At 41.3% G+C, this 144,179-nt stretch overlaps 7 protein-coding genes and 1 pseudogene across 10 annotated transcripts; all 8 read right to left on the reverse strand.

Annotated features, from left to right (window-relative positions):
• Window positions 1–20,367: 20,367 nt before the first annotated feature.
• LOC308384994 (putative polypeptide N-acetylgalactosaminyltransferase 8) lies at window positions 20,368–24,115 on the reverse strand (the record flags this gene model as incomplete). Its single annotated transcript, XM_080863704.1, has 9 exons — window positions 20,368–20,487; window positions 21,267–21,437; window positions 21,996–22,088; window positions 22,198–22,335; window positions 22,530–22,715; window positions 22,839–22,953; window positions 23,066–23,263; window positions 23,784–23,916; window positions 24,022–24,115. 9 exons carry the CDS (start codon window positions 24,113–24,115, stop codon window positions 20,368–20,370), a joined length of 1,248 nt encoding a protein of 415 aa, XP_080719830.1.
• Window positions 24,116–28,998: 4,883 nt separating this feature from the next.
• Window positions 28,999–38,076, reverse strand: LOC308392546 (putative polypeptide N-acetylgalactosaminyltransferase 8; the record flags this gene model as incomplete). The annotated part of the gene is made up of 11 exons (XM_080875615.1): window positions 28,999–29,118; window positions 29,228–29,398; window positions 29,996–30,088; window positions 30,216–30,353; window positions 30,865–31,050; window positions 31,354–31,468; window positions 31,581–31,778; window positions 32,232–32,418; window positions 32,602–32,768; window positions 32,897–33,242; window positions 37,902–38,076. The coding sequence occupies 11 exons, from the start codon at window positions 38,074–38,076 to the stop codon at window positions 28,999–29,001; spliced, it is 1,896 nt and encodes a 631-aa protein (XP_080731741.1).
• A 6,695-nt stretch (window positions 38,077–44,771) lies between these two features.
• Window positions 44,772–54,313, reverse strand: LOC308392547 (putative polypeptide N-acetylgalactosaminyltransferase 8). The gene is made up of 11 exons (XM_080875616.1): window positions 54,121–54,313; window positions 52,994–53,243; window positions 52,615–52,781; window positions 52,345–52,528; window positions 51,905–52,102; window positions 51,659–51,773; window positions 51,379–51,564; window positions 45,732–45,869; window positions 45,353–45,448; window positions 45,106–45,273; window positions 44,772–44,913 (listed from the first exon to the last, which is right to left on the reverse strand). The coding sequence occupies exons 1-11, from the start codon at window positions 54,296–54,298 to the stop codon at window positions 44,779–44,781; spliced, it is 1,815 nt and encodes a 604-aa protein (XP_080731742.1). The 5' UTR covers window positions 54,299–54,313; the 3' UTR covers window positions 44,772–44,778.
• Window positions 54,314–56,153: 1,840 nt separating this feature from the next.
• LOC308385002 (putative polypeptide N-acetylgalactosaminyltransferase 8) lies at window positions 56,154–59,955 on the reverse strand (annotated as a pseudogene). Its single transcript has 7 exons — window positions 59,889–59,955; window positions 59,503–59,577; window positions 58,929–59,270; window positions 58,570–58,764; window positions 56,799–56,996; window positions 56,547–56,661; window positions 56,154–56,372 (listed from the first exon to the last, which is right to left on the reverse strand). The product of its transcript is annotated as a putative polypeptide N-acetylgalactosaminyltransferase 8 (transcript).
• A 9,635-nt stretch (window positions 59,956–69,590) lies between these two features.
• On the reverse strand, window positions 69,591–75,931 carry ndufa9a (NADH:ubiquinone oxidoreductase subunit A9a). Of its 2 annotated transcripts, none has more exons than XM_080874531.1 (11): window positions 75,844–75,931; window positions 74,450–74,626; window positions 74,212–74,309; window positions 74,003–74,094; window positions 73,756–73,897; window positions 73,491–73,593; window positions 73,231–73,301; window positions 72,817–72,893; window positions 71,062–71,157; window positions 69,954–70,020; window positions 69,591–69,830 (listed from the first exon to the last, which is right to left on the reverse strand). In XM_080874531.1, exons 1-11 carry the CDS (start codon window positions 75,896–75,898, stop codon window positions 69,660–69,662), a joined length of 1,149 nt encoding a protein of 382 aa, XP_080730657.1. In that variant the 5' UTR covers window positions 75,899–75,931; the 3' UTR covers window positions 69,591–69,659. The 2 variants fall into 2 exon arrangements, with proteins under 2 accessions (XP_080730657.1, XP_080730658.1); XM_080874532.1 differs by having other exon boundaries at window positions 74,450–74,623; window positions 75,844–75,922.
• A 651-nt stretch (window positions 75,932–76,582) lies between these two features.
• Window positions 76,583–104,345, reverse strand: dyrk4 (dual-specificity tyrosine-(Y)-phosphorylation regulated kinase 4). The gene is made up of 15 exons (XM_080876416.1): window positions 104,022–104,345; window positions 103,457–103,526; window positions 85,882–85,965; window positions 84,396–84,548; window positions 84,062–84,212; window positions 83,663–83,826; window positions 82,613–82,749; window positions 80,434–80,574; window positions 79,544–79,682; window positions 79,250–79,331; window positions 78,974–79,146; window positions 78,816–78,876; window positions 78,568–78,697; window positions 78,243–78,400; window positions 76,583–78,125 (listed from the first exon to the last, which is right to left on the reverse strand). Exons 1-15 carry the CDS (start codon window positions 104,051–104,053, stop codon window positions 77,848–77,850), a joined length of 1,953 nt encoding a protein of 650 aa, XP_080732542.1. The 5' UTR covers window positions 104,054–104,345; the 3' UTR covers window positions 76,583–77,847.
• A 3,875-nt stretch (window positions 104,346–108,220) lies between these two features.
• wfdc1 (WAP four-disulfide core domain 1) lies at window positions 108,221–119,902 on the reverse strand. Of its 2 annotated transcripts, none has more exons than XM_080867043.1 (7): window positions 119,379–119,902; window positions 110,256–110,451; window positions 110,009–110,092; window positions 109,413–109,553; window positions 108,927–108,977; window positions 108,784–108,838; window positions 108,221–108,694 (listed from the first exon to the last, which is right to left on the reverse strand). In XM_080867043.1, exons 1-7 carry the CDS (start codon window positions 119,487–119,489, stop codon window positions 108,685–108,687), a joined length of 648 nt encoding a protein of 215 aa, XP_080723169.1. In that variant the 5' UTR covers window positions 119,490–119,902; the 3' UTR covers window positions 108,221–108,684. The 2 variants fall into 2 exon arrangements, with proteins under 2 accessions (XP_080723169.1, XP_080723170.1); XM_080867044.1 differs by having other exon boundaries at window positions 108,779–108,838; window positions 119,379–119,901.
• Window positions 119,903–128,134: 8,232 nt separating this feature from the next.
• LOC308385006 (monocarboxylate transporter 13) lies at window positions 128,135–132,111 on the reverse strand (the record flags this gene model as incomplete). The annotated part of the gene is made up of 5 exons (XM_080863725.1): window positions 128,135–128,340; window positions 129,923–130,163; window positions 130,456–131,162; window positions 131,242–131,385; window positions 131,877–132,111. The coding sequence occupies 5 exons, from the start codon at window positions 132,109–132,111 to the stop codon at window positions 128,135–128,137; spliced, it is 1,533 nt and encodes a 510-aa protein (XP_080719851.1).
• Between the last annotated feature and the right edge of the window lie 12,068 nt (window positions 132,112–144,179).

The raw sequence follows: 144,179 nt of genomic DNA on the forward strand, positions 1-144,179 counted from the left end.
TCACGGAGAAACTTGCGTATCTCTGTCCGGGAATAGCAGATAGAGCGTAGGCTCTGAGAGGATGCCCAGTGTTTACACTACGAAAACACGACTGAGTGTTTTAACCTGACAGCCTGAGGTGTTCTTCAGTAAACTGGACTACCCGACAGAAGGACCCGAGGCCCTGCTGCACTTTTTCGGTAAGTTAAACGTGTTTGTAAGCTAATCCGTAACTACCGTCCTTAGCTAGTTCCTGAGACCTAGCTAGCTAAAATGAGCACTCGGCTGTCAGGGTTCATTTAGCTAACCCGTGCAGGTGAATGAATTTACACCGACTAAAGAAATCAAGAGAAACGCCCCGGGCTACTCAGTCACTAATTACTGTTACTGTACTTTTATTACAAGTATTATACTGTAAAAGCAACAGGCTGCATCCTGCTTCAGCTCCTGTGCAGAGCTGAATATTAAATGTGCAAACAACAGCATGCTTTCAGTCTCTTGCCACATCTGTAAAGACAGTAACTTTTTTTAAAAAAAAAAGCTTGTACTTCAGTAACTCCTCATTAATCAGGAAATATGGATTTAAGTACTGTAGTGTACTGTAATACTGAAAAAAAATGTAAGAGAACAACTTCAGATCCTGAGTGTGTGAGGACAGAGGAATCAGCGCTATTTCAATTTTGAGGGATAAAATTTATACTTTTGGAAGAGAGAGAGAAAAGCCAAATCCAATCTCCCCAGAACCTCGAGCACTCTTTAACCCCGATATGTTTTAATCGGAGACAGCTCTACTTCTCGTTATGGAAATTACTAGGGCGCGGTCCATCTGCTCCAGTAAAACTGGATTTGAAAATCATCAAATGTGCTCTCACACAAGCGAAAGAATGACCGCTCTGCCTCACTTGGTTCCCGTCCTGGGCTTTCACAATAATCAACTAAGCACTGAAATATCAGAAAACAACAACACAAAAAGTCTTGTAATTCTGACTTCCTTATTTCTGCTGACACAGTAAACTCGTACGGTGTCTCCACCGTCCTCCCGTAACAAACACAGCTTACGTCAAGAAGGTCTCCTACAGGTGAAATTCCGATACAGCAAGACCCAGAAATGAACATCTCTTAGTTTATATGTAACAGTATCAAACCTGGATTTTATAAACTTCAAATAAAATTTTCTTTAAAGTCTGACTGTATATATAAATTAAATTCAACTTTCAGCAAGGCTGGTGATAAACTACCCCTACCAAGTCCACTTTATTGCGTGCTCATTGACTTTCTCTGTTTAAGAGGTGCACTTTACACAGACTTATTGATCTGTCACGCTTATCAGTGGCTCATGGTTGCTTAAAGCCTATGTCTTGTTACGAAATCAGTTTTACCCCGGTTCTTTTATTCGTCGAAACTTCCAGAGACGCCACCGGAACTCAGTAGTCATTTCACAAAACCTTTATTCATCTTTATTCATCTTCATTTAAGCATGCACTTCTAGAAGGGAAGACCAGGCCGGTGTGTCCCTCTGCAAAAAATCTTCACTCCTTTCTCTGTGAAACACAGCTTTGTAGGGGCGACCCCATCATAAAACCCCCCACGGTGTGCTGCAAACTCTGTCTGTGTCTATGTGCACGAGCACATGAATGCCTACATGTGCGCGTTCCCACGTGTCTATGTGAGTGTTCGTGTGTGACTGTGTGCGCATACCTGTGTGTATGTGTGAGTGCACATGAGTGAGTGTGCGTGTGGATGTGTGTGCGTGACAGTTAAAACACTGTGGGTGTAGGTGACTCCCTAGGTCATAAAACCCATCTCTCTTCCAGACCACAGTTATCCAGTTATAAATGTTGAGACCCCCACCCAAACATTCTGTGGGGAATTTCCACTCAGCATTAACTCCTCTCTGTTTTACTTTCACAGTTCAAGTGGGGGAGGGGTCTCCTACAATCTACTCCTAAGTTCACAACACAATGAGGCCTTTATTATATTGAGGGCAGTGTCAATGTCTCTACAATAGTTCTACATTCTATGTTAATGTAACCGGTGTGATTCTGCGTTGTGTCTGATAAAAAAGGTAAAAGAAAGAAAGACCTCCAAGTAAATAATTTGCCCACTCCAGCTCCTCTCCCACAGGGGAATTGTAGAAAAAGGGCTGGCATTTATTTTTACATTAAACATAAAATATGCATTTACACGTAACATATTTGACATAAGATAAAACAAAAACAACAACATGAAATCCGACATACCTGATAAAAAAGGTAAAAGAAAGAAAGACCTCCAAGTAAATAATTTGCCCACTCCAGCTCCTAGACCAAATACAAACGGTGGGGAAGAGGGTTAGCTCAACCCACCACAGCTCCCAAGCTAGCAAGGAGTATATATTCATGCTAGCATTTATGGCGCCTAAAACACATTTATGATACACACATACTACACACTTATAACATCTTACAAAAACAGGCTTAATAATGACAATAACTGAACTAACATCGCAATCATAAACATCAGGGTGGCTAAATATGAATTATGTGTGTTTCAAGGTGTTGGAAAGAAATGACACCCACCTCTCCCACAGGGGAATTGTAGGAAAAGGGGAGAGGCAAAAGGGGTACACTGTATTTATAGTATTGCACCAAAGAAGAAGAAGAAAAGAATGAGGAGGGGCTCTAACTGATAATGAACACAACTACAGGCTTGGAGGTCCTAAAAGTCCGGTATAAAAGGAGCAGTTTGGGGGTTTAGAACACATTTTGTGTAATTATAACAATGTGATTTATGACTCTGTTACATTCACCCCCCAAGAATTACACAAAATCCTAAAGAGTACAACAACAAAAAAAAAGTATAAACCCACACTAACAGATACAGTGGCCTCAAACAAATTCACATCACATATACAATGAATTAGATCAGCAACATAGCTTCCTCCAAGGAGGATAAGAGACCTGAGACCCACTCGGCGCCTAGCATCTGGGGGGGAGGAACCGTAACATGTTTCCAAGGGTGCGATTAAATCTCTCCGTGGTACCATTACCCATGGGGTGGTATGGTGAAGTGTGAGATTTGGCAACGCCACCCAAAACCAGAAGCTCTGCGAGCAGCTCACTCTCAAAACTAGCTCCCTGGTCAGAGTGAATGCGCTGAGGGAAGCCATACACACAGAAGAATCCATCCCAGAGCTTTTTAGCAACTCTCTTAGCTGTCTGATCCTGGCATTGGAATGCATGTGCTAATTTTGTGAAGTGGTCAGTAATCACAAGGACATCCACAGACTTGTTGTTGCTGTCCTCAGCTGACCAGAAGTCAATGCACACAAGTTCCAGTGGAGCACAGGTCTTAATGCTTTCCAACGGGGCCCTAGCTGCTGGCTCTGGGGTCTTGCTGAGAACACACCTGCGGCAATTTCTCACATGATCGCGCACATCCTTCTCCATATCATACCAGAAGAAACGCTGACGAGCCAAGGAGAGTGTGCGAGGTTGACCTTGATGACCAGCATTGTCGTGTATGCCAGACAGGAGTCAGGTACCACAAACTGGAATCTCTTGTGTTTGGTCAGTGGGTCCCTCACGACTCTGTAGAGGACACCATTGAGGAATGTGAGCTTATCCCATTGTTTCAGGAGCCGCAACGTATGTTGGTTCTCATGACAGCGCTCACGTCTGGAGGGTCTGCGCTTACGCTCAACATAGCGGGCTACTCTGGAGATCACAGGATCCCCTGTTTGATGAGACAGGAGATCAGCATGGGACAGCGCATGAGTAACATCACAGTCAGGTGGACTAATGGAGGTCAGGTGACCAGCGAGGGATGTTGCACGCTGGCGAGAAGCAGACTCCCACTCACAGAGGGAAGACATGAGAGAAGACACGTCAACAGTTGACAGAGACACAGCAGAGGGTGGAGCACTGCATATCGATTGAGGCTGACAGGTCAAACGGAAGGCATCTTGGACACTGGCATCTTTCACATCACTGACTTGCTCTAGCAGCTCAAAGTAGGGCTCCGACAGGAGGCGCTGGGCCAACAGCCTCACAAACGGTTCCCTGCTCAGGGTGTCTGCCACGATGTTCAGCTTTCCAGGAACATATTTGATCTCAAAGCAGTATGGTGCAAGCTTAGAGACCCAACGCTGTTCACAGGCATCCAGCTTTGGCTTAGTCAGAATGTATGTGAGAGGATTGTTATCAGTCCAGACAGTGAACCGATGACCCTTGAGCCAGTGGCTGAACTTATCGCACACAGCCCACTTCAGAGCCAAAAATTCAAGCCGGTGTGCTGGGTATTTGGCCTGACTGCGGCTGAGAGACTTACTAGCAAAGGCTATAGGTCTTGCTCTCTCCTCACCAGCTGGCACCTGGGATAAGACAGCACCCAGCCCATCCATGGAAGCGTCAGTTGAAAGGATGAATGGCCTCTCAAAATCAGGATGTGCCAGCACCGCACAGCTGAGGAGTGCACCTTTGAGTCCCTCAAATGCCTTCTCGCAAGCAGGAGTCCAGTCTTGAGGGGTGAGCTTGCGAAAAGTTCCAGGTTTCCGACTCCCATGGCAGCCTTTAGTCCTCTTCTGACCGGCAGTTAGAGCAAAGAGTGGCTTCGCGATACGAGAGCACCCTGGAATGAAATGCTGGTAAAACATCACCATGCCAAGGAAGGATCTCACTTTCCTCTGAGAAGCGGTGCAACCGTCACCATCCATAAGGTCAGTCTTCTGAAAATTGGCGATAACCCTCACTTTATCCTGATCAACCGAGACACCACCAGCATCCACCGCATGACCCAAAAACCTCACAGAGCGTCTGAGAAAGTGACATTTTTGCTGCGCCAGCTTCAGATTGTTTTCTCTCGCCTGAGGACCAGCAATCTCAAGACGTTTTAGGGCCTCCTCTTCTGAAGGCGCAAACACCAGCAGGTCATCAAGATAACACAGGAGGCTGGAAAAGTTCAAGTCACCAAAGATGCTGAGCATCATCCGCATGAAAGATGCTGGGCTGTTGTACTCATACAGGCTAAGAGGTGTAGTGAAAGCCGTGTACCGTCTGTCAGACTCATGGAGGGGAACGTTGTAGAACCCGGATGTGAGGTCCATGGTGCTGAAGAAAGCATTCCCACCAAGGGCAGCAAGACAGTCAGCCTGATGGGGCAGTGGGTGAGCATCCTTAATGGTTTTGGCATTGAGCCAGCGGAAGTCAGTGCATATCCTCAAGTCACCTGACTTCTTCCAAACCATTACCAGTGGCGAGGCGTATTCGCTGGTGGACTTACTGATGATGCCTTTCATCTCCATGTCTGACAGCACCTCTCGCAACTTATGATAGTGAGCCGGGGGTACTCTGCGATAGGGAAGCCTGAAAGGGCGGTCGTCAGTGAGGTGGATACGATGGACAAAGTCTTTCACCTCACCACAGTCCAGTTTGTCTCTAGAGAACACATCTTGGTAAGTCAACACAAGCTCCACCAATTTCCTCTTCCACCCATCTGACACTTCACAGCCCTCAATATCAATGTCAGCCAACCCAGCATCTTTGAGTAGCTGTGCAGAGTCAGGCACAGAGTCTGATGAGGGGGGAAAACTGGTATGCTGGTCGGTCAGAGTCTCGCAGAGACCTTGAGTGATGGGCAGGTCCTCCACAGCAATACAAGGAAAGACATCCGCAATCTTAGCATTGCGACGAAGTGTCACAGGGCTCTCTGTTGGGTTAAGGACTTTCATAGGGACCCAACGATCTCCCCACATGGGTGTTATAATGCGCCCCACCATTATGTTCTTTGGAGTGGAACGGGCTGACGTGGGTTCCACAACGACAGTACTTCCTGGAGACACAAGGGCAGAAGGTGGCAGCTTTCCCCAAACTATATATTCTTTTTGTGGCAGGAGAGTGACACTCTTCCGCAACCTGACTGTACCTACTTTATCTGGCAACACAGGAGCAGACCACCGTGAGATACAGCTCAGCAACTGCAGGAAGTCTTCACAATCAGTGCCAGTGTAATTGGAGTTAATAAGCTCCCAATACTTTGTATCAGCCTTCATCTTCTGAATGATGGGCCGGATCACATTGCTCCCCACGATGAGCTCATCTTTTTGCCCAGGAACCACAAATGTTGGTACAAGAAACCTAGTCCCATATACTTCAATGTCCAAATCATAGATGCATTTCGGTTGTGTGAGAAGGCCACCGCAACCAACCAGCACCACATTTTCAGGGGCATGCTGCGGAATCAGAGCAACACCAGCGGCTCTTAGCTTGCTATCAGCCTCTTCACTTAGTGTGCATGACATACTTCCTGAATCAAGCATGCCTGTCAGGGAACACCGGCCACTGACCGACACTGGAGTGTAAAACAACTCACTAGCCCTGCCAACTCTTTGTGAACCCATAATAACAGTCTTCTCATCAGAGAGGCTACTACAGCAGTTAACATATATGGCTTCTGGGTCTGTTCCATTTGTGAGGGTTTCATCAACACTGCCCATGCTACCCCTCTCGTTACATGGGCTGGCTAGTTTAAAGCAGCATTGGTGGAAGGAGGGACTGAAATGCTTGGTTTCTGGCGCAACTGTGGGCATTCACGCCTCATGTGTCCAGGGTCAAAGCAGCTGTGGCATAGCTTGTACAGCCTACAATGCACATGGGTTGTGTGTTCATGTGAGCCACACACTCTGCACGAAGCACGGTGAGCACTGCGGTGCCCATGGGAATGACCTGTGGGTTGTGGGCACCTAGGACCAGTGTCTAGTGATGCAGTGCACATGGACAGAACCTTGTCAAACAGTGCTACCATCTGTTGAACACCTGGCTCAGCTGGAGGAGGGCCGGAAACTGGCAAAGATGGGGGCATGACATGAGGAGTCAAAGGAGGACAAGCAGAGGGCTGCTGCACACTTACCATGCCATCAGAAGAAAGAGGCTGACATGTGGCTGCAGAGGGAACAGAGGGCATAGGATACGAGGCTGGCTCACGTGTTACTGGGACTGCTTGAGCACCGCTGGAGTGGGGCTGGCTGTTAACAGCAACAGGGCTCTGATGTGGGATGGACAGACATGCTGTATTATGAGACAAAACACTAGACTGTCTCATTTTCCTCACATAGTTGTCCAGACGGCTCTGAACCTCAGCTGCAGTCCACTCCTCAGGAGCCTTCAGTTGAAAAGACAATGCAAGACTGTGGTCAGGACAGTGATTAATGAACATCGAAACAACCTCACTACCGGGGTCCTCTACCAGCTTGCCGCGCCTGCGGAGACACTCATCAGCAGCGTCAATAGACTTGTTCAACCGGATCCAGTAATCCATGGCGTTCTCACCTGGACGTGGCACAGTACTGTAGAAATCTTTCATGGGCAGGCTGGAATATGTCAAGTCGCTGAAGTTGACCTCAGTATGTCAAACACAGCAGTAATAGGATCATTCCGATTCAACTCAGGGCGGCAACGAAGTGACACCTTGACCACATCTCTGGCTTTGCCAGTCAGTCTAGACATTAATATGGCAAACATTTCTTCATCTGTGTCACAGCTGATTCTGTGCAGATAACATCTCATCATGTCCTCCCATTCACCGATGGGAAATAGATCTGTGTTGTCGCCCTTGAAGTATGGTGGAGCTTTGGTGTCTGACTGAACAACAACCTTCAGCTGGGACTGGTCATTGCAGCTCGAGGGCACATTCTGGGAAGACTGTGGCTGGGTGGGGGCTGGCTGGTGCATAGAGTTAAGAGAGGATGTGATATTTTCCCCAATTTGCTTTGCTAAGTCAGTGATCAAGCTGCTCAACATGTCACTAGTGACAGCCTGGGTGTGTGTTTGGCGTTCGCAAGCAGCTGGTGTGGAGCTAGCTGCTGGCATTAATGGTGAGTGCATCACTGACTGGTCTACAGTGTGGGCACCAATACCTGGGACTACTGGCCTACCCCTTCCAAAGCACTTTGGAGCAATCTGATGACCCCTCCCCAAACCAAAGGTCATATTACTCCCCACAGAGAACAGATCAGGCAAAGCGCTATCCATAGTTTCCTCACTTAACATGTTGGCCCAAGTGAGATATCACTGTTTAACAGCAAAAAAAAAAACGAGCCTAACCCCCACACACAATTATGCAAAACTTCACAAAACAATGAAATGTGGGGAGAAGAAAAAAAACATCAAGGAATCAAAACACCATAGAAAATAAAATAAAATGTTGTTTTCTCCTCTCAATTAAAACAGGCTGTAAAAGCCAATATCAATAGAAAAAATAAATAAATTACAATCCGTGCCTGTATAATTTGAAGCAACAATATGAAACAGTGACAGAAATGATCACCTACGTATTTGCCCTTTAAGTTCACACGTGACAGAGATGCCTGTAAGCCAAATTGCAGGGCATCGATCACACAGTCGTTATAAAAACCTGTGAGTCAAAGCGCAGGGCACAGGATTCTGGGACACAGCTGCAGAGAGGAGGCGGGAAAACAGCGGCAGCAGAAGGAGGAGGGGTGGATCGCGGATTGGCGATGTGACGGGTCAGCGGCACCAAGTGTAACCGGTGTGATTCTGCGTTGTGTCTGATAAAAAAGGTAAAAGAAAGAAAGACCTCCAAGTAAATAATTTGCCCACTCCAGCTCCTCTCCCACAGGGGAATTGTAGAAAAAGGGCTGGCATTTATTTTTTACATTAAACATAAAATATGCATTTACACGTAACATATTTGACATAAGATAAAACAAAAACAACAACATGAAATCCGACATACCTGATAAAAAAGGTAAAAGAAAGAAAGACCTCCAAGTAAATAATTTGCCCACTCCAGCTCCTAGACCAAATACAAACAGTGGGGAAGAGGGTTAGCTCAACCCACCACAGCTCCCAAGCTAGCAAGGAGTATATATTCATGCTAGCATTTATGGCGCCTAAAACACATTTATGATACACACATACTACACACTTATAACATCTTACAAAAACAGGCTTAATAATGACAATAACTGAACTAACATCGCAATCATAAACATCAGGGTGGCTAAATATGAATTATGTGTGTTTCAAGGTGTTGGAAAGAAATTACACCCACCTCTCCCACAGGGGAATTGTAGGAAAAGGGGAGAGGCAAAAGGGGTACACTGTATTTATAGTATTGCACCAAAGAAGAAGAAGAAAAGAATGAGGAGGGGCTCTAACTGATAATGAACACAACTACAGGCTTGGAGGTCCTAAAAGTCCGGTATAAAAGGAACAGTTTGGGGGTTTAGAACACATTTTGTGTAATTATAACAATGTGATTTATGACTCTGTTACATTAACACATTTCTAAACTCTAAAATAAGCTAAAAACTCCTACAAATCCCCCTTTTTATCTGCCCTATGGCAGATAAAACTAAACTAAATCTCTCACCATAATGTTTTCATACTGTGACTCCCCATTTCCCAAAAGTGGCATCATGGTGTCGGCCTTTGTATCAGATTCTCCCCCAGCACGATTGATGAGTCTTACGAACAAGGCTCTGATACAAGGCACACAACAACACCCACATGTCACTAATACTGCAATAAAAACAAACAAAGAAACCATAATTGACATAATGAAACATTTCCATTGCCCAAAGACAGAGGTCATCCACGCTTCCAGCGGGTCATCTAATCCCGAATGCTCCTACATTGCGGTGGACAATGTCTTTAGGCCTTCCAGAACTCGGGTCACAGAGCCGTCAGGAACTGTTATTTGGAATGAAAGTACAATACATATCCCCAAACATCGCGCAAACGCCCCCTTTTTCTCCCAACAACATATCTAACGCCATCCGATTTTGTACTGCCATTAAAAATGTTGGACTCAACTGTTCAGCAAGCCCTTGCATTTAATGACAGCACAAAGATCAAATGTATACCAGATTGTGGACCCTTTAACGTAGTCCAACTCTATACCGCCATAATAATCAAAACACTCATCTGATTTACCTGTTTCACTACGTTTGGTTCGCTTCACCGTGGCCTGTGATGGTGGAGTCGCTGGAATGGATTCAGGTCTGTCTCTGGGCAATTCACTTATAAAAAAATCACAGTTACAATAACCACAGTCACACCTAACACTACCGTTTCTCTCCAATTCCCCCTCAACCAGCCTAGAGAAGTTAACATAAATTAAATGTAGATAAAAAGGCTCGTCTGTTTACATCTCTCCCTCGCAGAAGGCTTCTCTGCAGAGCATCAAATCTGCATGGCAAAGTGACACACTTTAGGTGATCTTCATCCTTGGGAAAAGTGGTGTCAACTATTTCCCAGTTTCCTAGTATTTGTGCCTTACACAGAATCACAATTCCATCGCTGGACTTCCTCTGCGCTGTCACTTTTGGAGCTTGGCACGCTCTCTCCATCCCTCAGGTTCTCATGTTCCAACGCTGCTGAAGATTTAAGGCAGAGCACGTCGTACACCTTAGTTGTCTTCCTCAGCGTCAACATTGAATCTTTCATTTTATTTAAAATCTTGCTGTTTGAAGTCTCCTCTTGATCTCCTGGAAGCTCAGTAGCACAGCTCTCTGTGTGATGTCTGCTGTGCTGAAGATGATCTCTGATCCTCCTGAAGCCTCTCTCCTGGCCTCAGCTCCCATCTTGTGGACGATCCTCTCAGCCACTCCTTCTCGTCATGGCACCTCATGACATCTACAGATTAAAAAATGACACTCCTCTCGCCACACGGCTTTCACCATGTGTCAACTCCCCAATGAGACATGTACAAGAATGTTGCACATTCTCTCTAAAACAATCTCCAGGGTTTCCCACTTGGAGCAGCCATACTCCAACCTGTAACCCTGTGTAAAAACATTAACCAGCAGTCACATGTTAAGCTTGTTTAACTCCCAGCTCCACCTGGAGCCTGTAACCTGGAAGACAAATCTGTTAAATCAAACTTCACATTTGCAACCAACTATAGATCATGAGAGTGATAAAGTACTCAGCATAACAGACAAGTATCATGTGCAGGTTTTCTCCAATCATTAAATCACTATGGCGCCGAGTATGGCAGCCTCGTCGCGAGCTCCCCCAAGCAACGGCTTTCTTCTGTGTTTAATTTTACTTTTCCTTTATTTTTTCACGAGCAGCACTTGTCTCCTTGTGTACGACCGACAAACCTTACTGGACATAAAAGACGGTCTTTCTTATAACTTTCCGGAGTTCAAGTTTTGCAACACGGACGCTCCGTTTGCAGACCCCCATTCATCTCACCTGAGACGCCTTTGTTCTCTGGCCCTGGAGGCCGCAAACGCCGACGCAGAGGGAGAAGATCTGGCGTTCTGGTTCGACTGAGACGGCGCACTTACAGACCACCATTACCCAGTTTATTACTGGCTAATATGCAGTCTCTGGAGAACAAGCTGTGCGAGCTTCGGGCACGGATCTCATTCCAGCGAGAGATGCGGGACTGCTGCGTGATCTGCCTCACAGAAACCTGGCTATCGGACAAAGTACCGGACTCCGCAATACAACTGCCGGGGTTCTCTGTGCACCGCGCGGACAGGTCACAGGATCTTACTGGGAAAAGCAGAGGCGGTGGTGTGTGTTTCATGATCAACAACAGCTGGTGTGATTATGCGAACGTGCACCCGGTCAAATCCTTCTGCTCACCGGACCTGGAGTACCTGATGATTAAGTGCCGGCCATTCTGGCTACCGAGGGAATTTACAGCAGTGATTATTACGGCTGTTTACATTCCCCCACAAGCCGACACTGACCGTGCACTCAGGGAACTGTACAGCGCGATCAGCAGCGAGGAAACCGCACACCCAGAGGCAGCGTTTATCACAGCCGGAGACTTTAATAAGGGAAACCTGAAGAAAGTCTCACCAAAACTCCATCAACACATCCTTTTCAACACACGTGGAAACCGGCAACTCGACCACTGTTACACCTCTTTCCGGGATGCGTACAAAGCCCTCCCCCGCGCCCCATTCGGCCAATCAGATCACTGCTCCATCCTGCTCCTGCCCGCCTACAGGCAGAAGCTGAAACAGGAAGCTCCAACCCGGAGGGCGGTGCACTGCTGGACAGACCAATCGGAGTCTGCGCTGCGGGACTGTTTTGATCACGCGGACTGGGAAATGTTTCACGTGGCTGCCAGAGACATTGATGAATACACAGACTCAGTCTGTGGATTTATCAGGAAATGCGTGGAAGATGTCGTCCCATCCAGAACAGTCAAATCCTTCCCAAATCAAAAACCCTGGATTAACAGAGATGTTCGCGCGGCACTGGCGGCACGGAACACCGCCTTTGCCTCCGCGAACACATCGGACTACAAACACGCACATTACCAACTCCGGAAGACGATCAAAGCAGCCAAACGTGAGTACAGGGACAGGGTGGAACAACAGTTTGACAACCCTCGGAGTATGTGGCAGGGACTAAACACGATCACAGACTTTAGAGGGAAAACCAGCACACCGCAGACCACGGCCTCTCTGTGTGAGGATCTAAACGTATTCTACGCTAGATTCGACACAGCGAACACCATGAGACCGGACAGTGTGCGCACCGCGGATGACGTCAGTGCGCACACTGTGTCTGAGGAGGATGTGCGGAAGTGCTTCAGGAAGGTGAACGCACGCAAAGCTACAGGTCCGGACGGGATTCCCGGCCGCGTCCTCAGGTCATGCGCGGCTCAGCTGGCTGGAGTGTTCACGCACATCTTCAACCTTTCCCTCTCTCTGTCTGTAGTCCCAGCCTGCTTCAAAATGGCCACCATCGTCCCTGTACCCAAATCCTCCACCATCTCCTCATTGAACGACTGGCGACCTGTAGCCCTGACCCCCATCGTAAGCAAATGCTTCGAGAAGCTGGTCAGGGACTTCATCTGCTCTGCACTACCCGACTCACTGGACCCTCTACAGTTTGCATACCGCCACAACAGGTCCACTGATGATGCCATAGCCCTGACACTACACACTGCCCTGTCACACCTGGAGAAGAGAGACACGTATGTGAGGATGCTGTTTGTAGATTACAGCTCAGCATTCAATACCATCGTTCCCTCGAAGCTGGACAGGAAACTGCAGGATCTAGGACTGAGCAGCTCCCTCTGCAGCTGGATCCTTAGCTTCCTGTCTGACAGACGCCAGGTGGTCAGACTGGGCAGCATCACCTCATCCCCCATCACACTGAACACTGGTGCTCCACAGGGGTGTGTACTGAGCCCTCTCCTGTACTCACTCTACACCTACGACTGCACAGCCACTAACAGCTCCAACATCATTGTGAAGTTTGCGGACGACACTACAGTGGTGGGTCTTATCACCAACGGTGATGAGACGGCTTACAGGGAGGAGGTCAGCGCCCTGACCCACTGGTGTCAAGACAACCATCTCACCCTCAACGTCGCAAAGACAAAGGAGTTGATAGTGGACTTCCGGAGGTGCAGAGAAGTACACACCCCCATCACCATCAACGGCGCTGCTGTGGAGAGAGTGAGCAGCTTCCGGTTCCTTGGCGTACACCTGGCTGAGGATCTTACGTGGTCAGTACACACAAACAAAACAGTGAAGAAGGCGCAGCAGCGCCTCTTCTTTCTCAGGAGACTGAAAAGATTCGGCATGAGCCCCCGCATCCTCAGGACCTTCTATCACTGTGCCATTGAGAGCATCCTCACTGGATGCATCACCACCTGGTATGGCAACAGCACCGCCTACAACTGCAAAGCTCTCCAGCGAGTAGTGCGGTGCTCTGAATGGATAATTGGAGGTGAGCTTCCCTCCCTCCAAGACATCTACAGGAAGCGCTGCCTGAGGAAAGCGGGGAGGATCATCAAGGACTCCAGTCACCCCAGCCATAAACTGTTCAGACTGCTTCCATCAGGAAGGAGGTTCTGCAGCATCCGGTCCCGTACCAGCAGACTGAGAGACAGCTTTTTCCATCAGGCCATCAGACTGCTGAACACGTCATAGACACCTCAGCTTCACTACTGGAACTTCAACATTATGCACTCCACACTGTATATAAATGCCACTTGTTTTGCACATATTCAACTCTGTATATTTTATATACTTTATTATTATTATTATTATTTTATTTTATTTTTTTACTATTTAATTTGTAAAAATGTGTATACACACACACACACACACACACACACACACGTAGGAAAATATTTAGTATACACATCCAGAAATGCATACACTATTATATATTGTACATATATTTATTAGTTTCAGGTTGGCCATTCTTGTATTTTGCTCGTTTGTGTTGTTGTGTTTGCACATCTCTGTTGCTTGTGGGGCTCGCACACAAGAATTTCACTCGCATGTGCTGTGCCAGTGTGCCTGCACATGTGATGTGACAATAAAAAGTGATTTGATTTGATTTATTATTACCATAATTTGTCCCAAATCATGAATCATCCCAATTTATTCCACAATTTAATCTGTGACTTCCCTTAAGCAATGTCACTCCACCCGTTTTATCACTATGAGTTCAATAGTGGCCAGCTAATGAGCCCATCTTCAACTATTCCATAAACACTGCATCCCTTATTTGTTTTTCTCATGTCACTTGTCTGCTTCTGCTGAATCCTCCACAATGCACTCTTAAAGAAAACAAACATTAGCAACACATGGATCGTGTGGTGGGCAGGCGTCGGCCATCCACATTCCAGAGGTGCCGTAAAAGGCCATAAAATTAAGCCTGCTGTAAAAAGAATGACACTGGTTTCAACACAGGAAATTTCTCACGTTATTCACATCGTCAAAGTAACCTTCAACATTTTCCCAACAACACAGTGTAACAGCATCACCAACTCATAACCTGTAGTAGAGAAACAAACATCCACCGATTGTTCTGTTAGAAATCACATCATCAAATCACATGAAGAACTGTAATGCTGTAGAAAAGAGAATGCAAATGTTAGCGCTGCGCAGGTGTGTACACACTTTCTCACAGTTTCCTCTGTGAGCAACACAAGGTAGTGAATAACACCCCTGGTAGATGCACAGACACAGAAAGTGGCACTTAAAAGGTTAAATCGTCACGCAACCTCGAATGTTGCTGTCATCTTTCTGCTCCTGTAAAAGGAAACACATAAATTCATCCACCCTTTTGTCCTGTCTAGGTGGAGGTTAACCTTGAGTTGTGGTCAAGTCTTGTCAGCTTTTACCAGTCAGTCAGTTTGTTTTTATTTCCATTTCATTCATTCATCCATTCTTTCTTTCTTTGCTGATAGTGGAACTCATCGTCGCATTTAGTTTCCACTCTCAGCAAAATGACGTCATTTCAAAAAGAAAAAGAAGAACTTTAGATCGGATTACATCGCTGAATCCTTTTTAGGCAGGGACTCTCATTTTCTAATTGTCCCAGATAAGTGGCTTTCTCCTGAGCCCATTTTAATGTGGAGAAACTCACTTGCAACAATTTTCTTGACGACGTGTAGCACTTTTAATTCCCGACGTGCAGATCTGCTTAAAGAAAAGAAATTCCCAAACAGAAATCAGTGCACTGTTCAAAAATAAAAATAAAATGACAAATGACAAATAAAACTGAAAAACAAAAGAAAATAAAAAATACAGAAGCCCGGTCTTAGGACTTGTCACAGAATATTCTTTCTCTCATAGGTGAGAAAACACCAAATCTAAAACTTGGTGCCATGGTAAAACCTCCCCCATACTTCAGAAACAAAAACAAAACAAAACAAAAAACAAAACAAAAACAAAAAATCTGCTAGTTTCACTCATTCAAACTCTGGCTGCAGGCTTCTGTTCACCCCTGCTATCATGTTCCCCAAAATAATACTAATTCAGTCGTCTATGTATCAGTTCTCAACCCACTCAATAAACCAGACAGGATGATGGTAACAGCATTACCTACTTAAAATTGTGTTTGATCTTCATTACGTGTGTGTGTGTGTGTTAGTCGGGTTAATACATTTTCTGTTTTTATGTATCCTTTTATGTACCTTCCCCCCTTTTTTCTGAAACAAAACTCCGTTCACTCCAAATTTTGTTTCAGAAACATCTAAATGAAAAACTCTGTCATAGTCAGGCACAGCTAAACCCCAAATGCTTGCAGGTTACCATAGGCAACCACGCTGTGTGTTGTCAACCCCTTCTACAAATGCCCTCTTTTAATGTGTAACACTTTGTGTATGATTTTTTGTTATCTCTGGTGCATATTATCTGCATGTGTGGTGTCACCTTTCCATTTTTCTAACGTGTCACCTTTCCATTTTTCTAACAGTACACTTGCATACCTCAGTGCTTGTCTTCCTCCCCCTTTTGTGGTGGTCTGGACACTGTGTCAATCCTCCACTTCCAGGCAGTCGTTTGTCTCCCCAGATTCCTTAACCTAATTTGATTCCCCACACTAAAACAGCAGCCTCAGTCCTCTTCTGCTCCTTTTCTTCTCTCCCACTTTTCAGTCCAATGGCAGTCAGTTTTCTTCAGCTTTGTCTCGTGTATCTCTTTGTCCCACTGTCTCTTTCATTGCCATCTCGCTCCAAACATGGCAAATGTCAAGCTCAGACAGTCTTCTCAAAAGTCCTTCACACACAGTGAGGTTGCAGCTTGCTGGAAACGCATCTCCATCCATCCAATCTAGATGGTGGTTCTTCTCTTTCTGATGCCGTTTGCCCACAGCGCTGCTGGACCTCTCTGCTCAGAACTCTGGTATTGTCTCTTGGACTCCTGTCCACTGTTGATGTTCATGCTTGTGCTTCTGAAACTGCACTCGGTGTCTTCAGGGAGAGATCAGCTTCCTTGGAGCTTGCTTGTTCAGGACGAGGACGAGAAGCTGCAAAGCAATTCAGCCAAAAATTCTGGCTGGGTGTTTCTATTTTTTCTAATGATTTTAACCTATAATTTTCTCCCGACTGCTGCCCCTGGAGAATTGATCCAGGTCCGTTCCCCACCTGTAATCGACAGACTGAGAGACTTTCATTATTCACTGTGACTGCATATGTTTTCATCACTCCTAAAGCAACACATCTCTACTTATTTTGTTTTGATCTCTACTGACTTTAAACCCCAAAAATGATATTTCTATTTGGTCTTAACCGCAAACACAAAAATCTTCTTGATGTTGTTGTTAATTATTTTCATCCACAATACTCCAAATTATGTTTTCTTTTGTGTCCAGCAGGGGAAGAAGATGACCTGTAGCGTCACTGCTTCCCCCAGTTGGAGACAATTTCCCACTCACGCTTCCACACTTTTTATTTTCTTTGTTTTCATCATTTTCTTTCTCTCTTTTTTATATATCTGTTTCACATCCCTGAGTCTGTGTTGGTAGTTCAATCTGTGGGTTCCAGTTTTACTTTGAAGGTCTGCGTCTCGTCTTGTTAATTAGGATCAGCTGTGCCTCCCTCTGGTTTGCCATTTCGTGCTCCTCTGTGTGTGTATTTATAGTGTGGGTTGCCTTTACTGGTTGCCTTTTACTGTTGTTTCTCTATGTCTCACTGATTTTCATCTTCATGTTTCTCCCTACTACTCGTTTCAGGTTTGTTCTTTAGTTTTCCCCCATTCTAAGTTTTGGTAGCTCCCCATTCCTCATTTGCTGTTTTTGCCGCTTTGCCACCCCTGTAAATAAATGCTCACTCGCATTACAGCATTTGCCTGCATTTTGGGTCCTTCCTTCACAAACAACACACGAGGTATGTACCAGCTCACTCCCGGTGGCTACCTGGTGGGGCCTGGCACCTGTTGCTCGGTCAGGCCTCCTCCGGGGTGCGGGGGGCCCTCGGGCCTCTGGGCCTGCGGCTCGGTTCACTCTGGCACAGCTGGCTGCCGGCAGAGCCGGCGGGCACGCCGGTGCAGCCCCCTCTAGCTTCTGCTCGGTGACTCCTGGGTGACGCCTTGTCTGGGGATCCTCAGCCCTTCCCATGAGGGTGGCACGGATGCCCCTCCGGTGGTCCTCCTTGGGCTCTTGCACTCTGGGGCCTCTGGATGTCTGGGGCCTGGATCTCCTCCATGCCTGCTTCATGCCCTGGGGGACGGGGCTATGGCTCGCTACATCCTCTTGCAGACCATTACATGTGGAAACCATTTGAATACAAGCGCGCTGATCCACACAGGTGTGCACACGGGTGTTCACTGTTTGTAGACTTAAATTACACCTTTCTTGGCTGCTACTTCAAAGCACATTGTGCGCTGTCTGTCCTGCGTGCTGCACAACAACATTCAATATTTAGTATTTACTGCTGTTTACACTTAGCTAGATTAATGTGATGGTGTTGTGTTTAGTATGTTGCTTTGGGTTTTTTTTGCTTGTTTTCTATTCTTCTTCTCTCAACAGGTGATCCAGGAGATTTTTTTTTCTCCCCCCCTCTCTCACTGTCCCTCTCCCCTTCTGTTTTTCTTTTCCTTCCTCTTTCTTTCTCCCTTTCCTATCCCTCACTCATGTCTGTCCCGTCTGTAACAACTGAAAATAAAATAAAATAAATAATAAAAACAAAGGTCGATCAAGTGTATTTATAGTTGGTGTCTGCCTGTGCTTCTCGTCGCGTCGTCTGTGTTTCTCTGTGAATCTCCCGTGTAGTCTGCATTATTCCATGTTTCTTCGTGTCTCTCTGCTCCTCGCTCCATGTCCTCCATTTTGTATTAGTTTTCCCAGTTTAGGTTTATGTTCGGTTCTGCCCACACCTTGGTTTTGTGCACTGTAAATAAAACCCACTTGCACCTCCGCCATTGTCTGCTATTGGATCCTCCTTTCTCACCCTCCACACGACTGCCGCCCCAGCCGTGACAGTTTGTCCCGGACTTCAGCTACAATGAAAAAGACACAAAGCTGGATTTATTCTGTGTCTTTGCTGCACAGCTGCCTCTTCTCCTCTCATCCTCTCCCCCTCCCTCTCCTGTTTCTACTTCAATCATGAATCTGATCAATGATCAGCTGATCGGCTCTCTTGTTTGTTTATCGCCCACTTTGCGCCAGAAAGAGGAAACCAGCGGATGTCGCGCTAAACAACAGCAGCACGTTTAAGCTTGATCAGCTGTTGTTAGAATTTATTTAATATTAATTTCTAGTATCAGCTGATGTTTGCTGGAGCCACAGCTGTAAAGCTGCTGGTCATGATGTCGGTTTGGATATGTGGTGAGAGGGAAACATGAAGATGAAACCACGAGATGTCCTTACTGAATCATCAGAGCTGAACAGGTGATGGAGAAACAGGTTTACCTTTTAGGTGACATGAATGAGTTGAAGGGAAGTTATGAACTGTTTCTGAGAGACAAATAACACCAGGATCCTTTTTTAAGTAGCTGACAGCTGGTAACTGTGCAGGTGCGGATCTAGCAAAGTGTTGCCAGGGGTCCATGCAGGGCATTAAAAGGAAGAGGGGGGCACAAAGAAATACTTTCTTATTCTCATTTAAAATGTCTCACTTTTAAAGAAATAATTATCTGAATCTTACAACAAACGATTGATAGATTGATGCATATATACCATCAGAACAGTGTACATCACTGTCACAACGGCGTTTATTTTCATTCAAAGGCTTTATGATTTTTCCTATAATGGCGGCCGGTCTCTAGTCAAATTCCCCGGGACGATTTTTTTTGTCCCAGTCCAGCCCTGTAAGCAGCTCATCTGCAGTCTGGTGTTACCTACATCTTCCTATTCAGAAGGCAGAATTTCCGAGTTCTGAGTACAATCGAAAGCACCACGACTGCAGTTTTTGTGTTGGATGTAAAAAGCAGGCTAGGATAGAATCAGGCGTGGGATTTCTCTCGTGGAAATGTGCACATTATTTTTTCCTTTCTATTGGTAGGTGTCACAGTGCACTTGTGGCAAGTAAGCAAGTTAGAAGACTGGCAATCTTGCTGGGTATCCAGTTATGGAAGCAACACATTAACAAGAGAATTCTGAGTAAAACCAAAGTTACTTTCCCTAGTAACTAGTTACTCTGAAAGTAACGAGTAACTTGAAGTAACTGAGTTACTTTTGATAGAAGTAACCAGTAATGTAACTAAGTTACTAATTTAAAGTAACTTACCCAACACTGGTCTCCACAGTGGTCTCCACTGTAGCTAAACATTTAATAAGTAAAGCAACATTTTGAAACCCCAATTTCCAAGCATGAGTTTTACTTTTACATGTACTGTGACAGAATACGTAAAGATGGATTTGTTGTACAGTGTGTTGCAGACAAATGAGGTGCAATTCATGGCACTTCTAGTAAGGGCATATATAACTGGAAACATCCTCCTAGGATTTTACGACTGTGTCCCTTTGTTTCGAATTTTGAAAAAGTCTCAAAGTTTGATGTTGTATTATAAAATGAAAATCTTTGGTAAAAAAAAATCACATTTCCTTTTTAGTTTTTTTTTTTTTTATAAGAACTTTGACATTGAAAATATTTTAAAGAAAATGAAATAATGTCCACAAGAGAGCATCCTGGAGTAATGTATCCACTGCTCTATGAGCAGAGTTCAAACACACTTTAAAACAGCTTGGCTATGTGTTGACTTTGCCATCTTTGACCTGTACATTCCCGCATTAGAAGTTTCTGGTTTGTAACTTCCAGGCATCTCTTTGTCTTTCTGTTCTTCAGTTCTTTGCCCTTGGAAAGAAAACACAAAGAGTTATAAATTCAGCCATTTTATTTAATTTTTTATTCATTTATTTTTTTTGCCTGCCCTGTCAAGATCTGTAACAATCAGAATTATTGTCTGAAGGACAAGAAAAATGCCCAACAGATTTATTTTCCCAAGTGGATCATTATGACTTTTGCTCTACTGTACCACTTGATTGTCATAGTTTATTCAATCTTTATTATTCATTTATTTTTTTTACTTTTAACTCATTACAATCAGAGCGGATAGGACCGGGGGATGGAAAAGAGAAAGAAGAAGAAAAGTCGGGAAGACAATTAACAAAAGGAGAGAGAAAGACAAATAGAGGAGAAGAGAGAGAGAGGAAAAAGACACTAAAAACTAGTTAGATAACCTAGTAAGAATAAGAAAAAACAAAACAACACAGTAGGGAAATCACGGCAACAACCAACATAAGCATGAGTAACAGTAAATAATAAATACTGAATGTTACTGAGCAGCATACAAGACTGATAATGCATGATATGTTTAGGGGCAGCAGCCAACCAAGATAGTATGTGTCTGTGAGTACCTGTTTGTACACAGGCAGGTACTCAGGTGTGAGCACCTGTGTTTGTAAGCCCACTTGTATTCCTATTCCATGGTTCTCAATGTAACTTACAGTTTGTTTAGTTAGGAGACAAACAGTGTTCATTCAACCTCTTCTGAGAAATAGTAAACCATAACTGTGCTCCACATATCCCGACTTTAAAAAAACATGGGTTAAAAAAACTTCATTATGTGGTACCTGAGTGAAGTCCCAGTATATCCCCATTCCTTTCTGCACAGCCTCCTTACAGTTGTACAGGCCAGGCTCAGTTTCTTCTGTGCCTATGTCAGCTAAACAGCGGTTGTCATTGTACTTATGTGCCTTGATGCCACCAATGTAGAGCTCACCCGTTCCACGATAATATGCCAACTTAAAAGATAAAAGAGACAAAGGTCAAAATGATATCAAGATGTAAAAAAGTCAAACAAATGACACAGACAACAGGGTTTCAGACCACAAGGGATGATCATAAGCATGTGTAACTTATGTATGTCTTTTAATATACATAATAAATACACGTAATCTGAATTTGGCTCCGCCCTCCTTGCTTCCAGCAGGACTGCAAAATTAAACATCACTCTCTGGAAGTCCCATTCATTTGTTTTACATTTGTGCCTTTGTGATGGTTCTTGAGCTCAACCAGTGTGTAGCAAAGAAGGAACTTCAGTTTAAGCAACTTTGTGTTTCTGTGGACAAGAAATTATCTTAATGCCACTGCACATACACAAATGCATGTGCTTGGAATGGGACATCCTGTGCGTGATTTAAAAATACCAGCCGCACTGGAAGCAGTCTCAGGTTGAACAAAGGTTTAAAATGGTTGACTTTTGTTGGTGTTTTTTGTTAGTTTGTTTGTTTTTATCTTAACTTTACGAATGCACCTCTGTTACTCATGATTCTGGACAAACATGTCACTACTTCACTTACTTGAGAAACATAATAGTGGCAGTTGTAGGCAATAGGTGTGTGACCTGGTACTGGACCTTGGTCTAGGCACATGTCAGCATCAAGGTTCTTCATCTGTCAATATGATGGATAAAAGCAAATCATGGAAAAACACAGATTCCCACAAATCCCGCAGGACTCGACTGTAACAAACTTACTAAGCAACAGAGAAGAGTCAACTTACTCCTCCGTATGCGAGGAGGTCGTCCCAGGGATCCAGCTTAGGATACACATTATCCAGGTACCATTTGAAAGGTTTACAGTTCAGCCTTTCTCTGAGTTTCTTCCTCTCTGAAATGTCGCCTATGTCAATTCCATGATTCTGCAGGAACAAAGAAAAAGATGTGAATCGATTCATAGATTGTGACTGAGGAAGAATTTGAAGAAAGATTTTCGTTAAATGTCGATGCTGAAAACACAAAGAGCTCTCAAAGGCCTCATGACTCTATGAACAGGAGAATGAAATATCCTTTAGAGAAAACATAATTTGCTGTTTGTGTCAGTGCCACAAAACACCTCAAATGGGATGTTCCAAGCCAAGTTAACGTTGTGCTTGTATTCATCCATCCAGATCTCTGCAACTCTGAGGGCATTTCTCTTCATGGCAGGACCCAGGTCAGGCATGTAGGGCTTGTGGGCCCTCTCGATGTGGGCGATCTTGGAACATGGAACAACTTCAACACTGCCTCCACATGTCCATACCTACATGAAAAAAAAGTGCACCTTAAAAACAAATACATATTTCATCACTCATGACTGCTCCACAACTCTTCTTTAAAATCATTATTATGAAAGAAAATTTATAACCATGTGGTCTTTACTCACACGAATTCCCAGCTCAACATTTTCTCCACCATACACTTTCATTCCTTCATCAAGGACTCCAATTTCCCCCAGAAACTTTCTATCAGCAACCAGGATCCCCATGACAGATGGACTCCTAAAGTCAAAGAAGAGAACTCCATTTTAACTATTGTACATTGATATTAGATCATAATGATAGAGTTAATATGGCTGTTATATTGTTAAACATTGATTTCACTTGAACTTACTTGCCAGGCAGTGAACCGTCATTAGGTTTGTAATACTCGGGTGTAAAACTCTCATACATGCACCACAGAGCCCAGTCGAAGGCGTGTGCACTGGGATGATATGTAGTAACCTTGAGATCATCAAAGCTGACTTTATCAAACACCGGGGAAACCACCACAGTTCGGTCAGCTTTAATCTGTGTCAGCAGAGGTTCAGCCCTGTATGAAGGAGGGGAAAAAATGATGGTTCAAAAAATGTTACATAATAAGTGGAAGTCACACCCTTAAAGACTTCAGTGGAAGCACACACCCAGCTGTCGCATTTAATGGTCACTTCACGTGATCTCTTTTATTTTTCAAAAGATACACCCACCTGTCAACTTTTAACTGATGCACAGGGTTGGGATGCTGTGACAGTTTGTTCTTTTAAAAATAATTCTTTAACAAAAAGATTGTCTAAGCAGCATCTGCGTCATCACCACCAGCACCATAACACAAGTTAATTACTGTCTCAGTAAATCTGCTCAATGGTTTGAAGACCATAGTGTAGTTGTACAGAGATCACTGCTCAGTGGGTTACTGGGAAGTTGCAACTGTGTGTAACGCTTGTGTGTGTTTAAGAAGGTAAACATGTTAATCTCAGCAAGTTTATTCTGAAACCGTGACACCAGCCAGCTATGGCCTCAAATCAGTGGAATGAACAAGTGAATGAAAACATGCACTTTTGCCATGTTCCTACCACATCTCATGGACTTCAATGTGTGCGTCCAGGATGGCCGCCACGTCAGCAGTAGCAGCCCTGCACCCGGATGCTCTGGGGTTCTCCTGCTCAAGCGACTTCATGTACCTATCAAGGTCACCCTTCAGATTTTCTGAATTGTATAAAGAAAAAGATCCTTCGTAGAACTTTTTGTTTGTTTTTTTGTTTTCCCAGGGTTTTTGGGTGGGTCATTGACACTACAGTCAGTGAGTCATACTTTGGCACTGCAACAGACAGGCGACTGTGGCGGGGCGTGGTCTGCGATGCTGCTGCAGGTGAGATGGACGCACCTGCATGGCATCTACTATCATGCCTCGCCAACTTAGAAGTCTTTGCTCAGTTTGAGTTGTTGTGTTGGTGATGTGTGCGGCTGGCAGCAGGAAAGCTGTGCCAGTTCGTGTGTGTTTAACACCACCAGGGTGCAGAGGAGGCTACCCCCCCCCCCCCCCCCCCCCCCCTGTCCCCTTCTGGCTGCCTCTGCCTCAATTTTATCCCACAACTTAGACATTCACATTATTCACACTCTCATTACACATACATATAGGATCTTGGGGATGGGCACAATCACGGAGTCCAAATTACCATCAGGGTGTACACCTCACCCCTGGCGTCGTTGCCCACCTCTCAATTTTAAACACACTTAGACATTGAGGGCTATCAGGAGGGACTATGCGCTTACCTGCTGCTCCTTGGCAGGTAGCTCCATGCCCTCCTGGGTTTTAATTGCACCTTAGAACACACATGCATCAACACTACAATGAGCGGGTGGAGGGAGGTTTGGAGTCTTCTCCCACCCCCATTCTCTGAGGCCTGCTGGAGCGGGGGGGCTAGGAGGAGGAGTTGGCCGTCCGACTGCGGTCTGGAGTGTGGGGCCTCCCTGCTGCTGCGGAGTCGGGGCGGTCTGCCTCCCCCCACCGCAGGGAAAAGGGTAACACCACCTGGGTCTGGGTGCAGTTCCCCCCTCCAGGGGCAAGGGTACCTAGACTGCAACATCACTGGAGTGCCCAAAAGCACAAGGTGTGCAATACTCAGAGACATGGCCAAGGTAAGAAAGGCTGAAAGACGACCACCACTGAACAAGACACACAAGCTGAAACGTCAAGACTGGGCCAAGAAATATCTCAAGACTGGTTTTTCTAAGGTTTTATGGACTGATGAAATGAGAGTGAGTCTTGATGGGCCAGATGGATGGGCCCGTGGCTGGATTGGTAAAGGGCAGAGAGCTCCAGTCCGACTCAGACGGCAGCAAGGTGGAGGTGGAGTACTGGTTTGGGCTGGTATCATCAAAGATGAGCTTGTGGGGCCTTTTCGGGTTGAGGATGGAGTCAAGCTCAACTCCCAGTCCTACTGCCAGTTCCTGGAAGACACCTTCTACAAGCAGTGGTATTCCTCAAAAATACAACTTGCCTAATAATTCTGCACTCCCTGTATATCTAGCTGGCACCTCTCAACCTCATGCACTAACTCAGGCTCCGTCCCCACCAGAGATGTGAAATTCCATATCCCAATTGTGAGTCTTGTTAGACGGAGATCGGTCCACCAGAGCCCCTGCTCCTGGCAGCTGCATGACACACATTGTACCCAACCCCTATGGCAGCTCCTGCGGGTGGTGGACCTAAAGGAGGATGGGCCCATGTCCAGTCTGTGCCCAACGGGGAACAAAGACCCGGCCACCAGACGCTTGCCGTCGGGCACCCTCCTCAGGCCTGTCTCCTGGGCGGGGCCCCGGTCACCCTATCCTGGGCAGGGTAAACTGTTCCCTTAATTGTATAATCATACGGGTCTTTTGAATTGCTGTTTGTCTGGTCTCTCACCCAGGACCAATTTGCCATGGGAGACCCTACCAGGGGGCAAAAGCCCCCCCCCCCTCCCCCCGACAATATAGCCCTTGGGATCCCTGGGACACAGAAGGTAGCGATTCACGGAGGGGGGAATGTTGTCTGTCTAATGTAGAAAGTTTTTGATTTAAAATTGAAACAGGCAATGTGGAGTCGGTATGAACAGTGTAATGGAGCACCTTTAACAGAATGGGATCTGCTTAAAAGTAATGGGAATCAGTTACACTGAAGCATTAGGAAAAAATAAATGAGCAGTTTTATTCAGGACTGTGTGTTTGTATTAGTTTTTCATTATGATGCACTACATTCCAGAGAACTCTACAAAATAGTCAGATATCTGTTCCCTTTTAGGCATGCATCCTGATGTTAGTCATGTTTAAATTAAATATTTAAATTATATTATATTTCAGTTGAATGATATTCCTTCATAGGTCTTTACCACATTTATTTTTCATTAGTAACATAACAGACATAAGATCTATAAAATACATTTCAAAATCTTTTAACTACCCACTAGTGCCAACAGGACTGTGATGGACCGAGTTGAAAAAAAGGAGTCCCAGGAATTATTAGAAAAATATAGTTTCCATTTATTTAACCCCCAAAAATTATATTTACAAGAATAATAAATGTTGAGCTCATAAAAGAGGTCAAAGAAACAAAACTGAACTCAGGCAAAGACTGCAAACGTAACAAACCAAATGACTGCTACAAACATACATAATTGACCTAAACATGAAATGACATACAAGGGTATATACAGGGAGTGCAGAATTATTAGGCAAGTTGTATTTTTGAGGAATAATTTTATTATTGAACAACAACCATGTTCTCAATGAACCCAAAAAACTCATTAATATCAAAGCTGAATGTTTTTGGAAGTAGTTTTTAGTTTGAGCTATTTTAGGGGGATATCTGTGTGTGCAGGTGACTATTACTGTGCATAATTATTAGGCAACTTAACAAAAAACAAATATATACCCATTTCAATTATTTATTTTTACCAGTGACACCAATATAACATCTCCACATTCACAAATATACATTTCTGACATTCAAAAACAAAACAAAAACAAATCAGCGACCAATATAGCCACCTTTCTTTGCAAGGACACTCAAAAGCCTGCCATCCATGGATTCTGTCAGTGTTTTGATCTGTTCACCATCAACATTGCGTGCAGCAGCAACCACAGCCTCCCAGACACTGTTCAGAGAGGTGTACTGTTTTCCCTCCTTGTAAATCTCACATTTGATGATGGACCACAGGTTCTCAATGGGGTTCAGATCAGGTGAACAAGGAGGCCATGTCATTAGTTTTTCTTCTTTTATACCCTTTCTTGCCAGCCACGCTGTGGAGTACTTGGACGCGTGTGATGGAGCATTGTCCTGCATGAAAATCATGTTTTTCTTGAAGGATGCAGACTTCTTCCTGTACCACTGCTTGAAGAAGGTGTCTTCCAGAAACTGGCAGTAGGACTGGGAGTTGAGCTTGACTCCATCCTCAACCCGAAAAGGCCCCACAAGCTCATCTTTGATGATACCAGCCCAAACCAGTACTCCACCTCCACCTTGCTGGCGTCTGAGTCGGACTGGAGCTCTCTGCCCTTTACCAATCCAGCCACGGGCCCATCCATCTGGCCCATCAAGACTCACTCTCATTTCATCAGTCCATAAAACCTTAGAAAAACCAGTCTTGAGATATTTCTTGGCCCAGTCTTGACGTTTCAGCTTGTGTGTCTTGTTCAGTGGTGGTCGTCTTTCAGCCTTTCTTACCTTGGCCATGTCTCTGAGTATTGCACACCTTGTGCTTTTGGGCACTCCAGTGATGTTGCAGCTCTGAAATATGGCCAAACTGGTGGCAAGTGGCATCTTGGCAGCTGCACGCTTGACTTTTCTCAGTTCATGGGCAGTTATTTTGCGCCTTGGTTTTTCCACACGCTTCTTGCGACCCTGTTGACTATTTTGAATGAAACGCTTGATTGTTCGATGATCACGCTTCAGAAGCTTTGCAATTTTGAGACTGCTGCATCCCTCTGCAAGATATCTCACTATTTTTGACTTTTCTGAGCCTGTCAAGTCCTTCTTTTGACCCATTTTGCCAAAGGAAAGGACGTTGCCTAATAATTATGCACACCTGATATAGGGTGTTGATGTCATTAGACCACACCCCTTCTCATTACAGAGATGCACATCACCTAATATGCTTAATTGATAGTAGGCTTTCGAGCCTATACAGCTTGGAGTAAGACAACATGCATGAAGAGGATGATGTGGACACAATACTCATTTGCCTAATAATTCTGCACTCCCTGTATAATGGCTGATCAGACCATTGTGACACATGAGGGGTAACAAACAAAACACAATCATAAATCACAAACGATGCAGTACAACCTAGTTTGCTAATAAACTAAACACTAAAGAAGAAAATCAAAAACCCCATTAAACCCTAAACTCAAATATTTAATTAAATACAAATACTTTGTTTTTAAAGTAAAGAAAACACCCATTCTCCCCTTCAGCAGGAAGTGGTGGTGTGGTCCAATTATCTTCTTTTCATTTAATGGTTTCAAACCCTGGCTACCATCTTTTGTCCAGCAACTCCCAGGGATTATGGCAGGTAAGAAATAAAAAGACAAAGGTTAGTCAGAAAGCAAAGAAATGAAGTATGAATACATAAGTAAACTAAATGCGCGCGCTTACAAATAGAACAAATGTATCCAAACCAATCAATAAAGTTATTGGAAACTAAAATGTATTACTATGTTCAAATGAAGAAAGAAAATACAAAAGTTACCGACTTTAGAGTGTGGCCACGGGTTTGGCCATCACAAGGACAGATATGAATTATAGATTTTGCTATGGTAACTACCGTTAAAATACTGGAAACTCAAGTCCTTCAAACTTTTAACAGACAGAGCAAATGTGTTATTAAAAGATATTATTTTATGGTCTCCATTGTAGCTGAAACTTAATAAGTAAAGCATCACTTTAAAACTGCAATTACCAAGCATGAGTTTTACTGGGACAGAATATGTGAACATGGATTTGCTGCAATTCATGTCAACTCTTGTACAGACATATAATTGGCAACACCCTGCTAGGATTTCACAACTGTTTAACTTTGTCTTGAATGTTGAAAAGACTCAAAGTTTGTTGTGCTACTCTAGACTGAAAATCTTTGATACAAAACCTATTTAATATCTAAGGTATTTTTACAAATATCTTGGCTTTAAAATCTGTAATACACACACACTCACATTAAAAGTATTGGAAGCAAAAGTAAATGTATTGTTCTCAATAGAGCACCCAGGTGTAACTTATCCACTGCCCAATGAGCAGAGCTCAAACACACTTTAAAAGGGTTTGATTATGTGTTGAATTGTCCATCTTTGACCTGTACATTCCTGTATTATAAGTTTCTTGTTTATAATTTCCAGGCATCTCTTTGTCTGTCTGTTCTTCAGTTCTTCGCCCTGGGAAAGAAAGCAAAGTGTTAAAAAAAAGGCAGCTAGTTTGTTCAGTTTTAAGACTAACAGTGCTCATTCAACCTGTTCTGAGATGCAGCAAACAACTTTGTAGTACCTGAGTGAAGTCCCAGTATATCCCCATTCCTTTCTGCATAGCCTCTTTACAGTTGTACAGGCCAGGCTCAGTTTCTTTTGTGCCCGTGTCAGCTAAACATCGGTTGTCATTGTGCTTATGTGACTTCATGCCACCAATGTAGAGCTCACCCGTTCCACGATAATATGTGAACTTAGAAAGGAAGAAAGAGAAAGAGACAGAGAGATACAGAGGGCAAAATGATATTAGGATGTTAAAAATGCTAACAACAGACAATAAGGAACAATAATTAACTTCTTCGATCTCTGTGGACTGTGACATTCATTTCAGATGGAATTGCACGCACAAATGCTTGTGTTTTGAAAGAGACATCCTGGGTGCGATCTAAAAATACCAGCTGCACTGTCAACAATCCTGAGCTTAACAAAGAGACAAGCTTAAAGACAAAATTACTCAGTTGTAACCCTTTAAAGCTTGAACCATGAAATAATTGCAAGAAAGGTTTTGAAAATAGAAAATAGAGTGTTTACCATTAAAAATTTTAAAAATATGAGTTCCAAATTTATTTTTTCTTCATTTTTTGCTTAAACTTGTGTTGTGCAATTTGTTGAGGTTGTTTGGGGGGGAGGGGGGGAGTCTGAAAAACTCCCAAATTTGTATCAAATATGATACAGTATGCGTTAAAAGATTTAATCAATTTATAGTGTTTTTCGTTTTGATTTTTGTTTTTTACAACTGCACTGCCTTATAATCATGATTATCAACATAATTATAAGGTGCTTCACTTACTTGAGGTCCATAGTAGTAGCAATTGTAGGCTATCGGTGTGTGACCTGGTACTGGACCTTGGTCTAGGCACATGTCAGCATCAAGGTTCTTCATCTGTCATCAGGAGAACATTATGAATATTACAAATGGAAACAGGCAAATCATCAAACACAGATTCCCACACATTGTGCAGGACCTCTCTGTACCAAACATACTAAGCATCAGAGAAAAGTAAACGTACTCCTCCGTATGCGAGGAGGTCGTCCCAGGGATCCAGCTTAGGATACACATTATCCAGGTACCATTTGAAAGGTTTACAGTTCAGCCTTTCTCTGAGTTTCTTCCTCTCTGAAATGTCGCCTATGTCAATTCCATGATTCTGCAAAAAGCAAAATAAGGTGTTAATCAGCTTATAGTTTCATGTGACTGAGGAAGAATCTAAAGAGAGGTTTCCTTTGAATGTCAATGTAGAAAAAGCTAAGAGCACTCAAAGTCTCATAAAGTTGTTAATTAACCAATGTTTTTTTGCGTCATGTAAGTAAACAAATGAAATATCCCTTAAAGAAAGTGTCATTTGCTGTTTGTGTCAGTGCCACAAACACCATGCCACAAAGTTTCTTCCTCTCTGAAATGTCGCCTGTGTCAATTCTATGATTCTGCAGGAACTAAGAAGAAGATGTGAATCGATTCACAGATTGTGACTGAGGAAGAATCTGAAGAAAGATTTTCCTTAAATGTCAATGCAAAAAAAGCTAAAACTCAAACACACAAAGAGCACTCAAAGCCTAATATGTACCCATAACTCATCTCCTCATGACTCTATGAACAGGAGAATGAAATATCCTTTAGAGAAAACATAATTTGCTGTTTGTGTCAGTGCCACAAAACACCTCAAATGGGATGTTCCAAGCCAAGTTAACGTTGTGCTTGTATTCATCCATCCAGATCTCTGCAACTCTGAGGGCATTTCTCTTCATGGCAGGACCCAGGTCAGGCATGTAGGGCTTGTGGGCCCTCTCGATGTGGGCGATCTTGGAACATGGAACAACTTCAACACTGCCTCCACATGTCCATACCTACATGAAAAAAAAAGCACAATAAAACTCAGTCACTATTCTTTCCATGGCTAAGATATAACTTTGGACCTCATCTCCTTGTTTGTATTACATAATGCAATTCATTTACTTGCTACCTGCACCTTCAGTTTCTATGGTATGTTTATAGCCATTTTAAATGATCTGCAGATTCGGACACCTGTGGTGATTATAACAAAATCCAGAAGGTCCATCTGCACAAATATTCTATATAATCTGATGGCAAAGACACTTATGTTTGCTTTACTATGAAAGAAAATTTATAACCATGTGGTCTTTACTCACACGAATTCCCAGCTCAACATTTTCTCCACCATACACTTTCATTCCTTCATCAAGGACTCCAATTTCCCCCAGAAACTTTCTATCAGCAACCATGATCCCCATGACAGATGGACTCCTAAAGTCAAAGAAGAGAACTCCATTTTAACTATTGTACATTGATATTAGATCATAATGATAGAGTTAATATGGCTGTTATATTGTTAAACATTGATTTCACTTGAACTTACTTGCCAGGCAGTGAACCATCATTAAGTTTGTAATACTCGGGTGTAAAACTCTCATACATGCACCACAGAGCCCAGTCGAAGGCGTGTGCATTGGGATGATATGTAGTAACCTTGAGATCATCAAAGTTGACTCTATCAAACACCGGGGAAACCACCACAGTTCTGTCAGCTTTAATCTGTGTCAGCAGAGGTTCAGCCCTGCATGAAGGAGGGGAACAAAGAAAAGGTGGAAAAGTTAGTCAACTAATGTGTACATTTCATTAATTGCTGACATGTCTGGGTCAACACTCTTCAATCACACTATGCAGCATGACTATGGCAACTGGTATAAACTGGAATTATGTGTCACAGTCTGGCTGGCAGACCGTGGGGATGTGGGGAAAGGAGGACCAGATCACCAGACATGTAAAGTGTTTGTATGTGAGAAAGAAAAACGTATTACTCTCAGCAAATCTGTCGTGAAACTTTGACACATCCATGGCCTCAAAAAATCACTGATGGCAATTTATATTTGGTAAACTTGTAGCTAATCTCATGAAGACAGCATTGATATGTTCTTTAACACAATGTGGTAATATAATGATAAAAGAAAACAGAAAATATAAGACTTAAACCAACAACTGAATATATGTATTTCTGCCATGTTCCTACCACATCTCATGGACTTCAATGTGTGCGTCCAGGATGGCCACCACATCAGCAGTAGCAGCCCTCCACCCGGATGCTCTGGCATGAGCGAGACCTCTCTGCTCACTGTGCCTCACTCTCACAATACGGAGATTAGGGTTCTCCTGCTCAAGCAACTTCACATAAACGTCAAGGTCACCCTTCAGATTGTCTGAATGGAAAAAGATAGTTATGTTTTTTTCTGAAGGAAGTGTGGGTAAGGAAGTGATACCAGCAGATTCAAACCATCTAAAGAAGAAAACTAGTCCCAAACATGTGTGATGTGATAGTCTTCACTCAGCTTTTGATGATATATTTGAATTGGCTTATAACCAATCGTTTGTATCCAATTTACCATTAGAACTATGGTCATCCACCATTATTATCTCCTTCAGCAGGTTTTTAGGAGTGCGGTCGATGATGCTGCGCAGGGCTCTTTGGAGAACAGACAGGGCTTCATCCAGGTAGATGAGCACCACACTGAGACTTGGCAGGTCCTTGGGGTAACTCTTTTTCAAACACCTATTTATTAAAAAGATCAGAAATTTGAAATATTTTAGCAAGAAATAGACTGGATAGAGTAATTTTTTTTCTTTGAATGTACAGGAGAGAGAATGAAAGATTAAAATGAAAAGTTGTAAAAGTTGTACCGAGGATCTCTGGAATCTGGAAGAGGTCGATCCAGAGGGAGGCGATCGCTCAGAAAAACATTGTACCCATACTTCTCATACAGGCTCTGAGCCTCTCTTTGGTCATCTTCAGAGAGATTTGCCCCCCACTCCTTGAACAAGACCGAGTTAGGGAACAGTTTTTCAGACTTTTTCATTTGATCTGCTTCATTTTGGGGTTGGATATTTGCATCATCTTTCTTCTTCTCTGCTTGCTTTTGAACTGCTGGCTGTTGGACTTCTGCTGATTTTCTTTGTTTTTCTCTGTCCTCTTCCAATATTTTCTGCATGATATCCTGCTTTTTCTCAAAACCTCTGAGTACTTTGTCTTCAGTAAAAGAGAATGTAAGAAAAAACATGATCAAAGAAATGGAATGAGTAACTTTCATACATGCACTCATCTTCTACATTTCCTACCTCTGTTTACATGCATACAGAAGGATAAAAACAAAAGCATAAATAAAAATACACTGCACGTTCAAAAGCTAAAATTGCAGTATTAAACACTGTTAGATTTGTGTTCTCATGAGTAAATATATTGATTTATTTTATGTTGGGAGAGACGTTTTTTCTGATTGTCGTTTTCTGATTATCATTTTATTTTGAAAGAGATTTTACTTTGGTGATTGTTTTTTCATTTCCTCTTCCTGTTCCGTGTGTGTGTTCAGTTGGCGCGAACTGCAGCAATGATGTATCTCATTCCCTTCCTGTGTTGCTAACAATAAAAGAAACGGGCAAAGTAATCAACCAAGTGAGTGTATTATTAAGAGAACATGGCCGAAGAAGAAGAAAACTCTTCAAGCTCAACAGGTTATGGGCCCAGGCGTGACACAACAGGAGGAAGATGGCAGAGGTTAGTGTTCAACGGAGACGAAAACAGTTACGAACTTTGGGAGGCGAAGTTTCTCGGCCACATGCGGATCATTGGCCTAAAGGACACTATATTATCAGTCACTAACCCAGATGCAGAGAAGAATGCTGAATGCTACGCTGAACTGATACAGTTTCTCGATGATAAAAGTCTGTCACTGGTAATGAGAGATGCGGCTGACGACGGAAGAAAAGCTTTAAAAATACTACGTGACCACTACGATAGTAAAGGCAAGCCCAGAATCATCGCACTGTACACAGAGCTGACGTCTTTACAGGAGAAACCAGATGAGACAGTGACAGATTATATTATCCGAGCTGAAAAAGCAGTGACCTCTCTAAGAAATGCAAAAGAAGTCATCAGTGATGGACTTATTATCGCTATGATTCTAAAGGGGCTTCCTGAAACTTACAAGCCATTTGCTATCCACACAACTCAAAGCAGTGAAGATTTAACATTCACACAGTTCAAAAGCAACCTACGAAGTTACGAGGAAACAGAAAAATTTGACAACAAAGTAAAAGTGGATAATGTGATGAAGGTTGATTTAACATCAATCACCTGCCATGGATGTGGAAACAAAGGACATTTTGTAAAAGATTGTCGCCAAAAGGGAACACCTAAGTGGTGTAACTACCATAGAAGCTCGACACACAGTGATGAGACATGTAGAAGAAAAACCAAGTACAGAGATGACGCAAAACTAACTGTAGTAAAACTAGAGGGCAAGAAAGAAGAGCAGACTTTTGTATTTAAAGTCAGTCAAAGACCTCTGACTACTGACATAATGAGAGAAGGACTAATGGTGGACTGTGGTGCGACTTCACACGTCATTACGGAGAAGAATAAGTTCATAAAGTTCGACGAGACCTTTGATCCTGGGGAACACTACATGGAGCTCGCTGATGGATCCAGGACAAACAACGTTGCACTCAAGAGGGGAGACGCGAACGTCTCTCTACGAGACACACAAGGACACTGTACTACCATCACACTGAGAGATGCCCTGTTCATCCCATCCTACCCTCAGAGCATATTTTCAGTGAAGGCAGCTACAAACTATGGAGCACAGGTGATCTTCAAGAAGGGACAGAACGAACTACTGAACAAAGATGGGACAGTCTTCCCCATCGAAGAATACAACAGACTCTACTATTTGAAAACGGTAAACATTGAAACATCACTCAATGACATAATGTCCTGTGATACTGTTAATCTGGCTTGTGATGTAAAAACATGGCACGAAATTTTAGGACATTGTAATGTTAGCGATGTGTTAAAACTACCTGATGTTGTAGATGGCATGAAAATCACAGGCAGTGGGATGCTAGATTGTAATGTGTGCACAGAAGGGAAATTCACTAACAACAGAAACAGACAAAGCGACCCAAAAGCGAGTGAACCATTACAGTTGGTACACACTGACCTAGCCGGCCCTATTGAACCAAGTGGCCAAAGTGGTCATAAATACGCTATAGTATTTACCGATGATTTTTCAGGGGCAGTGTCAGTTTACTTCCTAAAACAAAAAAGTGACACGACAGAGGCCACAGCAAAGTTTCTAGCCGACTGTGCACCATACGGCAGTGTTAAGTGCATTAGATCGGATAATGGCACAGAGTTCACAAGCAGTTCCTTTCAGTCTCTTTTAAGGGAAAAAGGCATAAAGCATGAAACATCTGCACCATATTCTCCTCATCAAAATGGCACAGCTGAGAAGCAATGGAGAACTCTCTTTGAAATGGGGAGGTGTCTCTTACTAGAAAAAGAGCTGCCAAAAGAATTATGGCCTTACGCCGTTCAAAATGCAGCTCACACCCGCAACAGATGCTACAGTAACAGGACTAAAAGTACACCATATCAAATGTTAACAGGGAAAAGACCAGATCTCTCAAAACTGTGGATATTTGGATCAGACTGTTATGCATACACACATAACCACAAGAAACTTGATCCCAGATGTGAAAAAGGAATATTTGTGGGTTATAGTAAAAATACCTCAGCATACCTGGTCTATAACCCTCGCACAGGAAAAGTGTCAAAACACAGGCTTGTGAGATTTATCAAGAAGAACACTGTTGAACAACAAACACAGACTGATGAATATGACTCAGAAATTCAGACTTATGAGTATGTAGTACCCTCAAAAGAAAGTACAGGACAACAAAACGAAAATGCAACAGAGAACAGACCCCCTAGAGATGAGGAAACCACCACAAACGAACCAAACCCTGACATAGAAAGACATGAGGATGATGAGCAAAAACAAACTGAGCGCTATCCTAACAGAGAAAGGAAACCTCCCAAATATCTAGAGGATTATACATCTAACTGCAAAGATTTAACAAATGTAACCTCTGTGAGTGTTGATTACTGTTACAGAGCAACCTGTGGAATCCCCCAAACCTATAAAGAGGCGCTGAAATCACCAGAAGCACCAAGGAGGAAACAGGCAATGACAGAAGAAATCAACCCTCTGAAAGAGAATGACACATTCGAACTGACTACTTTACCTACCGGTAGAAATACCATTGGAGGAAAATGGGTCTACGCCCTCAAAGAAAATTAACAAGGACAAATATTCAAAACCAGGTTTGTAGCAAAAGGTTACAACCAGACACAAGGGATAGACTACCAAGAGACATTTGCACCAACAGCAAACATGACATCTGAATGCAAACCCAGATCCACACCGTGTGATCTAAAAACGGATACTACCACGTGTGGAGAAAATGATGGAAATGAGACTGTTAACTCAAGAGAGTATAGAGAAATAGTGGGCAGCTTGATATATGCCATGACGTGTACGAGACCAGATATAAGCTGGGTTGTTAGCAGACTATCTCAAACACTAGCTCAACCCATGAGAGAGGACCTAGTAATGGCAAAGCAAGTCCTCAGGTATCTGAAAGGTACAAATGACTTTGAACTGATCTTTAAGAAAAGCAGTGAGGATCTAGATCTAATTGCTTACGGTGACTCTGACTGGGTATCCTCTGTAAAAGACAGACGCAGTACAACAGGCTACTGTTGTGCACTTACTAAAGAGGGACCAGTAATATTTTGGAAAACAAAGAAACAGCCTACAGTGGCACTCTCAACATGTGAAGCTGAATACATTGGTCTTGCAACCACTACTCAGGAGAGCATGTATTTAACCCAACTGTTAAACGGCATGGACAAGAAAAGATACACATGTACGAAACTGTTTGGGGACAACCAAGGGGCCATTGCTTTGAGTAAAAACCCTGTGAAGAGACAGAGGTCCAAACACATTGATGTGAAATATCACTTCATTCGTGAGGCGGTAAATGAAGGGAAAATCTGCATTGAATACTGTCCATCAGAAGAAATGACTGCAGACATACTAACAAAACCAGTCACAAGAGTGAGACTCAGAAAGTTTCAAAAATGTTTCTTTGGAAATTCATAAGATGCTATGGGTTGATAGCATGAGAACAAGGGGGGGTGTTAGATTTGTGTTCTCATGAGTAAATATATTGATTTATTTTATGTTGGGAGAGACGTTTTTTCTGATTGTCGTTTTCTGATTATCATTTTATTTTGAAAGAGATTTTACTTTGGTGATTGTTTTTTCATTTCCTCTTCCTGTTCCGTGTGTGTGTTCAGTTGGCGCGAACTGCAGCAATGATGTATCTCATTCCCTTCCTGTGTTGCTAACAATAAAAGAAACGGGCAAAGTAATCAACCAAGTGAGTGTATTATTAAGAGAACATGGCCGAAGAAGAAGAAAACTCTTCAAGCTCAACAAACACTTTAATTGAACAGGGACATAAACTTGTGTTATCATTTTATCTCATTTGTCAACAATAAACTGCAAAAGACCTATTTATTTCTTTTTATAACCATACTAAGGGTGCTTTCATTAATGTCTTTCCCCCTATACTTTTTACTAATAAATCATTGGCGGGCATTGACTTAATGTCATATCTTCAATACATGTGCATGTAAAACTGCCTCTGAATTTAATTGATATTTCGCTTAATTTTATTACCATATTTAACTTTCTTTCTTGTATAAAACCCACGGGTAGCATTTAATCTTAATAATAATAATAATCATCTAAAAGAGAAACTTTAATCTGACTGAACTCACTTAGATCGCTGATTCTTTCCTCCAGGTTGGACGAGGTCTTCATGCGCGGTGTGTCCATCTCGTTTTTAGTGTCCACGCTATGTTGGTGTCCATTCTTCAGAAAGATGCCGAAGTACAGCATGACCCCCACAGCTCCCACTAACAACAACAGCCGTTTTATCCACGTTCCCCTCATTCTGATAACACACCAGCCTCCCAGCCAGACAATCCAACGTGAGAGGACACAAAGAAGCACACACACACAGCTCATCTACTGACTGGACGAGATCAAATAGCTGATAACTTCTGATGTGAATGCTATTAAATCGTTAGTTGAGCAGACACGTGAACATCGCTACCCGCCCATCGCGGCAGGTACGCCCTGCAGCAAGCAGCGTCAGGGTCATGGGTGGGCCCTGTGCGTCCAGACCTGCCCAAAAAAGTGACTGTGCCTCGTGAATGTAACAGACAATAAAAGATATATTGTATATTTAAGAATTCTTTGTAAGAATAGTGTGTTAATAAACATGGTCCAGCCAAATTAATTAAAAACAACTCTCATCTCCTCATTGAATAGCTAACCAGTCAATTAGCCTGTAGTCCAAGCGGGCAGAAATCTCAGACTTGATAAGTATCCCTCACGCTTCTTTGGGACTAAAAAGAGGTCTGCAGAAAAGTCTGCAAAGACCAAAACACCACCATATTACCAGATGACGAGGGGAGGTGCACAACAGACTATCACACAAAAATGACTACATTCCTCAGTGGCTAAAGGATAAATCTAATGACAAAAATCAACTCCTACTTCATCTCATTAATATTACGAGTCCATAAGTAAACTGTGTCTTTTCTTTTTTATTCATATTTCTAAGTATGTGTGAACCCTGAACCCTGAATATTTCTAAGTACTGATTGTAAGATGTGACTGGATTAAAGAAAGAAATTATGGTGAAATGATGACTGAGAGGCTGTACATTTCTGCATTTATCATACTGATAACATAAACGTATGTCTAAGTTTTACATATAAGGACATATTAATGCCGCTGTTGTTTACCAGGACAGACTCATATGCAAACCGATGACCTCGGACTTCTTTTCTTTATTTGAGTCACAGATGATGAAGGTCGGTTCTCTGAAAACCTTTTACTGTATTTTAATCTATCGACCTGCTGGACCTGCTGGGGTCTTTCTAGCTGAATTTAACGACCTTCTGACATCGATCATTAAACTGGAGAAGGTTGTAATATTGGGAGACTTAAACCTTCATATTGATGACGCTTCCTGTAACACTGCTGCTGAGCTCATCACTATCACTGAGTCTTTTAACTTTAAGCAGCATGTTTCTGGCCCCACACATACAAAGGGCCACACACTGGATCTTGTTTTCTCCTGGGTTTAAATATACATGATGTATGTGTGGAAGATGTCCACATGAGTGACCATAGTTGTATATTCTTTAATTTGTCATTTTACGTGGATCCTTCACCTCCTAAATTGATGATCCAAAGGCGGATTATAAACCAGGATGCTGCTAGAAGGTTCTCTGCCATGTTTGACCCTCGCATGGCTCAAAATGATATGGATTCACTTATTTTGTCTTTTAACAATCAATGTAAATCTATTTTAGATACGGTGGCACCTCTGAAACTAAATGTTGTCCATTCTTCAAATTTCTGTCCTTGGATAAATGAAAATATTCGAAATTTTAGGAGATATTGTCGCAAATTAGAACGTTTATGGAAGGCTTCCAAGCTTGAGGTCCATAGGGTACATCTCAAGGAATCAATTTCCTCACTTAACGACATGATAAAAAATGCCAGAACTGAATATTTTGCTAATCTAATAGCTTCAAAAAAGAAAAATCCCAGAGTATTGTTTGATACAATTAAAAACATTGTCTCTCCTGATATTCCTCATGTACCAGTCTATACTAAATCTGATTGTAATGAATTTTTAAACTATTTTATTAATAAGGTCGCTGCCGTCAGGTCTAATATTTCTCCATCATCCTCGATCGGGGCGATCGTGGCTCAAGAGTTGGGTGTTCGTCTTGTTCGTCTTGTAATCGGAAGGTTGCTGGTTCGAGCCCCGGCTCGGACAGTCTCGGTCATTGTGTCCTTGGGCAAGACACTTCACCTACCGCCTACTGGTGAGGGGCCGATGGCGCTTCTGTCAGTCTGCCCCAGGGCAGCTGTGGCTACAACTGTAGCTGCCTCCACCAGTGTGTGAATGTGTGGATGACTGGGTGTGTAAAGCGCTTTGGGGTCCCTAGGGAGGACTAGTAAAAGCGCTTTACAAATACAGGCCATTTACCATCCTCTCAGTATCACACTGACACGTTGCTGATATCTGGTCCTCTTTTACTCCTGTTACCTTACAGGACATCAGTGCTCTGCTTGGTCAAATGAAACTGACTCAAGCCACCTTGATGTACGTCCTCCATCATTTTTCATTAGTGTGTTTGACTCTATTGGCCCCTGTATTCTGGAAATAATTAATACTTCTCTTTATACTGGCTCAGTTCCCAGCTAACAAGCTATTGTTGAACCAATATTAAAGAAACCAAATATGGACCCATCTCTTCCAAGCAGTTACAGGCCAATATCAAAATTAGCATTGGTGTCAAAGATCTTGGAAAAAACAGTTGCAGAACAACTTAACAACTTTTTGGAGAAGAACAATGTTCTGGACATTTTCCAGTCTGGTTTCCGCAAATTGCACTCCACTGAAACCGCTTTGCTTAAAGTGTCTCTGATGGCAGCAGACACTGGAGAGAACACCGTTCTGGTTCTGTTGGATCTCAGCTCTGCTTTTGATACTGTTGATCACAGCATCATGATAAATAGGCTGAAGGACTTGTTTGGGATTACTGGTGTTGTTTTAAAATGGTTTATGTCGTATCTATCTGAGAGATCCTTTACTGTCTGTATGAATCATGTGCTGTCGGAAACATCAGTTCTGCCTTCTGGGGCACCTCAAGGATCTGTTTTAGGTCCTATTCTCTTTTTGCTGTATATCCTCCCTCTAGGCCACATTATCAGACGTTACAATAATATTGCTTATCACCTCTATGCTGATGACATTCAGTTATACTGTTCTTTCAAAACTTCTGAGTTTTATAAATTGTCTTGTTTAAATAATTGTCTGTCAGAAATCAAACAATGGTTAAATGACAATTTACTCCAGTTAAATGCAGATAAAACAGAAACCTTGATTGTTGCACCTGATCACATGCTCTCAGAAATTAGGCAGCATATCAGTTTTTTAGACCCTTAGAAACGTAGGTGTTATATTTGACAGTTCGATGTCTCTTGAGAAACACTAAACAATTTGTCCGGAACTGTTTTTATCATCTAAGAAACATTTCTAAACTCAGGCTACTTGTGTCAAAGGCAGAACTTGAGATGATTCATGCTTTTATCTCTTCTCGTTTGGATTATTGTAACAGTCTTTTTTACGTGTCTCAACAAATCAGCTCTGGATCGCCTTCAGTCTGTACAGAATGCAGCGGCAAGACTTTTAACTGGTACAAACAAGAGGTCACACATTACTCCAGTTTTGGCTTCTCTTCATTGGTTGCCTGTAAATTTTAGGGTTCATTTTAAAATTTTAGTTGTAACTTTTAGAGCTCTGCACGGTGAAGCTCCCCAGTATAACTCTGACCTGTTGAAACCTCGTGCTTCATCCCGAGCACTTAGGTCTTCAGGTCAGAGGCTACTGGTGGTCCCACGTACCGGGTTTAAAACACGTGGGGATCGAGCTTTTCAGGCACCGAGGCTGTGGAACTCCCTGCCGTTGTCTTTACGCTGTCTAGACTCTACTGACTCCTTTAAAAAGCAGCTGAAGACATTTTTATACAAACGGGTTTTTAATTAATTTTAACTTGTATGCCTGATCTTATTGTGAAGCACTTTGTGATTTTTATCTGTGAAATGTGCTATATAAATAAATTTTACTTACTTACTTAATAATAAAAAATAATCGAGTCCTCCTCAGGTTTTAAAATAACTTTATTTTACAATCCCAGATGAACAACATGTGACCTGTTATACCTTCTCGTTATTGGTTCAAAAATAACAGAAGCAGTGTGTAAACTAAGTAGACCCCATAATTCAATACTTTTTAGCACCAATAAGTTAAAATAATTCTTCCCTCTCATGCCATTATGGAGGAATCTTGGCCAACTCCTCTTTGCAAAATTGCTCCAGTTCATTGAAGTCCTTGGGCATTTGTGTGTGCGCAGCTTTCTTTAGAGTTCATTCAGCCTTTTAATTGGCTTGAATGTGGTCTGGACATTGACTGGGCCATTGCAACAGCTTTTTCTGCCATTCTGTTTTAGATTGACTGGTGTGTTTGGCATCATTGCTCTGTTGGTCAAGTCCGACAGATGGACTCACGTTTCACTCTAGAATACTTGATGTACAGAGGCGTTCCTGGTCAGCTCAGTGAGTGCAAAGTGCCCAGGTCCTGTGGCTGCACAACAAGAATAAATTGTTACCCATCAACCACTCTGCTTGACAGTTTATGTGCTGCGTTTGATTTTCACCAATTGTGGCACTGTGCACCATAGCTCAATATCATAGTTTGATTTTGTGTGTGCAAAATACATTTTTGCAGATATCTTGTGGTTCAGATACAATTTTCCAACCCTAGCCTGTGCTGCCATGTTCTTTTTAGAATTTAGAGGCTTTCTCCTGGTAATCCTTCCAAACAAGCGAGTCTTGTTCAGTCTTTTTCTTTGGATACTTTCATTAACTTGAATATTCTAATAGAGCCCTGTAGAGTCGGCGATGTGCATTTCTTTTCCAGTTTCTCTGAACATTGCACAGTTTGACCTTCTGGTGATGTTGCTGAGATGTCCAGTCCTGGGAAGATTGGCATGTGTCTGACATTGTTTTCCACTCGTGAATAATCTTTATCGGTGTGGAATGATGAACTTCAAAGTATTTGAAACTTGTAACCCTTCCCAGACACACACCCAAATCCTCCAGACCTTCTAAAGATCAGATGATATTTTGTTTATGTTTCTTTTATCCTTCTTTCTTTCTTTAAATTTAAATCCTAATATGTAAAAGCTTGACAGTGAAAGAGTGTAAATATTGATTAATGTTGTTTTCAAAACTGCCTTTGTGGTCTTTCATACTTTGCATGTCTTGGAACAAAAACCACAGACACACCCAAGGTTAAAAGTATAATGTTGTCACGGTTGTTACGGTTCCATTATGAAACAGGTTACATTTATCAGCAGCATGTCTTAGACCACCCATATCTTTCAATTGAGCTGTAAATTTCGTGTCAGTGACATACCTGTAAAGTTTCTTAACTTCATCTTGAGTTTGTGTGACATTATTCCATTTAGAAATTCTGTCCATAGCCAGACAGGGAGGCACATGCATAGGTGTGTGCAAAAATAGGTGCTCCAGCTGAACACATCCCTATTTCCTGTACCTTTTTCCAAGTATTTATGAGTCACATCCAACAAAGTTTTAAACAATGGCTTCACTTTGATGGCAACTACACACCTAGAAACCTTCCAGATTACATTTGACTTTTAGTAGTCAATTGAGTGCATACATTTACAGCAAATTGTTGTTTTTGGTCATAGTTTTTCCCTTTCGAGCCAGACGTTAATTGATTTAGTGAGGCTGTTGTGGCAAAGGATTTGGCGCACACAGCAGTACAAGGTAAATGCATGTTTATTCACTGTTGCTTTTTAAGCTGTTTGTTCTCTGCAGCTGAATATGTGCTTAGAACAGTTCTGTCCTGTTCTCTCTATCTTCTCTGGGCTCCAGCAGTTACTCAAATAGGGAAGGCTTAATAACACAATGCCTGCCAGGACACCACACACCAGGACCCACTGGACCACCCCTCCACTGCATCTGAGATACATATCACACCATCACCTCACTCATAATTTTGTTAAAATAAAATAAAAAATTAAAATTGCTCGTTAATCTATAGTCAATCTATAGTCAGTCAAAAAAGAAGGAAAACAAAAACCTAATTTGTCCTTAAAGTTGGGAAATTACTGTTACACCAGTCAAAACATGAAAAAACCCACAGCTTAGCTCAATAAGATAAATATCTCAGAATGAAAAAGTACACTAAAGAATGAGCTCAACTAAATTTTAAATATACAAAAGAGATTTAAACACGATACAATAAAGAGATTAAATCTTAAATGAATTAAAGTATTGTTTTTGCATCTGTAAAATTATGCAGAGTTAATGGAGTTGGAGTTTAGCATTGCAGCACAATCAGGTTTACATAAAGTGGACCAAGAGCCCTTTTATTCACTCACAGGTGACGTCCAAGCCGTACAGTCATCATGCATTCCTGTTTTTCTTGCTGCAACTGTTCAATGTCAGTTCTGTGAAAGATAATTCTTAAAAGGTATTATCTGTGGATCTGTGTATTGACAAAGACTACAGGTCGTGACTACATTTAACCGGAGCAATAAAGCTATTTTTACTTGTGGCTATTTGCACAATAGAAGGGGTAAAAAGAGATGACACACCAGTCTAATGAACTTGAATGCTTGCACCTGCACACCTGTGTTTTTCAATATTTTGCACAACACTATATCATAATTATTGTATCACAACATATGGATCAAATAAACCTCTTTTCAAAATGTCAATTTCTGGAATTTGCACATTAGCTGTTCATTATTATGTCATAACTGTTCAAACTCCAGGAAAGGTAGAAAAATGTGTACTCTAGTTATTTGTAGTGAGCACTGTAGAATTGCAAACATTTTCCAGGGTAGTCAGCGATGTCATTGCAAAAACACGCTTAAATGGTTTTGACCTTTTTTTAAAAAAAAGAAATGTATTTTAAATGAGATCGAGTTTGAACACACTTTAATATAACAGACGGTCATGTTAAAAACGGCACTAAAAGCTTGTGACGAGATGCTCGATCCTCCAGCTCTGCCCACTGCACTGCTGAATGATGAGTTCATAGTAAAAGTTTGCTCCCTGGGCGATTTCAAGGCATCTGTTTGTTGCTTTGTTTATGATTGCTTGGCCCTGCCACAGTTTGAGAGAAAGTATGAGGCAACAGTGCACAACAAGTGTTTGTAAAAAAAAAACATTGGAGTATGTCAGTAGGAGCATCTGAACATTTTTGACTTTAGCACCTCCCACCAGTGGCACCTGAAAAGACACTATACAGGGACGCCATTTAAACATTACCATGATTGTTATCGACCAAGATCTTACTTGTTTGAAGTCCCAGTGCATGTGTAGTTCATTCGTTTTTGCCAGTGGACACTCCTGCAGGGTGGGAGAACTTCCAGAGCCTGGATCAACCAGGCAGCGATCACTGTTATAATTGTGAGATGTAATCCCCCCAATGATTATTTCACCATCTGTGTTGTAGTAGCAGTGCTGTTAAAAGGAAAAGTAATAATTTCAGATTATTTTTTAGTCATATTTATTATCCTGGTAGTTTGGTACTCTACATTACCTGTGGTTGTTGGAAGTGGCATCCACGCAGGATGGGGATATTTCCTGGAACAGGTCCTTGGTCCACACAGTGGCTCTTATGAAGGTCGTTCCGTAACTGGAGTGTCAAAATTGCTTAATTGCTTTGTACTGAATCATATACTCACTGTGTGGGTACAGTTTCTCAAATATATATTTAAATCTCCTGGGCTTTGCTACTACATGTTTTTTTAAACTTTTTTTTTTTTAATTTACCACATTTAGAGTCTTAAATCATGGAAATCCTCCTGAAATACAACTGAACTTTTAACACAACCACATTTCTTATCTTGAACTTACTCTAATAGATATTTTTGTCCTTGTGACAAAGTGCTCAAAAAGCAAAATAAAAAGCCACTTACCACACCATAACCCAACATGTTATCCCATGTTGACAGACTGGTGTAGACATTTTCCAAGTACCATTTGAAGGGTTTACATTTAAGCGTCTCTCTGAGCTCCTTCCTCTGAGACACATCACCAATATCGACCACGTGATCCTGTGTGTCAGATGTCACACCAGAAAGCATGATTTCCACAGTAACATTCTTATTTCTGATGATATTTCTGATCAATAAGAAGAAAATATTGTATAGACTTTATTGTATTGTATAGACTTATACAGTGAACTTTTAAATAGAACAATATATTTAGGGACAAAACAGCCAACCACTAAAAGGAAGCATCTCTCCTGAATAAATAGGACAAATAGTATGCCAGGTACAAAAAAAGTTGAAGAAAGACATTCCTCAGTTTAAGCTTGTAATTGGTAGTGTAAGCTAATTTGCATTATAAAGTAATTTATAATATAGGCCAGGGGTCGGCAACCTGCGGCTCCGGAGCCGCATGCGGCTCTTTAGTCCTTATAGTGTGGCTCCGCGTGGTTTGGGAAAATAAATTAGAAGTATTTAGCTGAAGTGTATTTTATTTGTCTTTAGTTCTTTTTTAACTTGTAGCTCTAAATTGGAAGATTATTGTGATATTGAAATATAAAAATAAAATTATATTTTATTATTTTTCATCGCTCAAAATAAGCATCACACTCGCGGAAGCCGGTGTACCCGCCGAAACAACGTGCATTTATCGAGACTTTCAACCCCAGGTAGGCCAATTATGGATCTTCGGATCCACATTATGCCAGCAGCTGTTCTCCACTGTGAACTATGTTAAAAACAAACACTGCTCACACCTTACAGATGACAGCTTACAGTCCTTCGTAAAGATGAAAGTGACTTCGTACAGCCCCGATTTGCAGACGCTGTGCGCAGAGGTTCAGGAGCAGAAGTCCCATTGTAAACATACCACAGCAGACCCGACGATGTTTCCATGAACACACTTTTCAACATCTCAGGTAAAATACATATTTAGGCAGAAATTTGCAAATATCTATTTTTTTTTAGCAGCATGGTGCTTTTTTTCCAATTACTTTTTAAAAGTCAGGTCAAGGCTCCAAAAGCCCAAAGGCGATATGAGGGGGGCGGCTCACAACAGTTTTTGTTTGCTGGATCATTGTAGTTCAGCTTTCCTTTTGTTATATTTCTTTAAGAGTTCAAAATGTGTTAATTACATAAATAAAATGTAATTTTCTCTGTAGCACTTCATGGATTTCACAAGCAGCACACCTTAGTTGCTCTGTGGATTCTTTTAAAAAGCAGTTAAAAACTTTTCTTTTCAAACAAGCCTTTTGTTGATCCACGTATTTTATATTCTTTACATTATTTACATTTGATCTTTTACATTGCGTATAATGTCTATTGATTGTATTGTTTATTTTAATCTTTGTGTACAGCGCTTTGTGACTGCCTGTCTGTTAAAAGCGCTTAACAAATAAACTTTACTTACTTACTTTAGTTGTTCACACAAAGCATAAAGGTAAAAAACAAACAAACAATATATGCAGTGTTATCTTCATTTTAGGTGTCAAAAAGTATTTGCGGCTCCCAGTGTTTTCTTTTGCTTGGAAACCGGGTCCAAGTGGCTCTTTGGGTGTTAAAGGTTGCTGACCCCTGATATAGGCTATACATACTCAGCTGTGATGATCCAGATCTGTCCATATAGAAATAAACTTTATTGGATACCTACTTTTCTTATGTTCGGGTCCATATCTATATCCTTGGACTCTGTTAGAGTAGCCTTGCAAGATTTGCAGTTTGTGTTTGTGTGGGTCTCAAACTTAAATGAGCTGTGGGCCCCTGCTGGCACTGTCATGTCATGTGAGGGACACTTTAGTGTTCAAGTAGTACAAAAAAACCCAACCAAACAAACAAGAAAACACTCACAAATATTTCTGAAAATGTAGTCTTTCAAATACTGTATAACAAGACAAAATTGCAAACGTGAACACAACTTTTTTCCCTCCCTCTTAACTAACTGAAGTCTTTCATTGAAGTACCAAATCAGGGCTCGCAAAATTTCAAAATCTCTGGTAGCCCTTCGGGCAGACACTCTTCAGTTTTTGGTAGCCCAAAATAAATTTAAGTAGCCTGAAAAAAAAGAGGACAATTTTTTGATTGACTTAAAAAATTGTTAAAACACAAATTACAACAACTGTAAAAGAATACAATCATCAACTCAAATATTTGGTTCTAATTGAACAGAAATTTCTATGAACTTGTAAGAACTGTGTAGAACATGGATCAGTCTGTGTCAGATCCTGAATCTGACATTTCCACTGAAGTCACGGGTAAGAGGTAAGTGGAACCAAGATCATTTGCTTTGTTTGCAAAGGCTGCTAAATTGTGCCAAAGGTAGTTCACTCTTTGCAACATCGCGCTGTTCTAAACAGCTTTTTCTTCTGTGTTTCTTCTGGACTTCTTGTTGTGCTTGGTTTATTTTTAGTAGTTTTTTTGCAATTGGCGTTTGTTCTGGGAAAGATACTGCAGACTGAGCAATAATGCATTTCTTGCATTTCTCATGGGTTCTAATGGGGTCTTTCTTAAAATTACTGGTCCCAGTAACAAAGGTGCTTGTCGACTCAGAAATCGAGGGAAACAAGACACACCCGGCAGAACATGATGTTATTTAGCTCGTCATATTCCAGCCACAGAAATTCTTTTGTCCATGAAACCAAAAAAAGCTGCGCTTTTGTTTTTGCCTCATAGCCTGATTTGTCATATCTTTTCCGTTTTGTGATCGGCTTTTCTTTGGTGGTCCCTTCTTCACCCTGACCTGTCTTATTTGGCTCTGCAGAACTAAAATACCTGCATAAATCCATCTGCTTTTACACAGGCACTTGCATAATGATCAGCGATTCTCTGCGCAATCAACCTGCATCACAGGTTTAAGCTTGCTGCGGGAGATTTCACTTGTCATGTTTGAATAGTAAGCTAATGAGTGATAAGACGATGTCAGAGGAACTGGTGCGCAACTAATCTGTCACTCACCAGTCAGTAGCTGCCGCTCTCTATTCACAGTTTGCGCCATCGCAAAGTGAAAGTGAAGCAAAAAACAAGCGGAAATTCAAACGCGATTTCAATATGTCACATACTGACAGCTACGTTTGCCAAAGAATGCAAAAGCATTGACATATTCTTTCTTCCTATGACAGCCTGACGGGCAGGGCTGAGATGGATTTTGGTAGCCCGAACAGAAAAATCGCTAGCCCCGGGACGTCGGGCTAGCGATTTTGCGAGCCCTGCAAATAAACACTTGGTCCTCTCTTTCTGGCCAGACATGTAGCAGCACTTCTGCTATCATTTGGCTTCTATTTAACAAAATAAAAATGCAGAAATAAGTGTACACATTAGTTTTTGACTCTGTCACTGAACTAACACAGCCAATCCCTCAACATGTTTCTCTGCTCATATTGCCTTCATATTAACTCATTTTTAACATTGTACTCAACAACAAACAAATCCAAGAAAAAATTTCAGGGGCCAAATTGCATTATATTTCTTCACGTCTATAAGTACCACAAGTAGGGGTTTGAGACCCCACCTACAGCAGACCATGGAAACTAATACCATTAAGCTCGTGGCACACTGATCTTAATGCCAGATGAGGTTTGAAACTCTCCAGTTTCTGAGTCACCAGTGTTGGTGGCTTTTACACACTATGTGTCGTCCTATATGGTGACTCCACCAATAACTTTATACAGCCTCACCTTTTGTCTGAAGTAACATGTTATATTTTCCATTAGACTCCCCTCCCTGAAAGCCCACTTTCGATTGATTAGCTACCATTTTCTTATCAGAACTCAGTGCTTGAAAACCCCGCCTCCTCATGTCTGCAGTGACCATATAAGGAAATCTGTGCCAAACTGACATAATGTTAGCACAAGACTGGAAACAAACATTGCAAATTAAGCTAACAGGGCTTGCATTTACACATACTGAGCTAATTATTTCGAAATCTAGTCACATTTCAGATGAGTATCCAATACATAACAGAAAAAAGCAAGAGTGCAGTAGGTACAATTTAAATTAATAAATGTGTGTGAAGAAGTTGAATTAGGTGAAAACACCTTTAGATCATTAGCACACATGATATGCAGTATTTTTAACAGACAATGTTTCAAGAATACAAAATTTTACAGCGTATTCATGTGAAGGACAGATTTCACATGTTCTGTTTATAATCTAATGAGTTTGACAAGTAAAACACTCAAGAATACATATACTAAACTAGAGATGGCACGATACCACTTTTTTATGTCCGATACGATATCATAAATTTGGATATCTGCCGATACCGATATGAATCCGATATAGTGTTTTTTAATCAATAAAACTGTTTTTTAATATCTTGCTGCTTTTTGTATAAGTTCATACTCAAGTTAAAAACAAAACAAAACACTAAAGCTATTCTGTTAAACCTGTATGCAAAAAATACACTGCACCCAAAAAATTTCATAGTTCAGCAAAACTGATCAATCTAATAAACTTAAACCTGCTCCATCCTCCCTATTCTGGTATTTTAAAGAGTAAGCATCCTAACTAATCGGGCTCTAAAACTCCCAGCAAAAAAAAAATAGGGAACCCCCTCCACCTCATGATGCTTAATCGACGTAATCAACTTTAATTTGATGCAGTGTGAAAAACAATGCACAGAAATCAATTATTTTTCAAGAATAATTAAATAGATTCAACATCTTTCTTCAACAGAACTGCACAGATGGTACTTTCCCAAAGGAAAAAGTACTGTACTAGGGTATATTAGACTTAACAGTTACTATATACAGTTATGGACTTCTATACATTTTACATCAGATTAAAACTTTGGGTGTAAGATTCAGATAATTATTTATTAAAAGCTCGACATTTTAAATGAGAATAAGAAAGAAAAGTATGTCTTTGTGCCCCCTTTTCCCTGTTAATGCCCTATCGGCCCCCCTGGCTAAACTTTGCTAGATCCGCCCCTGCACAGTTACCAGCCGTCAGCTGCGTAGAAAAAGATCCTGGAGTAGAAAGTAATATTAAATACATTCTAACAACAGCTGATCAAGCTTAAACGTGCTGCTGTTGTTCAGCCGCTGGTTTCCTCTTTCTGGCACGAAGTGGGCCAAAAACAAACAAGAGACACGGACTCGCGACAGAAAAGCCGATCAGCTGATCATTGATCAGTTTCACATTGAAGTAGCAGCAGGAGAGAGAGAGAGGCAGTCGCTCCATATATCGGTTGATAAGCTTAACGCTGGAATGCTTTACAAACATTCAGAGATGAACTTACACACTTGCTTTACTTCTCTCTGGGATCACTTCCTTGGAGATGAAATGCTGGTTTGGTAGCGAAGCTCCAAATACTCAACCAGACCGCCGACAGGTCTCACACGCCACAACCGCTCTATCACATGATGCATACTGCTCCAAAGTGCTACAGTTATGAGGCGAGTTACGGCGTGTCGCAAGTTTTGTGAGGTGCTTTTTTGATATTTAATGGATCGGATTACATTTTTTATTTCGCTCCGATCCAGTAATTTACGTCAGTATCGGACCGATACCGATACGTAATATCGGATCGGTCCATCTCTATACTAAACATAACCTTTAGATTATAAATCATCATACAAACCTCCAGTGGGACGTTCCACGCGATAAATACATTTTTCTTGTATTCATCTAACCAGATATCTGCCACCCTCAGAGCATTTCTTCTCATGGCAGGGCTGAGATCAGGTGCATATGGTTTATGGGCCCTCTCGATGTGGGCTATCCTCGAGCAGGGCACAACCTCTATACTTCCTCCGCACAGCCACACCTGAGTAGACACAGATCAGACGGCCGTGATCGGCAAATCTTCAATCTTAAATAGTTTAAAAGCGTGGACTATAATATTATTACTAATAACTTACACGAATTCCAAGTTCAACATTTTCCCCACCATAAACTGTCATCCCACCATCCAGCCCACCAATTTCTCCAAGAAAAGCTCTGTCTGCTGCAAAGATTCCCATAACAGAGGGACTCCTGTGCAAAAACCAACACATGAGTTTTTTTCCCCAACAATTCTCTACCTATATTGTCTGCAATCCAATGTCACTTGAGATACATTTTGTGATGCTGTCTCTATCGCCTCTTTGCTTGCACGCTTCACGTACTTCCCCGGTTGTGATTCATCCATCTTCTTTACCCACTCAGAGCTAAAGTGCTCGTATGTGCACCACATTGCCCAGTCAAAGCCATGAGAAAATGGGATATATCTTTCCACGTGTAGGTCATCAAAATGGACCTTATCAAAGACAGGGGACACTACAACAGTCCTGTCAGCTTTGATCCTGTCCAGCAAAGGTTCTGCCCTGCAGAAGAGGAACAAATAAGACACCAAGAGAACTTTCCAGTATGTCATTTTTCTGTTCATAAGATTTCATCCAAAATTACTGTTTTTATCTGAACTTGAAGCGCTAGCAAAAGAAATAATTCATTAAATAAGGAGGGAAACAGGTACTTCATTGGTGGAGGATGTGTTCCTCGACTTCCTACTTTACTCTTGTTTTCCTGGGGGGAAAAAACAAACCATAAAGTTAAAACATGTACTTACCATCCTTCTGTGGCTTCAATATGGGCATCTAAAATGGCCACAACGTCAGCTGTGGCATGCTCCCAACCGGATATCCGGGACTGTGATAAGCCCATTTGTTGCGTATGTCTCACTTTCTTCAATAATCCGGGCATCTCTTTGTTAATTTGATCTATGTAGTCTTGTAAGGGTTTTCCAAGGTCATCTGGAATTGAAATAGAGATCTGTGACAAAGCTGATGTAGTTCAAAATACTGAGTGACATTAGCGAGGACTATCTTTGTAAGCTTACTGTAATTGCTGTAGTCATCCACCAGAATGATTTCTTTCAGCAGCTTCTTTGGAGTGTGGGTGATTATACTTTGTATTGCTCTCTTAATGACAGACAGGGCCTCATTTATGTAGATGAGTATCACACTGATGCTCGGCAGATCTTTGGGATATTTCTTTGCCAGACATCTAAACGGCGTGAGATGGTGTGTATTAGATTAATGTTTTAGTAAGCTCAAACAGACCATTAGCCCAGCCCCGTTTTTCGAGGTTTACTTGGGAGTAGTGAGATAGTTTTAAGCTCTTCTAGGACAAAGGATGACAACATTGGAATTTGCAGCAGAAAATAAATAAATAACTAAAAATACTTGACCGTCATGGATCTCATTAATAAAATGTACCTGCTGTCTCTTGTGTCTTGAAGCTTCCTGTCAAGTGGCAGCTGGTTACTCAGGAAGGCATTGTATCCATAAATCTGAAACAGACCTTCAGCTTCCTTCTGCTCTTGTTCTGTCAGGCCATCGCCCCACTTGGTAAACAGGACGGAGTTTGGGTATAACTTTGGCATAACGATCTTCTCTTCTTCTTTGTCCACATTTCGTAAAATGGAATTTGTGAAATTCTTTTGACCTAAAACCTCGGTTAGCTTTGCTTTTGTGGAGGTTAAAAAACAGAAGGATGAAAACTGTTATTCATGGTTGGGGCAAAAAAAGAAGAAATTGGCAGAATTGTTTCGACTTATCAAGTGCTCTTCAAAAATTCGTCACACAGATCAAATCTAGCATGCATCTTTCCCCCTTTGGGTTCCTAACATTGAAAAAGAAAAAAAATGTACAACACCACCTTCATCATGGCCATATTTATATCTATATTACCGAATTTCCCAGGGGAACCCACCCGAGGGATTAATAAAGTTTTATCTTATCTTATCTTATCTTATTTGTTATGATTAAATACAACAACCAAAACATGAGCAGGGTAAAGCAATGTCTATAAAAATGAAAAATGGATGAATACGCTTGAAGACCATATGAGATGGACCAAGCTGTGTTTAACAGCAACATTCGCCAAGAAAACTATACACAGGAAACCTTAGTGGACAATTCTTTTTTTATGCAATGAATAGCATTAAAGAAAAAGCATTGAAAGGAGATTTCTCATTGGTTGCAACCCTTATAGTTAGCAGTCTTGGCTTGCTCTGTCTCATTCAGTTCTGCTTTCAGGTAATGGTAGCGGTGGTGGCGATGTAGAATCCCAATAGCATTTTGCTCTACACTGGAAGCACATCCTCCAGACCAACCACCAACCAACACCACCATGACTTAACAGAGCAACTATTCATAAAAAGAGAGCCATGAGATTGGGAGTACACATTTACTTTTGACACACATACATTTCTTGTGAATGGTGGATTTTTACAATGTGATAGCTAATAATAGGTTAAGCTATTTCACTGAAGGGTAACTTTATCAATAATGTTGAAAAGAAGTCAGCGTGTGAGAATGTGAACTTTGAAACTGATACTCACTCAGTTTGTTTAGAGTCTGTTCGATCCTCTCCAGTTTTCTCTTTAAAAGTTCTTGATCAGCTACTCCCTCAGGAATAGATTTTCTGGGTGTACAACTTCTATTTGTGTAGATGATGAAAATGTATAGTGACAACAGAAATGATCCGATTATTCCAACTCTTCGTATGTTTACCTTCATTGTGGTTTCTCACAGAGGATCACAGTGTAATTATGTCCTCTGCAGCATTTCAGCTTTCTGTGTCCGTTTGAACAGGCTTTAAAACTCAAGCTGTATAATAAATCATATCTTATCTTAAAGTTTAAACATTTCTGAAAGAAAAAAAACTCACACAGCTATTAAATAGTCTTTTACTGACGTAAAGGTGCAGAGGTGATGCCAACAACCGTTATCAGGCTAACAATAAAGGTTTCAAAGTACACACAGTAAATTTCATGTGCTTGTAAAACTTACTCAGCCTCCTTTCTTTTACATGAATTCACTGTGGTTGTAATTGATGTAAAAATATTAGCACATTTAGGATAAATGACAGCCTTGAAGCATTAAATATTACAGATAAGATTATGCTTGTTGTCCATTTCTATTTTTCTCTCTTCTTTCTCTCAACCAAAAGTTGAACACAGTAAAGCAATAAAATGTGTGTGAAAATAAAAAGAAAGGTCAGATGGTTATTGTAATAGCACCTCAGTGAAGGACGAACACCTGGAAGCAGGAATTCTCTTCACCCAACATGCAATTTATTTACAGATGCTGACAACAAGGCAGGTTGGTGGTATGAACCACAAAATAAGAAAGCTGCAAAATGCAAACTTACAACTCCATGGCTCTTAGTCTACTAGCCAGCACTTAATCCTACAGTGCCATCTCAAACTCTCCCTCAGGATCATCAACCAGGCTTATAAAACTTAAACCTCTTCACAGAACAAACCAAGTAAGCAATAATCCGTTAACTGTCATAATAGATGTTTTGCAGAAAAGCGTGGCAAAGACGTTTCCATATTTCCTATGAATTTTACTTTTATGTGCACCGGGATAGAATATGTGAAGTAAAATGGATTTGTTGTACAGGGTGTGCATGTGTGGCTGCATGAGGTATGGTGTTGTAGGTAAATGCAGTGCAACTCATGCCACCATAGTAAAGACATATACTTGGCGAGACCCTGCTAAGATTTCACAACTGTGTAATTCTATTTCATATTTTCTGACAGCCTCAAAGTTTCCGAGTACTAGAATCTGTAGTAATATAGTTTTTGTGGCTTATTGTAGTTTCTGTTTTATCCCGGCGTTGCGGAGTTATCTCCACCAGTGAGAGTATAGCGCCTCCGGTCCTGGGGTAAGCCGTTAAAACTACTTTTATTAGCATTCACAATTACCGGAGGCTAAGGTTATATTTATCTGTTGTTTTAGGGTTTGATTGCTGCCTTCACATCTCTGTGGCAAACTGCCCGACCTCAATCGGAAGAGTGAAACACCTTCCCAGCTGCTGTTGTGAGGGCTCCTCCTCAGTGGAGCCTGCTGTCTTGTCTTGTCTTGTCGTGAAACTGTTTTTATTAAGTAGGCTTACCTTTTTCTGGTTCACCTGGTTTTATTTTATTCTGGATTGCTGCTTGTACCCACGCCTCTGTGATCGGGCTGGAGCGATCCTCTGCCCGAGTGTCGTGCTGGGAACCTTAAACTGCCTCAGTTGCCGATCTCAGCCTGTGGGGAGCCAGACCGGCTTGTGTTCTTTTTGTGTGATTTTCTTTTGGGTCCACGGCTGCTGGTAAGTCCAAGTTCCACGATTGTTTTATTTTCACTTTAGGACACTGTCAACAACGATGCTACATTTTGCTTTCTAATATTTCATTTATTTTAACCATAAATAAAACTGTATTAATATTGGAGCCAACCTGCCTCGGTGTGCATCCTTGAATGTGTGCGGCCTCTTTTTATTCCTTTTATCTATTTTTCTTAAATATATATTTCCTGGAGGTGAAATTCCCCTAGGTGGCGTTGTCAGAATAATAGAAGAATAAAATATCCCTTAAAGAAAGTGTCATTTGCTGTTTGTGTCAGTGCCACAAAACACCTCAAATGGGATGTTCCAAGCCAAGTTAACGTTGTGCTTGTATTCATCCATCCAGATCTCTGCAACTCTGAGGGCATTTCTCTTCATGGCAGGACCCAGGTCAGGCATGTAGGGCTTGTGGGCCCTCTCGATGTGGGCGATCTTGGAACATGGAACAACTTCAACACTGCCTCCACATGTCCATACCTACATGAACAAAGTGTAACTTAAAAATTATAAAATTGCACTTTGCAAGGATAAAAAATGCAACTACAACTATAGTCCACAATACGCATTTTCTTAAAAAGTAGATGACAAATACAGAAATCATAGTTACTTTACCATGAAAGAGAACTTCATGACTCTATGATCTTTACTCACACGAATTCCCAGCTCAACATTTTCTCCAACATACACTTTCATTCCTTCATCAAGGACTCCAATTTCCCCCAGAAACTTTCTATCAGCAACCAGGATCCCCATGACAGATGGACTCCTAAAGTCAAAGAAGAGAACCATATTTTACAGCTGTATACTGATATAACAATATTTAATAAACCAGTTAGATTGAAAAAAAAAATAAAGTTAATAAGGCTGTTGCATTGGCTAAATGCCGATTTCACTTGAACTTACTTGCCAGGCAGTGAACCGTCATTAAGTTTGTAATACTCGGGTGTAAAACTCTCATACATGCACCACAGAGCCCAGTCGAAGGCGTGTGCACTGGGATGATATTTAATAACTTTGAGATCATCAAAGTTGACTCTATCAAACACCGGGGAAGCCACCACAGTTCTGTCAGCTTTAATCTGTGTCAGCAGAGGTTCAGCCCTGTATGAAGGAGGGGAAAAAAGGAAATGGTTCATACAATTTCACACAATAAATTTTCTCAAATGCTGGTGAGATGTCTTGTTCAATACTTTTCAATCACGTCATGATGCTTGATTGTGACTTCTGGATGGCAGCTAGGGCTGCCACAAACGATTATTCTGATAGTCGACTAGTCACCGATTATTTTTGCGATTAGTCGACTAATCAGATCATGCATCCATTGGACGTAAAACGTACAGCTTATTGCACCAGCAGCATCTGCTCTTATATAACTATCATTAGCTTACAGCTTTAAGCGTTTAAGGTGCTAACTAAAAATAAAGACAAGATGATAGTTTATCAAATTTAAATGAAATTTGCAGATTGTTTCAGTGGAGTTTAATAAACTCCTTGCTATCTAAAATATAACAGGACACCGGAGTAAATTCTCGAGCATCTTAAATCTCTTTTCAACTTTAATCTCAGCCAAACAGATTTACTCAGGAACAAATAAAATACTAAAAAAAGCCAAACAATAACATTTTAAGTTATCTAAGTGACTCATATGTCATGTTTAACCTGAGTAGCGAAAGACGGCGGTGGGTTTGAAGACGATTTGCTGGGAGTCCGGTGTTCTCACGGCGCTAGTTAGCCTCGCCCCCGGCTCGCTATCGAGCTAGTGGGTAACAGACATCTCCGAAAACGTCGGAGCGCTTTTGAAAATATGTGGTGTCTTGATAAACTGAGCAGATATTTGAGGTTTACACAGCTACATTCTCGCCTGAAAATATGTTAAACGTTTATTTTGTGACCCAGAAAGAATAATAAGAGTAATATTAAAACTAACTAGCTGCCGCCATTGTTGGAAACTGAGCTGGGCTGCGCTATGAATTCTGGGATACAGCTTCTTCTTCTTCTTCTTCTTCGGGGTTTAACGGCAGCTGGTTCCTTGTACATGCAGTGCTGCCATCTTCTGTTTCAGTCCGTTATTACACTCTTAAATCCTGCTACTTATTCCTGCGTCTTTTGGGATCTTACAAAGCGTCAAACGACGTGTCGACTATTAAATTAGTCATCGACGATTTTGATAGTTGACGTAATCGTGACTAGTCGACTAATCGTGGCAGCCCTAATGGCAGCTGGTAAATATTGGTATTAAGTGGAAGTCACCTGCACTTGGTGTCTTTTACAATTAAAATACTACACCCATGTTCAGCTTTTAAATTATGCAAAACCTTGGAACACTTGGTCACTTTGTTGTTCTAGAAATCAGTCTTTGACGTAAACCTACGCATACAGATTAGTATTTAAGGTTTGACTCTCATCATCCACTGGAGCACAAACTGGGTGTCATCAAAATGCTACAACACAGAGTGAACACCAGTTTTCACAGATATGTATATAAGCCGTCCAAACAAGAAAACTAGTCACAAACATGTGACATGATGATCTTCACTCAACTTTTGATGGTTTGTTTGAATTGGCAGATGTGAACAGGAAAGGAAAATGAGAGGCGTGCACATAAAACAACATGTTAACAGCCTGTATTGACTTACAATAATCTGCATGCCCTATAATTACTTTTTTTTGTCACAGATGTTCTTTCTTTATAACCAGCCTACCATTAGAACTATTGTCGTCCACCATTATTATCTCCTTCAGCAGGTTTTTAGGAGTGCGGTCGATGCTGCTGCGCAGGGCTCTTTGGAGAACAGACAGGGCTTCATCCAGGTAGATGAGCACCACACTGAGACTTGGCAGGTCCTTGGGGTAACTCTTTTTCAAACACCTATTCATTAAAAAGAATTATATGAAATACCACTGTATTTGTTTAGAAATTTGAAATATTTGAGCAAGAAATGAACTGAGTGGACTAAACTGTCTGGATTTTTTTTCTTTGTATGTACAGAAGAGAGAATGAAAGATTAAAATCATATAAAATGAAAGTTGTACCGAGGATCTCTGGTATCTGGAAGAGGTCGATCCAGAGGGAGGCGATTGCTCAGATAAACATTGTACCCATACTTCTCATACAGGCTCTGAGCCTCTCTTTGGTCACCCTCAGAGAGATCCTCCCCCCATGTCTTGAACAAGGCCGAGTTAGGGAACAGTTTTTCAGACTTTTTCATTTGGGTCTCCTTGTTTTGGGTTTGGATATTTGCATCATCCTCTGTCTGCTTCAATGTCTGCTTTTGGACTGTTGGACCTCTGCAGATTTTCTTTGCTCGTCTCTGTGCTCTCCCAGCATTTTTTGCATGACATCCTGTTTTTGCTCAAAACGTCTGAGTGGATCGTCTTCAGTTGAAAACGATAACAAATTGGAGACATCAACAAAGTTTTAAAATTACAGTATAAAACACATTTATAGAAGACGGACAGAGACCTGTGTTGTAATTTGATTTCATCTGTCATTAACAAACTGCATTACCATATGTATCTTTATTTGGTTTAAAGTCCCATGGTTATCATGCAATAATAATAATAATAATAATAATAATGAGGAACATTAACCCCTGACTTAAATCACTGAGATTACTGATCATTTCCTCCAGATCGGAAGAGCTCTTCAAATGCCGTGTGTCTATCTCTTTATCAGTCTCCTCTCTATGTCAGGGCGACCGTGGCTCAGGGGGTTGGGAAGCGTATCTGTAACCGGAAGGTCGCCGGTTCGATCCCTGGGCTCTCTGTCCTGGTCGTTGTGTCCTTGGGCAAGACACTTTACCCTACCGCCTACTGGTGTTGGGCAGATGGCACGATATGGCAGCCTCGCTTCTGTCAGTCTGCCCCAGGGCAGCTGTGGCTACAACTGTAGCTGCCCCCACCAGTGTGTGAATGTGAGAGTGAATGAATAGTGGTATTGTAAAGCGCTTTGGGTGCCTTGAAAAGCGCTATATAAATCCAATCCATTATTATTATTATGTTGGTTTCCATTCTTCAGAAAGCCAAAGTACAGCATGACCCCCATAGTGCCCACCAGTGTTGGTCAAGTTACTTGAAAAAAGTAATCAGTAACTAATTACTGATTACTTCCCCCAAAAAGTAATCCCGTTACTTTACTGATTACTTATTTTCAAAAGTAATTAGTTACTTAGTTACTTTTTAAAAACACGATTTACAACCTGAAGAGGTGATAAAGCGATAGATCTTTCAGCCCAATTCTACTTTTTCTACATAATCCATCATACAAAATGTAATCAAATGGAAAAGTCTCTTTTTAAAACATGTTTTATTAGTTTTAATCTTTTAACTTTATGCATCAAGCAAAAATTTAATTATCTGCAACATTCTCTGACTGGAAGAAATTTGTTTAATATTTAAACCTATTTTCTGCACATTCCAGCACATAAAATAAAATATTTTTGTGTTTACACTCAGTCTTTCAAATCGATGCAAGTAAAACACAGCAGAAAATAAATAAAGTCAAAGACTCAGCGGTCCTGTTGCTCTATTTTCACCTGTAAAGCAGGAGTGGGGTAGGCGGAGGTTTACCCTGGTGCAGGTGTGCCGCGGTCAGTGGAAGAATCCGCGAGTTTCTCTGTGAGTTTCCCATTACGTCGTAGCTACTCGGTGCTTGTTCGGAGGTTTAGGGGTTTTTTCGCTGTAAAAAGAAGTTTTCTTCCCACGCACAGCGGACACTAATGTTTTTGTCACTTTTTATGGAATCAAACTCAAAGTAAGGTCAGTACTTCCACGCTTTAAATGCTGCACGCTCATACTCTCTCCTGCACTCGATATATTATTCATTGTTGATCTGCACACAGCTGTTGTCACGAACCACTGTCATGAGACATTCTCGCAAAAAAATCACAGTTTTAGTAACGCAGTAACGCAGCGTTCCTACGGGAAAGTAAGTTTTTGCGATAGTAATCCCTTACTTTACTCGTTACTTTAAAAAAGTAACGCGTTACTGCCCATCTCCAGTGCCCACTAATAACAATAGTCGCTTTGTCAATGTTACCCTCATTCTGATAACACCGACTTTCTAGCCAGATAATAACACGTCAGAGGACACACAAAAACACACACAGTACTGACCTAACTGACACTGTAACTCCTGATGTGAATGTCATAAAATCGTTAGCTGAGCAGAGGCGTCAACATCCCTCCACTCCCAAAAAAGTGACTGTGACCTCTCACATATTTTCTCTGATGAAAAGCAAAACTGAAATGTCTGAACAGCCTAAAATTAGCTTGAAACTGGTCATAAAAGAGTCATCAATGTAATGGACAAAAAATATATACTGTTTTTAAATCTCTTCAAAATGTTCAGTTATTTGTTCATGATTATGTCATTCAGCCTGAACTGTTTAAACTCCTGGAATCATGCAGATGCTTCACAGGTGGAAAATGTGCAGCCCAGTTATTTGTAGTGAGTACTGTAGGAATTAAAACATTATTAGTGGTATTTAGAAATAATTTTGATCTTTATTTTGTTTTAATCTGTGAAAAGTGTTCATAAGATCAAGCTTGAGCACACTTGACTATAACAGATGTTCATGTTAAAAACGGCACTAAAAACTTGTGATGAGATGCTCGATCCTCCAGCTCTGCCCACTGCACTGCTGAATGATGAGTTTATAGTAAAAGTTTGCTCTCTGGGCGATTTCAAGGGATCTGTTTGTTGCTTTGTCTATGATTGCTTGGCCCTGCCACAGGTTGACAGACGTTATGAGACAGTGCACAGCAAGTGTTTCTAAAAACAATATGTCTAGGCCAAGATCTTGTTTGAAGTCCCAGTGCATGTGTAGTTCATTCGTTTTTGCCAGTGGACACTCCTGCAGGGTGGGAGAACTTCCAGAGCCTGGATCAACCAGGCAGCGATCACTGTTATAATTGTGAGATGTAATCCCCCCAATGATTATTTCACCATCTGTGTTGTAGTAGCAGTGCTGTTAAAAGGAAAAGTAATAATTTCAGATTATTTTTTAGTCATATTTACTATCCTGGTAGTTTGGTACTCTACATTACATGTGGTTGTTGAAAGTGGCATCCATGCAGGATGTGGATATTTCCTGGAACAGGTCCTTGGTCCACACAGTGGCTCTTAAGAAGGTCGTTCCGTAACTGGAGTGTCAAACTTGTTTGCTTTTTATTGAATCATATACTCATGTGGTATGTGATTGAGTGATTGAGTTTCTAAAAAATATTGTATGATTTTATTTCCTCAGGGCAGCCCCTCCATGAACTGCTCCAGGACCACATTTGTCAGAATGCGTGCCTCCAGAAAAACCTGAGGGTCATTGTCCTCCCTCATCTGGTCCATTGCCACCGCCAGCAGAGAGCAGGGAGGCGATGTGGCGACCTGACGAGCCACTTCAGCACCTACGTCTGCCACTCTGCCTGGTCCTGCAGCTTGTCCGGTTGATCGCTCTGGGTGTCAAGTGCTGTGTATGACAGGCAGGAATGGTGGATCCAAAGTGCGGACTCCAGAAGGCGAAAAATGCACTCACAACAGCTTTGTTCCTGAACATGAAAATAACTAAACTGAAAACAGAAATAAACTAAATAGGCAGACTTGTTTTCAAACCTTTTCCACCACAATTAACAGGTTGTGAAAGGACAGTCTTAGCGGTCTCTGAATTTACTAGACGAGGCTTAGCTAAGATAGGTTTTAAATTTTTTCCACCGTGACGAGCAGTCTGAGGAAAAACAGTTCAAGCAAACAGACTCGGGGATGAGAGAACCTCAATTAACAAAACCTGAATTGATGGTCTTTGAAAAATTATTGTCTTTTGCCTGCTTGAGAGGTGCAGAACAACACTGAGACAGGGAAGGCATATAAACAAAACCTACAATTGGAAATCAGGAGATACTAAAGGGAGCTAGAAATACAGAAACTAAATAATAGAAACACTAAGTCACAGAATATAGACAAACAAAATCAAAACCACTGTGTCACCAGACCCAGGTACCATAACACTGGGCCGCCACGTGCTCACGTTCCATGGCCGCCATCTCAGCCAGTTTTCTTTATTTATCGACATCAATGTTCGGTCCTCTGCGTCAATAAAAAGGGCCCAATGCCTCATCAGCACGATCATCTTAATTTAAAATGCCAGAGACCATTTTCTACCTTCACACAAGGCCCATTATGCATGTGCGTGGGTAATGCTTCCAAAAATATCCCATAGAAAGTATTATTAAAATCATTTCTGCTAAAATGTGAGAAATTTGTGACAAATTGCAAAACACCTGGCTATGTCTTCACTAAAACCTCTGTAACTTTGCTCTGTTTCACTTCAGCAGCATCAATTTTTGCACAGATAATGTTCGTTTGTTGAACGTTTGTTCTGAAATTTATTGTGTACTGCACCATATTTTCAAAGGGGTTACATGCGATAAAAATACAAAAAAAATAGGCGATGAAAAAAAATCTTCGTATTTTTCTATGTTCCAGACTCAGTTACTTTGACACAGTAATGTCTGCTGTAATATTTACACCTCTGTTGAAGCGTTAGCTTTATTTTGATACCAAGACTGTTTGCACAGAGTTTTAGTTGCAAAGAAATACTAATGACAGAACTTCATTTATCACACTGATGCTCGGCAGGTCTTTGGGATATTTCTGTGCCAGACATCTGTGAGCTGGTATGTACTGTGAGGAAAACCTTTGCACTTCTAAGACAAAGGGCGACAACACTGACAGTTACAGCAACAAAATAAAAAATAAATCTCACTAATAGCGGATCACGGATCTCATTAATAAAATGTACCTGCTGTCTCTGGTATCTGGATGCTTCCTTCCAAGTGGCAGCTGGTTACTCAGGAAGGCATTGTATCCATATATTTGAAACAGACCTTCAGCTTCCTTCTGCTCTTGTTCTGTCAGGCCATCGCCCCACTTGGTAAACAGGACGGAGTTTGGGTATAACTTTGGCATAACGATCTTCTCTTCTTCTTTGTCCACATTTCGTAAAATGGAATTTGTGAAATTCTTTTGACCTAAAACCTCGATCAGCTTTGCTTTTGTGGAGGTTGAAAAACAGAAGGATGAAAATTGTTATTCATTGTTGGGGCAAAAGAAGAAGAAATTGGCTAGTTTCGACTTATCAAGTGCTCTTCAAAAACCTGTCATACAGATCAAATCTAGCATGCATCTTTCCCCTTTGGATTCCCCACCACAACCCCACAACAACACACACACACTGCAACCTTTTGAACAGGCTTTAAAACTCAAGCTGTATATAAAAGCACATCTTATCTTAAAGTTTAAACATTTCTAAAAGAAAAAAAACTCACACAGCTATTAAATAGCATTTTACTGACGTAAAGGTGCAGAGGTGATGCCAACAACCGTTATCAGGCTAACAATAAAGGTTCCAAAGTGCACACAGTAAATTTCACGTGCTTGTAAAACTTACTCAGCCTCCTTTGTTTTACATTAGTTCACTGTGGTTGTAATTGATATTAAAATATTAGTACATTTAGGATAAATGACAGCTTTGAAGCATTAAATATTACAGATAAGATTATGCTTTTTGTGGTCTTCTGTATCACCTTAACTTCCCCATTAGCTTTATACTTTATTACTTCGTCTACTGACATTTAGACCCACCATACATTTTTTTACTGTCCGGATTATGAATGTTCTGAGGGGTTAGTACTACCTCATCACACGCCACCTTAATAATGGCCATACTTTCTATGATTAAATACAACCAAAATTTCAACATAGCAAAGCAATAAAATGCGTGTGATAATAAACATTTAAATTCAAGTCACATGGTTATTGTAAGAGGGCCTCAGTGGAGAAAGAACACTTGGAAGCCGGACTTCTCTTCACTCGGTTTATTTACAGGCGCAGATAACAAGGCAGCTCAGGTTGGTGGTATGAATGACAAAAGAAGAAAACTATACAAAAGCAAACTTACAGCCAAAGCCAAGCCCGTGGCTCTTAGTCTACTAGCCAGCACTTTAATCCTACAGTGCAATTTGAACTCTCCCTCAGGAGCATCAACCAGGCTTATAAAGCTTAAACCTCTTCACAGAACAAACCAAGCAAACATTAGTCTGTTAACTGTCATAATAGATGTTTTTACACAAAAGCAGGACGAAGACATTCTAGGTATCAATTCTGTGGCTTTTACAAAAACAACCACAAACATAAAAGTTTGCTTAGAGTGACTGAAAGGTTGTTTGAGCAGACTGAAAAACTCCCCCTGCTGGTCAAAACCTTTATTGTCATTTAACTATTCGTGATGGCCACTCGACTCCCTCACGACAGCGTCAGCACTGAAATAATCAGTGCCAGGAACAGAAATAAAACACAGTAATTTGATTTTGTGTGCATCACTCATTCATCTAATGTTTCTGATGAATGTGTAGTTAATACAACAGGTCTGGATATATGTAAGGTGTCTATTAGTTATCAAGGTAGTTATCTCGTTGATGTCAGACGTCAGGAGAACAGACAGAGTATTTTAAACTGACAGGAAACCCAGAATACAAGGCATGCAGAAGAGCACCTGAAGATGGAACACAGATGGTCTACAGCATCAGAAGACCACGCCAGGTGCCACACCTGTCAACTGTTTCACATGCACTCACCAAAACTGGACAATAGAGCGATGGAAAAATGCTGTACTCCAGCAACATTCACAGTCCAGTACAGCACGTTTGGGATGTGGTTGAAGGGGAAATTTGGATGTGCAGCTGACAAATCTGCAGCAACTGTGTGATGCTATGATGTCAGTATGGAGCAAAATCTCCTGTGAATGCTTTGAGCACCTAACCGAATATATACCATGAAGAATTGAGGCAGCCCTGGAGGCAAAAGTGGGTCTAACCTCCACGTTGGTTGAGTGTGGAGTAAGTGCATATGAGAGCATGAGGGTGGGAATGGATGTTTGTATCTGTGTGTGCCTGTATGTCTGTGTCTATATGTCAGGTTGGGTGTCAGGCGCCACCTCTCTGGGGACATCTCAGGCCCTCCAAGGTTTGGAGGCCTATCTCCCCCTACCACCACTTCCCCTGCCAGTGGCAGACCCCCTCAGACATCGGTGCGTTGGTGGTTCTTTGTGTCCGGGGATGGGTGTCCAGGTACACACCGGCTCACTCCTTGGCGGCCGCTTATCGGGGCCTGGAGCCTGGGGCTCGCTCGGGCCACTTTGGAGGTGGGGTGCCCCCGGCCTCTCGGCCTGGGGCTCGGTCACTCAGGCACAGCTGGCTGCCGGCGGAGCTCACGGGCGCGTCACTGCAACTCCCCCTGGCTTCTGCTCCGCGGCTGCTGAGTGAGCCCTCATCTGGGACTCTCCTCAGCTCTTTCCGGGACAGTGGCGCAGCTGCCCCTCTGTTGGTCTTCCTTGGTCTCTTGTGTTCTGGGGGCCTCTGGATGTCTGGAGTTTTGATCTCCTCCACACCTGCTTCATGCCCTGGAGGACGGGGCTGTGGCCCCCCCACACCCTCTAGCAGATTATTACATGAAGGAACCTTTTAAAAAACAAGCGCGTCCATGCTCACAGGTGTACACACGGGTGATCACACCCACAAACTACACCCTTTTTGGCTCCTACCTCAAAGCACACTGTGTTCTGTTGATCTTATGTGCTGCACAATAATGTTTAATATTTAGTATTTACTGTCATATTCCCATATATCATTGTGATGTTGTTTATTCTATTACTCTTGTTCTCTTCTGCTTGCTTTCTTTTTTCTTTCTCAGCAGGTGATCCAGGTGATTGATATATGCATTTTTTTTTCTCTGCCCGTTCTGTTGGTTCTTGTCTTTTGCCCTTCTCCCCCGTCCCTCTTCTCAGCTGTTTCTCTTTCCCTCTTTCTTTCTCCCCTTCTTTCCCCCAGTCAAGTCTGTCTCGTATTCAGTAAGTGAAAATAAAATAAACAATAAAAGGTGAATCAAATGGACCATTACGGCAAGGCTGGGATGGTCAGTTTGGTAAAGTAAATCCGTTGGGCATCTTTCTTTGCCTTTAGACAACAATTCTGATGCAAAAGAGCCAAACGGGCAAAAGGCCAAAAAAAAAAAAAAAAAAAAAAAAAGTGGGTCTAACCTTATATTTGCAAGGTGTAACTAATAAAGTGGCCGATGAGTAATTATGTCAAGTTATCTTTATTTATATAGCACATTTAAAAGACATCAAGTGTCGGCCAAAGTGCTGAACGCAGGGATAATATATATATATATATATATTAAAAAATGTGTATATGAAGTACTTTGATTGAAAACACTGATGTAATTCCGTGACATGTTGGAACTTGAGAGATCTGTGACATTAACAGGAGAAGTGCATCACCACAAATATCTTTAGCAGTGAAGTAAAAAAAAAAAAACAGCATTGTGTATAAAAACAATTTAAGGTAAAGATTTAAAAATGCTGGCAATCAACACAGCTGATTTAAACGGCTAAATGACCATGTCATGAAGTTCTCCAGAGGCCTGGTAATGAACTAATCATTTGATTCAGGTGTGTTGACCCACGGTGAGATCTAAAACCTGCAGGACACCGGCCCCCGAGGCCTGGAGTTCCCAACCCCCGACCTGTAGCATCAACATGAAAATCCACCTTTTTCCTGAAATTATTGCATTCAGATTTTCACCCACGGCATGAATTTGAAACTTTGTTCTCGAGTTATCGCATTTACAAACATGCAGGGTGGCGACAATACCCGATCTGCCTTTTCCACTGCAAGAACTCTTAAAAGTGTATTTGTCTCATTTCTAGGACCTGGATCTGCAGAACTTTCACTTGTTCCATTGGCAGATTTTTTCACTTAATACAAGATTTTTGCCTGAAATAAGTGAAAAATCTGCCAATGGAACAAGTGAAAATTCCCCAGATCCAAGATTCACTGTCTAAAAACAAGTTCCTATATCTCACTGGAATGTTACTCTGTAGCTCAGGGGTGCCCAATCCCGGTCCTCGAGAGCTACCGTCCTGCAGCTTAGATGCATCCTTGTTCCCACACACCCGAATCAAATGAATGGCTTGTTATCAGGCCTTTGCCAAACATGATGGCATGCTGAAGAGGTAATCAAACCACTTGATTCAGCTGTGTTGGAGTAGGGATGCATCTAAAAGCTGCAGGATAGTAGCTCTTGAGGACTGGGATTGGGCAGCCCTGCTGTAGCTGATTGAAGTGTGATGAGATATTTCAACTAGAAATTAGACAAATATACTTGGTAAGATTTTGAGTTTTTGGAGTGTACAGCAAGGGATAAAAACTGCAGATGAAATGACTTTTCTGCTGTGAGAATGTTTTTATCCATTTCTGTATGTTAGTAGTTCATCTTTTAATCTTGTGTTGCCTTAACTTCCCTATTAGTTGTAGCTTATGCTTCTTGAAACACTAACACTGTTTTTGTTGCACTGGCTGTTTGTGAGCAGAGATGGGCGTTACTGTAATCCGATTACTTTTTCAAGTAACGAGTAAAGTAAGGGATTACTATTGCAAAAACGGTAATTAGATTACCGTTACTTTCCCGTAGGAACGCTGCGTTACTGCGTTACTAAAACCGTGATTTTTTTTTGCGAGAATGTCTCACGACAGTGACGTAAGCGAGTGCGACGTTCGTGGCAACAGCTGTGTGCAGATCAACAATGGATCATATATGGAGTGCAGAGAGAGTATGAGCGTGCAGCGTTTAAAGCGTGGAAGTACTGACCTTACTTTGAGTTTGATTCCATAAAAAGTGACAAAAACATTAGTGTCCGCTGTGCGTGGGAAGAAAACTTCTTTTTACAGCGAAAAAACCCCTAAACTTCCAAACAAGCACCGAGTAGCTACGACGTAATGGGAAACTCACAGAGAAACTCGCGGATTCTTCCACTGACCGCGGCACACCTGCACCAGGGTAACCCTCCGCCTACCCAACTCCTGCTTTACAGGTGAAAATAAAATCAAAGACTAGCGGTCCTGTTGCTCTATTTCTTTTCTGCTGTGTTTTACTTGCATCTATTTGAAAGACTGAGTGTAAACACACACACACAAAAAATTATGAGCTGGAATGTGCAGAAAATAGGTTTAAATATTAAACAAATTTCTTCCAGTCAGAGAATGTTGCATATAATTACATTTTTGCTTGATGCATAAAGTTAAAAGATTAAAACTAATAAAACAAGTTTTAAAAAGAGACTTTTCCATTTGATTACATTTTGTATGATGGGTTATGTAGAAAAAGTAGAATTGGGCTGAAAGATCTATCACTTTATCACCTATTCAGGTTGTAAATCGTGTTTTTAAAAAGTAACTAAGTAACTAATTACTTTTGAAAATAAGTAATCAGTAAAGTAACGGGATTACTTTTTTGGGGAAGTAATCAGTAATTAGTTACTGAGTACTTTTTTCAAGTAACTTGACCAACACTGAGTACTGCTAAAATGTATTTTTTTTTACACTGGGATTTACTGCAGTAGCACTGCTTTTAGTCCCCCTGCTGTCTGGATTGATAACAAACCTTCTGAGTACTGCCACTAAAACACTCCACCTTCATCACAGTCATACTTTCTATTATTAAATACAACAACCAAAACATGAGCACGGTAACGCAACGTCTATGAAAATAAAAAAAAGGGTGAATACGCTTGAGAAGCATTGTCATGTCAGACACATGCTTTGTTTAATGAAAATATTTACCAAGAAAACTAAACTTGAGACACATTAGGGGATAATTCTTTATTTATGTACAGAATACAGTTAAAGACAAAGCAAGATTTCACATCGGTCGCCTTAATAGTTGACGGTCTTGGCCGGCTTCGTCTCATCCAGTTCTGCTTCCAGGTAACGGAAGCGACGGTGGCGACGCAAAATCTCAATAGCCTTTTGCTCTACACTGGAAGCAGTGATGCCGAGATCCTCCAGACCCGGGAGTCCCGGGTACTTCATGTCTGTTGTGTGAAACTAGAAAATGAGAGCACATTAAAGGATTTTCTTATCGATTATCCTGAAAAAGCACCTTGGTACAAGGCTGAGGGGGGAATTCACACCAGCCTTCAGGCAATGTCAGATACTTGGCAGTCTTACCCTATTCACTTTGTCTGGGGTTGTCCAGGGCTCAAAAGGATTCATTGCAAACAACTGGGCAGCCAGGCTGGAAAATGAGCAAACCATCATTTATAACACTAGCAAACAACTTTTGATAACTATACTTCAACATAGCATGAAGTGGTTGTTCTGTATCTTTATTGTCCTAAATTAATCTGGATGGCATTACTTTGACCTCCAGTAATATTGTGAGAAATCTTGGAACAATTTTTGGCCATATGGATTCAACATGCGCACGAAGCATTTATGTGGTACAGCTTTCCTTCATTTCCACAATCGTTATATTCACAATCATCAGGTCCTGTCATATGTTAAAGATGATAATATCCAAATATGTTCTCAGACTCTTATCTTACTTGTGGTTAGTTTTTAAAAGTTTAATAAAAAGAATTTCTTTTTGGTAACGCTCACAGTCGGGATCAGGTGAGCCTTAACCATCCCTCAGTTATACTGCTGGGCACTTCCTACGATCCACTGAACATTTCTCCTTCACAATCTATATGTTTAAATACCAAACCATATATATTGTATTTCTTCATTAGTAATTATTAAACTCGGTCCTCCATCGTGTGTCTTCTGTCCTTCCTTTTCTCTTTCACCTCACCCCAAACTGGTTGCAGCAGATGGCTGCCCCTCCCTCAGCCTGGTTCTGCTAGAAAGTTTGCTTTTGCCACTGTTGTCAAACACCATGGGTTTGTCTAATTGTTGTGTTTTCTCCCTGACATGGATAGTCTTTACCTCGCAGTGCAATCCCCCAGAGGTGACTGCTGTTGTGTTTGTTAAAAAAAAGAAAAGAAGAAAAAGTGAAACTACTTTGGATGCAGATGCGGCTCTCAGCAGGAGCTCTGCATGCGTGCGGATCAGTAATAAATCACACTTGTTGCATATTTTTTTTAAAACAGTTTTAAGCTAACTCTGATCTTGCTTTGTGCTCCAAATAGTCTGGGTTATTACTAGATAATGAATAATAATGAATACTTTTCAGGATCCACTGTTTACGTGACTGAATCCTTGAAGTATTTACCCAAATAAGACGACTTCTTTTAGGAGAATATTGAACCCTGAACATAATATATGAGGTGCTTACTGAAAAAGTGGGCGAGGCAGAGGGTAGGGCACAAAAGGTCTGTGCGCCACGGCGTAAATGTACTCCACCAGGTCATGAAGGAGGTAACGATTGGGTCTAGACAAAAGAAAACAGGAGAGATAGAACGAGAGAAAAATGTTTATCATGCACACCCATGGTAACAAAGGCAGGACTCGAGCCATTGACAAACATGTTGCAACAGACTTATCGTACAAATGACTTGATTCAATTTGACAAGTTAAGCACAAAATTAACCTTAGTCATCTTTCTTCAGTATGCTTTTACAAGTACTTTTTCTAAATAAGTTATGAATCAGTTACACCAAGCTGTGGTATGCCAACTTGGCAGCTGAGGCGGAGGGCAGAGACTGGAAGATCAAGGCGTGTCTGGTGGAAGTGGGGTGCAGCGGCTTTGTTGCCAATACAACAGAAAAACTGCTTAGATTGGAGTCAGAGGACAGGCGCAACGGCAGGCTATAACAGAATTAGCTAACACTGCTGAGAGGACCAATCACTGGCTATGGCTGAAGAGGGCTGACATCACTTGGACAGCTAAGACAGTCGGCTAACTGCGAGACACACGGTTACATCCTGTGAGGCTGTGGGAGTGTGTGGGTGGGGTGTTTGCCCGCTCTCCCCGCCTCCTCCTCTCTTGCCACTCCTACCCCCTCTCTCTCCTCTCTCCCCAGGACACAGCTGCTTTTGATTAGCCTCGTTTGCCACCTGACTCCAGTCAGCAATCACCTATGAGGCTATTTAAACTGGGGATGAGCTGTGAGCAGGGTGTTTTTTCCCTCTGTGGCTCTACACGGTTTTGTGTTAGGTTTTGGACAGACAGCTGCCTTCTGACTAGTGAGTAGATGGGCTTGTGGGCCCTGAGAGTGTCTCCCCGTGGTGCGGAGTAGGGTAGGAAGTGCCTCCCTTTTTTGTTTAGTAGTCTTCTTGTCTTTTGTTGCTGCGAGTGTTTCCTTTGTTTCTTTGGCATTATTGGTAAAACGGCGTTGCCGGCTCTTTAAGTTAATGTTGTGATGATGGCCGAAACACCCGATGAATCCAAGGTCGACTACTGACAATGTGTCCCAAAATCGTAATATTATAATCTAGATCAGATCTCTAATCCCTAAACGTAACCAAGGAAGATAAAAAAGGAAAAATGGCAGAATAGCTTGTAATAAAGGGCAGAACACCTTCCTCATAGCAGCCGTCCCTCATAACCTTCTCCATTTGAAGCAATGCATTACCAGGGATTGTAACATCTAATCCTTTCATTGAATTGATGTGGTTTTTTTTTTGTTTTGTTTTTTTTTTTAACTGAATTTAACACCACCTAAAACATATCACATTAAATTATACATCTCCATTATAAATCTGTTTTATTTTTTAGTCCAACATTTAGGAACTTTAAAACCCTCGTGTGTTCTTCTGCTGACGTACTGTTTCTGGCAATTTCACAGTACATTAAAAAACTAAAGAAGACATTGAAGAAAAAGGGTGGGTGTGGGTGTAGGGTTTTGAAGAAACACCCTACAGCTATGTTATGATTGTTGATGTTGTATAATTTGTCCACCAGAGGGCACTCTGGTGTTACAAACAAACGTTACAAACAACAACAAATTGATGCGAGCAATCAGGAAGTGTGTAAATGGGTATAATGGCAGCTATAAATTTGAACTTTTAAACATTTCAATATTTGTTGAACTTTCTGGCATAAATACATTACAACATGCTAACTTTGCTAACAAATTAGCCCACTTACCCAACAAGTGCATATGTCTTTCCATTAGCATCAGGGTCTCTGATAGCACTGATGATCGCCTTAGCCACATCCACCACCTGAAGGGGAAAGACGGTGCGTTTAGTTGATTTTGTTTACAGTTTTTGAAGCATTTAGTCAAAGAGTGGTGTGGTCATCCACAGTGTTTTGCAACCACATGGCCCAGTGATAAATTAGGTATGCAACAATGAATCAAACCAGTGGAGCCACTTAATCATAGCTGCAGTGGCAAGTGTGGCTCTCACAAAACAGCAGATGTGATGGAAACCATTAGCCACACTCCAACAAAATACAAACAATAACGTTCAATTTTTTTGTGTGTTATCTTAAAAGGGAAATAAACTGATAGATAAAGCAGTTAATAAAATCAAGCACTGCTTAGCTTTTAAATCTTACATGAACAGGCTGCTTCACCGTCTTTTTCCCGAGGGCAATAAGAGGAACGGCATTTCCAAACCAGCGCATATCTGAGGAAGGTTTACATCACACAGTTACACCAATTATCACTCATCTTCAAAGATGAGGAACAACAGCTCTGTGTGAAATTAAAGAAAGGAAACACTGTAGCTAACATGCAGGACAAAAGAAACCACAATTATAAAACTGTAATGAGCTTTTGCTGACATTTACACGACACAGAGGTACAGCCTTCTTACTTGCGTAATAGTTGAAGAATCTGTCCTCCCTCCCAAACATCTCAGAGGGCTTCATGATGATGGCATCGGGAAACTCTTCCCTTACTGCAGTCTCTCCCACAGCCTACAGTTAAAGAATGAGACACACAAAGATCTGTTAATAAACATTAATTCTGAACTGTAATATAAATGTACCAAAATTCGCTTAAAATTTCAACAAACCCATTCAAAACATAGTTTGACTTTGACAAAAAGAGGTCCAGTCTGTATAGAAGCTGTTCCTGACCTTGTTCCTCAGGTATTTGGATGGGCTGCGGATGTCAGCGTTGAGGTGCGACATGTGGACGAACTTTGTGATGCCGGCTTCTCTGGCTGCCCTGGCAATCTGCTGTGGGATGGTAACATACACATCCTCGAAGCGAAAGTTCCTTCACAGAAAGAGGTGGAAAAACCTTAAATAGCCAACCTCAAAGGGAACTTTAGCACAAACCAGCTTCATGTGAACACCAGAGCCTTTTTCCAGGCAAATATACCTCGTCTCCCACTCTCTGCCCACCAGATTGATGACAACATTTGAGTGCTCCATAGCCTGTTTAATGGAGTCTTTGTTCCTGGCATCCCACTCCTTTAACACAATAAACAAAGACCAGGTGACTGTCATATCCACTGATGTTCTGCATTCATGGCCGTATGCACTTTAAAGAGTTTCTTCAAGAGAAATTTGCATCTATAAGCAGCTTACCAAAAAGAGGATTTGCCCAAGATCACCCATGGGCCTGAAGTGCATGAGGTCATACTGATCACAGCGATGAGGGATTATAATCTGAGACCCAATCCGACCTGAAAACACCACATGAAAACATTTTAACTTCCCCTAAACAGTGTGTACTCTGTAATCCAGCATTGCAGTATGTATACGTACTAGCTAATGAGCAAATGCACATTAATATCAGCATTTTCCCCACTTTTTCTCAACTCACCCAGCCTATTGACGACGTATCGTCCCAGGAAACCTGTGGCACCAAACACCGTGGCAGCTATTCCGCTAAAAGAGGAGCGTCCTCCTTTCCCTTTAGGGATGAGAGCATGATGCAGCTTCCTCTGCTGGACTGTGGTGACAGATGCAGCTGACAACAAGGCAGGGTAGGAGTTGCCTGCTAGGGGGTGTAGAAAGGCAAGTAGCAGTTGGATTTAATCATAAGGTGAGATGCAATCAGTTACAGACTTAATTGGAAAAGACCATAAAGCTGAATGATTGGCACTTCAAAACTGTAGTAAAGCTTACAATTTAGCCTCATTCATCTGGCAACCGAAAGCCACAATAGAGTGTGCATGGTATTACATATTAGAGTAATGCATTTTACTAAAGTTAAGTTAGTTTAATTTAAACACCACAGAATTTAGCCCAAAGTCCTTTACAAGCACTGTTAAACGTTTCCATAGCAAATCCTGATCACCTTTAGTTTTTAGGCAACAAGGGGCATTGAGAGAAATGTATATGTTATAATTATAATGTTGTTATAATAATGACTTCATTGAATTGGAGGCAAATTGTGAAATTAAAAGACCTGTAAATTACTGTGAAGCTAACTCATAGACGGCTTTAAAAGTAAATAACATTTTGAAACATTTATTAAAAACGTCACAGGCAGCCAAAGCAGGGGAGCTAAAACAGAAGTGACGTGCTGTCTTCTCTTTGTGCCGGTTAAGAGCCGAGCAGCTGCATTTTGAACCAATGTCAAACCAGAGAGTGGAAATGGGAAATCCTATATACGGGGAGGCTGCAGATGACAGAAGCGACAACATTGTCCTTGATTTCACACTGGTTCTCAGTTTGTAAATGCATGAAACTAAAAATGTCAGCTAATGTGAACTACAGGGCAGACTTGGGACTAAAGCTAGTTCAGTGTTTCCAGAATTATATAATTATATCATCCCACTTCGGCAGTTAGTCTAAAGACAGCATCCATTCTGTTAAGCAACAAAAATGTTGTTTTATTTTGCAGTAAAACAAAAAGAGAAACAGGAGATGCTAGCAGTCTGCGAAACATACGCTACAGCTGCACAGAGGAACCAGCTCGACCCAACATCATACTTCACGTCTTTGATATATTAATCCACAATGGGACGCAGTCGCCCAGATTCAGCAGTAGCTCATGGTAAAATACTTAATTTTACTGTTCTTGTTTCCTACTAGCTACCTTGAGCTCTTGCTAGCGGGTGATTGGCCGAGCCCGTTAGCAAGGTCACCCGAGCCGAGTGTCCCGTCTCCGTGTGATCTTGTTATGGAATCGCACAAATGTAGGGATTGGCTATATGAATCTGTAAAGCATACATCTACACATGCTCTGGCGACAATTGTAACGGTACTCACTTGAAATCTTTGAAAGGACACTCGCAGGACGGCTAACCAGCACTACGGTCGCCATCTTCCCAACTACGGCAAACCCTGTCGGCCAAAATACGAGCGCTACCGCACGAAGAAGGCGTAAAAACCATAATATACTGTATAAATATATATATTTACAGTATATTGTATAAAGAACCTTTGTTTTCTGGGCAGTTTGTCTTAATTTTAGCTTTTCCAGGCTTGGACTTGATATAACTTTATTTGTGTCTTTTTTATTATTTTGGTGCCAATAAAAACTAAGCACTAAAATAAATAACCACAAATTTATTCACACTTTCAGCTTTTTATTAGCATAAACTGATAAAACACTACTTATATAATTATACATTTCGATTAATGGTATTGTCTCGTTTCTGTTTTATTACTTAATTGTATATTCAAATATTTATTTGCTGTTTCGTCGTGGCCTCATGTCTGCCAACTTGATGGTTATTATACCCGTTAAGACGTTAATTTGCTGAGTATTACATCATGAAAATACGAATTACACCAATAACACATTAACTTAAAAGATTAATTAATGTACTAGTAGTGTAGTCCAAACTGTATGACGCTCACAAAGTGATGAACATGCCTCGTTTTTATCTCTGGTTGAATAAAAAGGATTTATCAAACACATGGTTTCTGAAACAGCTTTTTTCTCGTCTTTTATTCCGTCATAAAAATGATTTATCAGGACTTTTATTTCAGCTACAATCCTTTATTTCAGCATTCAGCCTTCTTAGCGAACACAAAGCGAGGGCACGGGCTTATCTGCAATTTATGTCAGATCTTTTATGGCGACTAAAAACCCCCAAAACAAAACAAACAAACAAACAAACAAACAAAAAACTAATAAAATGCAAGTTTTTTTTTTCAATTTCTTCTGTAACATTATATAAGATATATGATCTTATAAAATAAAAAGGATCCTGGCAGGTTAAATCAAATTCGGGTAAGAATTCAGCAATTTCAGGTGTACACACAATATTAAAGTGCAAGATTTCTAATACTGCAAGGCACAAACTATCAATAATAGGATTGTCTTTTTGTATCTAATATAAAAAATGTTGGTAATAACACAGACATACAAAATTTCTTCATACAGTAACAAGACAACAAGTAAAACCTTGTCTAAGTCCCCCACAAGTATCTGAAATATTTTCTCATAATATGGTCTGTGGTTGACATGTATAAGAAGTTACAGCTGAAACATACATTTATATATATATATATATACAGTAAATTCTGTTACAAATCTTTAATGTTTGTTGAATTAAACTGTTAAACAAATATGAAACAAAGGGTCAAATATATTCCACAATAAACAGCGATAAAATAATTAATAATCAGTATGTCATTGACTTCATACTATAATTAAAATGTACATGAGAAATATTTCTTGAATATCACAACTGAAAAAAGAAAACATTTGGCTCAGCCTTTATTGCACCACACAGTTCTTCAGATCTTTTTTTCTACAATGTTCTTTTCTTTTTACATCAGCTCATCTTTTCAATGCACAGCAAAGATTTTTGGGGTTCATAAACAGTAAGAGAGTTTATGCTGTATCATCTGTACATTGTTGTGTGGCAGACAGTTTGTGACACATTTAGACAAACTAACAACTGCATCTCAACTTCATTCAAAAATGCAACTGGTTGATTGACTTCACTGTCATAAAAACTCAAAGATTCACCAAACAAATGATAATACACTACGACTGAATAGTTTAAACAATAAAAACGATGTCTGTCTTTGCTGTTGATTGTTGTTTCTACTCCATACATCAGTGTTTTCTACACGGCACGTGGAAACGGAGACGTTTTCTGTGTGTGAGTGTAAATCACACATTTCTGTTACTATCAGTGGTAACGTTTCACTGACTTTGTGAATGTGCAGGGTTTTCAAAATCAGCTTTCTCAATCGTGTTATTTGAATGTTCTCTGTTCCCATTTGTCATGATTGTAGCATGTTTATCTCCGTTTGTTAGACAGCAGGTGACAAATCCTGAGATGGCTCCTGAATATCTTTCCTCTCTGTGTCATCTTCCTCTTGAGGTTTGATGATGATGTGTATGGGCCTTTCTCCGCTGCATTCCTGTTGCTTGGTATCTGTGGACAGCTTGCCTTCACGTTCACACACCTCCTCTTCTGCCGAGGCCCCAATGGGACGCAGACGCTCTGCGGGAGCCATCTTTGTTCCGGTTTCTGAACTGTCTCTCTTCAGCTTGTCGCTGCTGTTGCTTTCCGAGCTGACCTTCTCTGCTGCGCCGTAGAAACAAAGCACATTAGATGTCAGCTCGCAGCAATTACAAAAGAATTTAAAAAGTGACATGGATATCAAGTAAAGTAATTTCGATGTGGTAAATATCATATTCTCACCAGGATAGCTGTTAGCTTGTTTGTCTGTGCTGGTCGAACTGTCTGATGTCTTCTTGGCTGCAGGCTTGGTTCTGCTCCGGACTTTGTTGAAATTTCCTTGTAGGATCCACTCATGCTGTAACCCCTCATCAGGAGTCATGCGCTTACTTGGATCCCAGCTGAAAAGCGCAGACAGTTTGAATTTAGATGAATTCATTTATGTGTACAAGTAATAGTCATGATCTACCAGCTCAAGTCAGAGGAAGCAAAATGTAATTGTGGTCGATTAAGAAAGACAAAGAAAAGAATCATAATGTGACCTATGAACAAATAAGCAGAAGTGTACCTGAGGCAGCGTTTGATGAAGTCTAAGAAGACAGCATCATTCGTTTTCAGCACAGCTGAAAGCTCTTTGGAACTCGGTCTCCGTTTCTTCCCCTTGCTGTTAGTGATATTTCTTGGGTTTCCTTTAGAGTCTGCACAGATAATACCACACAGATTTACCAGAGTTATCACTATCTCTGAAGAGTTCTAAAAACACATACTTTACATAAAATAAAACATATAAATGATTATAAATTATTAGAATCTCACCAAAGAACAACCTCCTTCTCGATGCTGACTGAACAAAATCATTTGGAGGCATTCCAAGGACCTATCAGGTCAAATATCACAATAAGAAGGAAGCAATTACACTTGCAAAGCATGAACAGTAATCTCTGTATACAGAACAGGTTATTTCCTTGTCATACCTCCATTATGCAAGCTATCTGCTCCACTTCACTCTCTCCAGGGAAGAGAGGATAGCCTGTGTAAAGCTCAGCTAGGATGCAGCCCAGGCTCCACATATCAATGGCCATGCTGTAAGGGTGACCCAGGATGACCTCTGGAGAGCGGTAGAAGCGACTCTGGATATATGTGTACACTAAAAGAGGGGAATGAGTAGGGAAACAAGAACATTTCTGTCACCTCCCTAGCGTGATATTACTTAATTGTACATGTGCATCAAACCACTTCTGCCTTCTTACCTCTTTGTTGTTCATAGCAGCTTGAGCCAAAGTCGACCACCTTGATGTTGCCTGGCCCTCTTTGAGAGAGAAGGATGTTCTCCTGTTGAAAAGAAGAAGCAAACTGTCAAAAAACTCGCCAATTTCTATAGTACCAGTGCAATACTCTGATGTACCACAAGGTGGAGCACAATCTGCAAAATTGTTCTGAGTAATCCTTGCAAAGCAATCATCAACAGCAGTACAGTTTTGATTGCTTCACTACGTTTCAATCAGTCGAATATTATTTTTTTATCTTATGATGCAGGTCAGTACCGGTTTGAGGTCGCAGTGGATTATCTTCTCCCTGTGCAGCATCTGCAGGCACCTCAGAAGTGCATGAGCGAAACGCCGGATAAGGGCGAGGCTGAAGCCCTGGAAGTTGTTTTTTTTTATGAGCTCGTACAAGTTCACCCTAGATGAAGGAAGAACGTGTGACGTTTGGTTATTTCATCAAGATGACGACACATAAAGAAGCTTCGTTTAGCTGAACGTTTTTATGAAAATACTTTGTCCATGTCCAAGTGTACTCAATGTGGATTCACTTATAAAAAGATGCTCCTCAAATAAACCCCCTGAAAAAGAAGGCTGCTCATTTTGATGTCACTTGACACCTACAATAAAACATGCACTGAGTCTTGAGCGCTTACTTGGAAATAATCTGCGATTGTGCCTCCATTCATAGGAAGACCGATACAAAAACTTTATCCCCCTGCTATTTCTGAGCATGAATTTCTTTAGACTGTGTAACCAGATCCTTCACACATGAAGCAAGAAGGGGTAAGAGATAGGGCCCCAATCAAGGCCTTAACTAAAGGATTTGGTGACAGTAATGTTAGACAAGGTAGCAGCTCGAGACGTCCCGTAAAGGTCATTGAGCCACAGTGACACACAAAGTTCTCTCTCCTCAAATAGATATCAGTAGTGACCCATACTAAAACATGGTTGGCTGGAGGTACACAGGTAGTCAATTTACTCCTAATTGATTGCAGTTACTTAGAAGTAAAGACCAGAGACATGCGAGAACTGCCTTTGATAAGCTACACTGTCTTCACACCGTGCTATTGTACCTGGGAAGGGTGACTGACGGCGGATCCCCTCGATTAAACGCTTCATTATTTAGTGTGTTTACATTCCTTATTTCTGAATGTAGGTAACATACTAACCCCAGAAGCTCAAAGGAGATGCAAAGGTGATTTCGGAAGTAGAAGTACTCCTTCATGTGGATGACGTTGTGGAGGTTGTCTTTGTCTTTCCTCTTTATCACATCCAAGATCTTCAGCTCCACAAGAGCCTGGTGATGAAACCTACAGACAAATTTACAGCTGACACTTAAATTCACACCAAGAGTGATTTGATTCATTACTCATTTCTATATTTTAATAATACAAGTGCAGAATAAAGATATTCTTTTCTATAAAGGGAGAAGAGTCATTAAATAAATGAGGATCTGTATTTGTACAAGCTTTATTTCTCTGATTGAGATGCTTTTCAGCACAAAAGCCTCCTGATATCTCTGGATATTTCTTTATATCCACTGCAGAGAAATCAGATCTAAGATAGCCGTCTGACACAGCTTAAAGTTCTTCTGTGCCAGGTTGCACCTATTTTGTTTTCTGCATTATTGAAGTAGCGGTAGGACCCAGTGGCTCCTGCATCTAACCTACAGGACTCTGGCACCGCAGCCACTGTGATCCTCAGTTAAGAAGGACAGGTAAGATAATACCATTGGGGTGCCGACTTCTACCATGCTAAGTCAGGTCTCAGCTATTTGGCAGTGTCCTGAAGTGTAAAGTGATCAGGTTGCAGACATGTGGGGGAAAAAAACTGACAACGGGGCATGAGATCTCAAATGACTGACAAAAGTTAACTTCTTCAATGTCACAAATAACTTATTCCATAGAGCAGTGATTCCCACCCAGAGGTAGCCCAGCGACCACGGGCCAGTTGTACCTGGACAGGCAATGTGACAAAACCCGAACACAATTTAATTTAGAATTGAGTAGACGTAGACAGGCTTTAGCAGGAAAGATAACAACTACTTGAAAGTAAGTAGTAGAAATTTGAAGTAATAAAAGTATATTAAAAGCTAAAACTGGCAAGCAATTGAGGCAGGTAGATAAGCAGTTAAAATTATTAGGCGGTCTGTCATAGGGAGTCAGTGAACAAAAACTACATTGCCAAAAGTATTCAGTCATCCATCCATATTATTTCATTCAGGTGTTCCAATCACCTTCGTGGCCACAGGTATAAAATCAAGCACCGAGGCACACAGACTGCTTCAGGAGCTCAGTGAATTCCAGCGTGGATTGCATCGGTGCAACAAGTCCAGTCGTGAAATTTCCACAACTATTCCACAATTGACTGAGTGGTATTATAACAAGGTGGGAGTGATTGGGAACGTCAGCAACCCACATAAAATTGCAGACCTTCAGATCAGCTCAAGAACAGTGTGTAGAGAGCTTCATGGAAATTGTTTCCATGGCCAAGCAACTGCATCCAAGCCTCACATCACCAGGTCTAATGCAAAGCTTGGATGCAGTGGTGTAAAACACGCCGCCACTGGATGCTAGCCGTGGAGAGGTTTACTCTGGAGTGACAAATCACACTTGTCCGTCCGATGGACAAGACTGGTTTGGACGGAACGTATTTGTCTGCCTGGTTTGTGCCGAGCATAAAGTCTGGTGGAGGGGGGATTGTGCTGTGTGGTTGTTTTTCAGGAGTTTAGGCCATTAGTTCCTGTGAAAGAAACTCTTAATGCTTCAGCATACCAAGATACTTCGGGCAATTTCATGCTCCCAACTTTGGGAGAACAGTTGGGGATGGCCCTTCGTCTTCCAACATGACTGTGCACGAGTGTACAAAGCAAGGTCCTAAGAACATGGGTGAGTGAGTAGCCCTATGGATTAAGAATGGGATTTCACTCAAGTTCATATGCATGTTAAGGCAGATGAGCAAATACTTTTGGCAGTTAGTGTAGCTGAATAAGAATAGCTGATACCAGAGTAGGTACTAAAAGTAGTGCACTGGTGGGTGAAATATTAAGCTAATAGTTGAGACTAAATAATTCAGACATAGACCAAATTTAGTTTGAAATGAGTTCAGTGGGGGTTTAATGTCCATCTGACAGCGGTGTGAGGGCAAGTCCAAGGATAAAGGTCAGGAGCTGTAAAGCTTTACTTCACTTGCAATTTTAAAACAAGAAGTATATGAAGGTAGGAAGTGTTTCTTTTTTTTTCTTTTTTAAAATACAAATTTCAGGATCTTTTTTGATTCTTTAGTGAATTGATCACAAACAAAAAGAAAAAAATAAATCATATTACATTTTCCTGTCATTTCTCATACCTTTTCTTATTGCGGATTATCTTTATGGCTACAAGTTCATTGTTCTTGTGATCCAGGCATTTTAGGACCTGCCCGAAGGAGCCTTTCCCGATCACTTCCAGCACTTCGAACCTGTAGGCAATGTGGTCATGCAACACCTGAAAGAGCAAGAGAGAGGAGAAGTGAGGATGTGAGACTACTGTGCACTTTGTCCTTGCACTAAAACAAATCTTTATATCACAGTAAAAGTAAATGATGTAAAGTAATATCATGATTTACTAACGTAACATTATATTAACTTGGTGATATTAGTCTTAGAATACAGGCAGCATTCTCTTCTTTGTACACATCAGCCACAGTGGCTTTCCTGTAACTGTCAGTCAGCGCTGTAACAGTGAGATGAGCCTCAGCAGACATATGAGAGTCTAAACAACGGTCAGTCACTCAGCCTTTAACAGCTCATTCATTGCATATTGTCTATTGACACACAACTGTCCATCACGTGTCTGATTTATACATGGTCAGATTGAACGGTGGAGTGGTGCCCGCAGCTGCTGGAGGTCGTTTGTTTTCATTGGCCAGCTTGTTGGTGCATAAATGAATGGCACAAATGTCTTTTACATAACGACTACTACTGTTGCATACTACATGTGGGTTCTCTATCATATCGAGACTATCTCTCCACTTGTACGGAGTGGAGAGATAGTCTCTCACTCAGAGAACCACGGTTACAATGTAACCGCACGATATGTGGATGTGCTTGTGAATGGAGTCACTTAAACTCTTGACAAACTGACCCAACCTGATGGTGACCTCATCATAATTAATATTTCTTTCCTTTTCTATTTCAAAGAAACTTCTAGAAACTACACTCGGGTGTTGACTGCACCTTTTGTTAGATGCTACCATATGATTTCTTCATTAGGCCTGTTTATTTAATCTAACTGTCAGTCTTTGCTGTGTTAGGTCAAAAATATAAGTTCCTGCAGGCTGTAAAACCTCGGCATCAACACAGATGAAGCCTGATGGTTATAATCCAGTAAAACTCTAATGCTTGCTCTGAAACATTACCCTGATGTAGCTTCCGTGTTCATCATCGTATCCTGAGTTCTGTGGAGCTCCTTGGGAACCCTCGATTTTCTGGGAACCCAAACCAAGGAACCAGATCTCAGAATAATCCATGATTTCTTCCTTTTCAAACTCTGTCAGCCGATCCTGGAAGTTCTTCAATGCTTCTGCAACAGGAAGCATGAGGAGGAAGACAGGATGAGTCAGTATCACGTTGATCTGCCAAATGCAGAGGATTCTGAAATATCGCCTTCCAATGCCAGCATGCTATTTTCATTCCATCAAGGCAATGAAAAATATTAGTTACGTGTTTTTGTTGGAACACCCACAATATATTCAAAATATGAAATAACGTTTCCTTTATGATTCACTTGTGTTGTATTCTGGTTGACACCAACATACCTACAGGTGACATGGGTAACCTTTGACCCTCGTATGCTTTCTCTTTCTCCAGCTTGTTGATGAAAATCCTGCTGTTGCGAGACACTGCCACTTTATCGACTGTTGTACCAAACCGTGTGGTGAACTGCTGAGCGGGCTTTGGCCTCTCATCCTGTTAAGTAACACATAAAAGAGTCTTTTAGCATTTTGGGAGATGAATAGTAATGAAGGATCCTCATTACGTTTTCACAGTGATTCTAAAACTACAGCGCCATTTCTCAGCTTTGAGTTAAATAAACTAGCTGACGGCTTCTACTTCACCATGTTATGGATGCCTAGTCAATAACAGCCTTACCGATTGTGTCTGATAGTTGTTTGGACCCCCTTTGTTGGCAATTTGGGGCAAGATGCTGTCTGACTGCTGCTGCTGGTTTTTGGCATTGCTAACCATCACCTGGACCACTGGTGGCTCGAGCTGAGGCAGAGTCCCCACACTGGAATTGAACTTCTGTGATTCAGATAAATTGTTATAGAAGTGTATTTGGTAAGTGCATTCAAGACAAAAAGGTGAAACATAAATGGAATAAGAGTTAGAAAAGAAAAGCAAAGTTTTATCAGATCAGTTTACCAAACTCGTAAAGCTTGATTTTTGAAGAAAGTGAAAAATAAAATAAAACATAATAACAAAATTATTATAAAATAGGCAATTTAGGTCAACAAACAAGCTAGCTCTGGGACCTCTAAAATGATATTTCTCTACACATTCTACATTTTCATATGACAGAATGAAACACACAGGCATCTAAACAGACAGCTGTAAGAAGACGACAAATTAATTGGATGAAAATATGGCTGCAAGTGTGATATCCAAATATTCATTTTAAATGCTTGTTGCAGCGCCTTTCTTTTTTTTTCATGAGAATGTGCAAACTGCACCTCATCTGTTTTGCTTCATCGTCCCTTCATGCATTTTGTCGGTGGAGGCTTGGGTGACCGGGACCTCCAGCTGATAGCGTCTGGAATTACCGGTCAGGGTGAAAGAAAAATGGGGGACAAAGACCCATGAGTCTGCGCTCTGACAGACTCTGTCAGTGGTGGCTTTGTAGGAGGGTGAGGTGCACTGACCTGCTTTTCTTAGGCTGCCACCCTGATTGCTTCGAGAGCATGATTACATGTGTCACTGCCTTGCAAGGCTCAATCCTGGCAGTGATGGTGCAAAATTAGACATCTGTGCTTTGCCAAGTCCTCTTGAGAACATCCTGCAGAACCGTCTGTGACAACAGGGTTTTTTTTCTCACGTTTTTATGTATTGAACTCAGATGTCACGGAAAACAGAGATTCCCTACATCCATAGTGATACTGCATCCCCTTTAGCAATGGATGGATGAAAATTAAACTCTTACATATTAATTATTGATAACATTCCATAAAAAAGCACTTTCATAAATTCTGATATTTCATCTCACGTGTTAAGAGCTGCTGCAAGATCTGCCAACTTGGTTATGACGCATAGAGATAAGCTAAATATAGTCACAAGCACCTGCCACAACAGGCAAAGGAAGCAAACACAGTTACATGCCTGAACGTAACTGGGGGGCCATGTTGTTTAAATAACGCACACACACACACACACACATATATATATATATTTAAAAGAGATGAAAGTAGTGGCTGTAGTTTATCTTTTTCTTTGTTTGTCTTGTAGAAATTGTTAGAGTAGGTCAGACACAGCACATTAGTTTGAATGCAAAAAGAAAAGGTTGGCATCAGTGGAGGATAGACTTGGCTAAAGAACATGTTCTGGTCAGCTGTTAAGCATCATTCGGTGGGAAAGCACTGACCTGTGAGCAGGGCCGATTTGTTCCAATACGGTTGCTTTCTGCTGGGAGCCTGTGAGGGTGAGGAAAGGCCTCTGGCCGTGATGTCTGTGGGAGGAATGAGAATGATTCATAAAATGCCCTACACAAAAAGTGAGAAATAGCTGCCTTTTATTCCCAACAAGCTGGAAATAAAATAGATACAATGGGTAACCACATTTTTCTCCTGCAGTGACTTATTTTTACAGCGTGATGCAATTGGACAACGTGTCCAAGTCAAATAAAGGAATCCCTTTACACCAAAAAAGACAGATTAAAGCAGGCATGTAAGATAATAATTAAGTGTCTACTTGTGCTGGATTCCCCAGTCTCTTCAGAAACACACAGCCTCTAGGCAGCTGAGCGGGGCTGAAACCAGACGAGCTAAAATAATGCACTGTGATCCTAAAATAGATCACATCTGCAAAAACCCAGCAACACCAAGCCTCTCACTTTAAATTTCCCTTTGTGCATAGTTTGTGTAAGCATGCGCTCATGTGCACATCCATGTGCTCTGCAGTAGGTGTGCACGTGCTTCCGAGCCAGTCCTCACAGGAGAATCATTGGACTGAATGCATTACAGGGAAGCAATAAACGCTGTTCTAAAAAAGTACCACACACGTTTGGGATGATTCTGTGTGCGTCGCTTCATCACAAAGCCAGCTTACACGTGCCTTATTAATCAGCGGTTGAGCTCACAACTGTGTCGAATGACACCATATGGGTGAAATAAAGCTTAGCTTCATACGGGGATATGTGTTAAACTCACAGGCCAGGTTGGGTTGTTGTCTGCAGGTGCTAGATGGAAAACAGCTTCCAGATCACAATCTTAATCTGTATCATTGACTCAGAAGCAAATGCAACATCAAGTCAGCGTCACCACAGAACTGTCTACAGAGTGAAGAAGGTGAATTAACCCAACTAGCTGATTCGACTTTTTGTTAAAGCTTAACTGGATACAGGCGCTCTCTGGGTTCTCCCTTTACATTAAAGTCAATACAGTTCTTCAGGTTAACACTGACAAGGAGTAGGGTACAATAATGTGGTCATGTTACAATGTTGTGAGTGAGTGACAGCTGGAGCCATGTAGGTCACTGTGACAGGTTGACTTCTTAAACATCACCTGTACAGGTGTGCTGTAAGCCTGGCTAATGAGTACTGAGCCACTGGAAACCCAGTGACATCACAATAAGGCAAATGTGACCTGTGACCTTTTATTCCACTGTTATAGATGCATATACATCAGCTGACACTGAATAAGTAAATGAGCACATTTTGTTTTCACTTTTTTTTCTTAAAAACAATAAATTGAATTCTGTTTTTGGAACACAGTGGATGAACTGTAACACTGTAAGACTTGGACAAACTTTTATTGTACATGCAATAAACGTGTGCTCCCTTTGCCCATGTAAATCCATAATCCATTAACACGAAGGTCGGAGGGACCATATACAAAAAGGATATTTGCTCTCATCCCAAATAAACAATGGACCTACAATCAAGACAGCAAAAGCCATGCCTTTATTGATGTGGTTAAGTCTTAGCTGGATGTAGGATCATCTCAACAGGTGTATGAGAGCAGGTTGACCTTAAAACCGTCCACCATTAGGGTCAACTGGTTAAAGGGTTAAAGCAAAGCAATAAAACCAGGAGCCATTGAGGTAAACACCAACAAACTAAAACCTGCTGCTCATGAACACTGTCATCTGTCAGACATGTCTAATCATGCTCTCCATTTATTTTGTATTGCACATCGCATGCTGAATGTGAGCACAAGGAAGAGGATGGATGTAAAGTGGTGGTAAATAGTCATCAAACCATGTGATCACAAATAGTGCTAGTCCTTAGTTTTAGACATAATTTGTAAAAAGGAATTTTGCATTTTTTCACTCATGCAGGAAAAAAAAGGCTACAATTCTTTAAAGTGCCAAAAACAGCAAAGGTTAAATTTATGTCAGTTCCCATGTAAGGTGTGAAAAATATACCAGAACACATATAGACTTACAGAATCTGTCAGCACAACAAACACTGAAGTAAGTAGGCTAAACAACGACTGAAATAGAAATGGATCAGATTTTTCATCATAACTTGGCATGCACTCAGGGGAAAGGGAGTGGACTGCGAAATAAGCACTCAAGTAGGATAGCTTATGAAAGAGAAATGGAAATCATTTCAAAGTTACGTTTAATATTCTTGGAATGAGTTTTTTAAAAAGTGAATACAATAAAAATGGTAGATTTTTACTATAGTTTCATTATAAAAGTTTACCTGTTAGAGGTCTGTCCTACAATTATCAGGGATGTTAGCCCTGTGTCAGAGCAAAAGTCATCTAAAAATGAAGATAACACATGCTCTGGCACTGGTGCCAGTGGAGATAAAGCAGTGATAATATTAATATTCACAGAACATATTCATATTGTCTGTATCATAACAATATAACACAGACAACATTATGATCCCATAAAATAATCCCAGGAAACTTTTATGAGTATCGTCAATTTGTTTTTGTAATTTTCCAATGAACTGCCTGTAAACTGGAATATTGATCCCTATTCGATTAATAAGAACTTCCTGCTTTGCTACCAGACAGTCAGTCTAGTATCCAGCGAACAAACAACTCCTCACCTTGTTATTTATTTCTGGCAGCATGCTGTGTTATCAGCCTTGACAATCCAAAAACAAAGGAGAAATTACGAAATCCAAGTCATTGTATCCAACTCTGTCCGTCCAACCTCAAAAACAAGGCGCACTTTCCAAAAGTCCAACTTCGTGATAAACACTGAATCAACACTGATGAGGAAAATCCCGATGACTGATCAGATTCCCGCAACCCAAAGCTGCCGTACTCCCGGTTTTACGCGCACACGGTAAATGCACTGTCGTCAGAGAGGAGATTAGCCCGCGAGACAAGCTGTTGTGCCGTGACGCGTTCTGCTAAGACACCGGAGGAGCCACCTGTTCAGGTTTCTGCCGCTGACAGCTGGGGCTGTCCCGATATAGATTTGTTGGTTTTTTTATCCGTTTGCTGTCGTCCACCTACACCATGCGGTGTGACTGATGGGCTCTCCAACACCGACGCTGTGCAGCGAGGGCTACACCAACGCACGCACGTACTGGCCACAATGCTTGAGCTCACTTCAGGTACTGTAAATGTTTTGTAGACTATTTTCAAAGTGAGGTCCAGAAACCTCTGCGCTGTCGAAAGCGCGCAAGTAACGCACGGTCTCACCGTCGTTCTTCAAGATGAGTCTTCATCTTTAAGTGACACGCACACGCGCGATGTGTTTTCCACAGTAGCTACATTCAGATAAATCCAGCAGGTTTACTGGATTAAAACTTTTCTTATTCCTTTTGTGTCTTTCTGCCAACATTAATTAAAATTAAGCAGTTCTGCTAAAATCTGCCATGTTTTACAGTCCTGTGCCATTTGTGTGTGCACTGCAGGGTCAAGTAGTTGATAAAAATGAACTAAAATCTCAGCTCCTTGAGCAAGATACTAAACCTCAAATTGCTCTCTGATTATCATAGTGTGAATGATAGATACGAAGCAATTAGGCTTGGGTGAATGAGTGGAGTTGTACCAAGCCCTTTTAGTGTTCAAGTAGAGCAGAAAAGTGCTATATAAGAAGTATTCTATAAAACAGAATGTCAAAACAGTGATTAATGCACTCAACGCATTTCAACACATTTGTTAGCCTTAGCACACTTTAAAAGAACTTCATAAAACTAGGGCTGCCACGATTAGTCGACTAGTCACGATTACGTCGACTATCAAAATCGTCGACGACTAATTTAGTAGTCCGAGACCGAGAAGGCCGGAAGTGTGAGGCTTAGGGATGGGTATCGTTTAGGTTTTATCCGATACTGGTGCCAAATCGGTACTTTTGAAACGGTGCCGGTGCTTAAACGGTGCTCAAACCGGTGCTTAAAGAATGGAGAACACAAAATTGGTCCAAAAACCTCTCATGTTCAGCTGTTTTTTGTAAAAAGATAACAATTTTAGCCTTTTCTGCAGCTATGGGGCATATATGGCATCACTCTTGGCTGGAAGCAGTGCTTAAACAATGGAAAAAACACAAACTTTGTCCAAAAACCTCTCATGTTTAACTGTTTTCCACTTTTTCTTTGGTCATTTTAGCCTTTTTGGCCAGGGTGAAGGGAGTATCTGCCATCAAACAAGAAGACAGCCGCATGTAGCTATGATGATGTTTGCTAGTTCACCTTACATGCATTAATGTAATAACGTGGTTAGCCTACTCAATGTAAATTACACACGAACAACATGAAGCTACTCACGCAGAGAAGAACGGCTGCTGCTGCATCATCATCCTCATCATTTCTGCTACACTGGCAGGGCTAGGGGCCAGGACTCTCCTCTTCTGGTTCTCGGGGGATGTTGCTAACTCCGGGTCCGATAACAGTAGATGTGCTCGGTGTGAGGTCTCGCAGCAAGCTATCAAATACAGCGCATTTCTCGGCTTTAAAAAAAAACGCTATGCGTCGCCAGGTGTTTCATCAGATTCGAGGTGTTACCTCCTTTGACAGTATCACAGTATCAGCTTAAAGCACTTGTTGCTGCTGAGTTTGCATCTTTTGCTGTGAAGTACAGCCAGACTTCTGACCGCTTCGCCTTGGACATTTTTAATCTGTAGCTCTGCTCTAAAAGAACCTACGTACCTGGCCCCGCCTACTATCCTTGGAAACGTAAAATGATTGGCTAGAATCTAAAGTGTATCACAGCTCAGGAAAAAAAAGCACCGAAATGTGCGCTGCTTTTCGGTCTGGTTACTACCGTTTATGACAGAACTGGTGCCATCATGGCACCGGATACCGGTACCCATCCCTAGTGAGGCTTGTCAAATGGGACGGTCTAACCTTCAGATTTGCGTCACCGCTGTGTCGGTGGAGTTTAATAAACGAACTAAAATATAACAGGACACTGGCGTAAATTCTCGACCGTCTCACACTTCTGTTTAATCAGTTTTCTGTTTGACGTTTATTCAGCTGTGTGAAAATCCCACAGGAAACCACCTGATGGATTAATAAAGTTTTATTTAATCTAATAATCTAATAACTTTGATCTCAGCCAAACTGATTTACTCCGGAACAAATAAAACACCGAAAAAAGCCAAACAATTACATTTTTATGTTATCCGAGTGACTTATATATGATATTTAACCCTAGTAGCGAAAGACAGCGGGGGTCTGAAAACAATGAAGCCAGGAGTCCGCTGCTCTCGCCGGCTCGAGTGACCATTGAACCCCCCGGCTAGCTATCGAGCGGGTGGGTAACAGACGTCTCCAAAAACGTCGGCGCACTTTAGCAAAGATGCGATGTCTTGATAAACCGAGCAGATATTTGAAGTTTGCACAGCTACTTTCTCACCTGAAAATATGTTAAAAGTTTATTTTGTGGCACAGGAAGATTAATAAGAGTAATTTTAAAACTTAGCAGCAGCTGCCATTGTTGGAAACTGAAATTGGCTGGGCCGCACTATGAATTCTGGGATATGGTGGGCCACGAAGGAAACACCCGACCCATCCTTCAAATTCGGGAAAATGAAGGACGTATTTGTCGGCTGCATTTGAAGGAGTCGACGAATTGGGACAGCCTTCGTCGCCTGGCTGTGACGTAATCGGCCTTCAAATGCAGCCTCCGAAGGATGCAGCCGACGTTTTGGGACACAGCTAATGTATTTGAGTGACACGGTTAGCGCCCAGTTAGCTCCTAGCATTTCTCAACAGCTCTGCCTCCTTTTCGACTGCCCGGGACATTTAAACAATGGATAATCCGTATACAAACAAATTCATGCTTTTCTCCTCAACAGAGAGCGTCCCCCGATTGAACAACAGTGCCATAAAATAAGAAGAATGGCACCTAATTATAGACTTAATAATACTGACTTAGTAATATGTCACATGAAGATTCATCAGCCAGGTTAAGTGTTTACTGACAATTGACAATTATAGCGGACATCATCATCACTATTCCAACAATCCTCTCCACACAGACAAACATAAACACTCGATAACCACAGTTGAGTACGTGTTTGTAATGACACTAGTTCAGTTTACAATAGGGTTCATTTGCTCGGTCAGCAGGTGGCGGTATCCCCGTACACTGGGGAGTAAACTGCCATTAAACGAAACAGAAATGGTAAATGGCCTGTATTTATATAGCGCTTTACTAGTCCCTAAGGACCCCAAAGCGCTTTACATATCCAGTCATCCACACATTCACACACACATTCACACACTGGTGATGGAGAAGAAGAAGAGAACATCTGCACATGCGCGGTACGGATCGGGGAGTCCTGATCCGTAACTATCTTTTTATTTTTCGTTTTTGTCTACATTATATTGAAATGTTTCATTATTGCAAACATTTTAAGAGATACTTATTATTCTTAACATCTCAACAGATAATCTGACCGTAACCATCATAAAAGGCTTCGAGCGGAAGTAGTGGCTTTTTGCACGTGCGTGGTACGGATCGGGTAGTGACAGTGCCCGCATTTGGAGGCCGATTACGCTACAGCGAATCGACGAAGACTGTCCAAATTCGAAGACTCAGACAAATGCGCCCTTCATTTCCCCAGATTTGAAGGATGGGTCGGGTGAATACTTCGTGGCCCAACCTATCCCAGAATTCATAGCGCGGCCCAGCTCAGTTTCCAACAATGGCGGCAGCTAGTTAGTTTTAATATTACTCTTATTATTCTTCCTGGGTCACAAAATAAACGTTTAACATATTTTCAGGCGGGAATGTAGCTGTGTAAACCTCAAATATCTGCTCAGTTTATCAATACACATTTTCAAAAGCGCTCCGACGTTTTCGGAGACATCTGTTACCCACTAGCTCGATAGCTAGCCGGGGTTCAAGGCTCACTAGAGCCCGTGAGAACACCGGACTCCCGGCCAATGGTTTTCATTTGTTCCTGAGTAAATCGGTTTGGCTGAGATTAAAGTTATAGTTTTTACACAGCTGAATAAACCTCAAGCAGACAGCTGATTATCAGAAGTGTGAGATGCTCGAGAATTTACTCCGGTGTCCTGTTACATTTTAGATAGCAAGGAGTTTATTAAACTTCACCGAAACAATCTGCAAATGTCATTAAAATTTAATAAACTATCATCTTGTCTTTATTTTTAGTTAGCACATACCTTAAACACTTAAAGCTGTAAGCTAATGATAGTTATATAAGAGCAGATGCTGCTGGTGCAATAAGCTGTACGTTTTACGTCCAATGGATGATGATCTGATTAGTCGACTAATCGCAAAAATAATCGGTGACTAGTCGACTATCAAAATAATTGTTTGTGGCAGCCCTACATAAAACCCAGAAGAAATAGCAATGAACTTTCATTTCACCTTGACACAACAGTTACGTGTTTTGAACCCTGACTGACATATGAAACACACCTTACCCTTCAAAGTCATATTAGAGCATGGGGCCCTTTCACAACAGCCATTCTGACAGTTTATGGCCAGGTAAACTCAGGTGGAACTATCATTTATTACACTGAGCCAAAAAAGACACAATTAAAATGTTTAATTACCTTTGTTTACCCTGCTGTAAAATGTCAAAATGGCTGCTGTTTACAACAAAACAAAACCTATTTGCATCATGTGATGCAAATGTAAGACGAGATTATTTGCTTTCCAGTGACTAATCCACACTGCAGGAGGGAAACAACTCAGTGCTCCATGTGCTGATTAGCCCGGAACCAGTACAAGAGATGAATATGATAAGACGACAGCAGTTATGCAACAACAGTGGCTACTTCAGTAATCAGCTCTGGGAATGAGCATCTATTGAGGAAGCTGCTGCTACTACCCTCATTATACTCTTATCTGTTCTCTTGTTCTCTTATTTCTCTTGCTGTATTTGTTTAGTCAGGCATACAATCCTGTTTCCAAAGACGTTTAAATGCTTGAAATTAAGCCGGCAATGACAATTGGAAAATTAGATAATGCAAAGCTCACAAATTCAGATTTCTAGGCAGAAGGTTAGTAACATGACTGGGTCTATAAAAGAACAATTACAAGGGGCTATGTATGAAAGAGCCAGGGTAGCATCTGCGATACTAGCAGGTAGCTAAAATTCTATATAAAGCAATTATTTAATATACTAAATTCCCAAATACCTAGAGTGTAGTTCAAATAAAATGTCATGCAAGACAGTACAGAAAGATGCTCTTATCCTCACAATCTGCCTTTCACTTTAGACAGTAACCTAGCATCTCATTTTGAAATCAAGCTGTATGATAAATAATGCTGAATAATCTTGCAGCATTATTTTTGGACAATGACCAAATATGAAGAAGGTGCTACCAATGATAAGTTAAGGTTTAGAGCTGAGCCACTGAGAGTATTTGTCCCCTGTTGGTGGAGAAGCCATCCAAGAGGGAGGTGAACATAGTGACAGTGAGCACGCGGTCCTCTCAGAGGTGGAAGGACTCCTTTAAGTCTCATTAATATTGACAAAACTCATTACCATGCATCTGTACTGCAGCATGACTGGAAAAGGGGGGTTAGATGAGAATATTGACTTCTCTCTCATGTGCATGCTAAAAATAAAAGCAGCTTAGCCAAGCATAAAGACTAGAAACGAGATGAAACAGCTATCTTGACTGCACATAGAGGACTGTAAACCTTGCCACACTTATCCTGGAAGAGTATTTAAGCAGCTTCTGTTTTGTCACCCAGGTGACAACACATTAGACGCCGCATGAGAGCACCTGAAGTAAAAAACTCAGATATGGAGTATAGAAACAATGAGAACAGAAAAATCAAGAAACAAAGGATCACAGTTTATTGACGGGTGTCATAGCACAAAATGTAAAGCCTGTGAGCATTTCTTTAAAATAAATCAATAAAAACAAAAATAAATTCTAACTAAAAACAGATAAGTGGGTGTGGCTGTCTGGAGAATGGAAACAAATGATTGCCTTTAGTCCCATCTAGGCAGTCCTGTTGCTAAATATACCTCTGGGTTGACCCTCCTGTTCCTACCCCAGCAGCAGCCATGGAGGAGGCTAAAACCACAGCAGGCAGGTGAGGTCCCGTCTTCCCACATAGCACATCTCCTCCATGCTGTCACAGCCGCAGCCTCAACGACATCTCAACCTCTAGACACTATTTCCATCCAGAGGTGCCGTAACGACAGATGGCCTCTTGTTTGAGGAGCAAATGAAAAGATTATGATTGCAGTGATGATACCAGGCCTGCATTTCCAGTAGGTTTTTGGTCTAGTTGAGCTCCATTTGTTAAAAAACAAAAATTTCTCCAACTTGACAGAACCTCGATGCTACAAACCTAAGCGATGATAAGTTTCCATAAACGATAAGTTCCCTGAAAACTTCTTGTGACTCTGAACAGTACTCCTCTACAATCTGGACCTTGCTTCATCGAGTTATTCATTTAGACAAGGTTATATTCCAAACCTCTGTGGTTTCTTCTCTGTCAGGTTTCTGCAAAGTATTTTTCTCTGCCCCAGGTTTTATCCAGAACAGAGAGGCAGACTGCCGACAGACACTGAGAGGATGCTATTGCTTTGTGCGGTTGCTATTATGAGTGAGGGAGTGCTCTCTGTCTGCTGCTGCCAGTGACGTATGGATGGGACTTGACTGGGGACCCATCCTGAGCCGGAGACAAAGCAGCAGGGGCCTGGCACTGACTTTGCCATAAAAGAGGCCTCTGGGAGTGAAGGACAGGGGGTGGGAAGTGGTGAGCTGGGACTAGGCAGATGAGAAAAGACAGGTACAGAGCTCATCATCCTCCCAGGTGGGCACTTCGTGGGGAAGTCAGATGGGGAGGTGGTGCAGCTCTAATGGCCCTCCCATGTGGTTCAACAGATGCCTGCAACTTTCCTCTTCCTTCTCACTTGTCACTGTATCCTGGAGACAAAGACAACGGGGATGTTATATCCCCCTGCCTGCTTCTCCTTATCCACCCCTCCATCTCTTCTACTCTTCTACACTTCTTTAGCTGCTTTACTTGCTGCACAAACCCCTGTGAGATGCTACAGTCTTGCTAACAAACAGCTTAGCCACCCCACCCTCCTGTAGCTACCCCTGGCCTCCTGCCTGCTACACACAACAGCAGAAACAGCAGAGCCCACAGCAGGACAGGAGACAAATGCTGACTATAGCTTTTTACTGCAGATAGTCATTGGGTAACCAAGTGTTGTAATTATCTCTCTGTATTTCTTTTTAATTTATTGCCGATGATTAAATGATTTATCGGAGGAGCTCTCTATTTAAAGTCCAGTTATTAGGGAGGTAAGAGTGCAACAGTTCATATTAAATGTTGCAGTCATACCAAAGACCAAAGGACACGCTGTCAGTAAGCACAAGCACGCTGCGCTCACACAGGTTCCACCCCTCCACTAAAAATAAAATCTGTAAATCACCATGTTTTGGTGACAGGAAAAATGTTGCTATTCCTGTAGCATGAAGCACCAGGGTACTGTATTCCATTACTGCTCAGTCAGCCAGTTGAGACACTTGAGGTACAGTAGCTGCTGTATCACTTCTCTCATCCTGTATTCTCTTGTCCTGTATTATTTAATTCATTTGCTCCTCAACCAGCTGGATCAGTCATATAACTGGGCTATACCTTTTTAATGTCTCTGATCTGGATAGAACGAACAGTAAGTCTGTTAAGTCATGACCAACCTGCCACCTCTGAGAGGACTGCAACCTGGTGCCTTACATGCTGTTGGGCCTTTGGCTAATCGCTGCCAGGTGCAGGCAAATTGAAAGAAGATGGGTTATCGGCCAAAACAGACCGTGTCAGTGTCCCCTCCCACATGGCAGAGAGGTATGTGGGTAGTGTGACCCGGCTGGCAGGTGCAATGCAGCATCTGCAGTTTAAAATGCACAGCAGACGTCTCAGTAACAGCATGTCACCATGTGCAATATGGGTCAAGTTCACAAGGTGGCACAACCACATACACTTTAGTCACACAGGTGATTATAAACTCACTTGTAACATACATTATATGTAAACAGTTTTTGTGCAAAAGTGCAAATTTTGCAAAGGTGTTGTGGCTAAGATCCCCAGTCTGTTAAACCTACTGTGGAAATAAATGAGTTCTTTTCTGAAGAACAATAACGATGTCGTCATTGAGTCGCTGCATTAAAAGAGCATCTGATAATCTGTTTTTATTAAAGTAATTACAATCAAGCCACATTCTGAATATTAGCCCGCTCAGCCCCATTCTCTATAAGGAGGTCTGTGTGCTTGTATCTGTGTGATTGCATTCATGTTTGCTATGTTAGTGTCTGTGTTTCTTTATTTGAGTAAAGCTGAAAATTAAGCAGTTCCCAGGCAAGCGAAATCTTATTAGGCACGTGGAGAGGCTCTCTCCAGCAGGGTGAAGACGGTGAGACAAAAACAGGCAAATAACCTCAAGTCGACTTGTGTCCATCAACAGAAACACAAGCCACCGTTTGTAGTAAAACACTGTCTAAATTTGGAAAAGTATCTGCCCTGTTTGACAAAAACATCCTGCAATCAAAGTCAACTGAGCAGATTTGTCCTGATGAATAAATTAATGAATTGATTTATAATAAGAAAATATCAATGAGGATATTTTCCAATAATGGGGACATTTTGTGGTTAGCACTGTTGCTTTAGACCAAAGTCTTGTTTGTTGTCCTGAGTGGGATTTCTGGCTTTCTCCCAGAGGTGTTAGGGTCCCTGGGTCGTTGACCCAGTGTTTTGTGTTTTTGGTTCTTTGATTTTGTTATTTCATTATATTCTAGCTTTGCTTTATGGGTTTTAGGATCATTCTTAGTTTAGGTTCTCTGGGTGGGGTTGGTTAGAGTTTTAGTGTTCTGGTTTTCTGTCTGTGTTCCATAGTTGCTGTCTTCCCTGTCTGCTGTATCCCCACATCCAGTCAGTGTTTGTGTCTGCCCTGGTCCCACGTCTCTGTTCCCTCTGTAGTGCCTGCATGTGAGTCTGTGTTATGTGTTTCCTGTTTTACTTTGAAGGTCTCTGTCTTATCTCAGTGTGTTCAGTTTACGCTTCTTTGGTCTCATCAGTTCTGATTTGTCCCAGCTGTGTTTCCCTCCTGTTACTCATTCCCTGATTGCTCCCTCTGTGTATTTAAGCCCTGTGTTTCTCTGTGTGGCGATCTACCGTTTACGTTGCTGTGTGTTTTGTCAATCTGCTGGTGTTAGTTTGTTTTTTTTGAGTTTTTCCAGTTATGTTATGTTTGCGTTCAGCATTAAAGCTGTTTTGGTTTAAGTTCTGTCTCCGGAGTCTGCACCTTGGGTCCTATTCCTGCCTGCACACAGCCACACCTAACAAGAGGTTCGGTTAATTACCAGTTTTAAATAGACTGAAGGTGTGAGGTGCTACCTGTCTACCTGCCCCTCCTCTCACCCCTCGACAGCTGGGATACGCCGCAGCTCCTCCAAACCCTGAACTGGATAAGCCTTTAAAGCAAACCAGTGAATATTTTCTAATGTTTAAGTTGTAACGTATGTCATAAAATAGCAAATAAAAGCAAAATCAAAGACAAACATGAAATTAAATGGCACTATGTGATATGATTTCATGATATGATCTGAGGCTAACAAAGTGTGATGAGTCAGATTTCTAAAAACGAAAGATTGTGACAAAAAGCTGCTGAACTCTCTTCAAACACATAATATTTATTTTACTTCAATATTATATTGTTGTGATTTATATGTTTGTGTGGGGTGTTCGATGGTTGTGGAGGCTGACCTACTACTTCATATTTGTGTCAACTGTGCTGGCCCGTCGGGACCACCTACATGTATAATCCTCCCATGCACTATAATACAATCTTCACCATTTCATGTACTGTAATAACCACAAACAGATATACAAGAGTTTCCTGTCTGCCTCCTTTATCAGACAGACTGTCACAGAAAACACCAGAATTGGGCCACAGGTCATTTTTCTGTGGCCTTGATCGGGGGTTGATGGGGCTGTGGTGGAATTATTATACTTCCCCATCGTGGCACCGACAGATAAACCCCTCACTGTTTGAAATTAATCCAACATACAGACTGAATGCTTGCTACCCGTTGCACCCTTGTTGAATGCCTCAACACAGAAAGAAATCCCAAAGATTTTAACTGTAACTAAAATAAAATGTTATGTGGTCATAAAAGCTCTGTGATTCAGTCAGAAAATAGTCTTTTTTAAACATTTTGCGTTGCTATTTCTTCACCTCTCTTAATCTTTTGAGCTGCAGTGAGACACATAGTCAACAGCCAAAAGTACTCCTGCAGGTCTAACTGTTCTTCGCACTGCATCGCTGTGCAGCTATTCTCTGAAAACCATTAAAAACACGCTGGAAGTCTTTTCTGTTTGTGAAATTTTAAAAGGCCAGGAAACCGATTGTACTGATGCCCTACAACTACAAGAATAAAAACACAAAACATATTCTAGCTCAGTAACAGTCGATAGCCTGGCTGGGTTTAGTCTCATCAACATTGATTGGATCCAGCTTTGGATACTCCGAGCTCTGTTGTTCTGTTCACATCAAAACTAAATATTTTGGAGATATTCAATGCATTCAAGTTAAAAGTCATGATGTCTCTACAGCAGTTCTACTGATACAATCTCTAGTAAGACACCATAGCCTATATTTATCTTATTCTTTCTAAATTAATATAGAGCTGGAAGTCTTACCTCATGAATTATTCTTTCATCTAAGATCTGCGGCATTCCTTCCCTGGAATGAGCCCTGACCCAGGGCCCCATGTCTGGCTCAGACCACTGCACTGTTATTTCAATAAACCCAATAAGATTAAATTAATTGGCCTGCTTGTGAGGCAGCTGAGGCGTAAAATGTTTGCAGGTGCATGTGTGTGTCAGAGTTCAGCTCTATAATCAAAATGTGTGTGTGTGATATGTTTCACTGCTAAATATGTTTACAACACCGCAACACCCCCTGTCGTGTGCGGTGCGGGCGCTGACCTAAATGCCCCAGACTCTGCCCTGCCAGGTTTGAGAACCTGAGGATGGAGTCGGCGCACTTGTGCCATCAGACCTGTGTGAGTGATGATGGCCTGACATCTCTGGCAGCCCTGTGACCACAAACCTTGTCTACAAATGGGTCTAATGTTGCGCCAAGTGAGCTATAATCTCCAGGCAACACAGCATTTAATTTTCCATTTTCAGCTTTCCTAGAAACCATCCCCTCCTTTACTTTCTAATCATCAGTTGGCAAGCTAAGTTATGGTAACCCACCAACCAGCCAACCTTTTTGCGTCCCAGTGGTGGGACAAAGTTGAGCCTTATCACCTAGGTAAGATCAACTGTCCACTTCTGACCCCAAAGTACTTACTCTCCTGTCACCTACCACAACAAGCCTTTGCACCACCCGGGTACGAAGCAGCCAATGTTTGAGCTAGACAAAGACAGACAATATACAGCCTTCAAAGTGTATCATTAGCACAAATTGCAGGATTTAATCTCATGGCTCGCATGATGGATGCAAACAATGAAGAATGAAACATTCATTGAGTCCTTCCCCATTTCTACAGGTGTATACTGACACACTCTGGCTAGCACAGGCGTGGCTTAAAGGTAAATCCTGATTAATGTGATCCTGATTATGTAATACAATTACAAGCTTTCATGAGAGGAAGTGCAATTATAATTACATAAATGATCATCATAGTAAAAGACACAAATACTTATTATTAGTGGGGGGGTTTTAAAACACTTTTCATTTTCAGCCAACAGTGAAGTTTGAATTTGCTGCTTCAATCAAAACTGTGCAAAACTACTAGATGATTTAAAGTAGTCACATCTCATATTCTTAGATATTGCATTATACTGTAAAACTGTGTAGGAATCAGTGAACCAATCGCAACAAATGTGTCCTTTTATATAACGATATTTTAGATTAGACCAGATTACACAACAATTCTCCTGAGCCTATGGAGATGGAACGAAAGGGTGTGATGGGGGAGGACGTTGGCATACCCTGCAGCTCGGTACTGCATGACTCACTGTTAAAGGAAAACAGACACTTCATGCAACTAAACCAGACACTCATTAACTAAACTCCCTGGGTGGCTGTTTACACAGCATTCTTTGTAGATCCAATTAATGTTTATCGGCCGAGGAGTGTTCTGGCCTCTTGATCCTCTCCGGGGCAGCATCGCTACACCACCTCACCATTGTGAAATTTAGCCGTGACATGGTGGCCTAACCAGGATCACACCTTGGCAGTATGAGACCTGCCCAGCTTGCAGGAACCAGTGGGAGGAATAGCAATCGCTGGCAGAAATGAAAATGTTGCTATGGCTGGAACTATTTTGGTGATCATGGAGATTCACATGTTGACACGAGTGAGAGCCATGTGACAAACAAGCCGCAGGCCGTTCAGTTGGCACACACAACATCTTCCATGCATAAACATAAACTCGAGGGAACACAGTGCAGGAAAGCAGATCCGCAAACACGCTCGGAATGAGAAACAAGAAACGATCGTTTGATTAGGACATGATTAGAATTAAGCTCATCGTACTTCAGATGTAATTTACGCGCAGAGTCAACTTTGCAGTAAAGTGACAGTGTGAACTCTGTGCTCACTGACATCGATATCAGCCTGTCATTCAGAAGAGGTGAACCCTATGTCTCTCTAAATGACCGGCTTTTATTCAGGGGTCCGGTGTCATCAAGGAACAAAGCAGTGATGAGAAACTCTATCAGGGGCAAGGTTCATTAGAATAATAGGGTGGCACACTCCTTATTCCACATTCTGTGGAGGTGGCTGACCAGGTGCAATGCAGTGAAGCATGTCAAGAAGTGCAAGAAATATAATCAAGGTCTTAATCTAACGTAGTCTGCTACTGTGTTTTTATACAAGCTTTTATAAAACTTTTATGCAGGCATTTCAGTGCTAAATTTAAACTGCAGATCTGCTATTCCAATTACACTATTTAATGTTACAACTTTATTCAGCTAATTCATGAGCCATGGGGTAAGAAATCTCTTAACATAGAGATGTGCACGTGCATGAAGCTCCCAGTATAAGGCAAACATTGAGCTTCAGTAACGGGATGAATGTCCATATGTAAGTCATATATGTCCAAGTACATGCATGAGTCACTGTGAGATATAAAAAGCATTCTTAAATGATCAAGTGGACTTGAGCAGTGAGTCATAATATACGAAAGCTGCAAACTTGAAAAGACACTGCCTGCTCCAGTCTCAGCAAGCATCTGTTGAGAGCAGCTGCTTGCGTCCGTATTTTGCAATGACGCAAATGCTTCGCATCGATAGCCTAACTTAGAAAACCAGAAAAATCTTTTGAACTGACACCCTAACCATCCATGGCAGCTTCAAATGATGCCTCAGCTACCACTCTATCAAATATCTCACTGATGATCAAAGATTTTTCAGCCTTCTTATGTTGGGCATCTTTTAGCTCAACAACCTGTGGGGAGTTCTATTGCTAATTAATAAGGATATCTGTTTGAGGGCCTTTTTTAAGTGTTGGGATCAAAGAATAAGAGGAGCCATGATAGGATTAAACAAGGATGCGTTTAGCTGACCCATTCTGCAGTATGCAGTAATCCACATGGAAGACACAAACCGAGCTTGGCTTGGTTGTGCTGTTTTAAGTGACGATGGGCTTTCTTATTGCTGTGATTTGGCCCTCTCCACAGGTCATTAAATTCCCACTCTCTCAAACCCAACACACACACATGCAATATCAATCTGGTGTCCCCAATTCCCCAAATTCATATGTTCTCTCGTTTGTTTCTCCACCTTGCTCATCTATTTTCTTTATCAAAATATCCCTGCTTTACTTAAAAATAGTCTGAATGACGCTGAACCCAGGATGCTTTACAGAAAGACAACAGTGAGCATGATCTTTGTTGCATTAAAGGATGCAGTAATTTCTCCTCCACTGGTCTTTGTCCACTATTGGCAAAGAGGTCCAAACTGTATTAAAAGTTTAATCAACAGTAACTATAAAAGTGTCCGATAGGAGCTCAGCGAGGGAGGTCTCAGGTGCTTTGAAACACACTAATCCCATCATGCAGAAGGGAGGGGGTGGGCGAATCAGTCCACCCCTGCATGAATGTGTCCTTGCAGGGCACAGTTTAAAGCTGTGGAACCTTCCAGGAAGAAGAGATGATGGGGTTAACACAGGTGTCCGCGCGGAAAGCTTCAGATATGGGACGCGTGTAACGTCATAGCTATTCGCCATCGAGTAGTTTTGCTCTTCCCAGCAAATGGGAATAGAGCACATCTCTCAGATGCTTCCATGGTGCAGGCCAAGAACTTTACAAGGGAGAGCATGTTCCCCAATAAATCACTTCTGCTGAGAGCACACAATCACCCAAATAACATTTATTTAATGGCCTGCAGATGAACTCGGGGTGTTTGGTTACTTGGAGGCCTTCCGTCACCCCACAAAACCTTGGCAACAACACTAACTTATGTAATACATTAAGCTTTCATGATGGCACAATTAAAAGAAAAACCCCCTCTCAAGATTTAGTATACAGTTGAAATAAAGCACAGTGGTAAGACGAATTGCTGTTTCCATACCTTGATCAGAAGGGGAAATGTGCATTTTCTCTCCTTTAAAAGCTTATCCAGCTTATTTTTGGGGCCGTTTCTGTTCAAAGAAAAAAAAGATAATAGTATAACAACATAAACCTGCTGCTTTATCAACTGCAGATTAAACTACTCTTCAGTTATGCCAACGCATATTGATTCATCTTTCAGAAGCATAAGTCTTGCACTAATTATTGTCATCCTTGTTGCCAACATTACATCTGCATGCGGTTTCAGACTGAAACCACATGCAGATGTAATGTTTGCATACTGTGAAGTTTGTTTTTTCTTACAGCAGACACAGACGCGGACTCTTCCTCAGCAGCTTACTGCGTACACTACACTGACACCTTCTGGACACAAGTTTGTCTTTTATTAAACACATTCAACTCTTCATCCAGTCCATTCATAAAACTGAAAGTGTCACTAGGATTAAATAGCTTTATCGGTAAACAGGGACTGTAAAGAAGAGACTCTAAATCCCATTACGAACTAAAAACGTCTACGTTAACTCTTCATGGGCATTTATTTACTTCTTTATATATTTCACACAAACCTTTTCTCCGAAGACTTGTTCGGCGCGCTCATGTTGACGTGATCAGCAAGGTGGTGTTGATGAAGCGGTTATGCGCGGCATGCCCGCTAGTCAGGTTTTTAGGCGGTAATAACAAACGGCTGGCAGCCTTCGTGCTGTCGTAGTTACCACCACCGGCTTATCCCAAACACAATGGCCGTTGTACACCAAGTGCTCACTGACAGTGTTGTTCTCCCTTTTTTCTGACGTAGGCGCTTAGTTGCACGAGTGTGCCCGTGTGAGAGAGCACGAGACAAAGGGAGAAGAGGACACCCGCTGAGCTACACGTTTCCCACATATTGCAGCACTCAGTGACCACACCGGCAACAGAGACGTAGCACGGCGTAAAGGAGGGCCCGCATACTTTCATATTTCTACAAAGATACAAATTCTTTCCAAAAAGATTCCAAATTTCAAAAGAAACTAGTGCTGCTAATGTTAACCTGGTTACCATGTTTCGTTTTAGCCCTTTGAATAAAATATTAAAATATTAAGTAATGTGATAAATAAATAGAAAGAATAATGCAGAATTTGTCTCTGTAGTTCAGAATAACACTCTCTTCATTCAAAGTCCAAACAGAGCACTTCTAATAAGCAAGCAGGCGCTAGCATAAGCCCACACCTGCCGCCCAGTAACATGCAGACACCCAGTCTACTGAAGACTGCTGGCAAAATCGAGCATTCTTATTTGCTAGCAATGCCATGTTTTCTTGAACTATATTTAATTAAAAACAATTTTTGAAATTACTTCTTACGGGCATACAGGGAGTGCAGAATTATTAGGCAAGTTGTATATTTGAGGAATAATTTTATTATTGAACAACAACCATGTTCTCAATGAACCCAAAAAACTCATTAATATCAAAGCTGAATGTTTTTGGAAGTAGTTTTTAGTTTTAGCTATTTTAGGGGGATATCTGTGTGTGCAGGTGACTATTACTGTGCATAATTATTAGGCAACTTAACAAAAAACAAATATATACCCATTTCAATTATTTATTTTTTACCAGTGAAACCAATATAACATCTCCACATTCACAAATAAACATTTCTGACATTCAAAAACAAAACAAAAACAAATCAGCGACCAATATAGCCACCTTTCTTTGCAAGGACACTCAAAAGCCTGCCATCCATGGATTCTGTCAGAGTTTTGATCTGTTCACCATCAACATTGCGTGCAGCAGCAACCACAGCCTCCCAGACACTGTTCAGAGAGGTGTACTGTTTTCCCTCCTTGTAAATCTCACATTTGATGATGGACCACAGGTTCTCAATGGGGTTCAGATCAGGTGAACAAGGAGGCCATGTCATTAGTTTTTCTTCTTTTATACCCTTTCTTGCCAGCCACGCTGTGGAGTACTTGGACGCGTGTGATGGAGCATTGTCCTGCATGAAAATCATGTTTTTCTTGAAGGATGCAGACTTCTTCCTGTACCACTGCTTGAAGAAGGTGTCTTCCAGAAACTGGCAGTAGGACTGGGAGTTGAGCTTGACTCCATCCTCAACCCGAAAAGGCCCCACAAGCTCATCTTTGATGATACCAGCCCAAACCAGTACTCCACCTCCACCTTGCTGGCGTCTGAGTCGGACTGGAGCTCTCTGCCCTTTACCAATCCAGCCACGGGCCCATCCTGTTAGGTGTGGCTGTGTGCAAACAGGAATAGGACCCAAGGTGCAGACTCCGGAGACAGAACTTAAACCAAAACAGCTTTAATACTGAACGCAAACATAACTGGAAAAACTCAAAAATAAACTAACACCGGCGGATTGACAAAACACACAGCAAAGTAAACGGTAGATCGCGACACAGACACAAAGAAACACGGGGCTTAAATACACAGAGGGAGCAATCAGGGAATGGGTAACAGGAGGGAAACACAGCTGGGGCAAATCAGGCCTAACGAGACAAGGGAAAGCAAAACCAGACACATTAACATCAGACATGGACTTTCAAAGTAAAACAGGAAACATAACACAGACTCACAGGCAGGCACTATAACAAAGGGAACAGAGACGTGGGACCAGGGCAGACAAACACTGACTGAACACGGGGAAATAGGAACTAAGGATACACAGAGACGCGAACTAGACAAGGGGATACAGGTGATAGGGGAGACAGAGCAACTAAAGAAGACAGAGACATAAACCATAAGACAGAACTCAAAGAAGCCAAAGACTAGAAAGTATAAATAATATAATAAACTCAAAAACCCTGGGTCAACGACCCAGGCATCCTAACACATCCATCTGGCCCATCAAGACTCACTCTCATTTCATCAGTCCATAAAACCTTAGAAAAACCAGTCTTGAGATATTTCTTGGCCCAGTCTTGACGTTTCAGCTTGTGTGTCTTGTTCAGTGGTGGTCGTCTTTCAGCCTTTCTTACCTTGGCCATGTCTCTGAGTATTGCACACCTTGTGCTTTTGGGCACTCCAGTGATGTTGCAGCTCTGAAATATGGCCAAACTGGTGGCAAGTGGCATCTTGGCAGCTGCACGCTTGACTTTTCTCAGTTCATGGGCAGTTATTTTGCGCCTTGGTTTTTCCACACGCTTCTTGCGACCCTGTTGACTATTTTGAATGAAACGCTTGATTGTTCGATGATCACGCTTCAGAAGCTTTGCAATTTTGAGACTGCTGCATCCCTCTGCAAGATATCTCACTATTTTTGACTTTTCTGAGCCTGTCAAGTCCTTCTTTTGACCCATTTTGCCAAAGGAAAGGACGTTGCCTAATAATTATGCACACCTGATATAGGGTGTTGATGTCATTAGACCACACCCTTTCTCATTACAGAGATGCACATCACCTAATATGCTTAATTGGTAGTAGGCTTTCGAGCCTATACAGCTTGGAGTAAGACAACATGCATGAAGAGGATGATGTGGACAAAATACTCATTTGCCTAATAATTCTGCACTCCCTGTATATTGCCTTATCTTTTATTCTCTTGTGTTGTTTATTAATGGAAATCACAGGCTCTAAATATAAATTGTCTTAATTTAAGGAAATGTTTGTCCAGCGGGGGAGTGGTGACCTTAACGGCCACCTCCACAACCACCACTACCACTGGCTACCTAACACTGGGGCTTTGTAAAAAGACCCACTGGGTCAGAAAGTGTTCAAGCTTGTTTTTACAAGCTGACTGTGGATTTGTATAACTGCACAAACATTACATGTTTTTGTGCTAAAGAACGCAAATATTTCTGTTCTCTGTCATGAGCAAGATGGGGAACCAAATCAGTGCCATTCTTGCAGAAGTTGTTTGTGCAAACTTCCAAACAGTTTCAAATGCAATGTGGTCTAAAGCACTTATTTCAGCTACAAACTGAGGCAGCTCATTTGAAAGCTGTTCTGCTGTTTCTGCTACTAAATGAGAACAAAGAAGTCTGTGTTTCTCTTGGGAAAAGAACCGTGCAATATTATTTTTGCCTTTTCGTTTCATTTTTAGATCGTGAACAGAAAGCTAATTTGACTGCATGCAGATGTACATAAATGTTCTTGGCTTGACAGAATGTGAATAGTATTTTCACACATCTTAAAATGACTTGGGAAAGAGAACCAAAGGACAACTTTTTTTTTAAAATAAAGTGGTTTATTTAGAATAATCAAGGCAGCGACATAGCACCAATCAGATGGAAATATTCAGACATCACTTTAGTTCTGCACAGAGTGGTTTTCTTTCACGTGTGACCAGCTTATTCTTCTGTTATTATATGCAGCAATTACCAAAGCACCATTTAAATATTTACATGGAAGCAAAATCCCTTTCTTTTATCATGTGTATACTGCAGCAGGGATTATTGTCTCTCATATAGTATGTTAATGAATAACTGTTCTGAACTGGTACATATTTACTGCATAAGTCGTCAAAGAAGTGTAAATGAAATCAGTCTTTTCAAAACGAGTCACTTTCCTTCAGTAGGTTAATTTAAGTTTTCTTTTTCACAGGGGGAGCATCTCGAATAGGCCTCTTAAATAAACAGTTTTGTCTTTCTTTATTTTGCTTTCCAAGTCACAGTCAGCATCTGTTAGCTTGTACATACCTGCAGCTGTTCTGAATTTACTGATCCACATACTCACATGGTATTATTTTTTAATTAAGAGTTATTAGCGCATAATATAAAACATCTGGATTTTCTTAGCTGACTCACGGCTACACCTGGATTTTTTTTCCTCTTGTCCATAAAACATTCCAGATTTCAGAAGAGGAATTTAGAGCTAAGAATGAAGCCCACATGGTCTTGATTTTTTCTGCTGACCAGTCTTAAGAATAGAGAGCATGGCAGTGGATGAAAATAGGAACAAATTATAGAGAGGGGGGAGGGGGCTGCAAAAATCGGGGTTGCTTAGACAATTTTGCTAATCAGCTTCAGTTTGCACCTTGCGCTACCTTCACCAAAAGCCTCTCCTCCTCCCTTTTTGCTGACATCAAACAGAGGGACAAAAGTGCTTTTTTTCTTTGGATGCATGCTGAGAGTGTGAGAAACTCGTCTCCCTGTGGACACGTGACTGACGAGATCGGGATCAGATCTGACCTTTTTTTAAACTACGCCTCATCTGATCCCGGTTTAGCTGCGAGCGGATCAAACAGGACTGGACTGATGTCTGAGGTTGTGCTATGCTCGAAGCTGAGGCTGAGTTCAAGTCGACCTGAGCAGAAAAAAAAATGGGTCTGTTTACAGGAAAATGCAGATGAGGATGATTTTATTTTTATGTGAGTGGCTGAGAACATACTTCACCCCAGGTGCTTGTGGTGATGCTTTTCATAGCCCACTGCACTGTTAGAGCTGGTACCTATCAAATAAAAAAGCCACAATGATGTCAGACATATTAGCTTTACTTAATATTCAGTTTGAAGCTTTTATTCACTTGAGCTTCTTACCTAAGTAGTCCTTGTAGTCCTTAAAGTATTTGTGTCTCAAGCTACGTCCATCTGTAATTAAAATCACCGTTATATGCACAAACTGAATGAATGGATAAAGTTCCCTCTGTCAAATACTTGGTTTAATATTTCTGCCAACAGCTTCAATCACACGTTATCAGTTCATCTCGTGGCCGTCTATTCATTTGCAAGGTCACTCCAGCATGTTTATTTCAAGATCTATTTCAAAGGAGAAACCTGGCATCTAACAGCGTGCCATTTGCCAAGATAGAGACACCAGAGCAGAATGCTTGGCACAGCCTGGCATTCTCATCCTGCCCTGTGGCGCTTCAGAGCACAAAGCTTTGAGAGCAGCTCTATCAGACGGTTGTTGTGAAAGTGACATATAGATAGGAGAGAATGTGTGTTAAATTCTACATTTAAAGCCACATCACAATCATGTGAGCGATCACTAAAACATTTAAGTCAAGGGAAATAAAATAATACCAGAGTTGCCGCGCTGCTTGATGCACTGTCCCCTGTTAGGGATGCCAGAGGCTGGGTTTCCTGGATTGATGATGTGGCACTCGTAGCCCGTAGGACAGTGCAGAGGCTCATCTCCATCCTCAGTAGTACTGCAGGCCTCAGCTAGTGGGCAAAAAAATACAAAAACCAACACACTCTGTACACTCTGTATCCAAGGAAACGACAATAAGAAGAGCAAAAGTCATTTTGTGGCACTATATTCTGGCTTTCCTTCAAATAATTAAAAAACAATATTTCCCACAGGAAATGCCAGCATACAAATATAAACTCAGAAAAAAACTCAAAGTTTTAGAGTTGTTTTTTTTTAAAGGAAAATGAGCAGCAAGTCTGCCCTCCTGTTAATATTTGTGGAGCGTTGTATTTGAGACTGGTGGGACTATTACAGTGAAGATGTCTTTACAGTTTGTGATTATTATTGTCACACAGGAAGGGAGGAAAGTGACTTCTGATTAAATATCACTGCACAATATTGCACTGAAAACTCAAAAATGTTCTGCAGATGGATTTTCTGGACTCACATGTGTGTTACCCTTAACTGTTCAGGTGTGTGCCCTCACCTTGCAAAACCTCCTCAGGACCGTCTAGCAGCCAACCGTTACCCCCCAACCATCGAGGCTTGGGCTGCACCAGCCAGTCCAGAACTGCTCAAAACACACACATCCTTAGCTACTGCAATACTCAACAACAATACGAGGAAAAATATAACTTCCTGCATTTCTGTGAACATCAAAATATTGCCAACCAATAATCACTTTAATATAATTTGAAGCCCTATTTTAATTCCAGTCTGCTGGTTCTGCTGACCTGGTGGTGGCTGCACAGACTCCAGGCAGGCATAGATGCAGCCATTGTAGCAGCAGCGTTTGTGGCGCTCGCATTCTGAGTCTGAGCGGCAGCCCGGGACCTCGCAGGCTCGCTCTGGTAACATCTGGGGCGGCGGTGGACACCGGTCATTCTTTTGGTGCTGTGTGGACTGGGGATGATTGAGATACTCGTAATCCTGAAAGAGAGAAAGAAAGACAGATAAATGTCTGAAATATACCATGGATGGGGTCTGTTACTTTGATGCACGATACCCTCTCTTCTTTATTTAAAGTACTGGAACATATTACCCTGGAGGCCAATGTGAGGGCAACACACACAAAAAGAAATAGAGATACCGACTTCAGAATTAGTAGATATTGAGATAGATAGATATATGCTTTTTATTTTTTTAATAACACGGTTAAAAGACAACAGATCATAAAAATGCAGCTCTGGAGTCTGGAGTCACATTAACTTTGCAGGTGTCGCTGTAAACAAAACCATAATAAGTACATTATGGATGTCTCTGTAGGATTTCACATGCTGTTATATAAATGAATTTCAAAATAAAGTAAGTAAAGCTAATCACTGGCCTCCTAATACAAGTTTACTTTGATCAGTTAGTAAAGTTGAAGCACAGTAAGATAAGATAAGATAACCTTAGTCCCACGTGTGGGAAATTTATTTTGTTACAGCAGTGCACAGTGCAAAGTTGCATTGAAGAATTAGAGAAAAAACACTGGAATAATATATCTATGAGATACTGTACACAATAGAATAGAATAAAATAAAAATAAAATACTATATACAATCGAATAAAATAGAATACAAATGCTATATACAAGTATAATACAACAATGCCAGAAAAGAGTATTGCGTTTAGTGTTATTGCTATTGCACATGTGTGGACGTGTGTGTTTGATCAGTTGAAGTAAAAGCTTAGTTTCACTGTAGACAGGAAGTATTTTCAGAATAGGTGCTGGCTGTGCTGCATGTATGTAGATTAGACTGAGACAGTTTCATTCAGTGTAATAATATCTGTGACCACATTGCAACCAGCAGAGGGCGACAATACACCTGAGGGAGCACATCCAGCACGCACTTAGCTGAACTGTGCACAGGAGCGGTGAAGGTTTGATTTCTGCATGCATGCCTGCCTACCAATACCTTAACCTGGATTGGTCAGGTGTTTCAGTGTGGGACCGAACACTTACTTCCCTGGTGAATGAGAGGGAGAAAGTAGGCCACTATGAAGCTGAGCAAAGATCCACTTCACACACAGTTCTGGCAAGAACAAGTGGAGGGAAGTGTTTTGTTTTTTTATTATATTTTTTTGTTCACTGCTGGTATTGAATATCTGATGTTGTGCACCACAGAATAAGTGACCATTCATTGTTCTGGGGGTTTGTGCACATGGAAATTATTATAGCAAAATCCCAAGAAGCACAGCTGCCATCAACTAAACACCAACTCTCATATTTTCTCACGAACTGTATTTACTTTTCTGGACGAAGCGTCAGTGTTTTCTCTCCTTTTAACTGTATCAAAATGAACAGTTTGGTTTAACCTCGGATCCTCCAGAGCGGAGGAACATATTTGGGGAATATTTTATTAATTGGCTAGAGTTTATTTTCTAAACTGGTCAAGGTAGTGCATCTCTGTCAAACTGTTTGTCATGATGTTGAAAGCACACGGTGCAAGAAACAAGTGAAACTGCAGCATCGTTTCTGAATGGGCCAGAGTGCAGATGAAAGCGAGAAAGAGGAATTTGTTTTTGTTTCTTCTTACACTAGATTTGTAATTAGATAATTGGCTTCTGGGTGGCACACGATCATTAAAACTGTGCTGTTTATTTGGCAGGCTTGCAGGCTGTTCCTCCGAACCAACCAGTGAAACACAAAAGACAAATGTTTGGCACTCATGGTGGCACCACAAACACTTTAAAAATGAATTCGTTTCTTCTGGCAGCTGAGAGCTCGGTGGGTGTTTGGTGTACGGGGTGAGGTCGGCGAGATGGAGAGAACGTTGTGTTCTTCGGTTAATTTGAAATTTCGATTATTTTACCGAGTTGAAATGAGATTCCTCTTTTGCCTGATACTTTGGGCCTGAAATTTGTTTCTCATCAGTCGTTTTGACACATGGACAGAAACAGGAAATAACTGGATACCTTAGTAAAGCTTTTCATCTCCAAAGAACAAGAATATTGTTTGTCAGTTTGCTGCGGGTGTTGTCTCTGATGTTAGTCGGTGGTCAGTGATTATTTTATTGCTTTTCTAGTTAAATTCCACTCTAATTTTTATGTGTATGCTGGCCTCATACAGACAGGAGTCTACTGGAGCTCCGTACTCATTCACAGCATCTCTTCTGTGAATGAGTACTACAAAGTTTGCTCAGACTGGATAATTACATAATGATTATTACACTATCTGAACTTATCTTATATCCGATCTGTTCCCAGTGTATCCTGCAAACCTCTCCTACAAAAAGCTCAAGCGTGCCCTTCCTGTTTATTCAACTGCATGCTTTTGTGTGTGTGTAGTTTGAACTTGCTCTTAATTATACCATACAGGCAAAAGTGCACACTGCAGGAGCCATTCACTGATTTATTACAGCTCCCCGAGAACGCTACCATCACCCATGCTGGTTCGGACTGTGCTTTGGTTAAATATCTGTTACTCTTCTTTTACTTTAACCACTTTGTTCTCAGTTGTCATCTCATGATTTTTCCACTGCTGTACGCCAGAAGGGCTGTCATGCTCTGTTTCTTGAAGTCTATCATAAAATCTCACACACATCTCTCAGATGTTCCACAGTGTTTATTTACACTCCTGTCTGCTGCTTCTCCCCAATAAAGAAACTGCCAGCAGGCTTGTGTGTGATGTTCATGAATATCTGTGGGAATATTTTCCCCTCCATCTATCTATCTGTCACTGTCTGTACTCCATCTCGCTCACTCTTTGATGCTTTCATTTTCTTTCTTCCCCTGCTGTTGGTGTCGAAAAGCAACACGACAGTAGCTTTAAAGTCTGATCTCAGTTGCTGATTCTTTCACTCGTTCCAATTTCTCACAGAGAGGTGATGAGGAGAAGCCACCACGCCTGGCTCCCTTGGTAGGACCTGGGACCATTTCGTGGCCTTTCCGTTTTTTAATTCCACGCCATTTCCACTGTGTTTAATGGAGTATAGCCAAATTTTCAAACATGTATTTTTTTCCCATTTTATTTTAAAATTTCAGTCTGAGTTTTTTAAATGAGCTTAAATGGCTGAATAAAAGGCATGCATCCACTATCGAACCTCGTGGCCGATTTGTGCCCCATTGAAACCCATTATAAACGCTATTTTTCACGCCAGAAAAATTACGGTCAAAGGGATCGTCAGGTTTCCAGCTTAGGTTTCGTTTTGGACTACAGGCCTTAGAGTTGTAATTTTTTTATTTGTCCACCGGGTGGCGCCCTTGCTCCACATGTGACGCCTGCTGGAACATACACATGTTCTCCAGCGGCCTGCTCGAGACAGATACCCGGAAAAGGCAGACTAATTTCCCGCGTACAGCAGCAGCTTGGCCCGCTGCTCGTTCCGGACCATTTTCTGACCTTAGGTTCGTTTGAGGGTGCATTAATTTTTTTTAATCAACAGGAAATGACGTATTTGTTTTCACGTGGTAGCGGAAGTGTGTGCTGCAGACACGGGAACCGAACCATATGCTCCGGCGCTGCGCGAAACACACCCGCGGCAGAGGCACTCCTCCCCGGGGGAGCAGGAGCAGCAGCGCCGCCTGGGGACATTTTTGGCTTCTGCAAAAAAAATTAAAACCGGATCGAAATTAATGTTGGTGCCAATCTTTTGTCCATCTAAAGGCCTAATTATAATAACAATAAAATATTACTTCAAATGTTTTTTTTGGAAAATATTTTATGTTTTATGTTTTATGTTTTTGGGGCAAAAAAAGCAGTGCGCTCATGTGACGAAACCGGGATATAAAGGGTTAAAATCCGCGAAATGTAATTAAAACTTGACATGAATATTTCAAGGAGAAGTAGGTCTAAAAGATTGGCTAATTTAAAGTGGAATAAAATATTAATATATACATTTTTTATAGCACTTTTTGGGCGTGGTCGATAGTGTGCATTTTATGAAATGCGCTCCTGGAAAAAAATAAAAGGCGATCGAAATGACTGTTGGTGCCAATCTTTAGTCCATCTAAAGGCCTAATTATAATAACAAACAAATATTACTTCAAATGTTTTTTTTGGAAAATATTTAGTTTTTTTGTTTTTTGGGGCTAAAAAAACAGGGCGCTCATGTAATAAAACTGGGATTTAAAGGGTTAAAACAATGAAAATATAATTAAAACTTGACATGGATATTTTAAGCAGAAGTAGTTTTAAAAGATTGACTAATTTAAAGTAGAAAAAAATATTGATATATAACATTTTTAGAGCACTTTTGGGGCGGGACCATTTTTTGGTCCCGAGGTTCACGAAAGGATGGGATTTTGAGGTCCTAAACTGAACTGAAATCTGACCATTTGAAGTAACGACAAAACAAAATCGGAGACAGATACTAACATTTTCTGCTTCGTCTGTGCAAGGATGCAAGTGCACGAGCACACACATGCACAGAAACTTGGATCTACAAACAAACCAAAGAATATATATAGGCTGCTGGTGCAGCCTAGATCTCTCGGTTGAAATCTAGAGGTGATCGAGCGTTTGCTCTGGCTGCACCAGAGTTGTGCAACCTTCCGATTAGCATCCGGGCGTCTGACTCTATTCAATCTTTTAAATCACGGCTTAAAACGTATTTGTTTAATCTTGCTTTTTCTACCGGCTAAATGCTGGCCTTGTTTGCAGAGATTTATTTATTCTTTTAATTTTCCTATCATGCTTTTATTTCCGCTGTGTGTGTCTTGTCGCCATTGTGTTTTGATGGCATAGTTATATTGTGCTATAGTTATATTTTTTCTATTGGTGGCTTTTCCTGTGAACATAATTTTACACTTCTATTTTTTTATGACTCTGTTTATACTTGTGTTAATTTGTTTTATGTTAAGCGCTTTGGCATGTCGTTGGTTTTTAAATGTGCTCTATAAATAAAGATTGTTGTATATATTTCCATGGTGTACACACAGGTAAACGTGTTTGGTCTTTTGGTTAGGTTTCAAGGTTTCATTTTAAATCTGGAAGATCTTCAGCTTTTACTAAATGAAGAAACTCACAGCACACATCTGGTTAGATTTTGTGTTGTGAGACCCAATTTCCTGCTTCTAGAGCAGCTGTCAGTTTGACAGAAAGACAGAAGAGCAAACGCAGCAGGCTAAGTTGTGAGGAAAACAGACAAACTGTAAATCAGTAAGACATGAGAGCTTTAATGAATGATGGGAAATCATGTTGACAGACATCATGTTGGTTTACACAACGTTCTTTCAACAGAAGGAATGTTTGGGATGATTTGGACGGGAGTTTATATTTGAGGTTTGTGGTACTGAGCAATAATCTGCTCCAGTGTTATGTCCAGTAATGTGCTGCTGACCACCAGACTCAGATCTAACTGGAATTAATCCTGCTTTGAGCTGCAGAGTTAAATAGCTGACAGGTCATGTCTCAGAAAAGAAAACAAATATATTCATTAGAATATATTAATAATAACAGAAAAATTATCCCAAATTGTAGATTCTAAGCGAGAATAGTGTTACACTACTATGATATAACTGATGGTTTATAGCTAATGACCAATGGCTGCAGTAGTTTCCTTCATATTGACACTCTGTCCTCTCAGAGCTCTGAGCCTCCACAAAGCAAATCTACATGTTTAAAGTCACCATATTTAAAACTTCACAGCTACAAACGTGGCCTGGTCTTTCTACAGTCAGCGCCTTCCATGCATTTATAAATCCCAGGCTTACAGACTTTTCCCCTTTTTCCTAATAATAAACAATAATAATATTACACTTCATTTACAAGCACCTTTCAAAACACTCAGGGGCCCTGTACAGTAAATGAACAAAAACCAAGTAAAAGAGCACTAAAAATAAAGAAGTTAGAAGTAGACAGTGCACATGTGATCACAGGGGGAAAGTAGTTTTAAACAGATGAGTTTTGAGCTTAGAGCAATTGCATACAGCTGGAAACAATATTCCTTGCATTAAAGTGTTCAAACTTTAGCTCTGAAACTGTTTGCATTACAAGACAAGCCATCACCACCAGTCTGCAACATTTACGCCACAAATGTCCACAAATCTCTCAAAGATCAGGCAGCAGTTGCATGCTTATCCTTCAAACACATGACCAGACAAACGCCAGGAAGCCCAAGTGTTTCACGTTCTGCTTAATAGCAGATACTGTCAGAAGGGCCCACATCACTTCACTTAGATGAAACTAAAGATTTATAATGCTACTGTGAGACACTGCTTTGCACACGGGCATGCCCAGGCAGATGTCTGAGCCAGACTGTGTTATGGCTATATGAGACTAAACAATCTGGTTGAGTGGTGGGTGTGTGCAAAGCAAATCTGGAATCTGAAAATCTGGGCAATGATTTGGTAAGAGGGGGAAACTTATAGATCCAAAACTTTCAAACTGAGGCGCTGCTGAGGTATTTATCTCAGACATAAGAGTGGGTCCATTTCCTTTTTGTTCCTTTTAAGCGCTTAAACAGAACAGGCAATCTCCAGCCTGATTAGACAGGTGCTGAAAACTGGCCTAATTCTATTAGCATCTCTATCACTCTGACCATTGCAGCCTTTAGGCCCATTTCTTACCTAAATACTCTGATTACATGTAAATCATTCTTAGACCGGCATGTTTCTATTGAAGCGCAGAGATGGAACATGGAAAGACTGTCATGCAAACACCTTTCTTTCAAAAGATTTACAAGTATACTAAATGATAAGATAAGATAAGATAAGATAAGATAAGATAGAACTTTATTAATCCCTCGGGTGGGTTCCTCTGGGAAATTCGACTTCCAAAAAAAAGCACAGCAACGACCGAAGTTACAGTTACAGAATTGTTATATATATATATATATATATATATATATATATATATATATACACACACACACACACACACACACACACACACACACACATATATATAAATACAGAGACAAATATAAATAAAATATACAAAGGGGATAAATAGAATAAATAGGAATAAAAAATAAAAATACAAGTGATCAACTCTTGGTGTACACAGTGCATGTAGCACTTCTCTTAAATCCAAGTGATACTTTGGTTTTGGGAAAATGTCAGCGTGTTCTATCCATTACTGACCAAAATACATTCTTTAAGGTTAAAACAAACATCTGCCAAAATCTGACCTCCTCTCCTGTATTAATATACGAACCTACTTGCATGTAAAAATTTTGGTTAATCTAAACGGATCGTGTATTCATATTGTTATGGTTTAAAGCTTATTATACAATCTCAAGAAAAGGCTTCAAAAGGCAAAACTGAGCATGTTGGTGGTCTTGTGTTGATTTCAAATTTACCAATTTTCCTTTCGAGACAAAATATCCTTCTGTGGAGTGTGTATGTTAAATACTGCGTGACTATAATTTGTCTTTCTGTATGGCCTTGGCGTTATGAATGAGGCTGAGTGTGTGTATGTGGGAGATTTAAAAAAAAGAAAGATTGCAAGATACCGAGATGAAAAGGTTCAAGGAGTAAAAGGCAAACTCTGTCTATAGAGCTGTCTCAGCATGTTCCAATTACTGCAGCTTTGAGGCAGAGTCCAGACGGACGGTTCTTTTGGCCCATCCTGAGAGCAGGAGGAGACCAGAGAAAGATATTTGAGGGAAAACGGAGGGTGGTGTACTGAGAGAAGCACACGGTCAGCGGGGAAGAGAAATCGGGTCAGAACGAGGGTGGAATGGTAACAGTTACATACAGTATTAGAGAAAGGCTGAAAATGAGAGACAGAGGCCACAAACAAGTCAGAAGGTGAGAACACTGAAGCATGAAAGGTTACAGAGAGGAAAGGCAGCACGCTACAGTGAGCCCTTGTTAGAGATGATCAATCAGCTACACTGAGCTGAGTTAACAAGCGGGGGCCTGGCCTGCAAATTCAGTTCCTGCCCTAATAATCCACTACACACACACACACACACACACACACACACACACACACACACACACACACACACACACACACACACACACACCAACTAATGCTGAACATCCCATATACCCCCCACTGCTCCTATAGAATTATTACTTATTCCAACCTGTTGCACACTCTCTGTTACTCTTCAAAACTCGCCTGTCTGAGTGGATTTTTCATGCATCTATAAATCAAAGCACATCTGCTCTCAAACCGTTGTTTCGCAACGGTGAAAGAAATGTTAAAGTTCTCTCAAGCAAAACACCGACTCTTCTCCAGACTGAACTACGTACTTACTCTGTTACATTTTTGTTGATCTGATTTTTAGCATTTTTTAAAATGTATTTGTTTCAATGTTTCATCTGAAAACTAACAAGCATGCCTATCTCATACAGTTTCCGTTAAAAGCTACAATATTTCCCGATGATAATAAGTGATCATATAAAAAAAGCTAGCATCGTGTGGATTGGGCCTATTTAATCAAAATCATGGTCATTACCTAGCCACAGTTAGCATAGCTGGGACATGTGGGGTGCCACAAATCTAATTTCACGCTCCTGGGTTTGGAAAAGTCCTGAATTAACTTTCAGAGCTGCAATTTGTTGTTTTTCCTCCACGACTTTGGAATTGATATAAAACAAGATATAATATATAACTTTATTTACCAATTTAATCTGATTTAAAATATCCAGCTGGTGATTGTAGAGTAAAAATATCTATTTCTTCCTTTGAGTATAAAACCTGAGTAAATGCACTTTTTCTGTAAATGTGTTTTGTACTATGCCACAACACTATCGGTCATTTTAATCACAGCCCTCAGGCCTACTCGAACACCTCTCACCTCAGACACAAAACTGCCCTGACAGCTCAAAGTGCCTCCCTGTAACCGAGCAGACATTGTACTGCAGTGCTGTGAGCTTTCACCGACTTCCACTTTAAAAGATTCTCTAAACAACCCCGAGACAGAGAAATACACACACTCGTATGTACAGTAGAAAGGTGAGGTTATGTGCCCCACCTTATGGTTGAGTCCTCTTTTCCTGATTCTTCTGGCATCACTTCCTGTGGACAGGACCAACAGGGACAGGAGCACCAGCAAAGAGCCTGGCATGGTCTGTGTTCTGCACATCCCCCTCCTTCTTCTCCTTTATTTTCTCAGAAGTATTCCTTCTTCCTCTTTATTACAGAGATTTACTCGGAGTTTGTCCTGTAGCTGTTTGTAGGTCCTCTGGTTTGTTGCCTTTCCAGCTGAAGCAACAACTCTGGGTGCTCAAGTGCAGCCAGAAATTACACAAGCGCTCTCCCTCCAACAGGTCCTGCCTTTATATCCGGCTGAGGAAAAGTGACGGGCAGAATGACAGAGTAGAGAAAAAGTAGAGGAAAGTACAGAGGGGATGAATAGAGGCAGTACAGGAAAGGAAGGAGAATTGTTAGGGGGAGTAAAGAGGGGAAGGGAGAAACAGCAGCAGTCTGTGCATCAGTTACCGAGAGCTGAAACTGTCTGCTGGCACAGCGTGTGCACATGTCTCTGGAAGAGAGAAGGGGAGGTGAAAGGAGGGAGGGAGGACTGTTGGAGAGGGCAGTGAGTGTGAGACCGCCCCTTGGCCCCTCGTTGCATCTTGTAGCACATCTGGTGATCTTTATGTAAATTTGACAGCATTTTGTCAGCGTGCATTTGTGACTTATTTTATTTTATCTCGTTTCTTTGCACGGGGTTTAAAAAGACTTCACTGCTAGCCTGGAGTTCATACACGCTTTTTAACTATTAACAGTTCAAGATTGAATTACAACAGAGTTAGGACACACCTGATTCATATGGCAAGGTGTCTGAAATTGCACAAATACACCTAGCTGTCTGAATGAGTGTCCAAGTGTGAATAAATACAAGCTAATGTTTGCTGGCAGAGCACTCACAGTGATTTCAGTGGCATTGATCCATGCACAATAAAAGCATGTGGTGTATTCCAGGGAAAGGGGCCTCTCTGTCTTTTTCTCCATCATCTCCCCCCCCCCCTTAAACTAGGACGCCCTTCATCTCAACCCCACCCCCCACTTCCCCCGACTCACCCCACCACCTTACCACCGGACCTTTCTCCCCATTCTTTGCGTCTTGCACTGAAAGGGAGAAAGAATGCTAAGCCGGCACAAATCTCAGTCATTATTAGTTTTACAGAAGCAGAGCCGGTGTCACTGAGAGAGAGGCCCCTGGGCTCACTTACACAAAAGACAAAGTAAAGCAAAAGCAAGGGAGAAAAAAATGAAAATGCAAAGGGTAAGGGGTGGACGACACGGACAATAAGATATGACGATAGTGGAATTTAATGAATGATTTGTTTCATTTACCTTCCATATTTATGCTAAGTTATAATTACACTCCTGGAATGCTGGAGTGGAATTCAGCTGTCCCGTTTACAGCAGTGCTTCCCAGACATGTTCTCACATCTACATCCTGCCCTTCTTTCTAAAGGTGGAATTTACAGTATAAACGAGTATAACCAAACAAGACGAGATCAGGATACGGTTGAAACAATCCAGCCAGCAGCTACAAGATATAAGAACATATCGCTCTGAATACAGTTAAGTAATAAAACTGCTGGTCTGTGGCAAAAAAAGAGTCTATTGCATCTACTTTTATCTACACTGGGAATCAAAAAGATCAGTTACTGTGGTTTTGAAAGCAAAACATTTTCCCCCTATTTGTTTGATTTTGAATTTCAGTTGCTCTTTTCTTTTTAGCAACACCCCAAGTGCTTTAAATGCACAACAGGTCCGGACTACAGGGTGGCCAGCTGAGCACCTGTAGCCTTGCTGGCATTGCCGAAGCGTGTAAGGCCTTTCCTGGAAAACAACATCAGTTAAATGCATGCATATGTTGCTCCAAATAAGTCCCAGCTCTATATTATTCTGGATACTTTTGGTTGATAACCAGTGTCCATGATTTTCTTTCACACATATGATGAAATTTCCAAGTACTTTTTAAATTAAATACATCCATTCATACTTGCATTTTCTGTCTGCGTTTCTGTTACAGGGAACAGCATCTGAACTATTTTGGAAACAATGTTATATGTGTGTCATCTATATAAGACAGAAATGAGAAAGATAAGGGGCTGGACACCTAAAAGAAAATCTTTGATTGCAGTCTGTTTAGAGACAGGCTCCTCTTGAAAGGCAAAAAAAAAAAAATCCTTTCATCTGACAGCTGTTCTCTGGAGAAAAAGATGCATTGTAGTTGTTTCTGGGAGGATGGAGTGTCTGCAAATCTCTGGGGACTCCATATTAAATCCTCTCTGATTCTGATTAATTCTAGCCTGATTCATGCTGTAATGTTTGGTAGCTCTCCAAAGACAGATGTGGCTCAGCGGACAGAGCAGCCCCTCTTTTTCATGTTTGTACACGAGCAGAGAGTGTGATTTCATAGAAGCCAAAGAGGTAAATGTGTGACATGTGTTTCACAGCAAAGGCCAGCTTGTGCATCTGGACAGAATCTGTGAGTTTCAACAGAGGTTACATTTAAATACAAAAAGTATAAGTACCAGTAAGCTTTGTGGTTGGGGTCTACTGTAGCCAAACATGTACACACACCATGCATTCATACCACAGATGCTTGAGTTTCCCTATATAATTCATCATATTTCTTGTTGATACTGGGATTTTTTGCAGTAAATAATGGGATCAAATGTTCATTCCTCATGCTGTTAATCTTAGAGACTGCAGGAGAGGAGTTATTTAGTGCTGACGGTCTTTAACACATTGCCAAAGGCTTCTAGGGATAATATGAACCAATCACTGAGGTACTACAGAAACATTAAGCAGTACAACAACAGCTAGTAAACCTACTCCAATCACATGGACCAACCCTGACGTCTAATGTTTTGTTACCATGATCTTAGCAATAAAGGAATGAGCTTCTGCAGATTCAGTCCACAGAGACTTTATTGCTGACTCTGTGCATTAGCGTCAATGTAAGGAGGACGAAATGCACGGCAACATTTAAATGAACCAAAACCAAAGATTTACCAGATTTTGTGAACATGTGCTAAAGTGATATGTGGAAGAAGAAAATATATTTAAAATTTGTTCTGAAGATTGTTCTTTAATGTGACTTTAATGTTAAATGTGCATCTTTTGCTAAAGCATATAGTTAGGGCTGGACCAGGTGACCCTGAATCCTCCCTTAGTTATGCTGCAATAGACGTAGGCTGCTGGGGATTCCCATGATGCACTGGGTGTTTCTTCTTCACTCACTATGTGTTAACAGACCTCTCTGCATTGAATCATATCTGTTATTAACCTCTGTCTCTCTTCCACAGCATGTCTTTATCCTGTCTTCCTTCGCTCACCCCAACCAATCACAGCAGATGGCCCCGCCCCTCCCTGAGCCTGGTTCTGCTGGAGGTTTCTTCCTGTTAAAAGGGAGTTTTTCCTTCCCACTGTCGCCAAAGTGCTGCTCATAGGGGGTCATATGATTGTTGGTTTTTTCTCTGTATCTATGAAGCGCCTTGAGGCGACTTGTTGTGATTTGGCGCTATATAAATACAATTGAATTGAAATGAATCTTTGAACAACGTATTGCATTAATTTGGTCATAGAACAGTAACAAGTAAGACAAAGTAATGGACACATTTGTTTCACCTGAAGATGGTCCAATTGATCATTTACCTTCTATGTTGGAAAAAACATGGATGTTGGAACCAGAATGGCTGAAAATGTAATTATTAAAACATTTCTGAAATAGTTTAGTGACAAATAAACTGACAGACAACATGCCATTTGTGGAGTTATGCAGGGGTGAAACCAGCTTTGCGAGTGAATAGATCATTTATCTTTTTGGTGTGGCTTTTAATGTTTATTAGCTTTTTGTGTGGGCTGCGTTTGTATCAGTGAGCTGAAGCCTGAAGCTGAAACTTGTCAGATTATTCATTTCTAATCAGGCCTGTCAGTTGGGGTCAGAGGGTCAACGCAAGAGGTCACAGGTCAGCTGCGATTGGTTAGTTTGAACTCGGCTGCTGAATGTGGTCAGGAGTCAAAGTTCCACTTGGATGAGCTTTAACCCCCTGACACACGCAGTACATATGACAACAATTAGCGGAAAATTCTGATAATAAATTGTGTGTTTGGTAATAAGATGATCACGCTACATGATTTCATCCTGCAATGCTGTGCCAGAAGTGACAGAAGGATACCCGAGCTTTGTTGCACTTGTACAGAGCAGAGGGCAAGTTTTTACAGCACTTTAACTCCTTTTGATGTTGTGTACATCAAACGGCAATAAAAGTCCACCTTGTTTTATTTTTCACTAAGTCACATTGAAAAAGGTCCAGCAGGCTTTCGCTGCTTCCCAGCATTTGGTTTTAATGTGTCTGACAGAATGTAAACTCTGAGGAACCAGTTGGGATCAGTTACACAAATCTGTGACTTAATTGCAATTTTACTGATTGTTCTCATGTGTTTGCTTTTTTGTTTTCTAGTTTGAAAACTGAACTTTAGCAAATGAAGCAAATATTATACTACATGCAAAGATTGGCCTTTGATGTGCGTGATCTTTATCTACTATAACGCACATACACACACATATGCACGCACACACACACAATTTATTATTATTAAGTGTATTTAAACATGTAGTCGGGATAAGGACGAGCAGCTGAAGTTCAAACTGAGCATCAGAATGGGGAGAAAGGTGATTTAAGAGGTCAGATTAGAATGGCCAGGCTGCTTGAAGATCGCTAACTCAATTAACCTCTGATTAAAGCCAAGGTATGCAGCACATCTAATCTTGAAGCAGTTGGGCAACAGTAGAAGACCACACTGGATGCCGCTCCCGTCAGCTAAGAACAGGAAACAGAGGCTCACTTGTGGGATTGCAGTGGCATTCCTTCTAATTTGCTAAACGAGCCACTGATGAGCTCCAGTAACTAAAGTCTGACACAAATGACAGGAGATGTAATTCAATTTTAAAATGCCAACTTTGCAATGATCATAATTACATGGTAGAAAAAACATGAGCTCCCAGGTATATCGTAGCTCTTTGTCCAAGTCCACATGATGCCACTCGTTAAAGGGAGCATTAACATTAACAAACAGTCAAAGGCACAGATACTTGCTTATCTTTATATCTCAGTCAGGCCATATCTTATCTTAAGGACCTCATAGCAGCATATCACCACGATGGAGCACTTTGCTCTCAGACTGCTGGTTTACATGTGGTTTATAGGGTGTTTAATGGAAGAATGGGAGAGCAGTCACCTTTCTCTGCTTCTCCCTTCACCTCTTTTCACACTCAGTGTGCATGTAATCATTAGTTATTCATAAACTCCCCGTCTTCCTCCCGTCATCCCTAACCGGTCGTTGGAGATGGCCTCACTGAGCCTGCTTCTGCCGGGAGTTCTTCCCTGCTAGTGTCACTGAATGCATGCTCACAGGTGGTTTGGTTATTGGGGTTTTCGCTCCGTTATTGTCTTTAACTTACAATATAAAGTGAGTGTTGAGATTTGGCACCAGATAAATAAAACTGAAATGAGCTGAGCTTACATCATGGATGTGCAGCCAACAAATCTGCAGCAGCTGTGTGAACCTGCCATGTCAGTATGGACCACAGAGTCAGGAATGTTTCCAGCACCTTGTTGAATCCACGCCATGAGGAATTAGAGTAGTTCTGAATGCAAAAGCGGGTCTAACCCAGTATTAGCATTTTGATGAAGTATCGGGTCGGTGCATGTTATAAATAAAATCTTGCTTCCTTTGTATGGCACTTAAAGGTTTACTATTTAAGAGTGTTAGAGATACAGCAACACACTGATGATTTAAAGCATGGCAGCTGTTTAATACTGTGGGTTAGCGCAGGAAGAAGATCAAGGTGGAAAGATAAAAAGAGGGTGCGGGGCGGAAGAGCTGCAGATAAAAGGAGAGGAAGGGTTTGTGATAGATGACAGACAAAAAGGCATTCATGACGCCCAAACAGTTACTCCCCTTCAGTACTGTCAGTAACCTTAAAATCAGAAAAAGGCTGTTTTTATTTACAAAAGATTTAATCGCCTGCAAACTGAACGTTTATTCAAGGCAGGGAGCGCGTCAAACAAACTCCAAATTCACGTGTGTTCGTTATTCAAACTTCTAGGCTGTGTGTTTGGTTTTTTAAGTCTGTTGTAGTCTAGAACATTCCCCTGAAAGTACTACAGATATCTTGTGACATCTCAAATCAACTAAAATCAAAAATCTGCTCATGTGTACAGCTTTGATATGTTTTAGTAATGATTTCTGTGCACACTGTGAGCTTCTGTTTGCTATAAATCTTAATTAATCTAAACCCTTTTTAGCTGTTTCATTAATTTCTCATTATCAGGACGACTTTCTCACTGATGTGATTCTGCTCGATTTCCTTCTGTTCACTAAAATATCACGATACTGTATCCTCTAACACAGGGGTGCCCAATCCCGGTCCTCGAGAGCTACTATCCTGCAGCTTTTAGATGCATCCCTACTCCAACACAGCTGAATCAAATGAATGGCTTGTTATCAGGCCATTTGATTCAGCTGTGTTGGAGATGATGCTGAAAGGGTCAGATTTAGGCTGCCTCAGGTCACTGCTCTCCGCCTCGCACACTCTCTCTCTCTCTTTCTCTTTTTACACACATCCCACCGACGAGGTCTTTCCCTCATATACATGAAGAAAACACCGTATTTATTGTGACTGAATTGTTTAAATGTAAAAGTCGACTTATTAGGTTGCAGTGCACTTTACACCACATCTGGTCCATAGTTCTGAAGAAGCTGCAAAGTCTATATGACCTCTGTAACTAATATCCTATCTCATGTAATGAATAAGTCTGGATATTTTATCTGGATAAGATGTCTGATTGCAAATCATAGTCAAATTACCAACATGCTGCTGGGTCATGTTCTTCTCTTGGTACACTGTGGGTCCTCGGTATTGACTAAACATCATTTATATTCCAAAAGCTGATCACGAAGCTCAAATCATCCACACTGGTAAACTCGAATTATTCAAACTATGTAGAGATAATCCTGCAGAAAAACATTTCTTTCACAGTATCACTGTCACAGGCTTTTGCTTTGTTGTTTTTGATTGGTTGTAAAAATGAGGCAGCCTGTGGGCGGATGCCAGCAGAGCGAGAGAAACTTTCTGCTGGGCTCTGACGGACATTGGAAGGACTTTTGTCTGTTGTGCTCCGTGCACAAGTGTCAAAATAGGACGGGGGACAGAATGAGGTTTTCACAGCCACAACGATGAGCTGGTGAAAATTTGGAACAACGTGTAACTGCATGGCTCTCATATGGTCTGCAAATCACTGGTTCAATAAACCAGTCCTTACACTGAAAATGAAAACTGCATAACCCGCCCTAGTTTCTGATTTTACTGGTCTGAAAATGCACATTTGTTCAGTTCAGAAAACAATAACCGTTTCCTGACGATAGGTAGTCGCATCCGTCTCTTGGCACTCAACCACGGCGTACTGTGTGCCTGCGAGTGTGTGTGAATGAATGTGTGTGTTTGGTTTTCATGTAGAGCTCCTATGAAACATGGATTAGGTCTTTGTTCCTGTCTGGTAGATCAAAGCTTTGTGGTATTCTGAGAGCAGCTCTCTTGTTGTGGCGAGTTTTCATTTCTGTAGCCTTTTGCCTTTGCTGTGTGTGTTGGCCTGTGTGAGTCTGCATATCTTGTGCCTCTTAGTGTGGGGGCATTCCAGTGTGGGCCACTGCTTGTAAACCTCACTTTGGATCTCGTTATTACAGGTTTATGAAGAGGGATGTATTTATTTACACTCGTTACTGTGTGTTTGCATTACTGCAGGGTTTGCATGTACCAAAAATTGTACAGCATAGGACAGGAAAAAATCCCGGTGGGTTTCAAACTCCAATGTTGAAGCTTTGAATAGTTCAGATAACGTCTGGGCTGTTTACAAGGGGCCTGAAAGTAAAGGAGAGGATGCTTCACACAGTTTAGGATTTCATACAACTAACTGCAACTAATTTCCCCCCCCAATAGTCTGTAATCCTCTCTGTGATCTGTATGTATCAGCATTTTCAGCTCAGTGCTGCAGTTAGGAAGGCTGCAAATGCAATACCAGTATCTTGTCACTGGAGGGAGCCATAGTTGCATTTTAAAAGTAGCGGCTCCGCACTCGTCCATGCAGACACATCATCCATACAAGGATTAAAGACGTTCAGTAACAAAGTTGTATTTATTAACATATGAGAATGACCTTGTGAACGGTCAGGTCAAATCTTATCATTACTACAGCTTTGTGCAGACGAGTCAGCCCAGTGTTTTCTACCAGTGCTTCGGGGAGCGTACAAAATGCTCGTCAGTCTATTGGTACAAAAAGCATTGAGCATTCAGTTAAAAACGGTTAGCCCTTTCATGTGTTTCTGCTTGCTCTTTCTTGAAATTAATCTCAAATGCATCTTTAAAAAACCCCAATACATTTGTTCCTATCCACTGACTGCAAACACGCCTGCAGGACTGACACTGCTAACACTGAAAATAACAAAAACGAGACAGATCGCTTTGTAAAATTGTGCTTTGTGAAAAGTAAACAGAGGGTTGCGAAGTGTTTATATCAAAATGACAAAATGACAATTTCTTTATTTCCAGTGGAAATTTTGTGTGACGTTTGTGTACGTAAAAGCAACATATGGCAGGGTGACAGTTTTTGACGTTTAACTTGCCAGTCCTTGCTTTCTTCTTTTTCCTTTTTTGATGGCAATCTTTGGCTCAGTCACCATTTTAAACTCACCAACTGCAGAATATCATGTCATGTCCTGCTCCTCTTTTTCTTCCCCTCCTAGACTTTGTCCTTTGTTGTCCTTGTGTGTACTCTGGCTCTTGTTAGCTGTGCCCTGACCTCTTCGGTTCGTTATGTGGAGGAGGAGCAGGAACAAGGCAGAGACAATGAGAGACACCCCTGCCATGAGGAAACCTGTCCCATAATCACTCATCTTGTCAATGAAGAATCCTAAAAGGAAAAGTAGAAGTGGGACAACATCTATTCATCACTGGAATTCACCTGCGCTGTCAAAAAACCAACAAACACAACAATGTTTAAGCTATGTTATTGTTCATGAACAAGCAAAAGACTGAGGCAGAAATTGGATTGCACTAACATTAGGTTCATCCTAAGGCAATGAAGCCAGCGACGCACATGAAGGAAACATAAATAGAATCTTTGATGCATCCTCAAAATCCATCAAGTCTCCGGTCATCAAAGTAGTAGAAGTAGTTAGAAATAGCCTCTGTGTCAGAGGAACCATGTTAAGTTAAAAATAGGACACCACTGGCTATATTTGCATCTACTTCACTTCAATGAGCATTTAACTATATTTGAGGTCAGTTTCAGCCTTGAGCGTGTTCTTTAATTCAACATTTAAATGTGGGGGGTGTCACTTTTATCCAAATTAAGAGATTTTTAGGGAGTTAAATAAATAAAAAGATTCTTTAAATGTCAGCAGGAAAGTAAGAAACTGGGGGAGGACTGAAAAGTATTTGTTGATATTTTTCTATGCAACATTTTCTTTTGTTTAAAGAAAAATCAAATAACCATAAATCTTCCACCAAAGGCAGCGTATCTGTCTGTCTGCATGCCAAATCACACCGGATGTTTTCTAATCTCTATTAACTGCTTTTCTTTAGTGTTGTGTGTGAATGTGAGTCACAACCTCCATAATCAGGTTAAATCCTCGCTGATTTGGGAGGCGGGGCTCATGGTATGTGTTGGTTTGCACAGAGAGAGGAGAGGAGCAGAAAAACATTTTACTGTAATTTAGTTCAAGAAATGCCTTTTTAATTAAATTCGCAGACAGATTACTGGAGATGTATGATGGCATATTTGCAACTCGTTTAAATATATCTTGGCAAGGTGGTGAGATGAAATAGCTGAAAAAAGGACACATGCACTTCCAGTTAGGCGTCTATTTGCCATTTGTCATCTCTTTGCTCTTTTTTTCTGCTTTGCATGCATAGTTACTGCAGCTGCTGTTGCAATGCAGTGTAACAGAAGGAAAAATCAGTGGGAAAGAGCCTCTCTTTAACAAGAAAAAGACATATTTGGAAGCGATCAGCTGTAAAATAAACATAAAGTAGCATCATAATGTGATTTTTACCCACTTGCCCTCTAAATACAAAAGAAAGTGTAAATAGAATAACAAGGATTCTGTCAGATGGACATTTGATGAAATCCATTATTAATTGTAAAGCAGTACTGAATGTAAGCAAGGTATCAAAATCTCATTTGATTCCACTGAGCTTCAGTGCGCTGCAGTTACATCGTAGAAAAATGCATAAGCACAACCACTGTGTAAGACTTTATGTATTGGATAATGTGAGGGGACACTGCGACCTTGAAATGTTTCTAAAGCTTTGCAAATAGAAATGTTAATATAAAGCAACAATTCAATAATTATACCTTTTAGTTTGCAGTCACAACACCTAAATGGATGAGTTTCACAGCAACAACATAAAGTTAAAAATCCATTTCTTTTGTGATATTCACAGAAGGTTTAACATGTCTGTTGTTTTTAGTGTTCACTATAAAAACTCACCAGCAATAGGTGGTCCAAGCAGGCCTCCGCTGCTGCGTATAAGCATGAAGAACCCCAGTGCACTTCCGAGCCTCTGGATGCCCACAACCTCAGCCAGCACAGTGATGTGAATGGCAACCGTTGCACCATACACCAGCCCGTAAACTGCACTAAAAGCAACCAGCTCTGAAAACGAGGTAGCCAACGGGCATAGCAGTAACACTGTACCCAGCAGAATCACTGTAGCCGTCAGCTGCTGCACCTGGAAATGGGAAACAGTGCATTAGAGTGTTTCTTAGTTTCAGACTAGAGGGCTAGTTACATTTTTTTTCTCAATGAGTCGCCGGGAACATCCCAAGTATCGATGCATTATTTACCTTTCCGTAGATATTAAGTTGTAATGATTTACTTATTGTTTCACCCATCACCTACAATATTTCTTGCTCAACAGGCATATCTGTTTGATCTGTAATACTGTTAATAAGAAGCACTTTGCTATCATGTGATTTTCAAAGTATGGTTCTAGGTCTGGTTCATTATTACATTGAACGCACCGTCTCTGTCAGTCTCAGGTTTGCCACCCAGCCAAAAAACACTCTTCCAAAGAGGTCCAGCACTGCAGAGATGGACATAAGAGCAGCTGCCTGGTACTCCTCGATCCCTTTACTGCGGGCATAGGGAACCAGGAACAGAGCTGGGGCAAAGAAACCCAGAGCAGCAAACACCCCAAACATAGAGTAGATCATGAACTGAGCATTTGTAATGAGGGTATAATCTACATACAGAAGAATTTTGTTCTTTAGTTCAGTCCACTTAGTTCTGCTGGTTGATTCTTCAGTCATATCATGTTTGTCACTGGGATCTTCAAAACATAGTTCCACTCTCCACTCATCAGCATCCTCCAGCTCTTTCCCTACATGGCAGCTGGACTTGACCTCATCCAAGTCCTCTTTAGAGACTGATCTGATTTCCAAGCTTTCTTCTGCAGCTTTTATCTCACTGCCATTAGTAGGATCTTTGGTGGCTTTCAGGGGCCTCAACAACATCCCACTTACGCACAGGTTAAGCTGCAGACCCCCTAAGATCAGCAGAGCACCTCTCCAAGAGAAGCTGTCAATCAGCAGCTGAAATAAAGGGGTGAGGACAAAGGTAAAAATGCATTCTCCTGAGCTGGATAAGGCATTTGCCACCGGGCGCCTCTTCTCAAAGTAATAGCCCAGCATGGTCACTGTGGGCGTCCACGTTAAAGCGTAGCCAAATCCTGTAGCAAAGAAAAACAGCAAATATGATATTTTCTGTGTTGTGTTTTCGGTTGGTTTTGTGTGCATTGTATCACCTACCATTTAGAAACCCTACTGTTAAGTAGAGTTCAGTGAGGTTATTGGCAAAAGCCCCAAATACAACTCCTAAGCTGCACATCAGACCCCCCGTTATCACTACAGCACGATGGCTGAATCGTGCGCTGAGTGCAGATGCCACTGGAGCTGCAAATGGACACATAGGACATACTCATATAACTGATTCCATAACAACATTTACACACTTCATAGTATAACAGATGCTTTTTAATCTGTTCTGTAACTTGCTTAGAATTTTAATCGTCGACTTAAGAGTGTCCTTTATTGTCCAGCTATATAATTTATATAACCAAACTATCCTAACAGTTGGGTTCAAAATTATATCTTATTATTTTGAGTACTTTCCTGGTAGTTTTGTGATTAATGCAGTAGAATTCATTCAGCATGAAAAGAACCGGGTGTCAAATGTTTAACCATTTTTTAAATTGTAGAAGTGCGACACCTGGTGGCCACAACTTAAAAAGTGGAGGGCATTTAAAGGGTAAACGCATCGAGATAATACTGTCAAAATAGGAAAATGTGTCGGGATGCTCCGATGTCTACTCTCACCACACTCACTTCCATACGCTTGTATTAAATACAGACATGCTTAAGATTAAAAACTTGCTGATAGTTACCTACAATGTGAATGGTAGCCACCGCAATAGAGGTGATCCACGATGTACCTGTTGCTGTGGTTTCAAAGTATCGATGTATCTCAACGTAGAATACACCAAATGCTTTAATGACCCCAAAGGTCAGACCAAAAACTAGAAAGCAGGAGAGCAGGATGAACCAGGCGTAGCCCCCGTCGGGAGCTGCAGCTGCCGCCATGGTTATCCTTCTCCTCTGAGCTCTCGATGCAGAGTCCATGTTCACTTGCGCTGGCTCCTTAAACAGTCAAATATCTACAGGGAGAAAAACAAGTATGTTATTATTTATTTATTTTTTTGGGCGCTTTTACATTTGATGTCAAATTGTTAAGCAAGATATTAATTTCCATAAGAGACTTTAATTTGTAAACAGATATTGGCTGGTGTCTCTGCACTGAAGATATTCAGAACAGCTACTAAATCTGAATGATGTTCTTGTTTAATTTCAGATGCAAATCAACATATTTTGGACACGAATACATTAAACACAAAGACGTATCTGGATACCTCTGGCTAAAATTTGTCAGTACTAAGTGAAAAAGTTACCTTCTAAGTACAGTACCCAACTGCTGTACTTAATATATGAAAATGTACATCATGATGTCAGTGAACAGAATTACTAATGCATGCAACAACAAGACCAGCCCAGGTATGTCTGAGAGCCAGAGCTGCGATTCTGTCTCCAATAACCATTTAGTCCCTAAAAACAGAGCAACTTCAGCAACCTCGCACAGAGCACTGTACTTCGAAAGTGTAACAGTACAACCAGGCAACCACCCTTAGACTCAAGTTCCCCTGCTGTCATCAGTTTGATAAGTGGTTAAGAAAATATATGGGTGGATATATTTGAGTAATATGTACCTGGCTCGTGTACAGAGCGCTGACAAAAACTCAGAGAAGCTTTTATGATGAACTGGGATCCCACATAAAGTTTCATTTCCAGGTGTAATGGAGAAAATCCAGATAGGATGCAAAATCTTGTGGAAGTCAATACCAGGTTTTTGATTCTAATAGTTTTTCCCTCACATAAACACTCACTGAGCGAATGTTGATTCCTAGGTTAAGAGTTTAGTTCCAGCTGTAATTCCCACCAAGCAATACTGACCGATGATAACGATGACTTGTGTGGTGCAGTTGGATAACGCTGACAATGTAACTTTGGTCATGAGACAGTACATACAGTCCATTTACTTCCTTTGATGTCTGCCTCAAACTGACCACCACGTGTGTCCACAAGACTAAAATCTCGAGGGCTGGATTAGTCTTTGTCTAAGCAGCATTTCATTTCAATAAGCCATACTCACTCTGCCTGCTGAATCAACTAAACATGAAACATTTGTCATAAATCGAGACATTCAACACCTCTTTATTCCAACCAGCGTTTAGTCTGAAAAAGGACATTTTTCATCTTTCTCTGCGTCTGTCCAAAAAGGACAACAGTAAAGTGCATCTATTGTTAGTTATTTGTCTCTTGGTCTCTTTGGACGACAGTCAGAGCACAATTTATCACACATGATAGGATTTAGCTCAGTTCCCTTTTCTGCTGATGAAACATACATAACACAAAAACCGATAATGAAACTGCACAGAGTGCATAGAGAACAGAGGATTTTCATGCATTTCAATTATGGAGATTATTCACCTTCTGTGGGATTTGAATGAAAGAGGTCTGAACCTAAATCCAGATCATGACCCCAACAGCTCAACAACATTATAAGATGAGATGAATGAAAGTGTAATTCAAAGCATTAGATTTTACATGTGATCCATGTAAAATAATATTGCTACCTTACTTTTCTTGGTCAGCATGAAGCCATGATGTTCCTCCTTTGGGGCAGCCGTCCAAGCTTGGTGGGATTTGTTAAGCATAAGCGGCTTGTCACATGCTGAGGTTGTAGTGGTGTTACTCACACAGGAAAAGATGCAGCTCGTCTTCTCGTGTTAGAGGTTAAAAGGTGCAAAAGTCAAGCATGGACAATAAGTGTAAGAAAAGGGGTTAAGTAAAGGAATCAAGGAGATAGGGAATAAAATACAGCAGAGGATTAAATATGATGTAAAAGGTTAAGAGCAACATGTGAACAGCTAACCTGGATAGACCTTTGTACCTCACGGTTCCTGGACATGTTGAAAACAAAGACACATGCAGGGCAAAGTTTTATTAAACTTGTCTTATCAGCTGTTTGGTGAACGTGTTTGTGCGTGTGTGTGTGTGTGTATGTGTGTGTGTGTGTGTGTGTGTGTGTGTGTGTGTGTGTGTGTGTGTGTGTGTGTGTGTGAGAGCGAGCGAGCGAGAGAGAGACATTCAGAGCGAAAGATCACGTGCAGATTTAAACGCCATCGTTTTCCTTTCTCGGCTAAATCGTATAAAACGTATAAAAACTATAATTACTATGCGGACATTAGCATCCGCTAGGAGTAACACCATAAACACAATCATGCGTTTCTCTGTAACATTTAATATCAATGACTAACTAACAACAATCAAAGGTGGAAACAATGTATCAGTAAATCAGTTAAGAGCTTCATATTAGAGAACTTAGCTACTTCAGTTTACTCAGAACTTTCTGACCACGAGTGTGACGCGTCCATCATGCAGTTAACAAATCACTACGATACGTTCAAACGCATGTTCTCATTTGCTTCTCAATCAAATCCCCAAATCTGACACTTGTTTGTAACATCCTGGGTTTTTTAAAACCACGATTTTGCCTTGCGTGCTACTTTTAATAGAGCAGTATCATTCAATAGGGAAGATGTTGTGTGTTTCAACACCCCTCAAATACATGTACATTCTGACCGCAACATAATGAAATCTGTAAAAAAAAATAGACAAATAAAGACAGACCATATTAATGTGGTCCATGATAACCACCCACACATGCAGATAAAGCTACAAGCTCAGACAACTGAGACTGTATTCTGCGCCGGGCACGTCAAAACACAGCTGAGAGCTCAGCAAGTCCTTTCACAAGTGATACGTTTGCTCTGTTGCTGCCTTGCAGACAGTCAACACGACTCCTCTGATCAATGCGTCATATACCAAAGAGAAAATGGCAAGGTTGGTTAAAAGGTGCCCGGAGTGCACGCTTGCTCAAAGCAACACTTGTTTATACCATGTAAAAGTAAAAAGATATGATCCCGTCAAAAAGGTCATCCCATGATTAGTAATGGATTCCTTCAAGGGAAAAACTAAAGATAAATATATTTTTTATTTCAAATGAAAATACTTAAATTAGCAAACTGAGTTTTGATTCATGAGGTGTCCTTTTTAGTCGGGTGCTGTTTTTAAAATAACATAATAAATAATATTTTAGCTTGAATGTGTTTGAATCAGATGGATTTGGATTCATCTGCTCCATTCCTGTGTACCACGGACATATTCATTAGCAAAGGTAAAATAAGGACATGCAAATGTGACATCATTATCCCACAACCACCTGGGACAAACCCCTCGTAAACCTCCTTTAACCACCTCTCAGTGGTACAACCTGCCAATAAACTTTGGCAAACTATTAATTCTGCTCATGAACTGTCTCTTTTATGAGCTTTACAGTTCACTAAAGAGGCACGGTACCAATGTTTGTGGTGTGCCAGATTGTTAGTGTGGATCTTTACAAAGCCAAGTGCACATTGTTTGGGCCAAGTTTATGTGGGCTTGTGAGTCAGCAGACGGCAGCAAAGAGAGAAGTCTTCCTTTAATAGGGAAGCAAATGATCCTTCCTGCTTCATCGATCACATTAAATCTTCTGTCAGTGGTAAAAGTATATATACTCTGTGTACTCTTAACCTATGTTGAATTTGATATTTTCAAAAATAATATCCATAAATGTGATTTGGGGATGACTCGCACTCTTTGTTTCAGTAAATTCAAATTTCAGATAGCTTTCCTGTGTTGTGGTGAAGGTCACTGCGTGGCAGTGCTGTTTAGGTGTTAGAGCTTAGCGAGACAGAAACGGTGGGGGATGGAATAAAAGAATCAATCTTCTTTCTCTGCATCTGTCCAACACCCAGGTAATAATTTAGACCAGTCTACCTCTCCTGGATGTATTCCTGTTATGTAACATCAGCAGAAGAATTATCCCAGTCTATTTTAGAGTATCTTTAGTAATTGTACGTTCATGCGAAAGCTTGCTTGTAATGCCCAGAACACAGACATACACGTACCAACGAGTGCTTTAAAACAATTAAAGATTTATAAGAATGGGTGATGAATTACAAATCTATGCTGGGGAAGGTGGGATAGTGGTATAGATGGAGATGGAGACCTGAATAATGAATATGTGCTGCTGAAGCCTGACACAGTGCACAGGGTGGTGTTATTAACTGTGCTGTTTAGTGGAGGGTGGACTCTGATGCCTGTCTTCACTGTATCTGGCTTCATGTCTGTTATTGTTATTGCAGCAGAGACGTGTTTGTCTGCACAGGCTGCCCCCACACGTCACCAAACAAGTCAACTTTCTGTTTTTCACACACAGTCTCAGATCTTTGTGCCTATGAGGGAATCCAGAGCCATGTTACGTTTTTTAAAAGCACAATGCTACAGGGAAAATTTGTAGCATACTTCATGGCCAGCGTTGCATTCATTCTGCTGCACGCACGGCTAACTGAAATGCTGACTAAAGCTTTACTGTTGTTTCTTTTTTTCTTCATTTCCAGTCATGATGGTGATGCAACAAAAGTGAAATGCAGAACACCGCTTTGAAAGAAGCCCATAGAAGTTACATGACAGCCAGCTTCCTCTCACTCTTCTAATGCAACAGGTGTTTTAGTTACACACTTCCTCTGTGTGCACTATTTTTAGCCACACTAGCCTCAGTTAAAAGATTTGTATTGCACCATCCATCCATATATTTACCCATCTTCTGGTTGTGGCCATCATTGTGGCACAGTCCAAACAGTTAGGCAGTCCTCCACAGGGCCAGTACACAGACATAATTTACACTCACATTCGCGCTTGCTTGCAGGACCATTGGAAGTAATTAAATCAACAGTTTGGTAAATGGGTAGCAGAGCCACAGTGGTTAGCACTGTGGCTTACATCCAGGAGGTCCTGGGTTTGAATCTGCCATCTGGCCGAGACCTTTCTATATGAGGTTTGCACGAGTTCTCTCTGGGTACGTCTTCCTCCCATAGTCTACAGACATGCAGTTTGTGGGGTTAGATTATCTGGGGATTCTAAATTGCCCACAGGTGTGACTGTGACTGTGAATGGTTGTCTGTCTCTTTGTGTCATTAGCAGCAAATTGCCACCCAGCTAAATCAATACTGCCTCACACTAGCTGTGTGAACGTAAATTTGCATTTTTAACATTTGTGCATGTCACCAACACACAGCAATGAGAGTATTAGACAAGACAGAACTTCCCCGATGCACACCAACTGCATCCAACAGCCACTCACACATGCACCGCAGTAATGGCCATGAAAGCTAACAAGGCAGTCGGGGGCTACGTGTGATGCAATCAGACACTCGATTGTGTGATGAGCCAAGGTCATTGGAAAAGAACAAAGAGATTGTAATCATACAGGAAAAGAATCTGCTGGCATCAGACCACTGGACCTCATTCCTGCTCTCTGATTAGCAGTGCAGCCAAATGTCCAGCAAATCAACTTCAACCGGTCAGTCTGTTTGTCTGCAATGAAAGACAAATCTTAACTCAGATCCTACTGGAGGCTTGGCACACGCACACACACACACACCACATCAAGGATTGCAAGAGCGATTTAAATCTTTTGGGTATTTTTTATCTTCCCAGTTTCCAAATGTCCTTGTAGCTAAAGAAAAAGTGGATAATATGTTTCAGTTCATTATAAATTCATATATGCAACAGGGCATCGTTTTGATTAGCCTCTGATGTTTTAATTAAAGACCAATGAGTTTGTGAACTCTGCACTAAAGGTTCCCAAGCCAGTGAGAGTTGAAAGATGTCTTTGGAGCTCATTTTTAGGCTGGTCGTGTTCTGTAAAACTGGCCCTTGGCACCTTCCCCACTCTTTCGTCTCCTTCTCCTTCACAAAACAGTTTAGTCAATGATCATTTAGGATTCAAGCCTGCTTAAAAACCATATCACACAATCACTCGCACCAACCCACACACACTGCAGCACACACCCCACATTCACACACCTCAAAAACTTGCAGATATCCTTTCAATCTTCTCCACACACTCAGCCCCCAAGAATGTTTGGCAGTCGGTTTTGTTTATAGCTGAGTGTGAATTATTCTAGTGAGTGAAGAAGAGAGGGGGGAATTGGAAGGGGCTTCCTCTGGAGAGTGGCTGACAGCCTTGTCAAAAATTCTGCAGATACACGCAAACTCAGCCAAAACATGCCCTGGGGGGTATAGATTTGACCCTTTTGATGTAGATGTCGGTTAATTCATGCCACATGAACAGGTGCATCGATGCTGCCCCAAGGCTGCTTTGTACGGGCGTCCACAGGAATTACAATGTTCAGTCCATATGTGGAGGAGGAATATGAACCCCTTGGGGATAACACGGGTTTGGTGTAGGAGTTAGCTTTATATGGAGAAAAGTTGGTAGAACACAGAAAAGAAGTATTGCCTCTCTCACTCACTTCCATCTATGTTTCTGCTCCAAAATCACTCTCTGTATCCTTTTTATGTATTTGTCCAACCATGTAAATGGGCTGAAGAGAGTAAAAGTTGTAGTCTACCTGAAGGACAGTCTCTCCTTGCATCACCCTTCTGTCCCAGCTCTCCACCTTTGCTTGAATGCTTCAGTCTTTGCTTGCCTCTCCGTGGCAAACTCCCAGAAAGTACAGGTGTGTGTGGGCCTGCCCAGATGGCAGTGTTTTTGATGATGACAGGAGGAAGAACAAGCCAACCGAACTCAGGTCTTCTAGTCTTCTATTCTACTGCCCCCCACCCCCCACCGCCCTTTTTTTTACATTAAAAATAATCAGCAGTGTTTGGTTTGATAAAGAGCTCAAAGTAACCTGTAAACCTCATTAATAAACATTTCAGTGATAAAAACAATACATTTGTGGTTCACAGCCTTTGTGCTGCACGCCCTGGGAGATGCCACATTCTTGCATTAGTTTGGCAAAGAGTTGCATTTTTTAACAAAAAAGGTTCCATCACAAACACCAAATAATGTAATACATTAGTAACAGTGTTACAGATTAAGCTTCTGCCAGCACAAACCGAACATTCCCTACTCCCGTTGCTTCACATTGAAAGGATTTAACAGGCAGGCATAAACTAGTCACAGGAAGTCTTTGTTGGCGAGTCTAGCACTTACCACTATCATTCTTCAGAAAAACGAAGCCAAATCACTGGAATTTTCAGGATTTTGCCACAGATGACCAGTTTGAAATATTGCAGGAACTAAATTAACAGACACACAGAGCGAAAATGAGCAACAACTTTTACTTTTTCTCTTCCCTCTTGTCTCGTCTCATTCCCTGCACAGCATGGGATCAGATCACAGTTACTCACAGAACGAGTGGGCTATTGTCTGATGTCTTCATTAAAAAAAATTACATTTACATTTTTTCTCTGCCTCTCGGTACTCTGTAACCTGTAGTTTTAAACCTAATTTGTTGTTTCCAGCAGAAGATCAAACAGGACTAAACAAGATGACTCAATTGGACTCAAATGATTTTGTGCTCTTGAATGGCTTATGTCCTTGTTACACTCCATAATTTCAACTTGACATATATGCTAGTTCTCGCTCACAGTAATACTAGTGTACAAAGAGACACATTAGCATTCCTTCATAAAATATTTAAAAATCTGCAGCAGTTCAAACCGAATCTGAAATAAATGGATGGTTCGCCCTCACCTGCTCGTGTCTTGCTCTGGTCTCCAGGTGAAAGATGTGTTAAAGCAGGAGGTTGCTAACAAGCACAAGGTTGCTCACACTTGTGTTACCTGTAAACACAAGGAATGAGTCTTTACAGGTAATGAGTTGGAAGCTTGGACTTAAAGAGTGGGATCAGCTGGTGTTGGAGTGTTTGTTTTTTAAATAACGATTTCACAGGGGAATACTTCCCCTGAATTCTGAACATTCCCACTGCTTCAGTAGGCTATGATGCTTCCCATTATGCTATTTCTTTGATGGACTATTTGCTTTGAATTGCATAATATTTAGAGTTCTATCATCTCTGCGACTGTACCGTCATAGAAACTGCACCACTAACTAATTTATTACAGAAAATATGTTACAAAATGTAACATTACAAAGTAACACAATTTTGCTAGATGCTCTATGAGCTGTGCATGCTAATGATGCAGTATACTCCAAATACTCCTGCTGGGCACTCAAAGTGCTTCCTACTGCAAGTCTCATTCATCTAATCACACATATATTCATATAATGTTTTATCCATGCCTAAGCATATTTTCTAACATTCACACACTCACACTCCAATGAAAGCATCAAGGACAACTCAGGGTTCATCTTCTTGTCCAAGGATATATTGACATGTACACAGGAGGAGCAAAGGAGCTATTTACTTGAGCCACAGCCACCCCAATGACAGTGCAAACACGCCAGTGTTCACCAGATAATCTGTCCCACCATTTCTAGAACCTTAGCATGTTATCTCTTAACACATATGCAAAATGGTAATGGTTCTTGACCTGGGAGTGCAAACAAGTGGCTCTTTTGTTAATCTCCTGTGGTGTTGATGAAATTAGATGAATATGAATATGGAACAAAACAAACACTACCTACTGAGCTATTCCTGTTATCCATTAAGTGTGCTCAACCTCAATAGCAGTGGATACCATGGATGATATATATCTATAGAAATGTGAAAAAAGATTTTCACACAAGGGGGGATCACAAACCTTGCACCGGTGTCCTGACTCTGGCTCCTGTGCTTGACTCAGTCGTGTTAAGCGGGACACTCAAACAATGTGATGCTAGTAAGTATCTTTTCCCTGCAGTTAAGACTAGACTAGCAGCACTTTGTTGTGTTCATTAGGTTTATTTAAACAAATCATTGAATTCAGAAGTTCCAGGCACTTCCATAGCCAACGGGGAAAAAACCAGGCACCTAAGCACCTCCACACATTTATAAAAGAAGCGATTGATCTCAGGAGCTCAGTGAATTCCAGCATGGCGCAGTAACCCGATAGAGTACCTATGAGATGAATTAGAGCAGAGCCTGTGAGTCAGGCTGCCCCCTCCAGCATCAGTGTCCGACCTCACAAATGCACTTCTGCAAGAAAAAAAATCCCATAAACAGACTCCTCAACTTTGTGGAAAGCTTTCCCAGAAGAGCTGAAGATGTCATAGCTGCAAAGGGTGGGACATTGAACACTATGGATTAAGAATGGGATGTCACTCAAGTTTATATGTGTCTGCAGGCACATCTGGTAACTTTGGTAACAAAACCAGTTCAGAAGATGCTGGGACTCTGTGACATGGTCTCCTTAGTTTCCAGACATTCATGGACTTTTGTTAAAAGAGGAGGGGGTGCTGCACAGTGGTAAACAGCCTTGTTCTGCCACCATTAGTCGACTAGTCACGATGTCGTCGACGACTAATAGTCGACGCGTCGTTTGAAGCTTTGTAAGATTCCAAAACATGCAGGAATAAGTAGCAGGATTTAAGAGTGTAATAACGGACTGAAACAGAAGATGGCAGCACTGCATGTACAAGGATGCCAGCTGCCGTTAAACCCCGAAGAAGAAGAAGCTGTGTCCAAATTCAGGAACCGCATCCTCCTGTACCCGCATTTGTAGGCTGATTACGCTACAGCGACACGACGAAGACTGTCCAAATGCTAAGACTCCGACAAATGCGCCCTTCATTTCCCCAGATTTGAAGGATGGGTCGGGTGAATACTTCGTGGCTCAACCTATCCCAGAATTCATAGCGTGGCCCTGCTCAGTAGTGATGTGCGATACCACTGATTTCCTTTCCGATCCGATACCAAGTAATATTCAGGGTGGTATCGACGATACTGATCCGATACTTTGTACAAAAACGTATTTTATTTATTGTATCTCAAATTATAGCATCATAATGATTACAGGACATCAGATTACTTGTTCTTATCACTTAATAATGCAGAGTTCATCATAAAGAAATAAAAAAAACTGAAGTTGTGCTATTTGACCACCTTGCCTGCCTGTGAGAGACGTCTGTCTCGCCCTAGCAGCACCTGTCCCTGTCCTCCTCTTCAGTTCGTCTCAACACTCGTCATATTCTGTGATATGATTTACTCTGAGGTGACAAGGTTAGTGATGTTGCCACAACCATACATGCCAACCCTCCCGATTTTTCCGGGAGAATCCCAAATTTCAGTGCCCCTCCCGAAAATCTCCCGGAGCCACCATTCTCCCGAATTTCTCCGATTTTCCACCCGGACAACAAAATTGAAAAACCATATCGCAGAATTCATAGCGCGGCCCAGCCAATTCCAGTTTCCAACAATGACGGCAGCTACTTAGTTTTAATATTGCTCTTATTTCTCTTTCTGGGTCGCAAAAAAACTTTGAACATATTTTCAGGTGAGAATGTAGCTGTGTGAACTTCAAATATCTGAGCCGACACATCGTCTTCAAACCCCCGCGGGCTTTCACTACTCGGGTTAAACATGATATTTAAGTCACTTTGATAACTTAAAAATGTTCTTGTTTGGCTTCTTCAGTGTTTTATTTATTCGTGAGTAAATCGGTTTGGCTGAGATTAAAGTGATTAGATTTAATTTTATTTTATTTTATTAATCCCTCGGGTGGGTTCCTCGAGGGTTTTCACACAGCTGAATAAACATCAAACAGAAAACTGATTAAACAGAAGTGTGAGACGGTCGAGAGTTTAAGTCAGCGCCCGGTTATATTTTAGATAGCAAGGAGCAGACGGCAACATTTCACTCCACCGAGGGAGCTCGTGACGTACTACCCGGCTTTCTTTAGAAAGGCCGGGTCCTCAGGTGGAAGCAGCCTCTGAATTTGGACACCCCCGCTGTTTCCAAGCCGGGTACATTGGGTAGGATGTTTTTCCAGGTAGGATGGATTCCCAGAACACCGGCCAATAATAACGGTGACATTTAACGTATTTTATCCAATAAATAAACACTGTAAAATGTATTTATCACCCCCCCCCCCAACAGCCCTTTTGAATATCTCCCTAATTCTGAGGTCTCAAGGTTGGCAAGTATGGCCACAACACCTCACTTTTTTGCCACATGTATCGTGAACCACGTCTCAGCTGTTTGTGGAGGTAAAATAAGTCCGCACAATTATGCTCAGCCATTGTTGTGAGTTCACGCGCCAGCGGCTGCCAGACATTAATACAGCGTATTTCGCACATAAGTATGAAGGCGGAAGAGGAAGTAGTTCCTTTGAATGTAGACAATCCGAATGATGTAGTTTCTAATCGACTAATCACAAAAATAATTGGTGACTAGTTGACTATCAAAATAATCGTTTGTGGCAGCCCTAGTTCTAACGTTTTTGATATGTGTTACTGCCATAATATTAAAGATAACTTCAAATGGTGAATTTTCTCTGTTTAAACATTTGAGATGTTTTCTGTTTTCTGTTATAAATAAAATATAATTTCATGAGATTTGCAAATCACTGAATTCAATTTTTACACAGCATCCTAAATGAACCGGGTTTATACATCAAAGATGTGGATTATGTGTTGGTGGCCTCATTGTACAGAAGCCTTTGTTTGTATGCATGTTACCTACTTGCATTGTTGTTTCTCCTCTTCCCTTTTAATTTGTATCCACAGGTAACAGGAGGTTTGGTTTTTGTAAACAGTTATCTGGTTAGCCTCAGGTAATCTTTGAGTTCAACACAGCTGAAAAGGAATGTTTAACGACTGTATTATATTCAGTTTGATGCTGGTCTGGCCGGCTGATTTCCCCTTTCTGTCCCTCTGTGCTGGCTTGCAGGTCCTGGGTAAGCAGAGTTAATCAGGGGTATTGCTAGAGCATGAATGTTTACAGACACTAAACGTCGCCTTTGCAGAGGATGGTAAAATACTTCAGTGAATAAAATCTGCTGCAAATCTTGCAAAGACTGTGAAGCTCTGAAGGACTTTTTTTATTACGAGCCTCACTGTAACTACTTGAGCTTCCCTCCTCCTGAGCTTTCCAGGACATTTTTTAGCATGTTTGTGTTAATCTTTTACCAAGTTCACTGTCTTTATGTGAGCGTGTTTGTGTGAGTCCTCTGTTATTATAAGGTATTAAAGGGCAGTGGACCATCAAGTCAAGCTGCCACGTAATAAAGGGCACATAATTCATTTCACTATGGAGCAGAAAAATGTGCTTGGCTTTAGATAAGAAGACACTTACAGAGAC

Source organism: Rhamphochromis sp. 'chilingali' (genome assembly GCF_963969265.1).
Source record: "Rhamphochromis sp. 'chilingali' genome assembly, chromosome: 2".
Classification (NCBI taxonomy): Eukaryota; Metazoa; Chordata; class Actinopteri; order Cichliformes; family Cichlidae; genus Rhamphochromis; species Rhamphochromis sp. 'chilingali'.

Excerpts from the sequence above, each read along its gene's own strand:
- dyrk4 (XM_080876416.1), bottom strand. The coding sequence starts at position 104,053 with ATGAGCGCGCCGAACAAGTCTTCGGAGAAAAG. Across the intron at positions 85,966-103,456 it reads CATTTCCCCTTCTGATCAAG|ACATCACGGCCAGAGGCCTT; the intron begins GTATGGAAACAG and ends TTCCTCCCACAG. Across the intron at positions 80,575-82,612 it reads ATAATCCGCAATAAGAAAAG|GTTTCATCACCAGGCTCTTG; the intron begins GTATGAGAAATG and ends ATTTGTCTGTAG.
- LOC308392547 (XM_080875616.1), bottom strand. The coding sequence starts at position 54,298 with ATGAAGGTAAACATACGAAGAGTTGGAATAATCGGATCATTTCTGTTG. Across the intron at positions 51,774-51,904 it reads GATGAATCACAACCGGGGAA|GAGTCCCTCTGTTATGGGAA; the intron begins GTACGTGAAGCG and ends GTTTTTGCACAG. Across the intron at positions 45,449-45,731 it reads ACATGTTGGGTTATGGTGTG|TTACGGAACGACCTTCATAA; the intron begins GTAAGTGGCTTT and ends TTGACACTCCAG.
- ndufa9a (XM_080874531.1), bottom strand. The coding sequence starts at position 75,898 with ATGGCGACCGTAGTGCTGGTTAGCCGTCCTGCGAGTGTCCTTTCAAAG. Across the intron at positions 73,302-73,490 it reads ATTCTTCAACTATTACGCAA|ATATGCGCTGGTTTGGAAAT; the intron begins GTAAGAAGGCTG and ends AACCTTCCTCAG. Across the intron at positions 71,158-72,816 it reads AAGACATATGCACTTGTTGG|ACCCAATCGTTACCTCCTTC; the intron begins GTAAGTGGGCTA and ends TCTTTTGTCTAG.
- wfdc1 (XM_080867043.1), bottom strand. The coding sequence starts at position 119,489 with ATGTGCAGAACACAGACCATGCCAGGCTCTTTGCTGGTGCTCCTGTCC. Across the intron at positions 110,452-119,378 it reads AAAGAGGACTCAACCATAAG|GATTACGAGTATCTCAATCA; the intron begins GTGGGGCACATA and ends TCTCTCTTTCAG. Across the intron at positions 109,554-110,008 it reads TCCTGAGGAGGTTTTGCAAG|CTGAGGCCTGCAGTACTACT; the intron begins GTGAGGGCACAC and ends TTTGCCCACTAG.